The sequence below is a fragment of the Zootoca vivipara genome, chromosome Z (genome assembly GCF_963506605.1).
Source record: "Zootoca vivipara chromosome Z, rZooViv1.1, whole genome shotgun sequence".
Taxonomy (NCBI): Eukaryota; Metazoa; Chordata; class Lepidosauria; order Squamata; family Lacertidae; genus Zootoca; species Zootoca vivipara.
This window is the reverse complement of record NC_083294.1, coordinates 21,493,960-21,625,969: the sequence shown is the minus strand read 5'-3', so window position 1 is coordinate 21,625,969 and position 132,010 is coordinate 21,493,960. Positions and strand designations below refer to the sequence as shown.

General features: G+C 44.2%; 2 protein-coding genes across 5 annotated transcripts; one reads left to right on the top strand and one right to left on the bottom strand.

Annotated features, from left to right (window-relative positions):
- Positions 1 to 41,934: 41,934 nt before the first annotated feature.
- Positions 41,935 to 58,941, bottom strand: LOC118084164 (ras-like protein family member 11A-like). 2 transcript variants are annotated; one of them, XM_035113525.2, is made up of 4 exons: positions 58,797 to 58,941; positions 52,432 to 52,488; positions 48,510 to 48,592; positions 41,935 to 45,721 (listed from the first exon to the last, which is right to left on the bottom strand). In XM_035113525.2, the coding sequence occupies exons 1-4, from the start codon at positions 58,939 to 58,941 to the stop codon at positions 45,254 to 45,256; spliced, it is 753 nt and encodes a 250-aa protein (XP_034969416.1). In that variant the 3' UTR covers positions 41,935 to 45,253. The 2 variants fall into 2 exon arrangements, with proteins under 2 accessions (XP_034969416.1, XP_034969417.1); XM_035113526.2 differs by lacking the exon at positions 52,432 to 52,488.
- Positions 58,942 to 65,443: 6,502 nt separating this feature from the next.
- On the top strand, positions 65,444 to 115,997 carry LOC118084163 (ubiquitin carboxyl-terminal hydrolase 12). 3 transcript variants are annotated; one of them, XM_035113523.2, is made up of 9 exons: positions 65,444 to 65,606; positions 83,385 to 83,465; positions 94,780 to 94,993; positions 96,661 to 96,887; positions 102,106 to 102,182; positions 105,092 to 105,175; positions 106,685 to 106,882; positions 110,363 to 110,441; positions 115,468 to 115,997. In XM_035113523.2, the coding sequence occupies exons 1-9, from the start codon at positions 65,604 to 65,606 to the stop codon at positions 115,576 to 115,578; spliced, it is 1,074 nt and encodes a 357-aa protein (XP_034969414.1). In that variant the 5' UTR covers positions 65,444 to 65,603; the 3' UTR covers positions 115,579 to 115,997. The 3 variants fall into 3 exon arrangements, with proteins under 3 accessions (XP_034969414.1, XP_034969412.1, XP_060126497.1); XM_035113521.2 differs by lacking the exon at positions 110,363 to 110,441; XM_060270514.1 differs by lacking the exon at positions 115,468 to 115,997 and having other exon boundaries at positions 110,363 to 113,546.
- The last annotated feature ends 16,013 nt before the right edge of the window (positions 115,998 to 132,010 follow it).

The following is a 132,010-nucleotide window of genomic DNA, read 5'->3' as shown; positions in this document are numbered from 1 at the left end:
TCAACCTAACCTGCCCGCAGCATAGCTGTCAACCCTCCCTTTTTTGCGGGAAACTCCCTTATTCCAAGCCACAGCTGTCAGCTTTCCCTTTTTTTGCTGGACACTCCCTTATTCCAGCGCTGTTATCCTGGATTGTTAGATATACCGTACCTAGACTGTCCCCGGGACAGGTGAGGCTGCTGCTAATCCCTTATTTTCAAATCCGAAAGTTGACAGCTATGCCTCGCAGAGTTGTTGTGAGGCCACCTTATGCTCCTTGCAGATGAGGAGTGAGAGTTATTTATTTCATATAATTTATGCACCGCTTGATTGTAACACACACACACACACACACACACACTGTTTATGAAAAGATACAAAATTAATTTGGGGGTGGGCAAAATCCTCAGATGGTGACAGCAGTCACGAAATTAAAAGACACCTGCTTCTTGGGAGAAAAGCAATGACAAACCTAGACAACATCTTAAAAAGCAGAGACATCACCTTGCCGACAAAGGTTCATATAGTTAAAGCTATGGTTTTCCCTGTAGTGATGTATGGAAGTGAGCTGGACCATAAAGAAGGCTGATCGCCGAAGAATTGATGCTTTTGAATTATGGTGCTGGATGAGACTCTTGAGAGTCCCATGGACTGCAAGAAGATCAAACCTCTCCATTCTGAAGGAAATCAGCCCCGAGTACTCACTGGAAGGACAGATCCTGAAGCTGAGGCTCCAATACTTTGGCCACCTCATGAGAAGACAAGACTCCCTGGAAAAGACCCTGATGTTGGGAAAGATTGAGGGCACAAGGAGAAGGGGACGACAGAGGACGAGATGGTTGGACAGTGTTCTTGAAGCTACCAACATGAGTTTGACCAAACTGCGGGAGGCAGTGGAAGACAGGAGTGCCTGGTGTGCTATGGTCCATGGGGTGACAAAGAGTTGGGCACGACTAAACGACTAAACAACAAAAAAATCCTCAACGCTACTTTAAAACATACAAAAGTTAAAACACTAAAACCTCCTGATGGGTTCCTGTACTTAACACTTGTAGCCCAATCCTAAACACACATCCTAGGGAGTCAGACCCATTGAACACAATTCACTTTTGTTTTTTCTTGTCTACAGTTTCTCCATCAGTCCTAAAAAGTGGTGGGGTGTTACATAAACTGCCCATTTTATATTTGTTTATTATCATTTATTAAGTTTGCACCCCACATTTATATGCAACTCTAGAAAGTATTGTTGCATGCCACCCCAGTCTCCAAGTGGTGTGAGATTCCATGGGTTCCAAACGCTTCCTTAAGAATGGGGCACAGTGGAGACTGCTACCTTTATGATATATGGTTTATTTACACGTATTCCGGCGTGTAAGATGACGGGGCGTATAAGACGACCCCCAACTTTTCCAGTTAAAATATAGAGTTTGGGATATACTCGCCGTATAAGAAATACGACCCGGCGTACAAGATGACCCCCCGACTTTTGAGAAGATTTTCCTGGGTTAAAAAGTAGCCTTATATGCAGGAATATACAGTATATAGAACTTGAGCCTACTATGGAGGCAGTGACGCATTAAAGCCTATGGAGGCCCCTAGGCAGTCCAAATATCCAGGCCCCTCTTGCAGATTATCTCCTAATACGTTTTTGATTTTACCAACCAATAATTTTAATAAACCCATTTTAATCCATTGACATGAGGCTCCTAAAAGGCCACCTGGCACTGGATGGAGGCATAGGAGTCAACTTCCAGATAGGAAAATAAGGGAAAATAAGGGATCAGCGGTGGCACGGCACCAGAAGTCGCTTCTGCGCATGTCCAGACATGCGTAGAAGCGACTTCCGGTGCCGGTTCTACCCGATTTCCAGTGCCCAGACATAGGCAGAGCGGCACCGGAAATCAGTTCTGAGCATGTCCAAACATGCGCAGAAGCGACTTCTGGTGCCGGGCTGCCCATGTCCGCATGTCTGGGCACCAGAAATCACTTCTGTGCATGCTCGAGCATGCACAGAGGCGATTTCTGAAGCCAAGTGAGCGAGCAGCCAGCCGGGAGCTGGAACATGGCCGCTAGCACCGGCAGGAGCTGCAAATCCGGGGGATTTACGGGATATTTTTCAATCTGGGGGTTTCCCGCGAAAAACGGGAGACTTGAGAGCTATGGATGGAGGGGTTCACAGCATTAACACTCCAAGAGGGCTTTGCTTCCCCCATAGCCACAGCCTTGGATTTAAACATAAATCACACATCTCTCTGACTCTCTGGCTTTCCAACCTGTTGCTTTCTGCTCCTAGCTCCTAGCTGGCTCACATCTCTCAACTCTCTAGTCTTTGTCTTTCTAAGGTAACTACTAGCCAGTTGAGGGAAGTGCCTGCCTTTGGAACGGATTAAAATCGTAAGTCGAGGCACCACTGTATTTGGAATTGGAGCAGAACTGAACTCCACTGCCGAGCCGGTCTGCTTTTATAGAGGCTGGCTCAAACAATGTATCAAACATAATTCAAAGTTCCCTCCTAAAACAACTGATGAGGACCTGACTGAAAACTATATACAGTACACCAATACATAACAAAACTGTACCGGTATAACTTCACAGTTGTGTTTTTTTGTTTTAAAGAATACCTAATGAATATTTCCCTTCTTATCTTGATAAGAGCTAAGAGATTTATTTCCACTATAACTATGTTACTTGTTCTCCTTAAGAATGCATGGATAGTTTTGGAGAGGCTTCAGCTCATCGCACCACATATCAATTCCCTAATTATTCAGCCACAGCAGCAGATAATATGCAGATGCATCATGGGGCATTTTCTTTTGCCTCCATCCTCAAGACATAGCAACACACACCAAGAGCTACAGGAGGAGTCCTAACTGGGTGGAATAGTTTTGAATCCAGGGTATGTCCCCACACCAGAATATATGGGCGTGGGTGGGCTCCATACCCAGCCACATCTGAGCCACTAAGGAGGGGTACTGCAAGAGAAGGACTGCATGGCCCAGCATTGGCATGGGCCAACCAACACTTTTGCATGCTGTTGGATAGTTAACTCCTCCAATAATGCAATTTGCCCAACCTTACTATGCCAGTTATCCATGGTGGCTCCAGTGTCATCCTTCAAGTATCAAGCGATAACCAACTGAGCTGGCACAAATAAGCGTCCAATAAGAGGTTTAAACACCAGTCCCGCATCTGTTCCCTGGAAAAGGCCAAAAGTGTGCCAAATCAGAGGATTTTACAGTTTTTTGCCCTGTTATTTCTTCTATTTGAGGTCCTGTACCGAGGGCCTTCTGGCGGTTCCCTCGTTGCGAGAAGCCAAGTTGCAGGGAACCAGGCAGAGGGCCTTCTCGGTGGTGGCGCCCGCCTGTGGAATGCCTCCCATCAGATGTCAAAGAGAAAAACAGCTACCATATTTTTAGAAGACATCTGAAGGCAGCCCTGTTTAGGGAGGCTTTTAATGTTTAATAGATTATTTTATTTCATTTTTCTGTTTAATAGATATTTTATTTCATTTTTCTGTTGGAAGCCGCCCAGTGTGGCTGGGGAAACCGAGCCAGATGGGCGGGGTGTGTATATATATATATATATATATATATATATATATATATATATATATATATATCAATCATTAAAAATACCTTACAACAGAGCCACCACATATCACAAGCAAACTTCTCTGTATCCTTTCCAACACAGGAGTAGCAGAAGGATTGAAGGATTTGCTGCAAAACAAGAATTTTTTTTAAGCATTGTCTGATGGATACAGGTGTTGACTTAAAAATAAAAGTTCCAAAAATAGAAGACCAATGGGTATTTTCAACATTAATAGACCAATCAGATTCCCACACTTCCTTCAGTTTGTGCCAAAGTCTTTATTGATCAGTTTTTACAAAGACCCGGCATTTGCTTACACTCTCCTTTAAATTATATAATTTAAAGATTTGGACAAATCCCTAGGTAAGGCAAGTGAAATTTGCATGAAATATCTAAATCTGTAAAGACCTGCCTGTTCAAAGTTTTTAATATTAAATTGCCTAGCACGTGAGGCAGAGTCCAGGTAATAGTGTAGCATGATTTAGAAAAATATGTTAGATAAAAGCTTTTATTTTCTGTGTTTCCAATGTTGTAGAGTCCCTGCCAAAGTGAAGTCTGTTTCTTTTCAGAGAAGTGACATAACACCATTTTAACAAAATGAATGCTGTCTGTATAATCCAACCTAAGATTCCCTTTTCCACCTACACCCACTGATTTATTTGCCTTCTTGCCATGAAATAAATTGGATGTTGAATCTGGTTTGACTCATAATAAATCTTATATAGAGGAATGTCCCAGCCTTCTTCAGAGGCAGGTCTGTATCTATGAACCTTAGAGGTTCTTGATCTCTGAGAATCCAACTATACTCTGCCAGGAGCTTAGTATTGAGGACGGAATCACTGTTGTTAAAACTATACACACACACACACACACACACACACACACACACACACACACACAGAGGCAGGACAGCTTAGGAAGAGCACCTTCTTTATAGCTGCCAGATAGCTGGAATTTTTTAAAATTTTGTCTGTTCCATGGGCTTAGGAGGGGCAGCTGACCCCCTCAAAAAAGTTAATTTTTTAAAAAACCTTCAACTGACTGATCAAGTCACAGATAGCTCAGTTCTGCCCCCCAAACAAAAGTCCTCCTCCCCACAAAAATCATGGCTACACCCATGGTCTGTTGCACTGGAAGTATTTTCTGCCATATGACACAATAATTTGCTCTAAAAGATTTATGCAGATGCTTATATACTCAAAAATATTAATTATAGAGTGGAATACCTAACATCTGGAATAAGGAAATTTGAGTACCTGGATATATATTCAAAGACATCATCTGACATCGTATGTCTTTCCAAAATTCACTCAAAAGCCTGCTCTCATTACAAAAATTTCCAACTCAGATATGAGGTATTATTATTTATTATTTATTATTTATACCCCGCCCATCTGGCTGGGTTTTCCCCGCCACTCTGGGCCGCTTCCAACAAATACCAAAATACATTAAAATATCACAGATTAAAAACTTCCCTAAACAGGAAGGGGAGGTAGGGGAACAACTGTCTGGTGGTCTTGTAGGATGAGCAGAATGTCATCAGCATAAAAGTTTAACAGCTGTTCTGTGTCATTAGCATTAATGCCTGTGATACTAAGGTTGGACCAAAGAGTGTTAGCCAAAAATTCAATGACTAATATGAAAAGTTGGGGGACAGTGGGCAGCCCTGTTTGGGACATCTCTCTCCCCCCCCCCATGAATCTAGATTAGCTCATATCTATGCAGTGGTAGGTTGAATAAATAGCATGTGGCAGTAAATTTGAGGCCAAATCTATAACAAGAAAGCGAGCTTAATGAAAAATTACAATTAACAGGGTCAAAACCTTTTGTTACATCCAGGGCCACTAGAATTAGGGGTGTTTTGTGTATTTTATGGAACTTAATGAAACTAAAGACCCTTCAGATCAGCTATATATATTTGAGGGATAAGACCCAACTGGTCATGATTAATGTTCTTTCCAATATGTTAAGTCTGGTAGGAAATAATTTATAATTTACTAGCTGGCCCGGCCACACATTGCTGTGGCTCATCCCTGTGATTGGCCCCACCCTGTCCTGACCCATGACCTATCCCGGCCCCTCGGCCCAACCTGCAAGGGCGAGCCGAGGTGCTATGGAGAGGGAAGCTTTCCTAGCTGCAGTACCAGTGTAGCTGTTGCTAGAGGGTGCTGTTTTGCAACCTCTCCTGTGCTCCCAGCATCCCCGGCTATCTGAGTTTTGTGTTCAGGAACAGTGGGTTTTGTCTGCTTTACCTTGCATAGGTGTGACATTTATCTACGCAACCTGTATATGGTCACTTGCATATTCGCTTAGGACGTTTTGTCCAAATTTGAACGCAAACAGTCAAGCGGTTTCGGAGAAAAGTGGAGACACACCCACATGCCCAGTTTACATTATATATATACAGATATACTTTTTAAGGTGCTGAACATAATATGGATATAGTATGTTTCCTTCTCAGTGCTTTGTTTTTAGAAAGGTAAATATTCATATCTAGGAGGAAAGCTTAATACGTTTCCCCATTGGAAGATAACCCATAATACTGAGGCTTGCATGCCAAGTATAAAGATTAGTAGTATAAGGTTATGATCTGGGCAGCATGAATAGTAATTGCAACTCAGTGGAATACAGCCCCAAATCTTACACTGGATGCTTGGTACCAATCGCTCTGGAATATAGCTTTAATGGAAAAAAATTACAAATAATTTGAGATTTTGACAAGGACTAGAACCACCACACACTTTTTTTGTGATTTGGCATTCCTTTATGCGATATACAGTGGAACCAACATTTTCAAGGCAGCCCTCATTGCAATTTGATGGTTTGATAACTTTGATAGTCTTTACTTGGACTTTGTTTTTTTAACCCATTTGCAACTGTACTCATTCTTCATGCCTGTTTTATAGCTTTGTTTTTCATCTTTTAAATTTTTATTTGTTATAATAATTGTTCTCTCTGTTTTATATACATCATAACATATAATAGAAAACTTTACAAAAAAAGAAAATAGAATAAGATTAATAATGTACCAGGCTTTTTAAAGGTTATTCAGTTTAATAATATTCATGTCCACTTAATCTTTTTAATGAAACCCGATGTTATAATTGCTGTAGTTATGCAGTCATTTTGATCTCATGGCAAGCTTAAATTTGATTCTGGAAATATGGCAATTATTTTAAATTAATATTTATTTTCCTCTCATTTTGTTCCACTATGAAACATTATTCCCTTCTTTAAAATAGGGAGCCACTATGTTATAGTTGCTAAGGAATTGATGGTAGTCTCTCATTTAAATTTCACACTTGCTTTGTTTTGAGAGTAAAGCAACAGAACTTGCAATAAATTACCTAAGCTCAATTGCCATACCGAAAACAAACTCCCCAAACTAAATGAAAACATCTTCTTTTTGATAAGAACTTCATTTTCTTCATCCTTTATATTTGTGCAAGTAACGCTTCATCGTATCTTAAAATATTTCTGTTTTTGCACCTGTTAGTTACTGAAGTGGATAAATGTATGAATCATTGTTGTGAAGTAGATAAGAACCACTGACTCCTATGGAGAAACCTCCACTGATACAGAGTGCAACCAAAGGACAAAGTACTTTTTTCTGTTTGTTTGGCTCTCCCACTTTTGTAGGGAAGGGCATTTGTGCAGCTAGAAATCTGCTTTAAAAAACCCCAACCTGCTATAGAGGTAGAATGGTCAGCTCAACTAGTAAAAAGCAGAACAGAGTAGCATGCCAGGAACAGAGGCATACCTAGGCTCCCTTATGCTCTTGGCAAGGAACAACCCCCCCCCATCCCTTACTCACCCCCCCAATCCCTTACTCACTTGGCAATGAGATGTATTCATGCCTCCTTGTAAAGCAGCAAAGGAGTGGCCTGGGGAGCTTGTGAATGGGCAGGCAGGCAGGCTCCTAGCCACTCCAAGCCAGAGTGGAGTGGTGCAATTTTTGTGCTCCCCTGCCCCAGCACCTGGGGGGGGGCACAGGACAACCTGGAAGAAAAACTTCCAATTGGTAGCCATGATATATGAATTTCTCCCATTTAGTTTGCAGTTCTCGTACCCTTAGTGGGGTATTGCTCTCATAAATGTTAATTAAGCAGTATAGACTCTTGCCTTTCCATCTTGTCACAGAGATTTGGTGAAGAGATTTACAAAAGAATGGATGGAAAGCTAGGCTAGAGGGAGTGGGGGGGGGCAGGGATGAACCTGGACACAATGTTCCTATTTTCTCCTTCCATACATTATACATAGTTTGTGTGAATCTATTCTTGATAGTAGTAGTGTTCTTAAGTCTAGTTTTAAAGAAGTGGTAGACTGTGGTTGGGATATTATCAATTATATATGTTTCTAATTGTACCCATTGCTCAGAGTCATCTTCCAAGATGAACAGAACCACATGTTTGACTTGATGAGCTATATAATATTATTTCAAGTTAGGGACTCCCCAGCCTGATGAAGAAAGGTATAAGAATTTGGAATTTATCCTGGTTTGTTTTTTGGTGTGTGTGTTTTTTACAGGAAAGGATAAATGGTTTCCTTTTCCACTTACAGATGTAACTAAGGAGAATCCCGATGGGAAGAGTTTGGAATAGGCATGTTAGTTTCTCTTTATACTGTATTTGTAACTAGTCAGACACAGGCAACAGACCAAGCAGACCTCCTGACTGGGGGAAGCATCAGGTGAGAAAGAGGGCAAGGGCAGAACAGGCAAGGAAGAGAGGCAGCAGACAAGATACCTGGGTTCGTAGCGGGGGTTTAAGTGGGTGAGGGATCTGGGCTTGCTGTGGTAGTTGGTTTGACAGCGGCAGTGCAGCATCATGGGAAAGCTGTAGAGGTTTGGTGAGTAAAGGGAGGTGATTAAGGGAGGGGGCTTGGGCAAGGAGTAAAGAGGGACAGACTTTGGTGATGAGGGTTGGAGGATTGGTGGGGTTAGGGGATTGGTGAGCAAAGCAACCTGGGGTGTTAGCCCCTAGTAAGTTCATTTGGAGGGGTTGGGTTTGGGGATGGGTTTTTGGAAGATGCCTGTGTGTGAATTTGTTTATTGTGTGTAGATCAGTGCATGCAGTAAGGCTCTATTCTGATAGTATGAGCATCACAACAACTAGTAGATTCTTGTCTGCTGCAGCCTTCATCCACCTTCACAGCCGCCGTTGTAACACACTGCTTGTTATCTTCTGCCTGTCCTGACGTTGAGGACTTCTTGGATCATTCTTTGTCTAGCTCAGAGATTTTCAACCTTTTTGAGTCCATGGCTCCCTTAACCAACTACAATATTTCTGTGGCACCCCTGTGGTGCTTAGAAGCCCAGTTATGACACCCCTTGCCTGCAGAGCTGGCAGCCTCTCATCCTTTTTCAAACACCCTCCCTTGTGGAGTGTTCCCTCAACCTCCTTTCCTCTTCCCTCTCCTCCAGGCAGCTGTTGATGCCTTCCCTGGTCTCTGAGCTGCCTCCCACTCACCTAAGAGATATGCCTCCTAGAGGCACCATTCACCTGCGAAGGTTATATGGCTGCTGCAATAAAGAGGTATGCAAGACTTTGGGAAGCAGAGACGCAAGAGGATGTCTGTGAAGGGAGGGAAGGAAAGAGGGACAGAAGCCAGTGTTGCCTGCCACACTTTGACCATTATTCAAGGCACCTCAGGGTGCCATGACACACTGGTTGAAAACCACTGCTCTAGCTCCTCTCCTTTGACCTTACCGCCTTGGGTGACCCTGCTGGGAGTACGAGACTCCCAACGGCTTTGCTCACAAGGATCACAGGGACGTGCAAGCCCATGCACCACAACAAGGTGATGATCCAGTGAGTGAGCAAGTTGATAAAGGTTTTAAAGGCAGCAAATGCATGTGCTGATCATGTGGGCTGAGATATTATAAATAAGTATTATCTATTTGATGGCTAGATCAGAGTAATATTCTATGAAGAGGTGTTGTTATACATCATGACGGATGTGAAAGCCTCATTTGCCTGTAATTGTTTCCATAAAACCTCATATTTGCTTACTTTGTCACTGGGAACATTAAGTAGGTTGGATGTAAAGACAACAGTAGCATTTTTTGCAATTTCAGCAGGCAACATAAGTGCCTGCCTGCCATATCTGTGGGGAAATTATATGTTAATTGTAATAAATAACAAAGTACCGTAATGGACAGCAGCACAAATTTGAGAAAAGCTTGGATGACGACACAAAAAGGATACAGGGAGATAATGAAGAGGCACTTGGCTGGTTCCACCTACGTTTCTGCCACTGCTTAAGTGAAGGGACATGATGTTTCCAACAAGATTCTGTTCATGTTGCAACATGGGAAGAGTGAAAGGGCAGGGGGATAAATCTAAATGTCTGAATAATTATTATGTGCCGCAACTGAGATTCCCACATAAATGGCTGCATCATATAAAATGAGCAATTAGCTAACAAATTGTTACCAAATTGTTGCCTTGTGGAAATATATATTCAATAAACACGATAATATAAACTTCATTTTGTAATTCATTAAACTTCATTTTGTAATGACGCAGCACCAAAAAAGGGGAAACCAAAAGAGCAGTTGTGCTTTTAGATGATTTTCTAAGCATATTATTACTTGCTTCAGTGTTAGTTATATTTCACCTAAATAGGCTAAACTTGTAAGCTAAAATTCATTTTCTGCTTATCTTTTACCAAACTCCTTCATTTTCAACAGTTCCAACATAGGTGCATATATGAACCAGTGACTTCACAACCTCTCTGGTAAAACAGAGAAAACAAGGTATGACCATGACTGATCTTCACCTGAATCAAGTGCCAATGATATACTAATTTTAAAGTGCCTTGTGTATGACTATGGAAGTAGCAGGCATACCGTATTTTTCTGCCTATAAGACGCCCCCTATTTTGGGGACTCAGATTTAAGAAAATGGGGGAGATGGCCCAGAGTATAAGACGCCCCCTAATTTTTGACATTATTTTTAAGGAAAAAACCCTAGTCTTATACACGGAAAAAATATCGTAATTCATAAATTTAAACCCAATATCTCTTTCCCATACTTCCCATGCTTTGCCTCCACTTTCATACTTGAGGTCCACTAGGAATTTAAATAGTGTAGAATTGAGACCTCATTGCTGTATTGTGCCAAAATTAGAGAGATCCTCAAATAGGGTCAGTGAGCATGATAGAGCCTCAGGTGTATGAATCATGTGCACAAATGAGGGGACTTGAGCTAGGTGCAATCAGTTGTAGACTAGAGATGAGATGTCTCACTTTTGAAGCTTGTATGACTTGCCCTCTGTCAAACAAGTCTCTGTCCCGCAAGTCTGCTTTCTGAAACATAAACAACTTTAATGCCAATACCTCAGTCTTTAAGGAAGAGATTACCTCACACCACACCGTGCAGTGACTTGAGATCTATCTATTGCCCCAAAATGGAAAGACTTACATATAAAAAAATGGAACTGGCTATTGCCAAAAAGGTAACACACAATTTTCATGTTGCTCAAAGCAAAGAGAAACTAGACATTTTCTTTACAATTTTGAGGGTTATTTCATATATTAATGACAATCACAGGACAGACCAATTATCACCCATTCAACAACAGATACTATCATAACATCAACATCTGAACATCAGATGCTAGAGAGGTTAATGGTTGTCTTTTTCATCTCCACTACAATGGGACAAACGAAACTCTAACCAGACTCCTTCCAATCACTCCAAGTTGCACAATGGAGATGTATAGGATAAAATATTTTAGAGGATGCTAGCTAGTGTCCTTACACCAGAGCCTGTCCTTACCCATAAGCATCATAATTCTTAATTAATTTGTAATCCAACTGAATCACATACTGTTTCTCTAGCTGTTGTTGGACTGTAACTCCCATCAGCCCTAGCTAAAAGGATCAGTGGTTAGGGATGGTGTTGTAGTCCAGCAGCAGCTGGAGACACAAGTGTGAGAAACACAGTGAGGGTTAGGGAGATAGTAGGATGGGGAATATGGGATGTTCCTTTTCTGTTATTATGCCTTATTGTTTTCATTTTTAGCTTTATAAAATTGTATCAAATCAAATATAATAAAAATGGGGAAGGGAAAAGTAGGTCTTAAAAATATACATAAAGGGTTACCACCACATCTGTATTTTTCTCCTCCACAAGTTTAGTGTTGTGGGGAAAATGCCCATGTTTGTTGTAAAAAAGCCCTGCTATTTTGCACATTGTTCTCTTAAGCTGAATATTCATTTGGGATCTGTAAGGCCTGAGTCACTACTTTTGGAAATGGAAAAAGATGGAGAGTCACAGTGACAAAGCCAGGTTGTAGCAAGAGTTACATTGATTGGAGTCCCTAAACCACTCTGAATTTGTCTCTAGCCAAGGTGAGCACCTTTGGACAGAGTGAAGACACCCTCTGCAGTATGAGCAAAACCAGAAATTAATGAAGTCATTCTGATGTGAACAGGATGAGAGAAAACTGTAATGCATCAAGGGAAAAAATCCTTTATGATAGTCTAAAGGGGTCAGGTGAACACAACTTAAGTAGGCAGAGAAGGTTAAAACAGGCCTTTTTTCTTTTTTAATGGAACTCAGGAAGTAGTGTCAGCAAGTCAGTGATCAGTTTGCAGTGTTATCGTGGTATATGGCATGCTTAATGCTGAAGATGACAGCAGTTTCCCAAGGCAGAACTTGACCTGACTTTTTCCCCATTTATGGGCAATGGATTTTTTTAAAATATAAATTTGCTTGCTGTTAAATCAAGGTTAATCTGCTCTTTTGAAATAGTTTCTACATTAGATTTTAGCATGCATACAAAAGTTCAGAGACCAATTAATCAAAAAAGGACATTCGGGAAGACTCACACCAGTACAAAGAAGAGAAAACATGCCAGCAGAAGCTTAGGGCACTTCTAGACTGTCATTATTTCAAAATGCAATTCAATCACACAGCAGCAAATTCAGGCTGCACAATGAAAGTTGTCTTCTTTATTAGACTTCTTGGTGATAAGGGAACATGTACGCAGTTGGAGGATGGATGGCGGTTGCAGGATGGATGGTGGCTAACGGATTGAAGTTGAATCCTGGCAAAACAGAAGTACTATTTGTGGAGGACTCCCTGGTCCTGAATGGGGTAACTGTGCCCCTGAAGGACCAGGTGTGCAGCCTAGGAGTCATTTTGGACTCACAGCTGTCCATGGAGGCACAGGTTAATTCTGTGTCCAGGGCAGCTGTCTACCAGCTCCATCTGGTACGCAGGCTGAGACCCTACCTGCCCGCGGACTGTCTTGCCAGAGTGGTGCATGCTCTGGTTATCTCCCGCTTGGATTACTGCAATGCGCTCTACGTGGGGCTACCTTTGAAGGTGACCCGGAAACTGCAATTAATCCAGAATGCGGCAGCTAGACTACTGACTGGGAGTGGCTGTCGGGACCACATAACACAGGTCCTGAGAGATCTACACTGGCTCCCAGTACGTTTCCGAGCACAATCCAAAGTGTTGTTACTGACCTTTAAAGCCCTAAATGGCCTCGGTCCTGTATACCTGAAGGAGCGTCTCCACCCCCACCATTCAGCCCGGACACTGAGATCCAGCACCGAGGGCCTTCTGGCGGTTCCCTCATTGCGAGAAGTGAGGTTACAGGGAACCAGACAGAGGGCCTTCTCGGTGGTGGCACCCGCCCTGTGGAATGCCCTCCCATCAGATGTCAAAGAGAAAAACAGCTACCAGATTTTTAGAAGACAACTGAAGGCGGCCCTGTTTAGGGAAGTTTTTAATGTTTAATGCTGTACTGTTTTAATATTTGGTTGGAAGCTGCCCAGAGTGGCTGGGGAAACCCAGCCAGATGGGCGGGGTATAAATAAATTATTTATTATTATTATTATTATTATTATTATTATTATTATTATTATTACTACACCCACCCTTGTGGATGTCAGGATCTAGAATAAATCTAGATTGATTAATTGAGGATGAGCATGGACAATTCCATATTGAGAAATAATGCATTTTTTGCTACAAACATGTGAGTGTGTAGCTTCAGTGTTGCCCTTGTAGAATTCACTGGGGAGGAGGGATCATTTTCTTCTGCCTGCCATTGTCTCTGCCTCTGTGCTAGCTGGGGCTGGTGGTAACTGGAGTCCAAAACACCAGGCTGGAGGAAAACTGGACTCAAGTGTTTCTCTCTATTTGCAATCACAAAGGTTCCCTGTTTGGTAGCAATGAAAGTTCCAGCCATCACCCCCCTGAACAAGTGTAACCTGGCAACATCAATGAGAAAGGGGTTTGCTATCTATTTATACATTAGGTTTATATACTGTCTTTTCCACACAAAAACTGGAGCTATCAATTTTCCTGGCATGGAAAGTTACTCTATTTATAGTTCCATAAAGGAGCTGCCAGCCAGTCTCAGTCACAGGCTTGTGGCCAGAAATGTGGCTGACAAGGTGAAGGGAGTATTGGGGAATCTTCACAATGAATGTGAAATGAGCTGAATAATGTTTACAGTGTATCTTTAAAGTGATGTAAGACACAGTAATAGAATCAACATTTAAATATAATCAAAAATAAGTTCAAAGTGTTTTTTTTCAACTATCCCTTGATCTTTGCACTCATTTGCTGGAATTCTAGAAATCAGGAACATGCTTACTTCTTACTGAATATTTGGGTATTGTTGCATATTTCCCCTAGAGCAGATGGGCCCTGGGTACAGTCTAAAGCTACATACATGAGGCCACTACTTGGCTGAAACTAAGGAGGTTTCACTCTGATCAGCACCTGAATGGCTGGGTTCGGTGATGGAAGAAAAAGCAGGGTGTGAATGTAATAGCCTAAAATAAACTCAACTATTTGCATGCAGAAGGTCCTAGGTTTTATCTCTCTTACCTCCAGGCAGAACTCAGGGGGAAGTATGTTGAGACCCTGGAGATTTTCTGCCAGAGTAGACAGTATTGATCTAAAAGGGCCATTGGTCTGACTCAGTATGAAGCAACTTCCTGGGTAGAAAAATTAAAGCTGAAAGTTTAAGGAGGGGAGCATGGAATGTTTTGGTGGGTAAATAGTAGTCAAGCTTCATCACAATCATGGATCTCTACTTTTGGTGATGAATCAAAAACTTCTGCTTTTAATTACCTCAAGCCTGCCAGCAGATGTCAGTGTAGATTTACAGAACAGGAAATTCATCTGGCCAGAAGGATAAACATTGCAGTAACTGATTCAGGCCGCAAAGCAAAATCACTTTGATGCAGATTCAAATTGAAACTCTGAGAGTTTCCTTCCCATGTTGCTGGGGTAAAGTGAGAATAGAGGCTAGGCCCCAAAAGGAAATCCATATATGATGTTTGGGTGAGGTATAAAAACCTATTAAAAAGAAAAACACCTTGGTGGCTATCCCCAGTGGAAGCAATATCAGTTAAAAGATTAAATATGAAAGGAAAATGGGCCACCTATAGAGGGATTTTGATGGAAACCGATAATGAGTTAGAAATGAAACCATTTGATGAAGTTGGTGAGTATTAACAGGTTGGTTGCAATATCATCAAGTAAATGATATACAGTGATACCTTGGGTTACAAACACTTCAGGTTATAGACTCCACTAACCCAGAAATAGTACCTTATGTTAAGAACTTTGCTTCAGGATGAGAACAGAAATCAGGCACCGGGAGGCCCCATTAGCTAAAGTGATACTTCAGGTTAAGAACAGTTTCAGGTTAAGAACGGACCTCCAGAAAGAATTAAGTTCTTAACCAGAGGTACCACTGTATATAACAAAGACAAAAAGAAAAATGGCTTTGAAACTACAAGATAAGTGGCGGAGCATCATGCTCCAGCACTGGGGGCAGATAGCAGGCAGGGGCCTGGCTGACATGCACCCCGGGGGCATGGCATGCCACCTGCAGGGGTGTGGCACACGTCCTGGGGGTGTAGCGTGCCGCTTGAGGGGCGTGGCACCCAGTGTGGGGGGCACCCACAGTGGCACCCCATCGGGATCGTGGTGCTGGGGGCAATGCGCTCCCCCCACCCCCCTCTTCCTCTGCCAGTGTACAAGATCTAAGCTAGAAACTGAATTGTTGGAAGGTAAAAGTAAAATTCTGTCAAAAATGTATAATTTATTATTAGAATAGCACACAAAAGATGAAGAGGTAAAAGAGGTAATGATAAAATGGGCGAAAGACTTTGGATATAATATTCAATTTGAATCATGGTCAAAGTTACGGAATGAAGGAATTAAATTTATGGCATGTATGGCGTTGAAAGAAAATATAATGAAAATGATGTATAGATGGTATTTAACTACAACTAAATTAGCTAAAATGTATAGAATGAGAAATAAGAATGGTTGGAAATGTAATGCTAAAGAAGGGAAACAAAATTTAAAAAATCCTTCAGTAGCACCTTAAAGACCAACTAAGTTGGTCTTTAAGGTGCTACTGAAGGAATTTTTTTATTTTGTTTCGACTCAGACCAACACGGCTACCTCCCTATAACTAGAGCTAAAGAAGGGGATATTTAACCATATGTGGTGGACATGCGATAAAGTTAAATTATTTTGGGGAAAGATTTATAATGAGTTAAAAAACATGTTTAGGTATACTTTCCCCAAAAAACATGAAGCATTTCTGTTGGGTATGACAGGAGAGGAAATTGTTTATGTATGCCACTGTGGCAGCTGGAACTTTATTAGCCCAAAAGTAGAAACAACAAGAATTACCAATGGTTGAAGAATGGCAGATGAAGATGATGGACTATGTGGAACTGGCAAAACTGATGGGGAAAATCCAGAATGACCAAGTGTTCCAGAGAGAGTGGGGTAAATTTATTCTCTATATAGACAATCATTGTAAACATATAAAGACATTAGCAGGACTGAGATAAATCTCACAACGTTTAATAGAAAGAAGCTTCTACATGTGGTTAAAGACTAAAATAATATTAAGGAAAAAGGTAGAATTGAGATGGTATTAATGTGTGGAAATATGATGTAGGTATACAAAAACCAGACGACAGGATGGAGGGACGTCGAGTGGCTCAGTGGAGCTAAAAAATTTTTTTAAAGGAAATAAGATGTTATATTCATGTTAAAAATGGAAAACCAATAAAATATTTTTTTTAAGAGAGAATAGAGGCTGGGCCCCAGTGCAACTCCTCCACAAAATTCTTCTAGCCAGTTATTATGTACAGGGCCGGTGCTAGGGCTTTTTGCGCCCTAGGCAAAATCACCTTCTGGCGCCCCCGGCACATGCATCATGACACATGATGGAGGACTCACAGCGTCCCCTCCATAGGCGGGAGGAGCGCGAGCGCGTGCCATGGGAGGGCGGCCGTGGCACGGGGCTTTTGCGGGGCAGGCTGGCCAGCGCCCCCTCCATTTACGCGCCCTAGTTTGCCTAAATGGATGCACTAGCCCTGATTATGTATTAAGAACTGATCTTATGTGATGTCCACAAGCATGGGAAGATGGCAGCAGGCTGGGGAAAGCTTATTTCGCCCCTAGCTACTAACCACTGACAGTGAAAAACTTGTAAGCAGATCATCAAGTGGTTAATCCAGTGATGGGCAACCTTTTGAGCTTGGTGTGTCAAAATTTGCCAAAAAACCGAGAATAACTCGGGTGGTGTGTCACTGCGAGAAAAAAACCATAATTTCGCGATATTTATAGTTTAAATAACAAAAATGTATAATTGTAATTTAATAAACAAAAAACTAATTATTTAACCAAACCAAACCCCAAACCCTTTATTTATCACAAAGTGCCCAGCGTTGTTGAGCTTTTTGTGGGGAGCTGCTGACCAAAGTTTTGGAGGGTGCAAAAGCTGCTTTGCTTTTGGGGGGGGTGCCCCAAAGCTGCTGCACTTTTTGGGGGGAGAAAGAGAACAGAAATGAATGATGAATAATACCTTCACTGGAACTAACACGCAGCTGTCATAGTCTGCCAAAGCGCAAAAAAAAAAACCCAGCACAGAACGGGTTCAAAAATGACCGCTGTTACACCCATCATCTGCCAAAGCGCCAGAAAAAACAGCACAGAAAGGGTTAAAAACCAATCTCTGGCTACCAGCAACAACAACAGCGTGAATGGGCCAATGGGGCAGTGAGGGCTCTGTGTGTCACGTCTGACACGCGTGTCATAGCTTTGCCATCACTGGGTTAATCAGTTAAAGGTAGCTTTAAATACTGCATCCAGTCTCCTGGTAACCAAATGGCCCCATTCAGAGGTCATGAGCATTTCCAGCTGGATGGGTGTCTGTTTTCTTCATAGAGCAAAATGTTAGAGTGGGTGGCATGTGATGTTGTTCAACTAGAGCTCAACCGCAGATCCCTTCTTTTCCATTTGTGCCTGCTGCTGTTAAAAAGATACAGTTGACTTTTCTCACCATTACATTGACCCGTCAACTATGTGACTCGCAATGACATCATCATGTACACCTCTATGGGATGGGGTGAGGTAGAAGTTGTAGCTTCAGGTTTTTGTGAGCTCCTGGACTATCAGCCCTCCCACCAATCTATTCTGTTTTTCTGCCTTAGGCAGAACATCTTTTTGGGGGGAGGAGAGAGGTATATAAAATTGTGTGTGGTGTCGAGAAAATGTAATACAAGAACTCAGGGTCATCCAATGAAGCTGAGCATTAGAGAATTTGGGACAAATCAAAGAACATACTTCTTCATGCAACACATAGTTAAACTGTGAAATTCGCTTCTACAGGAGATAGTGATGGCCGCTAACTTTAAAAGAGGATTTGGCACATGGAGGATAAGGCTACTAGCCACAATGGCTACGTTCTGGATTCAGTGGCAGTATGCCTCTTATTACCAGCTGATGGGAATTCCACACAGGAGGAGAACAATTGTGTTCATGTCCTGCTTATTTATATTATCACTAGTGTATTTCAGCCCGTTCAATAACGGGCGCTAGAACATCCTGGGGTTCGGAGAAGCGCTTGCGCAGCGCTTCTCCGAACCCTGGGACCTGTCCTTGCTGTCGGCGGCAGGGGGACAGGAACGGAGGAGGAGAAAGCGCTGCTTTCTCCTCCTCCGTACCTCTCCCCCTGCCGCCGACAGCAAGGAGACATCCCAGGGTTCGGAGAAGCGCTTGCGCAAGCGCTTCTCCGAACCCTGGGACCTGTCCTTGCTGTTGGCGGCAGGGGGACAGGAACGGAGGAGGAGAAAGCACTGCTTTCTCCTCCTCCGTACCTCTCCCGCAGCCACCGACAGCAAGGAGACATCCCAGGGTTCGGAGAAGCGCTTGCGCAAGCGCTTCTCCGAACCCTGGGACCTGTCCTTGCTGTTGGCGGCAGGGGGACAGGAACCGAGGAGGAGAAAGCGCTGCTTTCTCCTCCTCCATACCTCTCCCGCAGCCACCGACAGCAAGGAGACATCCCAGGGTTTGGAGAAGCGCTTGCGCAAGCGCTTCTCCGAACCCTGGGACCTGTCCTTGCTGTCCTTGCTGTTGGCGGCAGGGGGACAGGAACGGAGGAGGAGAAAGCGCTGCTTTCTCCTCCTCCGTACCTCTCCCGCAGCCACCGACAGCAAGGAGACATCCCAGGGTTCGGAGAAGCGCTTGCGCAAGCGCTTCTCCGAACCCTGGGACCTGTCCTTGCTGTTGGCGGCAGGGGGACAGGAACGGAGGAGGAGAAAGCACTGCTTTCTCCTCCTCCGTACCTCTCCCGCAGCCACCGACAGCAAGGAGACATCCCAGGGTTCGGAGAAGCGCTTGCGCAAGCGCTTCTCCGAACCCTGGGACCTGTCCTTGCTGTTGGCGGCAGGGGGACAGGAACGGAGGAGGAGAAAGCACTGCTTTCTCCTCCTCCGTACCTCTCCCGCAGCCACCGACAGCAAGGAGACATCCCAGGGTTCGGAGAAGCGCTTGCGCAAGCGCTTCTCCGAACCCTGGGACCTGTCCTTGCTGTTGGCGGCAGGGGGACAGGAACCGAGGAGGAGAAAGCGCTGCTTTCTCCTCCTCCGTACCTCTCCCGCAGCCACCGACAACAAGGAGACATCCCAGGGTTTGGAGAAGCGCTTGCGCAAGCGCTTCTCCGAACCCTGGGACCTGTCCTTGCTGTCCTTGCTGTTGGCGGCAGGGGGACAGGAACGGAGGAGGAGAAAGCGCTGCTTTCTCCTCCTCCGTACCTCTCCCGCAGCCGCCGACAGCAAGGAGACAGGGAGGGTTGTCCGCGAGGCGCCGGGCTCCTCAAGGGCGGCCAGGCTTTCCCCGTCGCCTACGGGAAACGTGGTCCCCTTGGTCCGCCGCCGCCGGGAAACGGGAAGTGACAGGAAGGAGACATTGCTGGACACACACGCGCGCGCTCTCTCCCCCCCGCCAACGCTCAGTCCGGCTGGGATCAGCGGTTGGCGGCCGCAGGGAAACGGTAGGTGGGGGGGAGAGCGCGCGCGCGTGTGTGTCCAGTCTCTGCTGTCCAATCCCTGTGTCCCTGGGGGACATGCGCAGTGACCCAGGGACACACGGGACAGCTTGGACGCAGGGACAACTTGGAAATTATTATATAGGATTATTATTTAGAGTTTTATGCCACTTTTAAAAAGGTTCAACGCAGCTCACACGAGAACAAAAATGAAAACCAACATGTTTTTATAAGAATAGTCCAATACAAAACCATTTCAAAACTGAACAGCAATCCAACAAATCAGGCTGGCTGTGAGAATTGGATGTTGGACTCGATGGGCCATTGGTTTGATCCACCAGGACTCTTCTGTTCTATTTTTGATGATTTTATAGGAAAACATTTTTACCCCTCACTCCTTAACCCAGGGCTTCTTACCAGATTAGGAATAAAAAAGTCCCTGCCCTCAGACTAATGTTGTTGGATTCCACCTCCCATTGGCCCTGAGAGCAAGGCCAATAGTTGACATGATGGGAGATGTTGTCCAGCCCCACATGAAAGGCCACAGGTTCCTCATCCCATGACCAAAGTTAGCTAACTTCTGGCCCTTCAGAAGTTACTCACCTACAACTCCACCCCTGATGTTTAGCCATGTTGGCGGAAGATCATGAGAAATAGAGTCCAACAACATCTAGATGGTACATCTCACTGCCTTTTACTATCAACTGAAATGAAACCACAAAGCCAATACAGTGGTACCTCGGGTTACAGACGCTTCAGGTTACAGACTCCGCTAACCCAGAAATAGTACCTCGGGTTAAGAACTTTGCTTCAGGATGAGAACAGAAATTGCACAGCGTTGGCGCGGCGACAGTGGGCGGCCCATTAGCTGAAGTGGAACCCCAGGTCAAGAACGGTTTCAGGTTAAGAACGGACCTCCAGAATGAATTAAGTTCTTAACCTGGGGTGCCACTGTATTTACTTACTTATTTACGTGCTTATTTATTCTTTTACTATTACTTATTATTTACTTAACTGTTTAATAATACTGTAATTGGATGGTAAGTTGTTAGTAAATGAAGGCAAGCACATGAACCTGACCTTTGAAGAGTTTTGTTAAGTAAAATATTTTATGACTTACCAAATGTCTAGCTCTGTGCTAGGGATGTAGGATAGCTTGGGAAGTGCTTTTAAAAAGGGACATTTTTAAGAACACATTGAAACGGCTGTTATTATTTATATGGAGAGTGTGATGTTTTGTTGTTTTGTTTTTCATAAGTGTTATGTTAGACGATATATTAATGTACTAGTGTATTTCAGCCCGTTCAATAACGGGCGCTAGAACATCCTGGGGTTCGGAGAAGCGCTTGCGCAGCGCTTCTCCGAACCCTGGGACCTGTCCTTGCTGTCGGCGGCAGGGGGACAGGAACGGAGGAGGAGAAAGCGCTGCTTTCTCCTCCTCCGTACCTCTCCCCCTGCCACCGACAGCAAGGAGACATCCCAGGGTTCGGAGAAGCGCTTGCGCAAGCGCTTCTCCGAACCCTGGGACCTGTCCTTGCTGTTGGCGGCAGGGGGACAGGAACGGAGGAGGAGAAAGCACTGCTTTCTCCTCCTCCGTACCTCTCCCGCAGCCACCGACAGCAAGGAGACATCCCAGGGTTCGGAGAAGCGCTTGCGCAAGCGCTTCTCCGAACCCTGGGACCTGTCCTTGCTGTTGGCGGCAGGGGGACAGGAACCGAGGAGGAGAAAGCGCTGCTTTCTCCTCCTCCATACCTCTCCCGCAGCCACCGACAGCAAGGAGACATCCCAGGGTTTGGAGAAGCGCTTGCGCAAGCGCTTCTCCGAACCCTGGGACCTGTCCTTGCTGTCCTTGCTGTTGGCGGCAGGGGGACAGGAACGGAGGAGGAGAAAGCGCTGCTTTCTCCTCCTCCGTACCTCTCCCGCAGCCACCGACAGCAAGGAGACATCCCAGGGTTCGGAGAAGCGCTTGCGCAAGCGCTTCTCCGAACCCTGGGACCTGTCCTTGCTGTTGGCGGCAGGGGGACAGGAACGGAGGAGGAGAAAGCACTGCTTTCTCCTCCTCCGTACCTCTCCCGCAGCCACCGACAGCAAGGAGACATCCCAGGGTTCGGAGAAGCGCTTGCGCAAGCGCTTCTCCGAACCCTGGGACCTGTCCTTGCTGTTGGCGGCAGGGGGACAGGAACGGAGGAGGAGAAAGCACTGCTTTCTCCTCCTCCGTACCTCTCCCGCAGCCACCGACAGCAAGGAGACATCCCAGGGTTCGGAGAAGCGCTTGCGCAAGCGCTTCTCCGAACCCTGGGACCTGTCCTTGCTGTTGGCGGCAGGGGGACAGGAACCGAGGAGGAGAAAGCGCTGCTTTCTCCTCCTCCGTACCTCTCCCGCAGCCACCGACAGCAAGGAGACATCCCAGGGTTTGGAGAAGCGCTTGCGCAAGCGCTTCTCCGAACCCTGGGACCTGTCCTTGCTGTCCTTGCTGTTGGCGGCAGGGGGACAGGAACGGAGGAGGAGAAAGCGCTGCTTTCTCCTCCTCTGTACCTCTCCCGCAGCCGCCGACAGCAAGGAGACAGGGAGGGTTGTCCGCGAGGCGCCGGGCTCCTCAAGGGCGGCCAGGCTTTCCCCGTCGCCTACGGGAAACGTGGTCCCCTTGGTCCGCCGCCGCCGGGAAACGGGAAGTGACAGGAAGGAGACATTGCTGGACACACACGCGCGCGCTCTCTCCCCCCCGCCAACGCTCAGTCCGGCTGGGATCAGCGGTTGGCGGCCGCAGGGAAACGGTAGGTGGGGGGGAGAGCGCGCGCGCGTGTGTGTCCAGTCTCTGCTGTCCAATCCCTGTGTCCCTGGGGGACATGCGCAGTGACCCAGGGACACACGGGACAGCTTGGACGCAGGGACAACTTGGAAATTATTATATAGGATTATATGATCCCTTCTTTCCCCCTTCCCTTATGATATTTTGTGTATGTGTATGTGTTGGAGACCTTTGGGTTACAAGTGACTAATAAATTAAATAAATAAAAAATAAATAGTCTCTGATTTAATAAGAATTGGTAGGAATCAGATTTGAGGAAGGGTGATAACCATTTAAGTTCCTCTCTGACCTTATATTTTCATCAACAGGATTACTGAGTCCACCAGCTAAGACTCAAGAAATTCAAGAATGAACCACCAACCATGGAAGTTTTCCTGTGGCCAGAAGAGTGGGCAAAAGTACCACCCCCAACTTCCTCACCGTTTTTGAAGTGAAAGCCTAATTCTGAGAGTTCATGTGGTGCAGTAGTCAGGTCAGGGCTGTGAATGTTCCACTCATGGGCACACATGTGAACAGAGAGGTGCCTCTTCTGGTGCCCATAGGGTTCCCTCCCCACTTTGAAATTTGGCTTGAAACAAGCATCCTATTGGAGCCAACAGTTTGTAGTGGGATGTGGTGCCTACAATAGTTTCCCTTCCCTTGAGTGCTGCTTCTCTTCTTTTCCCTTCCATCCAGAAATTCTTGCTTTCATCACTGAATATCTACAATAGAAAAAAGGAGATCTTCTGGGGTGAGGAAGATTTTGGGTGCAGTGCCCAGGCCATAGTGGGAATGCTAACATTGACACAAAGAGCAGCAGTATATCAACTGGCACTTAAGTTTCCCCCAGCCTTTCTAAGACTTTGAAAATGGGATTTAAAAGGAATTATCATCTTTCATGCAGCTGAACTTTGATGAGAGTGGACAGGAGCACCAGAGGAAGCAATGGTCTCACAAATAGGATTGGGACCAATACTGGCCATGGATGCCTTTTCTGGGGCATGTTTGCATGTAGTATTAAGCACCAACTCCCTCTAGCTTACTGATTCTCTCACATTAGCTCTTTCCAACCCCTTTTGTCACTTTCTACCTTTCTATCACTTTGCTCCCCTCAAAGCATTGCAATTTCCTTGCAATCCCCTGACAAGTCACCCAGCAGCTCAATATATAACAAGTAAGGATATGTCACTGTTACTTTAGCAACCTTGCTCAGCAATGGGCATTGCTCTTCTTAATATTTGTTTTATAGCTTTCAGTGGATTAAGCTATTTTATTTCTTTAAAAATCTGTTTTTTAAAAGAAATTATTTTATTCATACTTCCATGATTTAAAGAAATAAATTGGGCTTTACTTGTATTTTGTTAGTTAGAATGTGAGCCTGATGCATGTATTTTTATAAATAATATTTTAATAAACAGTTGGTTTCTCTATCATCCCATTTATGCTTATTAGTTACTTTTTTTCAATCCATGCAAATTGTATTTTTTGTCCTTTTTTCTGTGAAAAGTGGGTTGTTAAAGGAAAATTTAAAACACACAGGACCCTGAAAGTTGTGAAAGAAAGTGGATTCTTTTGGGGGTGGGGGTTGGGAATCATGAACTGTAATTTAATTAATTTAATTTAATTAAAGTGTGTATCTGAAGAAGTGTGCATGCACACGAAAGCTCATACCTATGACAAACTTAGTTGGTCTCTAAGGTGCTACTGGTAGGATTGTTGTTGTTGTTGTTGTTGTTGTTGTTGTTGTTGTTGTTGTTGTTGTAAATTAATAACACAGTGTTACTTAATAGTTTTATAGAAGTCACTTCCTGCAAGTCACATTACTCGCACTGTACTGTCACAGTATCCCGCTGGGATTTTGCAACCTGCCGCATTCAGCACCCCTCTATTCATTTTACCATCACTACCCATTTCCCACCAGTTCAGGCTCCAAATCAATTTGATTTCCTTTCAGGGATTCTCCTTCACCCACAATCATTTCAATATAAAATTGGCTAATGTTAATATGTCCCACTCATCCCCCATTACATTCCTACTGAGGAACTTAAGGCTGTCCCCATCCCAATTCATTATAATTCTAAAACTTCCACTTTAAAAAAAGAATAATGTTTCCGAGGGGCCCATCCCTAACACTTGACTTGAACAATGAAGCTTCAACCTTTAGCAGCAGCCTCTCCATATTGTAAGAACAGGTGGGTAAATGACTGCAAGGGATGCACAATACATCTACTGCAACTTGCAGGCCATGCCCAAGTTTAGTGTGCGCAACATGTGGAGGGTATTAGCACCACTGGGCTACATTATTATACCATATTTTAATCTGGTTTAACCCAATGCATTCAGCTGTCTTGCAGACAGACACCCAGTGTACCACTTCAGTTTGCTTTCTTTAAGATAGGAAAGACGGACTCACACATCTAACAGTGTCTCCTTTACACCTTGATTTGGGCTGGTGGCCAACTGTGCTTTGCAAACAGAGACAGTCAATGCAGTTTACGCACACGCAGAGACAATGGAATACCACTTTTAACGTAGGCATGTCTCTAGGTCATTCCATTTATCACTTTGTAAAGTGGGTGATTATTACCATTTTCCCTGCCATCCACAGAAGATGGTAATCTTGTGAATAGAAAGTTGCTTTGTAAAGTTGTGCTGTTTGGGGGGGAAAGGGGCATGGAAAGAATGCATTGGCCATCTGAGTGAGTGAGTGAAATAATTAAAAATACATCCCATTCTTTAAGCTTTATCAATCCTTGTTTAACTTCTTACAAAGTGCACTGCTTGAAGCTACATTCTGTTCAGGTTTCAATTTTTCAACATTACATAGCTGTAACAACATCAACAACTGCATCAACTCTGAGGCAAGATGCATACTAGCCTGGGCAATTACTGGTTCATTGTTTTTTGTTTTTGAAATCAACAATGGTTACAATCTTCAGGAAAAGAACGACAAGCTATTTTTCAACAATGGAAAAGATCAGAATGGGAATATTAGTAGAACTGTGACGAAATGGGACAAGCAACAAGTTTGGCTAATCGACAACTGAACCAGTACAAAAATATCCAGATTGCACCCCTATCTTATAGGGTGCTTTTAATAAACTGTCATTGCACTTCTCCCCATGTGTGCTGTATGTTCGGGAGGGCGGGGGTGGTGGTGGTGGCAGCGGCAGTCCTTGTGCATATCTTTGGGGTGCTTGCAGAGTGTGTGATGTGGGGTGTGCTGATGATCTCTATGTGGAACTGGGAACTAGGAACCTACTTCAGCATCATGAAGAATGGGAATGAGGAAAACAAGACATCAAACAACATGCAACCACAAGCATACAGGCAATCACCAACACCAGACAACAGTAACTTCCATGGGAATCCTATGCATATTTAATCAGAAACTACCGTAAGTCTCACCATATTCACTGGAGCTGGGATGGCAGCATTAATGAACTATGTACCAGTATTCTCCAAGCTTGGGTCTCAAGGTGTTGCTGAACCGCAGCACTCTAATTCCCAACCATCTTAGCCCAATGGTCAGGGTTGATGGGTGTTGGAGTTCAACATCTAAGGTTAAGGACCACTGATAAGACAACAAGGCATACCATCCGCGCAATAAAACTATCATCAAGATTTGCTTATAAAACCCTCAAGTCTTTTAAGGCATACCCAGACAAAGCAGAGGGTGAGATCTACAATGAAACCACCCACCATTTTTGAAGGTGTAAGCGCAGCTACTTTGTTTTGAATCTGTAGTTCTTTGCTGGGGAAAGGTTAAATCCCCCCTGGGCTGTTTCCTTGATGCAAATCCCCACCCACACACTTCAAGGGAAAAGTGAGCCAAATGTTCCTGCAAATTTGTTGGCACAACAAGTAGGTTATTTATCAAAATCCATTTCTGTGCAATGTACTGTTTATGCAATAATGGGTTTATGTGGTTGCAGGTTGCCTTCTTGGAAAGTTAACCCTTCAGCTCCTTCTGATTTTGATCTTCTCACCTGACTGCTGCCTATTCCAAAGCTGTAATTATTCACATTGAACCCCAAGGAATGAAACCTGTATTTTATGGATGACAAATGAAGTTTGTTTTCTGCTGCTCTGGAGGTTAGGACCCAAATCAATGGATTCAAATGACAAGAAAGGAGATCCCAACTAAACATTACGAAGAACTTTCTGATGAAAAGAATTGTGGGACAGACTACTTTGGAAAGTGTTGGACTCTCCTTCATTGGAGGTTTTTAAACAGAAGTTGGATGACCAACTTTAGCTTTGGTTCCTGCATTTCAGGGGGTTGGGCTAGATCATCAGAAGCAATCAAGTCAGAGGATGCAGAGTCTCCAGCGAAGGAGCCAGACCAAATGCAGGGGTCTTAGCCTGCTGCTGGGGTTCAGGAGGTTGCTGGGCCTGATTAACATGAGCCCGTAGAAGAAAATGCCAAAGCCCAGCAAAGCCTTCTCCTGAGATATCCAATGCCTCCCATAAGATATTACCGGTCCACCAGTGCATGAGCTTGCCAGGCACAAGACTTTGGAATGGAGGAGGAGTCTTCAGATCAGTGGTTTGGCCCTTTAAGAATCTGCAAGATGTTGAAGCCTGGAGGCAGAGGTTTAGGAAGGCTGAGGTCACTACAGCTCCCAGTTTTCTTTTGGGGAAGCAATGTGCTTTAAAAATGTGGTCCAGATGTGACCTCAGCTTGCTCTCAACCTTGGCTGGAGCAAGTTACTGACTTGGAGCTCTGTGCAGGCCTGCATCGCTTCCTTCTTTGATTACCCCAAATGGCATTTGGCTTGAGCTCTGAAGAGAAGCACAATTTAGATATACTGCAACAGTGTGTTGTAGATCCTTACCTTGTATATACAGGTGAAACTCGGAAAATTAGAATATCGTCAAAAAGTGCATTTATTTCAGTAACGCAATTTAAAAGGTGAAACCAATATATGAGATAGATGCATGACATGCAAAGCAAGATATGTCAAGCCTTGATTTGTTGTAATTGTCATTATTTGTCATTAGGCGGGTTAATTATAAATGGAATGTAATTAATGAAATATAATAGTGATGTTTATTTTTGTTTTTGTATTATTGTAACTATTTGTTTGATTACTGTGGAATTTCCAAAAGAAAGCATTTGTCAGAATTAAAAGGAAAATAAATAATAATAATAATAATAAGTTGCATTACTGAAATCAATGCACTTTTCGAGGATATTCTAATTTTTTGAGTTTCACCTGTATATCAAATGTCGCAGCGTACCTTCCTTATCTCCCAACAGGAGTGTTCATCACTAGGCTTCCATTGCAGCCAGACTCTCCATTAGGATACTACAAAGCAGTGGTTCCCAAAATGGGGTTACTTAGGAGTATGTGCAAGGCGGTAGCAGGGGGCGCCCCTGAATAGTTTTGACTGGATTTTGAATAAATGTGCAATTAATTGTTACTGCTTTGAATTTTATTGTGTCTTCCTTAGTGGGTTATGTGAATGCTTTTTATAGGGTACGGTAGGAAGCACTGGGGATGAGTTTATGGAACCAAGGGGGCGGTGGTCTGCAAAATTTCAGGAGCCACAGGTTAAACAGCGAATCTATCTACACATAAGACCCATGCCACTGCTTTACAGTGTACTAAGCAGACTCTAGTTGACAGTGACAGACGTGTATATAGACTTTCTCCTTTTCATCTCTTTCTTCCCTTTGCCCTGTGCTGCTGTCCACTTCCGTCTGTCGGTGACACAGAGCAAAGGGGAGACAAACCTCCTCTCTTCATTCTGTTCTCCTCTGCAAGTGGCAGCAGGATATTGGGATTAGGGTGAGCTGGGAGGGAGGACCAGTTGTGTGAGCGGGACGGGAATTGGCAGCGGATTCGGAGCAGGCAGAGTTGTGGCAGTTGAGGGAGCTGTGAGGGGTTGGGGTCATTGGGTGAGGTGTAAAAAGTGTGGGGTGTCAGTAAGGGGTGTAGGTGGGCAATGTGAGCAGGGGTGGCAGCTCCATGTCCAATAACAGCTCTCCTCCTCTCCCCTGCCCCCCCCCAAATAACATAGGTGATGGGTTTGGGAAGGAAGGAAGAAGGCATTGCAGAGCAGAGCAGTGCCTCTCTTTTTGTCCTCCAGCTCAGCTTCTGAGTTGGAAAAGAGGGAAGAGGAAGAATTAAGGGAGGGGGGAAGGACAGCGGAGAGGGCTCACCATCCCATCCCCCGCTTTACGTCTGTCAAACTTCAGCAGCAGTTAGCTAATATGGAACAATCATTACTGACCCTAAATGGCATCCCAAATGGCTGGACGTGCTTTACGCGATAGCAAGAGGCCACTTAGTCTTCGGAGAGGAACAGGATCAAGAAGAAAGGAAGCGTTTGCTGGCTGGGTGGGAGGAACCCAGCAAGGAGCATGTTGCAGGCAAGCGTGGGAACCATATTTAGAGCAAAAGCTGCACTCCCATCTTCAGAGCAGGAAATGCTTCAGGGTCAGCCACACTCTCTTCACCCTTCCAGCAGAGCTGGAGTTGTTTTCTGGGAAGCTGGCTTACTAATTTTGTACACAGTTCTCCCCCAACCCCCAGCCTGTCTTATTTATTTTTCTCTTGGCCATTTCCCCAGTTGGCTATCATAATGTGGTGAAGCATGTCCACAATATTAGCAGTGGCTTTCATACCTTGCTTTGTCATTCCTGATTGAACAGGCCAACTGGTAACCTGGAAAATTCAAGACTATACTGGACATTTGTACCACCCTTTCAAGCTTTCATATTCTTCACACATTATCCAATTGCATTATCCATACAGCAACCATGCAAGATAAGTAGGGATCGAAGGGAGATATTGGGGTTGGCTCACATTTTTATGCAAAATTACCTAATTTGCACTTCCTGAGGCAATACTAGAACCAAAAACCAGCTTTTGGGGAGAAATTGCACCTCTCCAAATGTTCCGATACAGTTCTTCAACAAACTAATGTAAACAAATATGCACATAGTAGGGGAAACTGCATAAAAAACACATATATCAGTGAAAATAACATACAAAATTAGGGGAAAGTGCATGCAAAAATGTGTATACTGTATTAGGAGAAATGTATACTAAAATGCTGATGGCTATGAAAGACTGGCTTGCACCTATTGGGTTCATGGAAAAGGCAAGATTTGAAGAAGGAACTTCCTGCTAACTAGCTTGTAAAATAATACTCTAAACCTCTGCAAACTTGTTATCACAGCAGACAAGTGGGGGAAGATTGCTGCATACCTTCCAACTGCCATGATTTCATTGTGGCATTCCCAGAAATACAGATGCCATGATGGCTTCTGATTTAATCCAGAAATGTCCCAAAAATGGAGCAGGACCTGAGCCACCTAGGTAGAGGTGAGGTTCCGGGGGCGACCCTACAGTCCCCCTGCCTTCTTCCCAAAGCCAGCAAGCATTTAAGGGGCTTGGGGAAGGAGGTGGGGAGGCTTTTGGACATCTGTTCCAATGGTCATCTGTTGAATGTTGGAGGGTATGTTGCTGGTGGCTCCCATCTAGAAGACAGCTACATCAGTGTGTCACTCCCTTTCCTATAATCTGATGGAGGTTACATGCTGGTGGTGGGCAGGACCAAATCCAGCAGTGGGTGTGACCAGAGGCCAAAGTACACAAGGCCTTGTTTCTCTTTCTGCCATCTCCTTTCTCATTCCCTTCCTGCTCCCTCCTTTCTCTGGTGCCCCTCCCCACAGTATGAAGAGCACTGGCCCAAGAGAAAGTGACCACCTCACTGAGTTCAATTCTTGCGCCATCTGTGTATGATTTTTGACAGCTGATCAAGATGCGCCTCTTGACTAAGGCAGTTGGATGAATGAGTGTCTTCCTTTCACCTGTGCTACTATTATTGCTGATGTTCTCTTAACTTCTTATTGATTACCGTACTTTGGTTTTTTGTTTAATTGTGATATTTTTGCAACCTGGCCTGATCCACTGATCTGTGGAAAGGATTCTATGAACTGAAAGCACAGGTGCTGTATGTACTTTCGTAACCCAATAAAATCTTTAATAAACCATTAATTATTATTATTTTTTAAAAAACTAGCTTCTGTAGCTGTGTTTTTAACTGCAGGCTAACACTCAAGTATTATCCAGTGCCCCCTACCCCAGCTATGCCTCTGGTTTGCAGCCCTAGTATGATCCTAACAGTGTTGTTGAGTCACAAATTTCCTACAGTACTAGTTTCCTTTGGAAAGCATGCTGTGCCTAGTTCCCAAAGGGCAAAAGTAAAATAAAAAACACACTTATGCTTTCCTGGGGAACGAAGTTGAATACTGGGAATTCTCAAGCAATGTGTAATTCAGTTAATATCCAGTGTCCAGCAGTGAGTGAACAAGGACCAGTATGGATCATGGCCAAGATGTATGCAATTCAGCTGCTTGTCTTTGAGCATTCAATGGCTGCAGAGCTGCCCATTCCACACAGATATGTCACGTTTTCTGGCTAGCGGGGAAAAGCACAGCCTGTCCTCCCACTTCAGTAAGTGAAAGCCTTCTTTGCGACATGACCTGCTCCAGATTGCTAAGATTCTCAGTGGAGTGATGGGGCAGGGGGTGGGGAAACCGCTTGACTTGGAAAAACAGCCTGAGAGCAATCAGTTATAATAACAGCTGAAGACCTGTGTAGTCCTTCATCCATCAAATTTAGAAAAAGGATCTGAGTTCTTTGCTTTTCTGACTGCAGGGGAATCGAGTAAGGTGCCCTGAGATAGTTTCTAGAAATTTAGCCGTAGAGGAATTTGTCTAAAATGGAGAATCCTTTAAAATGTATTCTTTTAAAGGAAGAAGTGGGGAAGGTTTTGCCTGGCAAGTCCTCAGTAAATAAGATTTGGAAACTTTTAAGAAATATGTCAAGCCCTGGCCACAATATGCAGTGACTAAGGGATTTGGAAAAGGGATTAGGACACAAGACAGGCCTATAAAAAGAAATTAGACATGCAACAATCTTGCCTGGGACTAGCCAATGGGCTCAAGTCTGATGTAGTGCCTGGGATAGTGGTTCCCAAAGTGGACAGGAGGTGGGGGGTGGGATTACCTAGGGAGACACTAAGAGGCATGGGGGTGGCAGCAGGCACTGGAAGCATAAATGACTACCGGACTTTGCAAAGCTGGTATCACTGGATTAACTTCTTCAATCTTGTGGAATTAATGAAACTAAATAGTTTTAATAGGATTTTGAATAACTGTCAATTAATTGTTACTGTTTTGCAACTTTCCCTAACCTTCCTTTGGTTCCCCACCTTCACATACGCCACTGAGCCTCTTGGACTTGCCGACTGGAAGGTTGGCTGTTCGAATCTGCATGATGGGGTGAGCCCCCATTGCTCTGTCGCAGCTCCTACCAACTTAGCAGCTCGAAAGCACACCAGTGCAAGTAAACAAATAGGTACCTCTGCGGCAGGAAAGTAAATGGCATTTCTGTGCGCTCTGGCTTCCATCACAGTGTTCCATTGAGCCAGAAGCAGTTTAGTCATGCTGGCCACATGACCTGGAAATCTGTCTGTGGACAAACGCCAGCTCCCTTGGCCTGAAGCAAGATGAGCGCTACACCCCATAGTCACCTTTGACTGGACTTAACCATCCATGGGTCCTTTACCTTTTACATTTACCTTACAAAAGGAGAGTTTGAGAAAAATGGGATTAAATTACCAACTCCTCCCGCCCTGAAGAATTCTGATAACTTCTGAGTTAATCTAAGATAAACTTTGGAGAGCTTGCTCACCTATAACGATTGCTGAAAAGAGCAGTTGTATGGAACCACATTGGTTATCAAGTGGTAACTAGTCCTCCCAAGACCTGCAACCCTAAACCAGCCCTTCCCAACTTGGTTCCTTCCAGTTATTTTGTAGTACAAAGAAAATTGGCCAGTGGCTGCTACATGTACTAAGATTTCAGTGCACCAGTTCCTCTGGAGGCGCTAATTTATTTCTTCCCCCAAACCAGCCTTCTCCAACCTGGTGCTGTCCAGGTGTTTTAGATCAGAACTTGCTAGCAACCCAACCATATGGAATGATGGGAGTCCAATCAGTGCTTTTTCCTTTTCTTAAAAAATGTTTAGGGGGGTACTCTCATTTTCCTACTCATTTTGAAATACTGCCCCTCAATGAGGCCAAGCTTAGATTCACAAAATATTTTGGGGTATACATACCCCTGCATCCCCCCAGAAAAAAAGCACTGAGTCCAACCATATCTGGAGGGCATCAAACTGGGAATTGCTGCCCTTCGCTCTGTCACTTTCTCTGCCAACCTGCCTTATTTAGCTCATTTGAAACAGCAAACCTCACCCCATCGCACCCCATGCTTGAATGCATAGGAACATTGCACTGCTGGCACAAATGTTCTTTCCTATTGTCTTTTGTATACGGTATGTACTGGCCCATCTCCAAAGGACCTAGGAGCTCTTTTCAGGGATTTGTGTCTTTCTCAGTCAACACACAATGGAAATTCTATACTCAATCTAATGTTAACAGTTCAAATGTTATGATCTAAAGGGAAACTTAATTGTCCCCATATTTTCAGCATCTTACCTCCCTCTTTTGTTCTTGCTACATCTAATTACTTTTTTCTCCCTGTAGTCTGAAAACTGTGCCAGCTCAATTATGTATAGATAAATGGATGTGCCCTATTCTGAGTTTCTGGTGTTGGTGTAGAAAAATAATTAACAAATTGTGCCATCCACAAGAGACTAAGAAAGGGATTTCTTAATTGTTTCTCCTATTGGATCAAATAACCAATTGAAAGCAGAAGCTGCCTGCTGTAACTCTGCATGTCTTACTGTGCTGGCCATGCCCCCTTCCAATTGGCCTCTGCTGGCAATGGGTAATTCTACTGCATCTTTGAACTGGGTACAATATTATTAGTCAATCATTCTGAATGCACAGATATGACTGAATAATTTGCTCACAGAGGCAGATGCCTGTTGGGTCTCTGCATGAGTCACTGCTTTCAGCTTCATTCCCTTTTTTAAATCACAACAGCCATGTTGGAACAGTGACTTAAGGGGAAGTAAAGAAAGTAGCCTCCTCTGATGGTAATTCTCATACACTCTAGACCAGGCATCCCCAGACTTCAGCCCTCCAGATGTTTTGGACTACAATTCCCAACTTCCTCAACCACTGGTCCTGTTAGCTAGGGATCGTGGGAGTTGTAGGCCAAAACATCTGGAGGGCCGCAGTTTGAGGATGCCTGCTCTAGAAAATAGATGTCCATTAACATGTTAAAGGATTTAGAGCAGCCTTTCCCAACCTGGTGCCCCATAGGCCTCAGCCAGCAGCATCAATCCATGGCTAGGAATGTTCCCATGCCTCAATAGATAGGTCTGGGAATGTTCCCATGCCTCAGTCCCTGGAGAGCTGCTGCCAGTCATTGTAGACAATACTGAACTAGATGGACCAATTGTCTGACTCAGTATAAGGCAGCTTCTTATGCTCCCATGATTGCAATAGTCCAAAACATCAAGAGGGCACCAGGCTGATGAAGGACAGGTACAAACAACTCTCAGCTAAATGTCAATAGTCTGGGTGACTCTAAGGCATGCTCTAGGGCAGCCATGTGTCTACAAAGGACAACCCTCCTCTGTTTGAAGTGTTGCTACAGGACCAGGGGTGGATCTACTATGAAACTAATGAAGGTCCCCTAATCCCAGATTAGCCCCAGAAGCGACTTTAATCCACATTCCCTAATAGTGTATATATTTTTTATTTAGTAGTTGATTAATTTTTTTGCATATATTTCAACAATCCCAAAGTCAGTAGCATAGATGCTGTAAAGGTTTTAAGCTATTTTAAGCAAAATCTGAGATGTAGTAATTATTAAAAAATAATAATGTGGTGATCTCTCGTGGGAACAACGCCACTGAAGAAGATAACAGTGATTACTCAAACCTCATTGCTGGTTTTTTAAAGGGGCCTCATAACAGTTTAAGCTACAGGGGCCCCAAAATGTAGGTCCACTAATGTAGAGGACAGTCCTGTATTCAAATGTGTCTTCTGTTTAAAAATTATCTGATCCATGCCTAGTTTAAAGCTTGGAGTTGGCCAATGAGCAGTGATTACCTAGGCAGCAGACCGTGCAGCCCTGATCCTGAATGGCCTGATCCTGTTTCAGGGCACCCAGGAAATGGGGGCGGAGGGCATGCGCAATGCTGGGCTCATTGAAGGAGGCATCTGAACTACAAGGCACTATTTGAAGGACAGGGCCTTGTTTGTTTTCTGGGTAGTTTAGTTCTTCTAAGCAGCCCACTCTGTTTTAATGCATTTTGCTTTTTTTTAATTGCCAAGAGAGCACTCATCCTTAAAATAATGTCTAAAAAAAAATACAGCATGTATGTTGGGCACAGCAACCTGCCCTTTTTCCACTCTGTTCACAAAACATGATAATGAGCTTTTATTGTCACCGTGACCTGAAATTTGGTGGACTGTCAGTGGAAAAAGCTTCAGAAATGAGATTGTACATGAAAAACAACAACTGGGAGAGGTATTTTAAATCCATATACTGAGTCATTTGCGACTATCTTAGCAAAGGAGGTTTTATCTAGCCCCCCACTAAAACTAATGACAGCAAATGTAGACTACATGGTGGTTTTGCATAAGCGAAATCATTTCTTATTACAGCGTTGTAAAGGTTGTGGGTCTTTTATGGCTACATTGGGATGGTTTAAAAAAAAAGCAAAGGTAAGCAGCTTTTCCACATAACTGCATTCAAGTGTAAAAGAGCAGGAAGCGGATGGCTGTATAGCTTAATTGCTGATGAGTCACAGGGCTCTTGGATAAACTCGTAATGATTTCCTTCAAATTATTAACTCCTGCTGCTGTCCTGTGCCTGAATAAGCCCCAGGGTTGCATTGCTCCTGGCAAATATAATTCAGTGTATATCCTGCCTCACTACAAAGGCTTGGAATGGATATTGATATGTTCAGTACAAAATTCCCAACTGCGTTGATTTTCTTTAAGTCCCATTTCTCTGAAGATGAAACATTGTTGAATAACAAGGATATGCCTTGCTTCCAGGAGACAATGGATTCTGGTATAATCAAGGAACATCATGCTGGGAGGTAGACTTTTCTATAGAAGTCCTCAAACTTCTACGTAGTCAAAGTTTAGAATATGCATCAACATAGGATGGAACTTGTTGGATGACCAGACTGTATATAAATACTAGGCAGGTGATGATCTACTATGATCTTAAGCTTTAGGGCAGGGATGTTCAACAGGTCTATCGCGATCTACTGGTAGATCCCCAGGAGGTTTTGGTAGATTGCGGTTGATTGCTGGGTCCCTTTTCTTAGCATTGGTAAAAGAGAATCCAGCCCCGCCCCCTCACCCCGCCCTCCATTGTTGCATGACCCTGCAGACCGTAAGACAGAGTTTACTCATTGAGGCTGTTTGTTTTGCCAGTGATCTGTTGATGAGTGGCTGTTCTCCTTTTTCCCTTGAATTTAGGCTTGAATTCTCAAAAATCGGTGCTTTCCTCCTGCCTAAAAAAAGCTCAACAACTCTACCCAAAAAGAGGGTAGATCACTGCCAGTTTTTAATTCTGCGAGTAGATCACAGTCTCTTGGGAGTTGGCCATCCCTGCTTTAGGGCCTCTAATCCCGGAAGAGCTCCAGAAATTATTTAAATCCACATGTGAAAAGTGCATCATGCAAGCATATAACATTTCCCTGTTTTCCCCTAATTTTCACCCCCCTCCCCAATAGAATACTTGGAAGGGACCACAAGGATCATCTAGTCCAAGCTCCATATTTTACCCACGTGGGGTTTGAATCTATGATCCTGAGATTAAGAGCCTCACACTCTACCAAATGAGCTCTAACTTGAAAACTGTAAGGCATAGGAAATTTTTATTCACACACGTGACTTTGACATGTGAAATAATCCAGTACAGCAATTTTAAATCAAAATCTGAGATGTAGTAGTTATTAACAATTTTTTTGTGTGATGACCTGTCATGGAACAAACCCATTGAAGAAGTTAACCGTGGTTACCCAGACCTTGTTGCTGGTTGTGTAGGGGCCCCATAACAGTTTAAGTGTCAGGGCCTCAAAAATGTAGGTCCGCCATTGATAGGAGGAGTTGGGCCTTGTATCCCAGGGCTGGTCCTACCAGTAGGAGAATGAGACAAACTCCTCAAGTGATAGATGCTCTCTCTCTCTCTCTGTCCTTTTTAAAGCCACACACTCAAAGGGAGTGAGTTACTGGTAACTCACATTTTGTAGGTACAACAAAAGACTCTAGTCCAGGCACCCCCAAACTCGGCCCTCCAGATGTTTTGGGATTGCAATTCCCATCATCCCTGACCACTGGTCCTGTTAGCTAGGGATTATGGGAGTTGTAGGCCAAAACATCTGGAGGGCCGCAGTTTGGGGGTGCCTGCTCTAGTCTTATGCTAGCTCTCATGAATAAACCCCACGGAACATGGTGAAGTTTATTTACTTCTGAATAGGTTTGTGTTAGTAACCATCAGTGTTTTGGAAAGTTCATTTAAAAAAAGGAACAAATAGGTCCATTCAAGTTCATCAAATGCACTTTTTAGTTCTTACCATTTCCTGCCATCTCGTACTCAGCTGTTAAATGCACACAAGTGCTACCGCCACCCCTATCATGTAAAGAACTAAAGAGTAAAAGGAGAGAAAACATACATTTGGGCATTTTTTTTTTAAAAAAAAGTATTTAAAATGAGCACCTGTAATTGTAAATGTTATGGTTAGAACATTGGGCAAGGGCCTCGAAGATTAGGTTTCGAATCCCCATTTAGCCCCGAGGCTAGCAGGGTGCCTTGGGTAGCTTTTTGAGAAGGCAATACATAACATATAACACAGTTGTACTTTCTCCTTGATTGTATCATAATAGAAAACACCTTATTATTAAAATCACTCCGTTTTCTAAACTAAAAAACAACAAGTCTTTTTAATAGGAGAGAGGCTATGCTGCAAACAAAGTATCAGCTACAATGACGGTTCTCTCCACACATGCTATTTGATTTCCTACGCATACAAGGAGATGTCCTTGGACCTTGGTCTACCTGATAGCACATGGAATTTAACTTGACTAAGGCTATTGGCAGTGTTCAGATTGTTTTACCACTACTAACTGAAATGGTGTCGGAGCATGGCATTTCTGAGTTCAAAGGATTGTAAGAGGCCTGTTTAGAATGGGTGAACTCTAATAACACCAGAAAATCTTTTTAGCCTTGCCTAACTCCCAGCCCCAACCTCAAAGGCTCATAAGTCATTCTCCCAGACAGCTTGAGAAGTCTGCTAAGTATATGATGGAAATTTAAGTCGTCCTTCTACCTACACAGGGCAATTCCTTCCCTTTCCCCCCAAAGCAATCCTTTTGAGGTCTGGAAGGCCTGCTGATGCCATGGAGTGCAGAACTGAGGAGGGTCAAGATAGTCTCCAACCCACACCCAAATAATTAGGAAAGCCCCCATCAGCACTAACAACATACCTGCCCTCTGTTGCTGCTGCCAACCACAGAACTCATGTTTCCCTCCCCACTCCTGCTAGTAAAGGGGCTTTCGATGAATATAGCACCCACACTGCTGCACAGCTTCCCCCGCCCCAAACAGTAACATATACCCAGTAACTGATTGCAGATTTCGACAATAAACAAAAAGCTAGCCCGAGACATTTTGCTGCCTGAGGCAGACTGGGTCAGTATGATTGTCTCCCTTCCTCTCCATCCCTAATCCATATACAGAGACCCACGGGACTGACAATGTGATTTTGTTTTGACACTGGTGACTAGTTAGCATCCTTGACTGCACCTGAGGGCAGGTGTCTGAGGGCAGGGTGAGCGCCACCTACTCACCCTGCAAGACCTTTCACAATGGGCTGTTGGTGTGCCTGCAGTTCTTCTTTTCTCCCAGCAGGTGATGATGATAAAATTATGATTACCAGCCTGTAAGCCATGGGAGAAATGGCCACCACAAACAAGCCTCTGCCCGCAAAGAGCATCCAATTGAAGGCAGACTTAGGAAATTATTTGAGGGTAGGGGGGAATAGAGGAAAGCGTGCCCTGCAGCAAAGATGAGGGTGGGTGCTGTATGTCTGTCCCTTTGCTGCTTCCCATGAAACTTCTGACCCAGCCATGGAGTCGCCCTAAGACAGCCAACTCACTGTTCCCTCACTCCCATATCCCATCCATAGGCTGGCAGCCACGCTGCCCCCAGTGTCCCTGGGCACCTGGGCCAGGGTGACAGGGAGGCCTCCCCTACAGTACCTCTTTTTCACCTTCCTTCTCCTCACAGTGATCCCCTCTTGCTGTGCCCTGGCTTCCCATCCCCTGTCTCTTCCTGCTTGCTTCCACCAGCACCACGGGCTTCCCTCCTGCTAGAGCAGCCAAAGGGAGGAAGAAGGGACGTCTTGGTGTCCTTTGGGTAGGCCTTGACGTTGCCCATAGCAGCCTCTGCCCATGGGGGGAAGCAAGGCCATGTCAGGATTGGGGTGGGTGGGGTGAGAGGGGAGGAGGAAGATGAGAAGGGTCATTGGTTCGGGAATTGGTTCGTGCTGGGGCTCAGCACCAGGAGTTATTGTTTGGGGGCTCCGGGAAAAGGTGCCAGAACTGTGCTCCAGCATGCTCCAAATGAAAAAGAAACCCCTGAATGTGCTTCATGACCAGCTGGCCCTGCTTTAGCCAGCTGATGCAAACGTGAAGTAACAGCAATGCAAGCTGGGAGAAGAGCCAGCATAGCTTGCAGATTTTGCATGCATCCGATTAGCAGATCGAAGCGCATGCATCTGATTGGGTGGGGAGGCTCCTCATAATCCTGCACTATAAATGCTGTGTCTTTGTATACTGCTTAGAGACTACTGTAGATAAGTGGCAAATAAATGGTTTAAATAAAATGAAATAGTGCCATGGAGTCATCATTTCTGAGGGACTCCTGATTGACTAGAGTTCATTACCAGGGAAATATAGTCAAATTAAAGGTTCAGTGGCATCCCTCTGTCACTCCTATAGGAATTTGTCTCCAAACATATTTTTCACCCCTAGATACAGGGTTGGGACCTACCGATATATAGCACTGGAATTGGCTGTGCTATCCAGAGATGATCGATCAGCACAGGAGATGGACAAAGGTAGGGCCACAGTCATAGAGCATACAGCAGGCATCCTCAAACTGTGGCCCTCCAGATGTTTTGGCCTACAACTCCCATGATCCCTAGCTAACATGACCAGTGGTTGAGGAAGTTGGGAATTGTAGTCCAAAACATCTGGAGGGCTGAAGTCTGGGGATGCCTGGCATACAGAGATGTGGTGGGCAGCCTCCTCTGTGGCCAGATACTTATTTTTGTGGAGGCCTCACAGGAGTCTTTTATCATAGCTGCCAAGTTTTCCCATTTCTCATGAGGAAGCCTATTCAGCATAAGGGAATTTCCCTTAAAAAGGGGGAGAACTTGGCAGCTATGGTCTTTTATATTGTGAAATCATTTTTCATGGCACACTTCTGATGTGTAAGACTCACTGGCATACCCAGCGCGGGGCAGGGGGGGCAGCTGCCCCCCCTAGTAGCAGGGCCGGCACATCCATACAGGGCGCCATCATGGAGGGGCGCTGCTAGCCTGCCACCCGCCGCTTGCACTATAGCCAGGACCCCGGCGGAGCGCGCAGCTGTGGGCAAGAGCAGCGCTGCCGGCGGGGCTGGTGGGCAGAGGCGGAGCACAGCCCAGCGGAGCACGAGTTCAGCGTTCCCGTCTGCCGCACCCTCCCTCCAGCTCCCCGTCGCGCCCTCCAGCAAGGCCAAGCGCGGCAGGGAACCAGAGAGCACGATGGGAAGCTGGAGGGCGCGGCACGGCGGGAACACCGAACTCGCGCTCCGCTGGGCTCTGCCTCCACCTCTGCCCACCAGCCCCGCCAGCAGCAGCGCACCGCTCTCGTCCATGGCTGCACACTCTGCCGGTGTCCCACCCCCACCCCATTCCAGGCTGCCCTTCTCTCGCTACCCTCTCTGTGTACAGCAGCCACTATAGCAACCCGGCAGGAAACCTGGGGAGGGGAGGGGAGGGGTGCGTCACCCAGGAACCGAAAGGGCTGTGGGTGACCGTGAGGTCGCTGCAAAAAGGAGAAGCACCTGCAAGCCGGGACAGGGGTCTGAAGGGGGCAAGAACTGGCCCGGCAGCTCCAAGCCCTGGAAAGATGAGGGGGCTGAGCCTCTGGGAAGCGAACATCCCAGTGTGTTCCGCCTGCTTGTTTTGAGCTACCATTTCCAAGACACCGGAGCAAAACCCAGATTGCCAAAAGACAGATGAGCAACCATGACTTTTCTACCTTTTAACTTATGTGCCTCTTTGTTGCTGTTGTTGTTGCTGAAGAAAAGTGTTGAATGAATAACAAATAATTCAGATATTCCTGCAAAAAAACAAACTGTTCTGTGTGACTGGTGTTGGATCCGAAGCTGGAGCTGGAAAGGTTGAGGGGGGTGGGGTGGGGTGGGTGGGCGCCTGGGTTGCAAATCCATGAAAGAAAAGCTCCTTGCAAGCCATAGCGCTGAGGTCGTCAGAACATAAGACAAGCCAGTCCAGCACCCTGAACTACAGAACTCTGGCCAGAAGGGAAAGTGGGCTGGGCTTTGGTCAGAGCCGTCTGAAAGGATACTCAAAGCAGGGAAAGGATTCATGGAATCATATAATGGTGGATTTGGAAGGGAGCCCCAGGGGTCATCTAGTCCAACCCCCTTCAATGCAGGAATCTCAGCTGAAGCATCCATGACAGATGGCCATCCGACCTCTGCTTAGAAACCCTCAAGGAAGAAGAGTCCACCACCTCCAGAGGGAGACTGGTCCATGGTTGAACGGTTCCTGGGAACCTACTTTAAAGCCTACTTTCTCCTCATTTAACTCAGCGGTTCACAACCCTTTCTGAGCCACCCCCTCTTGCTTCCATAAACCTACCCCCAGTGCCCCCCTACTCTGTAAAAATGCATTATTCAGAAGAATGATTTTCACATCCCACTAAGGAAGACAGCAACACAGTAAAATTCAAAGCATTATCAATCAATTGCACATTTCTTCAAAATCTAATTTAAATGATGCAGTTTAATTAATTCAACAACACAGATGAATTTGATCCAGTGGTAGCAGTTTGCTGGCCATAGTGCACCAGGGGCAGCCCGGCGGGCCAGAGTGAGCGCCCTGGCTGTGTGCTGTCAGTGGAGCCCCAGCGCCTCCGACTGCACTTTCCCCGCCCACGTTCCCACTTTGTGTCCCCTCCCCTCCCGTGCCTTGCCCCCCCCCCCCCCGCCGCTCCTAGTTTTGATCCTGGGTACGCCCCTGGTAAGACTGGGCGATATCTGGTTTTCAACATCACAATATATCACCAGCTAAACATTGCAATATATCACGTGTCTGAAATAAGGATGGAGCTGGTTTCCAATTTTGTGATATATCAGCAGCTAAACATTGCGATATACTGACATATCAAAATGTCTGAAATAAGGATAGAGCTATATAGAATCCTTGGCTGGCTTCATGGTTTCCCCGACATTGTGGGTTTTTTTTGCATAGAACACATACACACAGAGAGACATCACGATTCACAATGTGTTGCCAGGTCAAAAATTATGAAGCCAATGCTGTGATATGGACTTGAAACCACTTTTGGACGATATATTGCTATATCACCCAGCCCTACTGAGGAGATGGGATGATTGAGAGACTTGCAAAGATGAGAGATATAAAACAGGAACTTTATTGGGCATGTGCCAAAATAGCGCCAAGACCATGTGTCCAGTTGAGGGGATGAAGCAACTTTAAACTTTTTTTCTGTCCTTTTCCCAAGAGAATAATCTGTGAGTCTTGTTGACGCAGGCTCCATGCAGTATGTGTGTTTAGGATAAGATTCCCAGTCTCTACAAACTTAACTGAATTAGGGGCCCAAGCACTGAGCGAGGAGCAGTTGGATTTGAGGAAACAGAAGAACAAGATTCAAACACATAATGTCCAGTTTGACCCAGGTATATTGTATCAAACAAATACCTTCCACTGAAAGCAAACTGGCTTCTTCATAAACAACCTAGTGTTAGGAGTAAGCAGTGAGATTGCCAGGTTTGCTGATGATACTGAATAGTTCAGGGTTGTTAAAGCAAAAAGAGATTGCAAAGAGCTTCAAAAGGATATCTCCTTTTGAACTGGTAACTGGGCTGCAAAATGGCAAATGCAATTCAATATAAACAAGTGTAAAGTGATGCATGTTGAGGCAAAAAAAACCCTACAAAAAACCTTCATTTCACATATATACATCCTTGGCATGTTGGTGGTAACAAACCAGGAACGAGCCTTTGGGGTTGTAGTGGGCTGGTGAGATAACTTGAATACTGAGCAAAACTGGCCTCCCAAATTCTTCATCTTGTTTTCAGGTGGCAAAACTAGGGTAAGTGGGATATTTCTCTAAATATTATTAGAAGTGAGGTGGAAAATTCCCCAACAGTTTCAGGGGCACTGGGGGATAAGACCTCATGATTAGCAGTGGCACGATTGAGGACTCTTTCTTTTTTATAAGTGTTTTGGTTTTTGCTGCTGCTAACACAGGCTTCCTCAACTTCGGCCCTCCAGATGTTTTGAGACTACAATTCCCATCATCCCTGACCACTGGTCCTGCTAGCTAGGTATCATGGGAGTTGTAGGCCAAAAACATCTGGAGGGCCGAGGTTGAGGAAGCCTGTGCTAACACAAGTAGCAACAACAGAATTCCTGTGTTGGCAATCTGGGGGCCATTTTTGTATCCTACAAATGGCAGGAATGGCAGAGAATGTTAAGCAAAATGGCCCTCTTTCTCTGGGAGAGGGAGAAAGCTGACCACAGCTCTTCATTTTATTCTAAATTCAGCCCAACTGAAAATTTCAGCCCAGCTCTGCATGGCAAAATAAGAGTGGTGAGTCCAGTACAGATTAGCCTCCCTCAATTTGGTGCCCTTTAGATATATTCATATCAGTCAAGGCCACGGTGCTGGCTGGGAGTGATGGGAGTTGTAACCAAAAACTAGAGGGCACCAGGTTGGTTGGAGAAGGCTGAATTAGGCCAGCAAACTTGGTTGTGTATACTTGCAGCACTGTGAAAATCAAACATATAGTTTCACCCATTTAATAAACCTTTTGTAGCTACTTCATGTAGATGGTGGGGTCCCTACAATTCTATGATGTGGCAATTGCAGTTGGGGCAAGGCAGATGTTCCTTTAAATTGGCATTAGGTAAAGGGACCCCTGACCATTAGGTCCAGTTGTGACCAACTCTGGGGTTGCGGCGCTCATTTGTAGGCCGAGGGAACTGGTGTACAGCTTCCAGGTCATGTGGCCAGCATGACAAAGCTGCTTCTGGCGAACCAGAGCAGCACATGGAAATGCTGTTTACCTTCCCGCTGTAGTGGTACCTATTTATCTACTTGGACTTTGACGTGCTTTCGAACTGCTAGGTTGGCAGGAGCTGGGACCGAGCAATGGGAGCTCACCCCATCACAGGGATTCAAACCGCCAACCTTCTGATCAGCAAGCCCTAGGCTCTGTGGTTTAACCCACAGCACCACCTGCTTACTTGACATTAAGTGTACGCAAAATGCCCAGAATCCAATACAGAGCTAAGCACACATTGTCTTAACTATTTTATAGTGGCATTATGCACTTAAGCACAATTAACTATGAGTTGGAATAGGCCTATTGGGCACTGTCAAATTCTGGTTCATCATATGCATGGGTAGGCAAACTAAGGCCCGGGGGCCGGATCCGGCCCAATTGCCTTCTAAATCCAGCCCGCGGGTGGTCCGGGACTCAGCGTGTTTTTACATGAGTAGAATGTGTCCTTTTATTTAAAATGCATCTCTGGGTTATTTGTGGGGCATAGGAATTCATTCATTCATTTTTTTCAAAATATAGTCCGGTCCCCCACAAGGTCTGACGGACAGTGGACCGGCCCCCTGCTGAAAAGGTTTGCTGACCCCTGATCATATGCTTCCATGTTAGATCACACTGCTAAGCAAGTCATTCAGTCCAATCTTTAGTACCATCCTAGATAAAACGAGAACTATTTTTCTCAAATGTGCCAGTGCAGTAGGGGCGAGATTTGGTACTTTTCTGTTCTAAGGTAAGCTCTTAAAAACCTAGTTGTGCAGGTTTTCAGTATGGTGAAGGGTGTGTGTTGGCTGGTGCTGCTGCAGTCAACAACCTCCCCTCCCACCTCTGCATCAGTTTTGCAACTCTGTTTAATACGTGGGCAGGTGTTGTTTGATTGAAGAAACATGTACGTGGCACTGCAAAATGAGGGAGTACAGATAGACTGCCTTCCTGAAACATGGGGGAGGAGCAAGGCTGATTGACTGGCATGGCTGCATGTCATGCTAGTTGGGAAGCTAAGCTCATGGCATGGATGAAGAACCTGTCTTTAAGATGCCATTGGTCTCGGTGACAATTTCTACACAAAAGGCGCAGCTCTGAAAGCTTGCCATCCAATATCACCTTGTCATGAAGGGATTCTTTCGTACAAAAGATGCTGGCAAACGAATGCCATAAATAGATATAAATATCCCATTGTCTTATCTCTCCTCTTAAGGCCCAGGCCAGGCTTGCTACTCTGAGATACATCAGAGTGTCGTGGCAGCTCTCCCCTTGGAAGACAAGGCCTGCTTTAGCCGCCTTTTCAGATCCTGCATGTTGGGGGACTTGGGCCGAACAAGATGGAGCCCTCTGCGTTTCTCGCCATTGCAGCTCCCCGTCATCCTGCTCATCTCTTGGCAAAGCTGCTTAAAGGCTTCGTGAACCTCCTCAAAGTTCTCCCGCGCAGACAACTCGCAGTTAGTGCAGCCCAGCTCGTTTGCCAGCTGGAGGCCTTCTTTCACAGACACCTGCCTGGCTCGCAGCAGGTCTCCTTTATTGGCCATGAGGAGCAGAGGGATATTGGCATTGGGGTGGATCTTCCGGATATGCTGGTGCAAGGGGCGGATGGTGCGGTAGCTGGCATGGTCCGTGATGGAATAGACAAGCACAAAACCATCTGCCCAGTAGATGGACCGGTTTATTTGTTCCTGGCAGCAGATAGTGTCATTCTCGTCCTGTCAACAACAAAACCAAGAAGAAAAAAGAAGATTCCAGTTGGGAAGGAACAATGATGCCAGGAAGAATCAGAAGCTCAAACTAAACCAGCCTCCCCGATAACCTTCCATCTGCAACAAGAAAAGTAGACAGGCCCCCTCTGCTGATATCAGCATTCAGAAGGGTCTGTAGGAGAAGAGGCAGCCTTTCAGGTATTGGGTGCCCAAGTCATTTAGGGCTTTAAACACTAATCTGAGCACCTTGAATTGGGTCTGCTAATGAACTGGCAACCAGTGCAGCTTCTTTGTCCCAGTAGTAAATTATTCTTAGGGCCCAGTATCATCACCCATAATGATTTGGAGGAGAAGTCTTCCCCTTCGGGGATTTCTAACCTGCTGGACTCAATGGCTTCTATCATATCGTGATTCCCCCCTGTCCCCCAGTACACTGTCCCATGTCCACCCTATAGAGAAGGATGTGAGCTGTGGCAATCTGTTATATTTGACTGGCAAATGATCCTCATTAGGAGATCATTTTAAAAACAAACATATACCTGTGAATAATTTTTACTTTTTAGAAAGATTTGCAGAAAAGAGCAAAATGACATCCACAGGCAACTGGAAATTTCCCTTTTGTTATATCTGATCGCAGCCCAGAATGAAATTGGTGCAATAATCAAAATGGAATGTGGCCTAATGAAAGATAAAGGGCAGCGGGGTTTTTCTATTTTTGCTTTAAAGGAAATGTCTTCTTAATCATTTATTTTAACCAGAGACACAAATAGTTACTGACCATGCACTTTTCAGACAGCATTTCATCAGCCAACAACCTACATTATCTCTTTCCTTTTGGCTTTCTCTTTCAAAGAATAATGAATTAGGCAAAACCAATTCTCTGGAACTTCTCAAAATTATGAAAGCACAACTACTACTGCTTTGCTTATGACACCCCCCATCCATGCCAATAAAAGATCTATTAATCTGGGTACAAAGAAGAACAATATTACAGTACTTACCGTAGCATTTTGGTTGGAGACAAACTCCAACTTTTCCAAATATATATTTTTTAATTGTGTGATGGAACTGTTCTTAAGAATCCCTCTTCCCTGCCATGTCTGCACTAAGAATGGCCCAGTTATGTGGTTGCATGTAATACTACATAACCAACATCGTACTTTAAAAGCTTTGGCCCCTTTAAAAGCTCATTTTTAAGAGAGTTTAAAGTATTATGATCGGGAGCCGCTGTTTCTAGTGCTGATAAAGATAAAAAGTGTTGAGGCTTAAATTTGCCCAGAAGTCCGTAATGCTTGGCTCTCAATTTTCATTACCAAGAAAAATGCACTCTGTGGATCCTCAGAGGCACTTTCCCATCATACTAATCCCAGTGATTTTGTAGTTATTATCCTTGCTACTGAAAACTGGCCTTGAATCTGAGCCATCTGTGATAAACCCTGGATCAAATTAAGTCCTGGATCAAATTAAGACCTTCTAGCCTTACCCAATGTGGCACCCTCCAGATGTTTCTAACTCCAACTCCCATCAGCCCCAACCACCATGGCTGATGACTAAGATGATGGGAGTTTTAGTTCAACCATGTCTGGAGGGTACTAGGCTGGGGAGGTTGGTGCATACACTACCCCCCCCCCCACACAGACACACCTCTGATAAAATAGGTTGCGAAGGCTTTTGAAATGTGAACAAAAATATTTGTGTTTTGAGTGTCTACAAGAGCAGAAGCGATGCTTCTTTCTTTCCACCTTCAGAAGTACTGTGTCCAACCCCAAGTCTGTCTCTTTCTACAGCCAGCTGGTGACAGAAGGTTGTCTCCTGTTCCTCAGTTACCAGCCACAATTCTGTTGTCTCTCTAGATCAGGGATGGGGGACCCTGTGCCTCTCCAGATGTTGTTGGACTACAATTCCCGTCATTCCTGAACATCAGCCATGCTAGGGCTGATGGAAGTTGGAGTCCAACAACATGTGGAGGACAATGGTTTTCCCATCCTTGCTGAAGGCCAGGGGTGCAGAAACATTGGTCCCCCAAATGTTGCTGAACTAGTGAACTACAACTCTCTTCAGCCTCAACAAGCATAGCCAGTGGTTGGGGATTATGGGAGCTGTAATTATGCAACATATGCAGGGCCAACAGTTTCCCACACTTGCTCTAGAGTCTAGGCAAAGTGGATTACTCTAGTTTTTCTAATTACACACTATAACTCCTAGACTTAGTTGGCTTTCTAGGATATTTTGTTTATTTCCTTAAAGCACCATTGTACCTTCCCTCCTTGTCCTTTTGCCCTTCATAACTCCTTAAAATTGCCTGTGGGGGTTATTGAGTGTGTGTGTGTGTGTGTGTCTTAAAGGGATACTTCATCCCCCCATGCCTAGGCCATTTGGCTTCACATTATGTGTGTGTATCAGAGAGATTCAAAAGAGAAAAACATGCTACTTTGGGCTCATTGAGAGATGGAGGAAAGCTGGATGCTCTTTTCACCTTCCCTCTGAGGTATTTGTCTTGTACCCTCCAATGTCACTTCTTCCTGAATGAAACATAAGGAAAGGGTGGTGGCAGTCTACTTGAGCACCCACCCTTGGCATAGCTGCTGTACCCTGACTGTTAGTCATGGAAGAAGAATGGAACTTTAAAATGGGCACCAAGCCAACCAATATTGCTGAACCCCAGCACTCTGGCCATTAGCTGTGAAAGCTGGGGTTGATGGGAGGAGTTCAACAACATCTGGAGAGCATCACATTGGCTACTTCTACATTAAGACTTCGTTTTAAACATCTCAACATTAAAAAGCCATTTTACCTCCAGTGAAACGAAGGGTGTATCCTGAACTTGCAAAGTGAGCTGCTCTCCATCGATGGTGAATTTCCTGGAATACAATGCACCTGGCAAAAAAGAGAGATGACAACCAGATGGATACATGGAATATTTCCCATCAGAGCCTGCACAACCCAACTGGTAACTAAGCAAAAGCCTGGGGCAGCCATGCTATGCAAATGCTTATTGGCAGAGAGAGGCTGGTGCCTGCATTTTTGGACATGGTACACAGGGGGAATTTAGATGTTCATCAGCTGGGCTAAATTCTTCGTGCACTAAAAGATGTGAGAGTGAGCCCCAAGCTGTTCAGAGCACATGCATGGATATAAATAGGGAAGAAGGACTGCAAAGACAGGTCTGGTAAGGGAAGGCGTTGGGACAGTCCCTTTACCTTTACTTTAATACTTTCAGCAACAGCCTGAGCAGGTGTTAACATTTCCTACTATGGAGACAGGCTGCTGTTAAAGGCACAGAAGTACCACAAGTTAAAAACCTGGAACAGTTATGCTTTAGGAAGTATATTTTCGGATTCACTTGAGATGAAAACTTCAGTCACAAAATGTCTCCATCTCCAAGTGTGCTTCCAGTCTGATCTGATATTTTTTCTGCTGCACTTGGTAAAAGGTTGCAGCTCATGTTTCCACCATGTAGTCATTTAGCACTTGCCAAAGCACTGGGGAAGCTTAGCCCAGTGAGAATAACTTCTATGAACCTTTGCCAACCTGGTGCCCTCTAGAGGTTTGGTACGGTTGTGCAGAGAGTTGCAATCCAGAATGTATTTTGGCAGCAGAGGTGTACCTAGTCTCTCTTGTGTCCTTGGCAAGGAGAAGTATCAGCGCCCCTTAAGCCAGGGGAGACAATGGACAAGCAAGTCAAGAAGTTTGCAGAGCAGTGGAGGAGTGGCCTGGGGAGGGCTCCTAGCCACCCTCAGCCAGAGTGGAGAGGTGTGATTTTTGTGCCCCCCTGTGCCTGCACCCTTGGTAGCAGCCAGCCTAGTCAACCTCTAGGTTTGCCCCTGTGTGGGAACATTTTCCATAATTTAACTATGCACTGTGAAATGCAGTACTTCATTTTCTCTGTCCTGACTCTTCCAACATTCAGCTTCAGTGGGTGTTCCTGGGTTGCCAATAGCTGGGATGGAAACAAAGCAAAGCAAAGCTGGAAGTATGAGTGCTCCAGACGAATGAAAGGGAGAGAAGACGAGCCCAAGAGGGACAATGGAAGTTACAGAATCTTAGACCAGACCAGAATCTTTGTCTATCTGTTCTGAATAGCAACAGCCCTCCAAGGTCTCAGAAGTCTTTCCCATCACTGCTTACCTAATCATTTAACTGGAAATGCTGCAAATTGAGCCTGGGACCTTCTACCTGCATAGCATTGTGTTCTACCATCGAGCTCTCCCATATAGCAATTTTCTGAGATGTCAAAGCCAGTTGTGTCCTGACAATGTTCCAAGACTCCTTACACAGGGAAACCCTCAATCTTTCTTACATGCAGGGGGCCTCATCTTTTCAATGGGAGGAAGCATTCAGTCACACAGATTTGTACTTGCAGATTGAAATGGTACACTCCAGGTACTGTTTTACTGCATCACTAAACCAGAGCCTCCATCTGAAATGGTTTTAAGTAAGAAAGCCGGCAGATGGGTTTGGACAAATCAAGCCCTGGAGGTGGTGATGCAGTGTCCTATTTGCTCTAATGTGGCAGCTCCTCTGGGAGCCCTGTGGCTGTGGCACTTGGCCCACCATGCTGAGTGCTGGCACCAGACCTGACTGAAAGAGTGAATACACAGGCAGGAGAAATGTACCTGGCTTGGAGCTGACACCATTTTATAAGTAGCTTATGAAACTAAGTCCAGACAGCACATTATTCCACTTCCATAACACATCAAAAGGAGATGTCTGGGTACTTCCAGACACTAATCATATTTGGCCCTAGCAGTGGGAGAAGTAGTATTTCTCCATGGCCTCAGATATATATGACGACTGTTTCCGATCTATAACATATTTGCTTCTGCTTGAAGGATTGCTGAAGGGATGGTTGTTTAATGGAAAAAGCATGCAGCTCCCAGCAATGCTTCTCTAGCAGCCAAATCTTGGAAACATAGAGATTTGAAGCACAAATCCTGTGCATGGTTACACAGAAACAGAAAAAAAGCACCAACAAATCAAGTACATGAGCAAAAGATCAGCCCGTTGACAGCCTTAAGAGCAAAGGTGAGGAATGAAAAGCCAAGCAGTGCATTTTAATCAGATGAAAGGGACAGAGCTAGAGGGGCGAAGTTTCCAGTTTCTTATTAATCAGTCAGGAGGGAGAATTGACATTTGATCACTCCAAGAGTCTTGTGGGAACTAAACAACAAAAGGCTGCAAACCTACGTAGGTTGATTTAGAACCTACCCACTGCATTTTGGGCATAGCTGCCAAGTTTTCCCTTTTCTCGCAAGGAAGCCTATTCAGCATAAGGGAATTTCCCTTAAAAAAGGGGAGAACTTGGCAGCTATGATTTTGGGTAGGGGGAATATGTGGTGTCCAGGAAAGGTGTCATAGGACCACAGCCAAAGTGTCTTGTGGCAACTTAAAGGTAAGCAGCTTTCATGGACTAGGGACCACCTCATCAGATCCATAAAGAGTTAATCCTCAGTTGGGAGATATGCCTGTCAATCTTTAGGATACCACAAGACTTCTGCTGTGGAATTTGCCATGTCCAGTAAAGTTACTTAAAACTTTTGATTTTGTCATGGGCCCTCCTTCCTTCAGCCTGAAGCAGCCAATTATTTTTACTGGATTCTGTGCAGTTTTTACTGGCTCCTGTTTAGTCTTTGTTTCCTTGCTGGGTCATCACTGGCCTTTGTCCTCTCCTAATAGCCCATCCAAACTGCCTTGGCTCATTGGCACAACTAAACCCAGGGGGTTTCTGTGGTTGGCAAAGTTTTAACCTTGATTAATTCTCACTTTTACTAAATCCTAACACATTTAAGGGGATCTAGTGTTGCCCCCCCATCTCATAACATATCAAATGCTTTTTTAAAAGGCTGGGGGCGGGGGAACAGTTGGCAGAGTCACCTTGTTGTTATTAAATGTACAAGGACAGGCTAAGCTGCCATTTTGCTGGTCAACTGACAAACCCACTTACATCTATTTCAGTCTTGCCCTTTTTGAACAGCGCTAAAGAAAGAAAGTCTATATTTCAGGTTGGTGCTTTTTTAAACACAGTGTTCATTTCCACTGCTTGTTGGAAATGGAGAGCTGGATAATGCTTGGCCCTCTGTCCGTCGATGGAAGCAACGGTCTTTTGATCCTTTTTCTTTATAGGAAGTGTGTCAGCCAGACTCATTCTTCTGATCCTTTTCTATTAAAGTGAATAAAGTATTAGCTTAAAGGGGGGGGCTGTAAATAATTGGGCTTTGATTTATTGTTTTCATAGCCAGGGGCAGCTCACTGAAAATATGCACATTTTAGACAGTGTTTTAGCATTTTCTTTTGCCTGTGATCCACAGAACTAAAAGAAAAGAAGGCTGGCTCTGGAACAGTCTTCCCCAACCTGGTGCAAAAATCCCATTATCATTGACTATTTGCCATGCTGGCTGAGGCTGATGGAAGCTGTAGTTTGCAGGATCTCAAGGGTACCAGGTTGGGGAAGGCTGGTTTAGAAACATAAGAATATGAACCCAGCAATGAGCCTATTCAACCCATCAAGTGAGAGACCGAAGGAGCCAGGTATTCAAACTCGGAGCAGCCCCACATGGCAAATTAAAATCTTTATTTTTCAACCATAAGAGGAACAGCAATCCATTCACCTGACCTGTCCTGTATATTTTGACCACATGACCCTTCATTCTGTCCCCAGGACAGTTAGACACAAATACATTAGTTTTAATGATGTAGCGTTAGAAGGTTAGACGTACCGGTATTGGCTTCATAGTCTCCAATAAATCGCTTGGTGAGGAAGCGTACAATTAGGGCTGCAAAACAAGGGGGAAAATGCCGCTTTTTAGTCAGCGTTAGAAAATGTCAGAAACTGCAGCCACAGGCTGGGAGTGGTAATTAAACACATGCTTTCATTCCATGTACTACACACATTTCATTGGCAATAGTGCAAGATGGGAAGAACATGTTTAGCAACGAAGAACCATTGCACCAGACATGTGCAATGCAATCAAGAACCACTCCTCAGTATGCACCAACGTTTTGTGACCACAACAGGCATCACATTTGTATTTATTTATTAAGATTGCAGCAATGTGTTATACGTAGGTCTGCATCTGACGCTAGTTTGGAAATCTCAGCTAGAGCAAAATTCAGCGGCCAGATTGCTCACCTGGGTTTGAAAATATTACACTGATCCTAATCCAACTGCACCGTCTACCAATTAATTTCTGGGCCCAATTCAAAGTACTGGTTTAGACCTATAAAGCCTTAAATGGCTCAATACCTCAAGGACTGCCTGCAATCATCACCATCATGGCTTTTTTCTGGGGGTACGCAGGGGTACGCATACCCCTAAACATTTTACAGGTAGGTAGCCGTGGTGGTCTGACGCAGCCAGTTTCTGATTCAGTGTATCTGAAGAAGTGTGCATGCACACGAAAGCTCATACCTATGACAAACTTAGTTGGTCTCTAAGGTGCTACTGGAAGGATTTTTTTATTTTGTTTCCCTAAACATTTTGTGAATCTTTATACTTTTGTCCATTTACTGTATTTATTTTTCCCAATTTGAACTATAAAATGGTGGTTTTCTTGAGTCAAATTGAGAGTACCCCTAAACATTTTTAGAAGAAAAAAGCAATAATAATAATAATAATAATAATAATAATAATAATAATAATAGTACCCTGGCCACCTGGCTTCCCCAGCCACTCTGGGCAGCTTACACAGGAATATTAAACAGAACAAAATTTCAAACATTAACAGCTTTCCTAAACAGGGCTGCCTTCAGATGTCTTCTAAAAGTCAGAAAGTTGTTTATTTCCTTGACATCTGATGGGAGGGTGTTCCACAGGGTGGGCGCAACTACCAAGAAGGCCCTCTGAGTCTCTTCTTTGTGTGCCTCCTTCACAAGAGGTTTGGCAAATGGCAGCATGAGAATAGACTTTTCTGCAGTGGCTCCCCATTTGTAGAAGGCTCTCCCCAGGGAGGTTCAGCTGTGGTTTCAATACAGTGATACCTCGGGTTAAGTACTTAATTGGTTCCGGAAGTCCGTACTTCAATTGAAGTGAACTTTCCCATTGAAAGTATTCAAAAGTGGATTAATCTGTTCCAGATGATGAAAAGCACCCCCTAAAACAGCAATTTAGCACGAATTTTACTGTCTAATAAGACCATCAATCCATAAAATGAAGGCAATAATCAATGTACTGTACTATAAAATAAATAAGACAGTATTATAGATGATAAAAAATAAAATTATTACAGTGGTACCTCGGGTTAAGTACTTAATTGGTTCCAGGGTGCCATTCACACCCCGAAAAGTACTTAATCCGAGCGGTGATAGCGCACGTGAAGCGTCGATAGAGTAGTTCTGTGCATGCGCAAAACATGCAGATCGCTTCCGCGCATGCGCCACTGCGGAACCCAGAAGTAAACACTTCTGGTTCCGCGGAGTACTTAAATTGAAAGTACTCAAACCGAAGCGTACTTAAACCGAGGTATGACTGTACACATTTTGAGGTGCTAGGCAAAAAAACATTCCTCCTCATCCAGGCCTCTGGCTCATTGACATCCAATGCCCTTTTAAATGTGCTGTGGTGGGGGGGATTATTGGGTTTTTTTTGTTTTTATTACTTAATATTGTGTTTTTTATATTGTGATTTTATGTTGTGAACTGCTCTGAGATCTACCAGTATAGGGCGGTATACAAATTTAATAAATAATACTAATACTAATAAATGATTTAATATTCTCATTCTCAAAGTGTCTGCCCCCCCCCCAAAAAAAACTGCACTGGGTCTCTCAGGGCCACTTCACACATTACACAGCATCAAACCTTGGTTTGCAATCAAATTGGAATTCTACTCAGACACACCTACAGTATGTGTGTTTTTGAATAACATTTGCATTTGCGAATGTTTTGGTCATGTTCAGGGAAGAGATGTACTGTAGTTCTGCTTTCCATGCGAAAGGTTCAAACTCTAGCATCTCCAGGTAGGAAAGACACCTGCCTGAAACCTTAGAGCCAATTTAGGCAGTACTGAGCTAGATAAGCCAATATTCTGACCTAGTATAAGAAAAGCTTCCTTTGTTGGGAAGGCCATAGTTTAACGGTAGAGCACATGTTTTGCATGCAAAAGGTCCCATAGAGAGCACGCAGGCAGCTCTCTGTTTGTGCAGAGGGTGACTTCCAGGTCATTAAGCACATCAGCGGCTGCATATAAGCCTTCCCTGCCCTGCCCCCGAAGCCCAAAGTGGCCCACATGTTGACAGCCATGCATCAATCGGAGGTGCACAAAATGGTCACTGCCTATATTCAGGAACTGCTGTGAGAGGCCCCAGTGACTTTATGAAACCTTAGAGAATCACTGCCAGCCAGTGTAGGTGATATTGAGCTTGATGGTCTCATCCAGGACAACAGTTATGCTTTTAAGGGTAAGCCCTAAAAATGCTTAATGTGTGAAGTGGCCTTCAAAAATACTGTATTTGACATGACCCTTTAAAAATCACAGTATTTGTCTATGGTTTTCTTATCACTCGCTGCAAACACGTTTTCTAAGATGCTGCTTGCCAATATCACGAGAGCTAGAAACTTGAAAAGTAATACCTCAAACTCCTAAGGGTTCCATATACAGTATTGTCACAGAAAAAACTCTTAGGCCATCATCTCCTGCCCCCATTAGTACAATTTCCATGTAGCATATGTAAGAAATTATTTGTGGTTAATAATTTGGCTTGGCCTGGTGACTGCATTACAGGTATGTAGCAGATTAAGCCATTCAGGACTGAGGGGAATTGTTCATTATGTATTACCTCTTTCTGGACACCCCCCCCCCCCGCGAAGTTCTTCTGGAGAGACAGCCTAAGTCCCTAAGTGTATTTACAGAGTGTAGCATGGAAATGGATATATTAACCCAGATCAAAAGTCACATAATTAATCTACAAAGGAAACAGCAATCACAACGTGAACTTTCAGATTTAAGCTTAACTGTATTCAAAACAGCACATTCTTACAATGCCAACCCATGCAAACCGACTCATAAGTTCAACAGGAGTTACTCTCATAGACATGTAAACAGGCCTGCAGCCAAGGACATCATTCTGCTAGCTGCTCTTAAGGCTATATGTCTGCTATAAAACTCCCGTCTATTTTTTTTCCACATTCACATTTATCTTCTTTTTCATGGCTTTCTCACTTCCCTGCATTTGGGAGTCTGGGACACTAAGTTTTCCACCGCTGTCTCCCTTATATTAAGTGGAATTCCCATAGCGCCTTTCAACCCAACTTATTATTAGGAGGAAATGAATCATGTGATATGCACACACACTTCATATCTATTGCTTACTGCAGGACGGAAAAGCAACAGCATATATCCACCATTTTTATGCAACCTTTTTTGATGCAATGAGCTAGCTAAAGGTGGAACTACTCAATGCTGCCACCCAAACACAGTGCTCCCTAACACTGTCTTTTGTTTTGTACAACAACTCCCATCAGCCAGAAATGGAAATCAAACCTCAAGAAGGAAGCAGGCTGGTGAAGGCGAAATTTTGCAAACAACAGGCATGCTCAGTAGGGTGTATGGGAGTTGCAGCCCAAAACTTCTGAAGGGCACCAAGTTGGCAATGGGAGTCACGGTCAATGTAGGTTTGGGAGCTCACCTTTGCTAGGGTAAAGTGTAATTCCATCTTCAGTGGAGAAGATGAGGCCCAATGGCTTGTGCAGCAACGACCTAGGGTGTCTCCCTGAATTGTCTGCAATGAGCAAGGGTCCTGTGGCAGACCTGCAGAGCATCCCTCCACCGTAAGGGAGAATCCATGGATATGAAAGATTATTGTAATATGACTGCTTATACCATAAGGGCACAAGAAGAGCCCTGCTGGATCAGGCCAAAGATGGCACATTTTGTCCAGGGACTTGTTTCCCACAGTGACCAAATGGATGTTCCAGGAGAAGCCTACAGGTGGTACAAGTGGCATTGAGAGGCATATACTGCCCCTGACAGTGGAGGGAGAACATAGCCATCATGGCTAGCAGCCTTCGAGAGCCTTATCCATGAATTTGTCTAAACCCTAAACCCTTTTCGAAAGCCTTCCATGTTGATGGCCATCGCTACATGTTTTGGAAGAAAATTCCATACTTTTGTTATGGGTTGTGTGAAGAAGTTATTTGGTCACTCCTGAACCTCCTAACATTCAGCTTCACTGGATGACGCAAGGTTCTAGAATTATGAGAGAGGGAGAAAAACTTCTGTCTATCCACTTCCTTCACACCATGGATATCATGCATGTCCTCCAATCACCTTTTTGCTAAACCAGCACCCTCCCCACTGCAAAAAAAAGGTATTTTCTCTTTGTTGCAGAATTGCTCCAGCCGTAGTAATTTTTTATTTTTTATTGCTCTTTTCATGCCTCCCCTACTGTCTTCCCTGGCAACCCGCTCTCTGAAAACTGTTCCATGTATCTCCTGTTGGATTTGAGAGCAGATTCTGTCTTCCACCAACAGAAGGTCACTCCCCAATGCCTGGCTCATGACCCTCTGGAGGGTGTCCATCCTGCACTCTCCTCCCTGTTTTGTGGGGGAGGGACCAAAGCACAGTTTGATAACTGAGGCACTTGGCACCCAGTTCTGCTTTCAGATAGCCAATCAGATAGCATTCCAAATTCCTGGGAGCAGCGGGGTGGAGTGGGGGGCTTTTCCTTCTTTCACTCCTCTGTACAGAAATCCCAGCACATTGCAGAGCATTTCAGGGCCTATTCAAGGGTGGGTGGCTTATTGGTGGTAGGTAGGGATGGTCAGGTAAGTCCATTTCAGATTTTCTCATTTTTCCCATTCTTACAGTTCCACACCATGTTCTGGTTTTAAGTCATGTTTGTTTGTTTGTTGCTTTTTAATGTGAATCTCTCCTAATAGTCACACTTGTATGGAATTTGGCCCTTATACACATTTCCCCAATAAATTTCCCTTAATATATTTTTGTACGATTATTTCTTTTTTACTAATATATGCATTTTTGTACCAACTACTTGGATGGAGAACCGCACTGTAAAATTTAGAGAAGTGCGAATTTTGAAGGGTAGCTGTGTTTAAGGTCTTTTGTTCCAGAAAGTGCAAATTAGGTGGGTTCACCTTTAATGCGAAGTGAATCTAATTTCTGCCCATCCCCAGTGGTGGGTAAGTGCCTTTACTTGTGGAGCAGAAGATTGCTAGTTCTCACTCTGAGCAAGGGGGCCGTATATTCAGCTAGGAATGCAGTGTAACAGTAGAGCACATGCTAGAGGGTCCCAGGTTCAAGTCCTGGCATCTCCTTTTTAAAGCAGGTGATGGAGAAAACTCCACCGGGTGACACCCTGGAGAGCTGCTGCCAGTCAGAGTAGACTATACTGGGCTAGATGGGCAACTAGATGGGCAACTAGATAAGTTTCCTCTCCCTCTTCCATACATTCATTTCATGCAAAGCACTGGAGGAGCCAGACCAGCTGCATCTCACTTGGGACTGGTATCACAAGTCAGCACAGTTGGGCATCTGCGCTCCTCAGGAAGGGGGCCCACTAATAAGAGGCCCCTTGACCTGCTACAGTAAAGGAGTGGTGTCATGAAGGAGAGGGGCGCCTGGAAGATGTCTAGCCCAAGGACCCCCCCCAGTCGATCCTAGGCTCACCATGTGAACTGACAGCGTAACATAGAATACCCCAAACTCCATGCTGCGGGGAAAGCCTGGCAGCAGTAGCCCAGCCCTCTTTCAAGAAAGCTTCTCTACCAAGGTGGATCCTCTCATTGATGAAACCTTGATAAGCTTCCGGTGAAATCCCCGTGCAACATAATACAAAACTTGCTAGTGGAGGTCAATGCCAACGAACCTTGACCTTCCCCCTCGATTCATCTGCTTGAAAATCTCCAGGCATTATATTTCATAGCGGCATGGGGGTGGGGGTGGGAATCTGATCTGGTTAACCTTTACATTCTGCAAGATAAACATGGGCTCGGATCATTATTTCCATCAAATATTAACATAAAATCAGATGGCAGATGTGGAGAGAGGAGGGGGAGGGAGGGCGAGGAGGGGGGGGGGAAGAAAGAAAAGACCAGGCTGCTTCCACAGCAACTCCTGAAGACTTACCCGTTTTACCAACGCCGCTGCCACCCAACACAACGAGCTTGATGACTTTGTTGGCTGCGCAGTCCAGGACAGGATATTCAGGGATGGGAAGTAATAGGAAATTTGTGGAGTAATGTGACATAGTATTCCCAGAGAGGAAGCGCATGCCAGTGGAGGAGACCTGATGAGCTCTGCTGATGGGGTAGGAAGAGAACCGAGCAAAAAGCACAATTCCCCCTTGCCTCTCCCCTCTCTCGTGCCACCCTGACAATGGAATCTCCCGGCAGTTTCATTGAAGCAGCATTTTGGAGGAAGAAAAATAGAGCAGCCGCCAGTCCCCTCTCCCCCCAAAAGATTGTGCTCCGACAGGCAGAGGGGAACGTTTTGATCATCCCCAGTGAAAACTGACTCCTGCATTCCTCAGCCAATCAGAAGTCAAAACATGACATTCCATTACTTGGGACATAAAGTCCGGGCCTCACAGTAAACTGCACTCATTTTCTGCCATTTTTCACTCATTCTGTTTCTTTGCTGACCATTTTACTGGTTGAAACTTGGAATTAATCAGGAGGAGATTATTTCAGGAATAACATTTTTCGTGGGGTGGGGATAGGGAGAAGAAAGTAAAATTCGCTTTGATGTCTTGCCACTGGGTTCTGAGGGGCTACGTTTTGTGCGGCAGAAACTTCTGTTAAATAAGCAAAACCACAAACACTGAGGAAGGGAGCTCTGAAACAATGCTTCCAAGTTGGACTGAAGCTACAAATTGTAATGGGTTCATCAGCACGATTAGTAATCTGAAATAGATACTGGCCATGAGTGGACTCTGAGGTAGGTCTGGTATCCTTAAGGGACTGCAGGTAGCAATGGGATGGGTGAATTTGTCATTTTAAATTTCTTAATTTTCCCAATCTTGAGTTCAGTTTTGCACATTTACACATCATTTTGCAATTTAAAAAATAAATACAAAAATCCCTCATTAAAATTCACCAGCTTTTTAGTACAATTTTCTCGAAAAATATATACATTTTCATATGCAGTTTTGTCGCAGCATGATTCCTGACAGGAGTGAGACCTTGTCAGTATGACTTGCGATGCTTGCCAATCTGCCACCAGGCTAAGTTCAAGGTGTTACTATTAGTATAGAAAAAGCGTAACAACTTGGGACCAGTTTACTATGAGATCGCCTTACCCCGTATGTGCCCACTTGACTGCTTCGATCTGCAGAATTGGCACTACTATAGGTGCCACATAATATTGGCACAGCATTTTAAAAACTCAATTTTGTAGTGTGGCAACAACGGCACTTTGTGACTCCCTGCCTATGGATAGCAGGCAGGCACCGTTATTATATTCTTTTCCATGCCTGCTGAAGACATTCTTATTTAGACAAGCCTGTCCAGATGGTTAGAAGGTTTGTATGAGTTTCAATTTATTTTAGTCTGTTCTATTATGGTATTAGCTTTCTGTATGTTTTAAGTTATGGTTGTAAAAATTTTTTAGCAATGATTTTATTATCTTCTCTGTTTTGTAAACTGGGTTGGCACTGCAAATAAATCAATAAATAATATACACATTTTTGCAAAGCTATTTTGTCTAAAGTGCTACATTTATACATTTCTGACCTAATATATGTGTTGTTCTACAAATTACTGGGCTGGAGCATTGCATTTCAAAATACAGTGTGCATTATTGAAGGACTGCACATGGGTTTGTATTTTGTTTCAGTAAGTGTGAATTAGACAGGTTCGGTTTAAATGTGAACAGAAATTCTCTCCTGTGCTTAGCTGTATTGAGTGTTAGTCATACCCAGAGTCAAGCCACGGAAATTAATGAACACGACTGACTTAATTTTCTTAGCTCTACTCTGAGTTAATACTCAGTTGGCTACAATTTTGCTTCCCCAGTTACCAACCCAGAGGCTACAGCAGGGGTAGGCAACAAGGTGCCCTCTAGATGTTGTTTGATTGCATTTCCCATCATCCCTGATCTTTGGGCATGCTGGCTCGGACTGATAGGAGTTGGGATCCAACAATATTTGGGAGGAATGCACTACATTTGACTATCCCTGGGCAGTAGAAAAGTATAGCGGGAGTTGCACCCGTAACAAAAAGGTCTGCAAGTAGCCTCTTTTGAAAAGAGCTAGTGAGTGCTTGGTTCAAGAACCTTCACACATACACACCCCAAGTGCAGAGTGCAGTTTCAGTAACACAGCTGCTGACCCAGCAGGGATAAAGTATCAGTACTGAACTCATTGCCCTATATAATTTTTGATATCTGTGATATTCGGGGTTTTTGTTTGTTTGTTTATAAACTGGACTTTTATGTATTTTAATTCTCATATCTGTAAACCGCTTTGAGATTACTTTGCTAATGGCAAGTGATACATAAATATTATTAAATTCAAAGTAAATCGAATCAAATCGTCTAAGGCTTCAGCCACAGAGTGAAAACCAAAACAAGAACATTCCCTGATTAATTGGTAGGATTGTAAACAAGTACTGGTAACAAGAATGGAATGTTTGAAAAAACATAGGAAATACCCTGATGGAAGGGAGTGTTTTTTAGTCATTAGTATTAGATTAGATTTCAATTAAATTAAATTATGAATTGCTTCTCATAAAACACCCTAAAGTGATTTTGCAATAAAATCACATATAAAACAATTTCAAGTACCAACACATTGGGATAAAAATATTCCCTTAAAAGTCTTTTTGGAAAATTGAAGGTTCAAAGGTTATTTAACTGAAGGTTATTAAACTTGTGAGACTGGTAGCCTCTGTTTTGAGAAAACTCAAAAACACAATGAAGAGTCTTGTGGCATATTAAGAACTAGCACGTTTTATGATGGCTGTGCTCTCGTGGACTAAAAGTCATGTTGTGCTATGATCTGCAGTTTTCTGATATATTATGCACATGAGTGTAGGGTTAGGGGGGATGGAGTTAAATGGCAATAAAATGAAAGTATCACAGTCTCACAATTCAGTCAGAGCTTAGATGAACTTTCCTCAACCCAATACCCTTCAAATGCTGTTGGATTGCAACTCCTATCACCTCCAATTGTTGCAAGCTGGTTGGGGCTAATGGGAGTTGAAGTCCAACAGCATAAACTAGAGGACATCAGGCTAGAGTAGGCTGGCTTAAATGTATGCTGCCACTTTTATTCAGCAATGCTAAAATGATTGCGATATCATCAATTATTGCCACTGCAGTCATTTTGCGTGCATCTAATCAAATTTCCACAGACGACTACTCCTTCACTGCAGCAGGTCAAGGGACTTACTGTTAGTGGGTCCCAAGGGCGTACCCACCATGCGGCAAGTTAGGGCAGCTGCCCTACTCTAGAAGCAGGGCTGGTGGGCAGAGGCGGAGCACAGCCCGGCGGAGCGCGAGTTCGCCATTCCCGCCGCACCGCGCCGCACCCTCCCTCCAGCTCCCCGACGCGCCCTCAGGCAAGGCCAAGCGCGGCGGGGAACCAGGGAGCGCGGCGCGGTGGGCGGGAACGCCGAACTCGCGCTCCGCTGGGCTGAGCTCCGCCTCCGCCCACCAGCCCTGCTGCTAGGGAGGGGCACAGCCCGGCGGAGCGCGAGTTCGCCGTTCCCGCCCGCCGCGCTGCGCCCTCCCTCCAGCTCCCTGTCGCGCCCTCTGGCAAGGCCAAGCGCGGCGGGGAACCAGAGAGCGCGGCGCGGCGGGCGGGAACGCTGAACTCGCGCTCCGCTGGGCTGGGCTCCGCCTCCGCCCACCAGCCCTGCTTCTAGGGAGGGGCACAGCCCGGCGGAGCGCGAGTTCGCTGTTCCCGCCCACTTTGTGGCCCCTCCCCTTCCGTGCCTTGGCCCCTCCCCTTGCCCCCCCCTAGTTTTGATCCTGGGTACGCCCATGGTGGGTCCCCTCCTGAGGAGCAACCGTCCACAGATGCCCAACTGTGCTCGCTTGTGATACCAACCCCAATTTCCATTTAATTCCAGTCTTATATCCTCCACCTTCAAATGTATTTGCTCAGTGGGCAGGACGCACATGGATGAATGGTGGGGGTGGGGTCTGCCCCCATTTCCCTGACATAGGTACATTGTTTAAGCAGAGTTATAATGTCCAGATAGGGCTACAATATAGAACTGAAGGGTGTTCTAAGTATTAGTTGTTAATGGGTAGAAAAGCAGATTGCCTGTGGCTGGAATATGAAGATGAACCTATCCACATTTACCCTTTGCCCCACTCTTACCATGTTTTAATGCTCTGTGCCCAAATGTGGGTTCTTCCCCAGCTTTTCCTGTGGAAATATACACTTTAAACTGAAGTGAAACCAAACAGCAATTTGGGTTTGTTATTTGCTCCAATTGAGCTTTAAAGAGCAGCTTTTTGTGGGGAAAGCTGTGGGGTAAACAAAACAATACAAAAACAAAAGCACTCAGACATGGAGCTTTTAAATGTGGACCGTGCCTAGAAAGAGCAAAGGAAAGGTAAGTGTGGATAGGCCTGAGTGATTAACATTTCCGCTCTAGTTCTTGCTGACATGATAACAGAAATCCCTTTAGCCTCTCTGTTCTGCTTGTGCCTCTGTGCTCTGTTCTGCAAATACAATAGTCTTGTTTCAGTGCAATTTAATTGCAATTGTTAAAAATACACTGAGAGCCTCAAGTGTAAAGCAGTATAAAATGTTATTTTTGGAGTTCTATTGTTGCTTGAGGCTGCCTGGGTGCCAAGCAAAATATAACTAAAAACACATTTTTAAATCCACAGCCAAAAGCAACACAGACTCTAATGATGATGAAATGCTCTGCAAACACAACTAGAAAAACTTCTCCCACAGCTGCCACCCCCTTCCACCAATGCAGATATAAGAAAGGCTGCAATGCTATCAGGAACCCAGACCCACTGCAATCAATGAGACTCTCTGAAGAACATGAGCAGCCCCCTGTTGGATCATGTCCTTGTCCCATCTAGTCCAGCATCCTGTTCTCACAGTGGCCAACCAAGTGCTCATGGGAAACACACAGGACCAAGTGCTCATGGGAAACACACAAGCAAGACCAAAGCATAACATCACCTGTGATTCCCCAGCAACTGGTAGTCAGAGGTATATTGCCTCCAAAAGTGGAGGTAGACCCATAACCATTGTGGCTAGTAGCCATTGATCATCATATCTACCATGATTTTGTCTAATCCTCTTTTGAAGCCATCTAAGTTGATCTTCCATATCAATGTGGCTTGGATTAGGCGTCAAAGAGAAAGTGGGGCATATCTAGTGCTGTGTCTGTTAAAAACTTAGTAGGGCCTGCCACCCCTGCTCACATTGCTCACCAACCCTGCCACACCCCATAACCTTTGCTAACCCCCTCCCTTTACACCTTGCCCCAAAGCCCTCCCCTTACAGTTTATCCCCCAAACCATCCCCTCCTCTCATATAAGAGCCTTGTGGATCAGGCCAATGGTCCATTTGGTCCAGCATCCTGTTCTCACAGTAGCCAACCAGATACCCTAAGCAGGGCACAAGAGTAGCCTCCCCTCCTGTGGTTTCTTGTAGCTGGTATTCAGAAGCATTACTGCATTCATCTGTGGAGTTCAAACAGCCCGTTCTCCCATCCCCTCGCAGTTGCTACAACCCCACTCCCTGTCCTCTCATAGCTTGCTCCATCTATGCCCATCCCTGTTTATTCCCCACTCCCATCCCTGAGGTTTTCTTCTCTTGGCCGAGGTGGCGGCAGGATGAAGGGGAGAAACACTTTGTTGTCACCACAGGATTTGCAGATACCCTCCCCCCCTCTGCCTTGCTGTTGCATATCCCCGAGATTCTAGTTTAGTGGTTGGAGACTGTTCCCTCTTGCTAATTTTGCAGCTGGCACTGACATGGAGGAAAGGAATAGGAGGCAGAGAGAAGGGGAAGCTGACAGAGAAAGGGGAGAGTCTGGGAGGAGAGACAGAGCTTAATCTCAAACTGGGCTTTTCCCAGTTACTCCTTCTCTCACCACCACCAGTGTTCTTCGTACCCTCTCACTTTGTGTCTCTAGTACTGTATCTCCATGTAGGCTTCCTGAAAAATGGGGTGGTGGCCATGGAGTCTTGGATCCTCTCAACACTACTTAAGTGTATGTAAAAACAGTTTGAATTTGGGCCCTACCCACAGATTCACCTCAACGTTCCTTCAATTATTTTTTTAAATTCTTCTGTCATTCCTCCAAGGGGTTCAAGATAAAAATAATAATAACTATTAATTTATTGTTTATACATCGCCCATCCGGCTGGGTATATAAGTGGGTTTCTTTACCCCCAACAAGAACCAGCCTGTAAAGGGAAGACAAAGAAAGACTGAATGGCCCACGGTCACTCAGTGAGCTTCGTGGCTGCACTGGGACATCGTATTGCTTCCTTTAAAAACCGCGAGGACCTAGCACGGAGGAGGGAACCTGTGGCCCGCCACGTACCGATCCACAGTCAGCAAGGCCATTGGTCGTGGCTGATTTTGAGCGCGAGTCCATAAAAACAAACAAACCCCAGTATAAGACCATGGTTTAGGGCTTAGGCTTAATAGTTAATCAGTCCGGCTGTAAACGGAGGCGCGAGTAGAAATGGAAAGGCTAGGCGGAATACAAGCAGGGAAGTAGGGGCAGGCTGAGCTTCTGTTCTCACGGGGACGGGGCGGGACGGGACGGGACGGGACGCCGGAACTCATATTTCGGGCTTGTGGAAGGGACGCCGGAGCCATTTGGGCGAGGTACGCGTGGCTGCCCGGAGCGCTTCAGCGGGTGCTCTAGTGACGGCCGGGAACCACCATGGCGGCGGCGGGTGGATGGAAATGCCGGTGACGGTCCGAAAACTCGCCTCAGTCTTACCATGGTAAGGGGTGGAGAAGGGGCTCCAATCCCACCTCTTGTCTCACAGGGGATTCTACCCCATAGGAGCTCCCCTTCTCCTCCCCGCCCCTTGTCAGCCCCCTTCTCCCTCCCTCTCCAAGCATGCCTCCCCTTCCAAAATTGGCCGGGATAGAAACTGGAGAGGGCAATAAGTAGGTGGGTAAACGAATAAAATAAATGAAAGTCCTGCCCTGTAGGACTACGGCGACCAACTTTTAAACACGCCCCGTCTTCTGATTTCTGTAATCCCGCGTGTGTTTTGAGCATATGCAGAGTTCTTTTCCACTTCCTCCCCTCTCCCCCCCGCAAGGGAAACAATAGCTTTTTTTGTTTTTGAAAGAAACGACCGTGCATTCAACTAAGCTGGGTGGGTATTAAGTGGACCCATTGAAATCATAGTCATGTCTGAATTTCAGTGGCTCCGTTTTGAGTGGAACTTAGTTGGGTGCAGCCCAAAGTGTGTAACTCTTAGCACATGTGCATAGTTGTTCCTCTGCTTCCTGGCACACCTGTCCCAGACTGCCTCATGAAGGACAGCATCCATTTCAAAAGAATGAGGTTGATTTTAAAAATGTTTAAAGGGCCTCCCTTCACAAGAGTGACATATTTGAAAATAGGAGGGAAGATTATCAAACCTTTTTTTGTGCATGTCTGTTTTCTGGCTTTACATCCTCCCATTTTTACAGCTGAGAATAAAATTCTACCCACTTTTTCCTAGCAATACCACCCATCTGTACCTTTTGTATCAAACAGTATCAAACTGGCTTGCCGAGATTTCACCTCTGAAAGTTTGCTTCAGAAAGATATCTCTCACTTTCCCCCCTTGCTCTTGTAAACCTTCCTTGCCCCCATAGTTAATATCATCCCTTATCCCAAGGCTATTTCATGTACAAAACATTTATGTGTAGGAAATGGCCTGAAACAAGTCTGTGCATTTGTCATCTTTGGGGATCATGCATGTATTCACTGAATTAGCTTTATGTGTGGAGCGCAGCTGCAATGGGAATTTGCAGCCTGAATGTGAAGGTTCAGTGAATTATAAATACAGTAACTGACAAAAGGGTTTCTAACATACTTTTCTCCACATAATTGTTTTCTCGGTGGGACTTGCTGGATATGTGAAGCAGGAAGCTGAATGTAGAGGTCAAATTTCTGGAAACAGTGGAAGAGATTGCATTTTTTCCCTTTTTCCTCATCTTCCTATTTCTTGCTGAAAGGTTTTTTTTTTGCAAATTAGAACTCACTGGTTCCTTCTTTCCCTTTCTATGTGCAATCCATAATGGACATTGTACCTTTAGGTTGCATATCCATTTTCCACCCTCTGTTTTGTAGAGCATCCTCCGTTCTCCTAGATACTTTCCATGGCAAACTTTCTCCAGTAAATATTAGAAGTTCCTACTTGGTGTTTTTGTTCTCTTCTTTTTAGGTACTTGACTTAAATTTTATTTATTACATTTATATCCCAATTTGCTTCCATTGTGGAACTTGAGGCAGTGTTGTGCATTACATTTCCAGGGAATCCAAGCATTGACCAATAAGGCTGCCATATCCTGCATCTTCAGTCCCTGTATCATTATTCAATGTGCACCCATTCTCATGACAAAAGCTCATACCAATGACAAACTTAGTTGGTCTCTAAGGTGCTACTGGAAGGATTTTTTTTTTATTTTCTTTCCACACTGCTTTTGTTCTTGCATGTGTTTCTTGCCTACATTTGCCTCTGGAACCCTGTTGGGGAAAAGGTATGGGAAACGTCAGGGAAAGAGAAGGATTAAAGAACTGCTATTCTCTATTGCAAAGTTTCTCCTGTTTCATCTTTCTTTTTTGCAATGGTGTAGGGGCCCCCATCATCAGAGTAATGCAGCTTAACGTATAATTAGGCCCTCATGATACTTCCCAGAAACTATTGGACCTGCCCTTTGTAGTCATACCCTGCAACAGAGGTAGGAGACCTGTGACCATTCATATGTTGCTGGATTACACCCCCAGTCATCCCTGACCACTGGCCATGCTGGCTGGGGCTGTTGGGAGCTAGAGTCCAGTAAAATCTGGGTTTCTCATCAATGCCCTTGAAAGTTCTCCTTCCAGGTTCTCTTTCAAGCTGGTGCCATCCATCTTCAGTTATTCCAGATCTTTCTCCTCCTGATCTTTCTTCCAGATCTTTCTCCTCTCTTCATCAAGACACTATACTTCTGTTGATGCAGCCTAGAATAGCATTAGCCTTTTTTACTGCTGCATCACACTGTTGGCTCATGTTAAACGTGTGGTCTACTAATACCTCCAGATCCTTTTCACATGTACTTCTGGCAAGCCAGCTGTCCTCCATCTTAGCTTTGTGCAGCTGGTTATTCCTGCCTAAGTGCAGAAGATGACGTATGTCCCTATTGAAATTTATTTTGTTCATTTTAGCCCAGTTCTCCAATCTGTTAAGGTCGTATTGAATCCTGATTCTTTCTTCAGCAGCATTAGCTACCCCCTCCAAGTTTGGTGTCATCTGCAATTTGGATCAGCATCACCTCAGTTCTTTCACCCAACTCATTTAGATAAACACTGAACAAAAATGGACCCAGGACAGAATTCTACAATATGCAACTTGCCCCTGTTTTCCAGGATAACAAGGAATATCTAGTAAGCACTCTTTAGATTCAGACACTCAGCCAGCTACGAATTCACCTAAAAGTTACCTTGTCCAGTCTACATTTTACCAGTTTCTCCACAAGAATATCATGGGGGACTTTGTCAAGAGCCTTACTGAAATCAAGATAAACTACATTCACAGCTTGTAACTCTTATCAAATACTGTAAAATGATATCTTCCAGGCCTGACTTGTTTTTGAGAAACCCATGCTGGATTTTAATAATCACATCCTTTTCTAAGTGCTCACAGACAAATTCTTTAATAAGCTGTTCTAGGACCTTTCCTTATATCAATAAGCTCACTAGTTGGTATTTACCTGGGACTTCTTCCACTCCCTTTTGAAGATGGGGACAACTTTTTGCTCACCTGTCTGCAGGGACCTCACCTTTTCTCCTAGAATTCTCAAAGGTTATAGATAGAGCTTCTGAGATTACACCTGCAAGCTCCTTTAGTACCCTTGGGTGCAGCTCACCAGGTCCTGGAGATTTTAATTCATATATAGTAGCTAGATGTTTCCTTACCACCTTTTTTCCTGTCTTGGGCTGCAGCTCTCTCCTTGCATCATTTATTCTGTTATTACCAGGTTGGGCACTGCCTTCATTTTGGGTGGAGACAGAAGCAAAGTAGGTGTTGAGTTGAGCCTTCTGACACCCAATAGCTTTTCTCCATCTTCAGCATGCAGAGGGAGATTATGAGGGGAGTGATTGTTGCTTGTTAAAAATATGTACATATGTTAAAATGCTTTGGAGTGCCTAATGCTGCTGTGGCATTTGTCTAATGATGTCATGAGATGATGGGTTTATAGTTGGGAACCATGGAGGAAAAAGGGAAATGTGAATTTAAAAAGATACAATAAGCATCCTGTGTGGGAGATCAAGCCCTTGCTTGGCAATGGAAAATTATGAAGGGAGATCCATTCTAACAAAGTGGGATCTGATTGACATCAAGGGAAAAGGTATGGTTGAAAGGACGCTGATCAGGTCTGGGTTTGGTCTGTGCTGGGATGGGATGGGAGAACACCCAGGAATACCATGTAAACCATCTTTATCTCCATTGTGGAATAGAAATGTGATAAACCTAATAATAATAATAATAATAGACATTAAGTTGCCTTAAATATAAATGACCAGAGCACTTGAATGCATTGCCACAATTAAGCGTAGCAGATGGAGGGCTGAGAGAGCAGTAAAGAAGTAGTATTGGTACAGATGAGGCACAGGTGGCATGCTCATATCTCCATACTGTACCCCTCCCCAAGGAGTCATGCTCTACCCATCTTCTCCCATTTCCATCCATGCTTTGAACATTTTCCAGCTCCGGTGTAATTAATTATGTGCTCTTGAAGTCCACTTTGCTTCCAAAGCAAAGTACTTTCTCTGTAGCTCTTAGCTGCAGCCATTCTACAACAGCCTGACAACCTTCCCCAGCCTAGTGCCCTCCAGATGTTTGGGGCTGCAACTCTTGTTGGCTCCAGCCAACTGAGATGGAGAGTTGCAGTCTAAAAGTTTCCACATTTGTGAAAAAGAGCAGTAAAGGGAAATGCCTAGCTCCATGTTGCCCTTGATTAATCGTCAGCTGGGTCACTTGCCAGAAGACTTATCCACCATGCATGAATTCTTGAATGTGGGGTGGAATGTTTAATTTCTTCTTAATTTTGAGGTATAAATATGGATATGCAGTTGTTGGGGTGTCTAATAAGTCACATGGATTCATGGATCAATGCCTTGTCGTGGCGAAGGGGCTTGAATAACTCAGAGAAGCTATGAGCTATGCCATGCAGGGCCACCCAAGATGGACAGGTCATAGTGGAGAGTTTTGACTAAACGTGATCCACCTGGAGAAGGAACTGGCAAGCCACTCCAGTATCCCTGCCAAGAAAACTCCATGGACAAAGACAACAGGCATATAAAAGTTATGACGCTGGAAGATGAGCCCCTCAGGTCGGAAGGCGTCCAACATGCTACTGAGGAAGAGCGGAGGACAAGTACAAGTAGATTCAGAGCTGATGAAGCGGCTGGGCCAAAGCCGAAAGGACGCTCAGTTGCGGATATGCCTGGAAGCGAAAGGAAAGTCCGATGCTGTAAAGAAAAATATTGCATAGGAACCTGGAATGTAAGAACCATGAGTGGAGGTAAGCTGGATGTGGTCAAAAATGAGATGACAAGAATAAATATCGACATCCTGGGCATCAGTGAACTAAAATGGAAGGGAATGGGCGAATTCAGTTCGGGTGACTATCATATCTACTACTGTGGGCAAGAATCCTGTAGCAGAAATGGAGTGGCCCTCATAGTCAACAAAAGAGTGGCAAAAGCTGTAATGGGATGCAATCTCAAAAATGACAGAATGATCTCGATACGAATCCAAGGCAGACCTTTTAACATCACAGTAATCCAAGTTTATGCACCAACTACCGGTGCTGAAGAAAGTGAAATTGACCAATTCTATGAAGACCTACAACAACTTCTAGAAAAGACACCAAAGAAGGATGTTCTTCTCATTACAGGGGATTGGAATGCTAAAGTAGGGAATCAAGAGATAAAAGGAACAACTGGCAAGTTTGGCCTTGGAGTTCAAAATGAAGCAGGGCAAAGGCTAATAGAGTTCTGTCAAGAGAACAAGCTGGTCATCACAAACACTCTCTTCCAACAACACAAGAGACGACTCTACACATGGATATCACCAAATGGGCAGCATCGAAATCAGATTGATTATATTCTCTGCAGCCAAAGATGGAGAAGCTCTATACAGTCAGCAAAAACAAGACCTGGAGCTGACTGTAACTCAGATCATCAGCTTCTTATAGCAAAATTCCAGCTTAAACTGAAGAAAGTAGGAAAAACCACTGGGCCAGTAAGATACAATCTGAATCAAATCCCTTATGAATACACAGTGGAAGTGAGGAACAGGTTTAAGGATTTAGATTTGGTGGACAGAGTGCCTGAAGAACTATGGATGGAGGCTCGTAACATTATACAGGAGGCAGCAACGAAAACCATCCCAAGGAAAAGGAAATGCAAGAAAGCAAAATGGCTATCCAACGAGGCCTTACAAATAGCGGAGGAGAGGAGGCAAGCAAAATGCAAGGGAGATAGGGAAAGATACAGGAAACTGAATGCAGATTTCCAAAAAACAGCAAGGAGAGACAAGAGGGTCTTCTTAAATGAGCAATGCAAAGAAATAGAGGAAAACAATAGAATGGGGAAAACCAGAGATCTGTTCATGAAAATTGGAGATATGAAAGGAACATTTCGTACAAAGATTACCATAATCAAGGACAAAAGTGGTAAGGACCTAACAGAAGCAGAAGACATCAAGAAGAGGTGGCAAGAATACACAGAGGAATTATACCAGAAAGATATGGAGGTCTCATACACCCCAGGTAGTGTGGTTGCTGACCTTGAGCCAGACATCTTGGAGAGTGAAGTCAAATGGGCCTTAGAAAGCATTGCTAATAACAAGGCCAGTGGAAGTGATGATATTCCAGCTGAACTATTTAAAATTTTAAAAGATGATGCTGTTAAGGTGCTACACCCAATATGCCAGCAAGTTTGGAAAACTCAGCAATGGCCAGAGGATTGGAGAAGATCAGTCTACATCCCAATTCCAAAGAAGGGCAGTGCCAAAGAATGCTCCAACTACCGCACAATTGCGCTCATTTCACACGCTAGCAAGGTTATGCTTAAAATTCTACAAGGCAGGCTTAGGCAGTATGTGGACCGAGAACTCCCAGAAGTGCAAGCTGGATTTCGAAAGGGCAGAGGAACCAGAGACCAAATAGCAAACATGCGCTGGATTATGGAGAAAGCTAGAGAGTTCCAGAAAAACGTCTACTTCTGCTTCATTGACTATGCCAAAGCCTTTGACTGTGTCGACCACAGCAAACTATGGCAAGTTCTTAAAGAAATGGGAGTGCCTGATCACCTCATCTGTCTCCTGAGAAATCTCTATGTGGGACAAGAAGCTACAGTTAGAACTGGATATGGAACAACTGATTGGTTCAAAATTGGGAAAGGAGTACGACAAGGTTGTATATTGTCTCCCTGCTTATTTAACTTATATGCAGAATTCATCATGCGAAAGGCTGGACTAGATGAATCCCAAGCCGGAATTAAGATTGCCGGAAGAAATATCAACAACCTCAGATATGCAGATGACACAACCTTGATGGCAGAAAGCGAGGAGGAATTAAAGAACCTTTTAATGAGGGTGAAAGAGGAGAGCGCAAAATATGGTCTGAAGCTCAACATCAAAAAAACCAAGATCATGGCCACTGGTCCCATCACCTCCTGGCAAATAGAAGGGGAAGAAATGGAGGCAGTGAGAGATTTTACTTTCTTGGGCTCCTTGATCACTGCAGATGGTGACAGCAGTCACGAAATTAAAAGACGCCTGCTTCTTGGGAGAAAAGCAATGACAAACCTAGACAGCATCTTAAAAAGCAGAGACATCACTTTGCCGACAAAGGTCCGTATAGTTAAAGCTATGGTTTTCCCAGTAGTGATGTATGGAAGTGAGAGCTGGACCATAAAGAAGGCTGATCGTCGAAGAATTGATGCTTTTGAATTATGGTGCTGGAGGAGACTCTTGAGAGTCCCATGGACTGCTAGAAGATCAAACCTATCCATTCTTAAGGAAATCAGCCCTGAGTGCTCCCTGGAAGGACAGATCGTGAAGCTGAGGCTCCAATACTTTGGCCACCTCATGAGAAGAGAAGAATCCTTGGAAAAGACCCTGATGTTGGGAAAGATTGAGGGCACTAGGAGAAGGGGACGACAGAGGACAAGATGGTTGGACAGTGTTCTCGAAGCTACGAACATGAGTTTGACCAAACTGCGGGAGGCAGTGCAAGACAGGAGTGCCTGGCGTGCTATGGTCCATGGGGTCACGAAGAGTCGGACACGACTAAACGACTAAACAACAACAATAAGTCACAGGAGTGAATTTTGAAGGATATAACTTTTCAGAGATTTTGCCATATTTTTATTTTTATTTTTGGTCCCAGGTGGATATTTTGTTTAAGAGAATGTACTTATCTTTGTTTTATAAATACATAGCCCTCAATCCATATCCTTTTGAATTTTACCAGAAGAGTGAATAGCTGTGCTGGCTATACATTTTATAATGAAAGACATTATTGATGATGATTTTACTTGCTGTATTTATGGACCATCCTTCCACCATAACTGCCCCCAATTTTGTTTTACAAAAAAGAAAAAGAAAGAAAAAGAGATTTCAAAACAGTTCACACAATTACAGTCTTAAAAATAAATCTAGCAATCATTTGGCAAAAATAGCAGCAGTCAAATAGGAATAACAGCAGGAGAGTCAAAACAGAGTGTCAGAACAAGTAACAGTACTAGAATAACTATTAATTTCATTTCTGAAGGCGGAAAAATAGAGAAGAGAATTGTAGTTGCATGTCAGAGAACGTCCAGTTTCTTGCTTAGGTAGGCAGCCTGTGGTTCCTAATTTCAAAAGCCTTCAGCAAGTAGTCAGTTCAGATCTCTTGCAAGAGTGATCTGCCCCATCTCAAATAACTTGCATGGTGTGAAGGCTTAGGTGGGGGAGAGAGATAGTGAAATAGATGTCAAAGAGAAAAGGGATTGGATGGGAGAAAGAAAGAAAGAAAGAAAGAAAGAAAGAAAGAAAGAAAGAAAGAAAGAAAGAAAGAAAGAAAGGCAGACTCACACACTTTGCATGGTGTTCTAGACCACTGCTTGCTTTGGTCCTACCCAGCATGTAGCCCTTGACAGATTACCTCGAGCCCTGGTTTATTGGAAATGAGCAGCATGCTTGTGCACATTGCCTGGTTGCTCTTGCTTCATTTCTCCCTTGGCACAAGCACAAAAAACAAGCATGACAAACAAGCATGACTCCCTACCACATCTGAACCCAGGATTGTGGTGTCTCCATAATAAGTGAGGATTCATAAGCAAACAACAAACCATGTTTAAAGCTGGCTAGTGCTCATAGCTTTTAAGGGGGAAAGAAACAAAAGACCTGTGATTCAGATGTTTTGAGAGTGAAGCTTATTTGCAGTCTCCTAGTCTCTTCTTCCACTGACTATGAGATAGGAATGAAGGAGGAATGATCAGGTAAGGAGCAGGAGTTGATTAAGAACATAAGAACAGCCCTTCAGGATCTGGCCAAGCTGTCATTATAGTCCAGCATCCTGTTCTTACAGTGACCAGCTAGATGCTTGTGGGAAACCAGCAAGCAGGGACTGAGCACAAGAGCACTCTCCCTTCCTGTGGTTCCCAACAACTGCTATTCATTGCTGCCTCCAACAGTAGAGGTAGAACGTAGCCATCATACAGTTCTTGATGCTCAGAAGACTGCTTCACAGGAGAAGGACAAGCATGATCCAGTCTATGCTTTGTGTACAGCAGTGGAATGCCCACAGCTCTTCACATGTGGGAGGTGATGGTTCAGGGCCTAGGCAAATTGGCTCACAGAGCTACATTCCAGGGTTTGACTTTAGTGAAAAACTATTGACCTTTACTGAACAATGATCATAAATTATTTACATTGATTTTGTCACAAAGATTTAAAAAAGATTTTACAAGATGAAGGCTCCAGAAACACGTTATGTATTTTGGAATATCGAAATTGCCACAGTGAGAAGCAAGCTGCTTTGATATTTTGGAATGTGATTTGGGTATTCTTGTTTAGAGTATAGCAAGAAATGAACTTTGGAGATAACTTTATTAAATGGGTAATACCTATTTATACATCACAGAAAGCCCAGATAATTATTAATGGAGAACTAACAAAACCATGTGAAATATAGAAGGGGACAAGGCAAGGGTGTATTGTCCATTGTTCCCACTGCTTTTCATTTTAGTCTTGGTAGTCTTGCTTAGAGACATTACACAATATGAGAGAATGATGAGAGTAAAGATCCAAAAAGAAACTTATAAGTAACAGGCATTTAATGAAAACTTAACGTTGGTTCTGGAAAATCTGCTACAGGGAGTGACGATTCTTGTGGATAAACTAATTTTGATATGTTACCAGGCTTTAAGGTTAATCACCAGAAAATGAAAATGTTAATAAAGAATATGACAACAGAATATCAGAAGGTTTTGTTGGAGAAAGCAGGGCTCCAAATTGGAAAAAAGTAAAATATTTGGATGTAATTACCGTACGTCAAATGAGAATTGTATGTTGTTTCAAAATAAGTCAAGGTGGGAAGCTAAAAATTGGTAGAATCTCAGTGATAAAGATGAATGTTTTGCCTAGAATGATGTTTTTATTTCAAACAAATCCTATTTTGACTAATGATTTCTGTTTAAACAATGACAGAAAGATTAATAAAAGTTTTTATTGCAGGAGAAAAAACCACAAGTTAAAATCAGTATTGCAAGATGCAAAGGATTGGGTTTACCTGATTTGAAGTTGTACTTTGCAGCTTGTTGCTTAGGGTAGAAGAAGGAATGGCTGACATTGAGAAATAAGAGACTTTTGGAACTAGAAGGATGTGAGTTTCAGGTTTGGATGCCATGGATATTTGTGGTACAATAAAGTTAAAAGTTAATGTGGATTTCAAAAATAACTTTATTAGATGTGCCTTATTAAGAATCTGGAATAGATATAAACCTAGGCTATGTACAAAGACACTGTTATGGATTTCACCACAAGAAGCGTTTTACTGTACTGTATAGAAAAGAGGTGACGGGCAAAGAGAAATGGTTAACCTATCAAGACTTCTTAGAGTGGAACCAAGGAGATGGTAAAATTAAAACAAGGGAACAGTTAACACTGCAAGGTGATAGCTTCCAGTGGTTTTCTCATCTACAACTAACGGAGATTCAAGTTAGATAAAAAGACTTTGGTGTAGAACAAAAAAAATTTGAAATACAGTTGTGTACAGATGATGAACATGTTGTTGCGAAAATGTATAAACTTTGGTTGAAATTGAAACTTAATCAAACACTTGATTGAATAGAATTTTTGTTGTAATAGATGGAACATTGGGAACATTTATGGATGAAAGTGCTAAAATTTACATTGCGTTACGATCTTAAAGATTTTTTAAATATAATGATGTATCAATGGTATACAGTCGTACTTTGATTTTTGAACAGGATGCATTCCGGAAATCCGTTCGCCTTCCGAAACGTTTGGAAACCAAGGCACGGCTTCCGATTGGCTGCAGGAATGTCCTGCAGTCAATCGGAAGCCACGGAAGCCGCGCCAGACGTTCAGCTTCCGAGGCAAAGTTTGCAAACCGGAACATCTACTTCCGGGTTTGCGATGTTCGAGTTCCAAGTTGTTTGTGAACTAAGTTGTTTGAAAACCAAGGTACAGTATGACTGTATAACACTGGCATAGTTATTTGGAATGTATAAATATGTTCCAAATGTTTGCTGGAAATATGAAAAAATATGAAAGGACATATTATCATGCTTGGTGTACTTGTAGAAAAGCTAAGAAATATTGGATACAAATTCAGAAGTTTTTAAAGGTTAAAATTCAATTGAAGCCAGATTTTTTCCCTGCTAAGAATAATGGAAATACAATTAGAAAAGGACCATGTAACATTATTTCAATATGATTACAGCAATGAGACTTATATGCACAAAGATTCATCATTACCTACTATGGAGGAATAGCTGTTAAAATTATTAGACTTAGTTCAGATGGTGAAGTTGATGTATTTAATTAGAGAAAAATCATTGTTAAAACTTACTGAAGCTTGTAGTAGATTTTTGGCATGAAAAGAAAATGAGCATGCGATATCTGGGTTTGAGGGTTGAAGAAATTACTGGTTTATAGGAAGTGGAATAATTGGGTGGATCCACTTAGAGTGGATGTTTTGACCAATTCTATATAGCTGACAGACAAAAATTGAAAAATATTATTTTTTCTTCTCTTTTTTCTTTGTGTTTTTATTTAGATCAGTTTGTTTTTTCTTTGATATTCTAAAAGGATATTTGGTATAGGATATTATTTTTTGTATATCTTTTTTCAAACATTAATAAAACCTCTTGGAAAAAAGAACATGTTAGCAGTCTTTATTCTAGATTTACATCTGTGCTGAAAGAGAGGAGAAGCCAGAATATTTAGGATGGTTATCACCTAATTAAACGGAGCAGTGACTTATCCCATGAGTTTTAGTTGAGTAATCTATTAAATTTTTATATGGAAGAAAGCAATAATTTGGAAAGAGAATACGGAAATTGTTCTTGAACAGTAGGCTTCAACCTTTTCAGACCTACGACCCACTTTTAACCCAAGCATGCATTTGAGGACCCATTTATTAATATTTAACCATATATTTGTATGCTGGTAGTGCTCCTGTTGCAACCCTTGGATCAGGCCCACCTTTTGAATATCAGTCTTCTAGATGATGCATGAAACATTGTATCCTGCATGGGAGATAAAGGAGATGTTCTCCTTAAGATGGTATACACCCTCTTCAGTGTTTGTAATTGTACAAGCAATAGAAATTAAAGGTAACATTCTTTAAAAAATAATTCTGGGGCATTTTTTCATCAGTCATAAGTTTTAAATTGCTTTGTCTTAACATACTAAGGCTGCAATCCTATACTCACTTTCCTTACTTCTTCCCAGACATACATATACTTAAGCTGTAAATTTTGCTGCTGTAATTAGCTGCTTTGTTTTAAACTATGTACAGTGGTACCTCTACTTACGAATAACTCTACTTACAAATGTTTCTACTTACAAATGGAGCTCTGTCCGCCATCTTGGATGCGGTTTAGATAGGATTTTTTCTACTTACGAATTTTTAGATAGGGTTGCTTCGACTTACGAATTTTTTCTCCCAATGCATTCCTATGGGATTCGACTTACAATTTTTTTTGACTTACAAATGTGCATTCGGAACGCATTAAATTCGTAAGTAGAGGTACCACTGTATTTCTTTTTGAAGACTTTTGTCTGTAAATATCTTCCGGGAATCTTTAAATCGTCGAAGTGAAAATAGACTGACAAAACCCAACATTTTACTCAGGGTTATGTTCACACACAGAATCATAGCACTAAGCCATAACAGAGGCGTAAGGAACCTCAAGCTTGGGGGATTAAATGTGGCTTCCTCAGGCCACACTCCTTCCCTGGCCATACCCCTCACTGGCCTGCTCCATGCTCTTGAGGGTTTTGCCTGTCTGGAATATGTCCTAGAACTCTGACCATACCTCTTCCTTTCTTGAATAGAAACTAGTCTACTGTACAAAAGTAACATTTACATTTGTTGTTCTGGCCCTCCTCACTAGTGATTGTTGTTGTTGGGGGCAAAGCAAACCATGATCCCAGGTCCTGACATCTATATCATTTGTGGTTCATTGACCCGCTTGTGCAGAGGGGAGTGAAGGGAGTGATTTATTGTTACTTGCAAACATGGCCAAGAAGTGGCAATTTATATATTTTACTCAGAGCAGTGTCTTAAAAAAGAAAGAAAGAAAAAGAGCAAGGCTTCTGCATCCTTGAACGACAAACAGAGGATGTGCCTTCAGAATCTTTACAGTAAGGTTTTATATGTGCCAAGGATAATAAATCAGTTCTAACTTTGCCCATGAATGGATTTCATTGCACTGTAAAATGAACTGTTGTAGCAAAGCAATTACTCTGTGAAAGATGGGAGAGAACAAGAAGTTCTTCAGCAAATAAAGTAGGAAAGGAGGCTTTAAATAACTGGATGAAGTTTTGTTGCATCTCATAGTAGTAAAGTAATAGGCAAGTGTGTGCTTTGTATTAAGAACCTGGGTCTGGTTTAGATCCAGCCTTTTTGAGCCTTGAGTGCAGCTATGAGTCACTTGCTTCTGATAAGACTCCTCCAGGGCCTGTGAAGCTGGTTTCATGTAGACATTCTATAGACACTTTTTACGATCTGTATATAGTGTTATTCTTAAATTGCCCTCTTCGGGAGTACTAACATACTTGTCAAATAAACCGGTATCCTGCATTCTTCCATGTCTGGCTAAAGATGGTTGTTGCTGGTTTTCTTAACAGCTTGCTGGCTTGGGCTAGACTCTGTCACTAAATTGCTTTTTGAAGTAGTTCGTGCTTGTAGAATTCAAATTGGAATTGGAAAATACAGCAGTCTATATATGGACTCTGCATCGTGTGCTATTGTTGTGACTTCTCAGCCCTGCTGGTTTTCTGGTAGTCTTTGGCCTTGGCCTTTTCTCTTTGGGGTCTGTTGGATTTCATTTGAATACCTGATCCTTCTGCCCCAAGGATTTGTATGACGAAAGCTGCGTGGGAAATGCATGTTTGTTCTCCTGAGCAAGAGGCTGTGTTTTGGTTCTGAGGCAGGCTGCCTCCCACAGTGTCATTCTTATCATGGGTGTATAAACGAAGTTGGAAAACACGGCGAAACAATGATAACACCTGTTCAATTTTTAGGGCTCTGGAATATCTCCCCAGGAGCTGCTTCTTAAGCAAAATGTAATATCTATTTAAGTGTGTATCTCAAAAGACGGTGTTTAAATGAAACAAATAAGCACAAAACATTTTGTATTAGAGACTTTCCCTAAATTGGCTGACGCTCCTGGTGTGCATGAAGTTTAGTAGCAAAGGTGGGTTGGTTTCACCTCTATAAGTAGAATGACCCGCGAGGACAGCATTCAAAATCCTCCATGCGCCAGGCACATTTTGCAACTGGAATGTTCTGTCATGGTCATGTGAGCCCTCATCTGTAGCCGCATGTGGTATAAGCAAGACTTAACTTGGTCACCTCATTGCTGACTGTGAGAACTGCGTAGTTGTGGGTTGTTGTCTTCCTTTGTGGTTGGGGTAGAGTTGCACTAGATACCAGCTGGCTCCAAGCCCCCCAACCCCCTGGTCTTAAATAACCATTTTTCTAATCAAAAGACCCTGTAGCACATTATGTTTTGTGGCCAGCCTGTGCAATCCTTCAGATGCTTTCTGAAACATTTAGCTAACCTCTACCCCATCATTTCCCTAGGAAACCATCACGTTGCCCGTAAAGAAGGTCACCTCTGCTTGTTCCTTGCCTCCTGTTGGTTATTAATTTTATTAAATGCATGTTGCCCACAGCTTATTCTTTAAATAAAAAAACTTTTAAAAAGGTGCATTTAAAATAGAAGTGAAAGAAAGTTGCGCTTTTCACTTAGGGTGAACAATTGGCCTTGTGCCCTGTCTTGGATTCTGAAATGACTGGAGTGCATTAATACTAGCTGCTGGAGCAGCAGCAGGCTTCTTCAAATTAGCAAAGCTTTCTGGTTGTGGTGGTTGGTTTTTAATGGAAATAAAACCTATCTATAGACACCTGTTACACTGAAACCAGTGTTCGGCCACTTGTGACCAAGTGAAGATGCCTAGGCTGGATGGCAGCTGACACCTCAGCCATCAGGAGGTGTATGCCTGGGGACCCTTGGATGTTGACTGTTTTCCCACACTAATACCACATCCTGTAGAATTCTATCAGTTATATTTTAGCTGCACAATCAGTATGAATTTCAGGAACCTAAATGCAGCGAACAATGTTATAGTTAATTGTTGTAGCTTGTCATCACTTACCACACCCTACTGCCCAGCTTACAGTTGTGAAGAGGGTACATGGGTAAGAGCACCAGAGATGCTAATATGTGTTAGTTGCCCCACATTTCTTCTTTGAATATATTCCATTTGGACAGGTGTGTAGTACCATCTGTGGATCATTTTCAAAGAGTTATCCCTAAGATGCCAGTTATCCATAAGATGCCAGTCATCTGTATACAATGCTCCGAGGATTGCAGTGAACATCCCTCCTCGGAGCATTGTATACAGATGACTGGCATCTTATGCTTTGGGATAGCGTGTAAGGCTGAAACCCTGTATAGTAAAAAAAACAACCTTTAAAAATTGGGAAATGGTGTATAAAAAGCACAGTATAGCACTAACTGGTGTATGATGACTGTTTTAAGCTCACACTTACTGAAGAAAACCTGGTGCAGAAAGAGCTTTTAAGCTCTCTGCTGTCTGCATTTAATTTGCATGATTGCAACTAGCCAGGCTTCAACTGCATAAAGTTGAAATCACATTGTCTATTTGTGCACAAGTTGCAAGTCACATCTCTATCCTTGATATTTTACTCTTAAGGAAGGCATTTAAATTTAGGCATAGCAAATTTTGTTGACAGTTTTTGATGTATAAGAGGTGATCAGTTGTAATAAAAATCTTTACATGAGACCAGCTTGCATGAATAATCTAGAAAGTGGCCTTTACTGTAGGACTGAACAAAGGATGTTAATGCAAGGTCAGAAGGAGCGATGAAGTGGGGAGAACAAAGATTCTTCTTTTGCTCCCTGTTCTTCAAATTGGAGATATTGAGTAGAAGATCAAAGTTTGCAACCTTGAGTTGTTGGAGTTTATCAGATAGGTGAATTCCAAAGTCAAGGTCCTCTGGCAGTTGTTTTAACTTCTTGCAAAAATGATTTGAAGGCAGTTTGTTTGGTTTCTTAAATGTTTTAAGCATTAAGCCAGCTCTTCTGAGAAGCCCTTAAGTTGCTGGAAATACTGTGCTGCAAATTCCTTTTATTTCAGTGTCACAAGGCTTTCCCCCCCTGGCTTTCTTGGTTTCCCACCTTGGGAGTCATATTGGAGGCCTTGTTTGGTCACAGTAGCAGTCTTCCAAGTGGGACAAGTACCTGAACAATAAGTTGTGAGGAGTTTCTTGCATGTGAGCAATAGCCCGCAAGGTAGTCCCAACAAAGGATGTGAAAAGTTTGGTGACTCCTGTTGTTTTAGCATGGTTATAGGAGTTACATTTGTGGGGAGGGTCAGAGCAGTCAGAGCATGCTTCCATTTAGCTCATGAGACGGATGTCCCTCTTCCCTAGGTTCAATTCCTGACATCTCCAAATAGGAGATTCCTGTCTGAAACATTGAAGAGCTACCCCAATCAGTGTAGAGCAGACTTCCCTAACGTTGTGTCCTTCAGATGTCTTGGACTGCAAGTCCCATCTGCCCTAGTCAGCATGGGCAATAATTAGGGGGGATGGGAATTGTAGGCCCAGACACCTGGAAGTCACCAGATTAGGGAAGCTTGATGTAGACAGTGTTGAGTTAGATGGTCTAACTAGATATTAGGCAGCTTCTTATTTTCCTATATAAGAGTGCATTCCTCCCCCTTTCTCCCATTTGGAAAAAAAATGTGTGTGAAGTGTCTCTCCATGACCTAAATTGCTTTACAGACAATTTCATTAAATTGGCGGGGTTCAGAGGCACTTTGTATAATGACATAGTCTTCCATTAGCCTTTTGGGTTACAGGAAACCCTTTTGTTTCACTACCTCTTGGGGAAAAGTGCCCATGTTGGTGCAAAATTCTTGTTGAGCCAGGACTGGGGAGACCAAGCTAAGATCTCCACTTAACCATGAGAGGGCCTTCTCAATGGTTGCTCTCAGACTTTCGGACTCCCTTTCTAGAGAAGCTAGACTGGCTCCGTCCTTGGTGTCCTTCCTTCTGATTGGCCTTTTGGAGCTGACTGGTTTTTAAGGAAAGGACTCTGTGCTGTGCCTTTTTATTATTTCTATTTTAATAGATCTGTTTTTTATACTGTTTTAACTCTAGTGGAGGTTACTGACTTCTTGATGATTATCTTTTATAGGATTCTATTTTAGCTTTTTGTATTTTATCTGTGTTTTTTAAATTTATGTAAGCTTCCTCCCCAGTCTGCGGAAAAGGTGAGATGATGATGATGATGATGATGATAAATTCTCTGTGGATCATCTTGAGCCAGTCACTATATGTCAACCTTTCTTACCTCACAGGGTTATTGTGTGGGAGAGAAGAGAGAATCATGTACGCTGCCTTGAGATCCTTGTGGAAAGGTTGCAATATACATACATGCATTCATACAGACATATATGTTGCTTTGACTTTGCATCTGTGATGGCATAAACCTGCCCTGTTCAGTAGATCTTAAGAGCATTTTAATCACAGTTCAGCACATGGTCTAAGAACATCTGAGGTCTGCAGCATTTGCAGAACTAGAAAGCTGTAGACGAGATCACCCCATTTGAGAGACTACTGGGAACCCCATATCACAACAGAATATTCTGTATCTCTGTGATGTATTCATAATTTCTCCTTGCTTAGAGATGCAAGTGATGTAAGCCTTTTTTTTCTACTCCTTTGGCTTCTTCCAGGGCGCCAGTGCCTCTGCTTTGGAGAAGGAGATTGGTCTAGGACAGTTTCCTGTGGATGAACATTACTTTGGCTTGGTCAATGTGAGTAGCTTATCTGTGTGTGGGTTTGTATTTAATAATACCTTCTTACTTCCACCTTTTGGATTCTAAAATGAAAAGTATTTGTTCCTGAGCAGCTTCAGTCTGTGGGTGCTGCTACTGATACAAAATTGAAAGAGGCTCAAATTAGCACCCTGTGATGTGCAAGCTCAATCTTTTTATCTATATTTATTTTAAAAAAAGCAAACTAAACAGAGTTGGTTTTTAAATATCTGTTGCTTTCCTTTTGGGGCAAATGCTAAGTATTTACAAAGACATGCTAGAGTAGAGATTACGTTTCAGCAAAACCTTTTACCTCTGATGTAATTATTATTTATTAAATTTAAAGACCACCTTTCACCCAAAGATCACAGGGTGGTTCACCACTTAATAATACAAAATGAGAACACAAAATACACAATAATACAAAAACAAACCAATAATACCCCCCAAAACACACTTAAATGGCTGTAGAATGTTGAATCAGTCAGAGGCCAGATTGAGCAGGATTTAACCACTCACCTGTCAGCTCTTAAGTGGGGATTAAATCCTGCTGGGAAAAGGCAACCAAAACAACGCAGAATTCAGAACCACTCTCCTGCCCATCAGCTGTTGTGATGTTATTTGATTGGCAGGTGGGCATGGTTGAGGAAATTGTCCAAACTGGACCTCTTATTGAGGTAGTCTTGACCTATGGCTGCCTCCCAAGTAGTTTTTTGTATTTAAAAGTCTTTTTTCAACTGCTTGATATTTAATAATCTCTAAGATGTATCCAAATGTATAACATAAAAACAGCAAGACAGTATCAATAAAACAGAAACCATTAAAGCAATATTGCACAGATAAAAATAGAATTTCAATAATAGCAGGATCTAACCTTATGGGTCAGTGGAAACCTGGACAGAAGGCTACATCTTTGCAAGGAGTCAGAAGCAACTGATGGATGTTGTATTGGCATGAGAGAGGAAAGAGGATTCCATACAAGGATAACTTGATTGAGTATTCCCTCAAAGGCGTAGTGTAGACTTCCAAACTTTTGTTCAGTTGTCATCTCAAATTGATGAAACTGGTGGCATGTTTTGTGACAACAATTTCAGTTGTGAAGCAACTTTACAAGCTGACTTGTCCTCCCTCAGGAGTAATCAACAGCCATTCCAGAACCTTGACATTGGGAAAGATGGAAGGCAAGCTTTGGATACAATACAAATAGCAGGATAGCAGGAAGAGGATCCCCAAAAATGCCTCTTACCACCCGCAGTATTCACATGGACAAATGTTTGACATAATATTTCCAGCAGTAGTTTTTTGCTCCTCCTCCTGCCTTTTTTGGTCAGTAGGAGCTGCTTCTTCAGTCCTAATGTTTTATTATCCTTACAGTTCCTCTGTCATGTTTTGTAATGATTTGAAAGGCAGCATTATTTCCTGGAAGGGTGCCAAGTTTTAAAGGCTGCATTTCCACTTGTTATCATCTTAGACGCATATGGGATGGCTGCGAGAGCCCAGCACCGTGACAACTTGCTCCCTTTACAGCCAGGTTTTAAGCTCCGAGGCTAAAGCTTTCTTGCAGGTCTCTCAAGTGCTTTAGAGCAAGCTGAGGTTTTTTCCTGCTTCTTTGTTGCCTGTTTGGCTGCTTCTGAGATGTGACATGGGAGATATCATGAATCTTCAGGATTTAAGCAAATGCTAAACATTCAACTTTGAAGCAGGTGCAGAGCACTCCAGTTTTGATCAGTGCATTAGTGTTAGAGGAAGTATTTAACCCTTTTCTACTTCGATGTTATCCTAATTTAAATTGCCTCTCTGAAGCTATGAGCCTTGTAGCAGAGAAATAAAGAGGTAAGACATATGACAGAATCATAGAACTGTAGGTTTAGAAGCAGTGTTCGAAACTCCCATTGTTCTAGGTGCATTTTGTGACAGGGAATTTCATTAGTGTGAGTAGTTTCTGAGCTCTGGGCGCAATACTGTGTCTAAGATTTCAGATTAAAACTGCAGAGTGGAAGGAAATGAGGGTCTTTTTCTGCCTCCCAACTCCCAGCTACTCTCTGAAGACTAGAGAAGAGACCTCTTAAGAATATTAGGGGGTGGGCAGGCACCCCCAAACTGCGGCCCTCCAGATGTGTTTGGCCTACAACTCCCATGATCCCTAGCTAACAGGACCAGTGGTCGGGGAAGATGGGAATTGTGGTCCAAAACTTCTGGAGGGCCGAAGTTTGGGGATGCCTGGACTAGACCATGTGAAAAATGAACATAATATTTTAGCTGCAGTTCATTCATTTTCAGCTTTGTATTTTCATTATAAATAAGTGTGCCTAGACATTCTGTTGTTGCTCCCATAACCTAGGTTTAAGATGCCATTTAAGTCCTAGCTTTCATATCTCAGTTTCTACGACTGGTTGGAAGGGACCCTGAGGATCATTCAGTCCATGTACCTATGTATTTTCTCCTTTTGGGTAGGAGCTCAATTTTGTGCTGGGCTAGATAGGCTTCTGGTCTGATCTAGCAGGCAGGAGATGATCCACATTGCTCCAGGCAATTTATCTGTGTCTAGGTTTCAGGACTGAAACTCATTCAACAATACATGACTAGGCAATGCTCTGAGCACATTCATTGGCAATTCTGCAAACAAAGTGGCATCCAAGTCACTGTGGATGTGAATGATTCTGTCTTCAAATTGCTTAACAAATAAGTAATAATGGACCTCTATGGAATTTTTAACACCCACTTGAGGGCTGCCTTTTGGAAACATCTGTGGAGAAGGTATGGTCATATGGATCACATCTTGCCAGATCAAAGGAACTGTTCTGGCTGCAGGCCCATTTCTAAATTCATTCTAATGTACTGCTTCTACTCTTGTAAGTCCCTAAATATATTGAAACTAGCGTACATATATCTAGGCAGGTTCTCTTGCTTGAACCTGCCTAGATATATTATGCCTAGAATGAACGAATATATATCTATATATCTAGATACTGTGCTTTTCCATGTATGACAAGTTGTTTTTTTACTCACAATTAATGTTAAAAATGGGAGGTTGTCTTATACATGGATAGTGCAGAGGGGGGACAGGGGATTGGTTGCACCCGCGAGCAGGAGTTTGTCAGCGGCGATTGGGTGGGTGAATAGTGTCTGCTGCAAGGACTGCCTTGGATTTGGATACACAGCTGTTGCTGTGTAAATCAGATGGGTTGTGTTTCTTTGCATGAAGGGCTGTTGTGGATTGGCTGCTGCTGTGACAAGTGGGTGTGCAGTTGCTGGCTTCTGGGGGTGAGCCGGCATATGCTTGGTGTGTTCCGTGGTGCATGCGATTGGTAGTGTTTGTCAGCTGGGTGAGTGATTATCGGCATACCCCCCCCCCCAAAAAGAAAAGCTCAATAACTTTGAGCAATCCTCCCTAAAAGAAGCTCACCAACTCTGAGCCATCTCTCCCCATTTTCTTAAATTGTAGTCCCCCAAAATAGTCTTCTACACGGGGGTATACACACACCTAGGTATTATTGGGACCCAGGTGGCGCTGTGGGTTAAACCACAGAGTCTAGGGCTCGCTGATCAGAAGGTCGGCGGTTCGAATCCCTGCAACGGGGTGAGCTCCCGTTGCTCGGTCCCAGCTCCTGCCCACCTAGCAGTTCAAAAGCACGTCAAAGTGCAAGTAGATAAATAGGTGCCGCTCCGGCGGGAAGGTAAACAGCGTTTCTGTGCGCTGCTCTGGTTCTCCAGAAGCAGCTTTGTCATGCTGGCCACATGACCCAGAAGCTGTCTGCGGACAAACGCTGGCTCCCTCGGCCTATAGAGCGAGATGAGTGCCGCAACCCCAGAGTCGGACACGACTGGACCTGATGGTCAGGGCCCCCTTTACCTTTTAGGTATTATTATCACGCTTGGTGTTGACAGTCAGAGTTGAACTATGACAGGGCCTTATGAGTTGTGATTCCCCAGTCTTGGAATCAGGAAGGCTTGCCTGGCAACAGGACTGATGTCCTTTCTGCCTCAGGTGAAAACCTGTTTATGACCTTTTAGATATTTATGTTCTTTAGTTTGCTTGATGCTATAGAACATTAGGTGCTGTACTTTTATTGTTGTCTCTGTGTGCTTTTGAATTACTGCTAGCTGTTTGGAAAGCCTTCAGACGTGAAAAACAAGAAAATAAAAGTTCAAAATAAGTTAACTAACCCGCAAACACTTTTACTGGCATGGCTTTCTATTTGTATTACACTGACAGTCTGAAAGAATCAGCTCCTTATTTCTGTCAATTTATGAAAACTTCTTCATTGCTAGAAATGACTGGGCAAGTGTAGATTTTTCCCCCTCTCCCCAATTTTGAGGGGCTTAATTGGACCTGTGCAGTCTATGTATGGGCCCTGTACAAATGGCTAGTGTTGGGCAGGGTGGATATGTTGACCTAGCACTGGATAGCATGAATCTTCCATTGGGGTTGCATGCTTTTATATCTCTAGGACCCTTATTGGAGGTTGAAAACTCGGATGACACAACTAGAAAACCATGTACCAGCAAGATCACCCCAGGCAGAATTAATTAATTAATTAATTAAATGAAATACATTTTGCACACATTACTTGTATTTGGCTTTATGATCTAGTAAGTTAGAGTTTTTCATTCAGCAAGTACATAAATGCTGCAGTTTTCACTTTTTTCCAGGGTGCCCTAATTATAAACAGCAGATTGGTAGGGAAGCTGTAGCAGGATTCACAGAGCACCATGGGCGTAGCCAGGATTTTTGTTAGGAAGGGGCAGGACTTTTGTTGGGGGGGGGGAGAAGAACCAATGTGATCAGTCAGTTAGTTAAGTATTTCTATTATTACTTTATTTTGGGGGGGGGGAATCAGCCCCCCCCCTGCTATGTCCATTCAGAGCACTTATTACCAGCAGGGACAATGGAAGGGAGCATCGGTGGTATGTTGATGTTTCTACCTATCACCTTTCTTCCAAGGCAACTAAGGCAGTTCACAATATTAAAACACTAAAACAAATACATGATATACTGTAAAACAAAGTCCCATAGAGGCCTCTCACGCCAACTGGGAGCTGGTGATATGTGTGCTCCCTGGCCTGTGGTCCTTCATTTCTCTTGGAGCATGCAGGTCTTCAGCAGCCATACGGTAGGAACTGCCCCAACAGTTGATTCTCTAAGGCAGTTGATGGTTCTGTGATGAGCTGTTGGTCTTAGACCTTTTCTGTTGCAGGTATGGTGGCAAACATTATTTTCCCGCCACTATTGTGTCCTTGGAGTGTTGTCCAGTGGAGTTTTCCCAGTTGGGCCCTCCTTCAGCTTGGCCCAGCAGATGATGTGAAGGAACCATCATGCTGTGACATGTTTGGCAGTGTCTTTGGGGGAGGGATGAAAGTGCCATATTTCTTACAACTGGCAAGCTGACTTCTGTTGATGTAGAAAGGGATCTAATTCTTCAGTGGTTTGAGGGTAAAGCACTCCAGGATGCATCCTTCCTTGCTAGATTCTGTATCTCATCAGCCCCTATCCTCCTTTTTTCCATGAAATGAGACAGCCTTCAAATGTGACAGATGCAAAACAGCTGCTTCTAGCTATCTCCGGCACATTGCCAATATATCCTTGTAAACAGGAAATGTGAACTGGATGTCTCATTTTGCCCCCAAAGGCATCTTTCCCTGTCAAACACCAGCAAATTTGAATTGTTTCCCACCCACCTATCCCCACTATAAGCTGACCCAGAGGGAAAACCTCAGCTTGCTTGATTATTTGGAGCAATCATATCAGCTTCATATTTTGGGGCGAGAGGTGGGTATTCTCAGCGGCACCACTGTGTGTCAGAAACCACAATCTTTGCCCACCCCACAAGCCAGCTAGCTGCTTACTAGTCTTAACCCACGGCAAGAGCATTGTGACTGCTCCCTCTTGAGTGGCATCTAGCAGGACAATTGTTTTCTTTCTTTCTCTGCCAAACCACATCACAAAGCTTTACAAGAAGGGGGGGGGTTGTCTTCACCCAGGCCCCCGCCAGTTACGCTAGAATTCCTTGTTCCAGATCTTATAAATGCATCAGGATGAGGTTGAGGAAGGCTGACCAAAATGGGAAACACAACTTGTTTAACAGAGCTAGAGCAATTTTAAATGTTGCACCAATGACTTTGTTTCCACAGTATGTGCTATTTATTTCTGAGTTCTCCTCCTTTGAGAGTGTGCATATGAGACTGAATTATAGTCAGGCCATAAGTCCATTTAGCCAGCAGTTGCTTCTACACTGGCTAGCAGGACTCTCCTCTTTTCCTGCCCCTTCAGGGGATTTGACTAGTTGACCTTGGGTTCCCATCCAGTTCTGTGATTCTGTTATTCTACCTCCTTCAACTGGTGAGAGAGAAGAGATTGTGAACTGTGACCTTCACACAAACCAGGTGCTTTGCCACAATCTGTGCAATCAGGTTAGCCTTTCTGATGCTAGTAAGAATGTTTATTCCCCACTTGCTCAACTGTTATGGAACTATTTTCAAGATCACAGGATATCTAATTTTAGACCTGAGCCAAAAGTTCTCTTGAGAATTCTTGGTTTAAAATTGTGGAGGGGGTTGAAGCTACACACACAGCTGAGCCCTCTACCTTTTCTGTTGTTGATGTTTTTATTATGGGATCTACTACCCACAGTTCAACCCAACCGCCCAAAATTCTTGGAACAGTGTTGCACAATCATGTAGCATTGTTCCAAGGGGCATTCAGGGAGGGGAATACTGTAATAGGTAGCAAGAACATTTGTTGCCAACAGTAAAGCTGCCTTTCCCTTCCAATCCCACTCCCATTTTTCGAAATATATTTTTATTGAATTTTAATAATGAACCGGTTTCAGGGGCAGGGGATAAAGAAAAACTGTTTTTTTTAGTGAGTTGTCATAGTTTCCAGGGGAAAAAATATAGGATACAGTTACGTGATTTACTAAGTGAATACCAAGAGGAGGAGGACACGTAGTCTATCATTGCTAAAGGATCCATGGCCTAAATAAAAAAAAAAAACCAATTTTTTATTTCTAAAAAAGAAGATTGAGTGAATGAATAAACATTATTACAGTCACAGACCAGCATAAGAGAAACATGAATAAAATCGCAGTAAGGATTTAAACAGGTACTTGTTAAAGCAAATAAGAACAAAGAAATAAGCATTGGATAAAACGTGTGAATATGAGATTAAACACAGATTCGTGAATAAGAACTGATAATTAAAACAGATATGAATTAAAGACCCACAGTTAAAACAACTATAAGGGGTGGAGCTTAGGGGAATATCAGTCTTGCAATATGGGCCTTCAGTTTAGGACTGGTTTGTAGCACAAACCATCCTTCGGCGAATATCCACCATTGGCAGCACAAAATCTAGCAACTGAGTATGTAACATCTGGGTTTTCATCCTGGAGTAGTAGAGAGATGTTGAGTTGTTCTGTGTGTCCTGGAAAATTTAGCAGGATAGGCAGGATAAACCTGGCTTGTATGTCTACGTAGTACTGACATTGGAAAAGGGCATGTTCCATTGTTTTCTGCTGCCCAGAGCCATATGGCCATTTCCTCTTCTCATATGGTGTCTTCCTATAACGGCCTTCCTGAATGGCTATGGGGAGGGCCTGACAACAGGCCAGAGTGAAAGCCCTTCACTGTTTTGAGATTTCAAGGTTGGCAGTACATGTGAAAAGATCTAGGAGTCTTGGTAGACCACAAACTTGACATGAGTCAACAGTGTGATGCAGCAGCTAAAAAAGCCAATGCAATTCTGGGCTGCATCAATAGGAGTATAGCATCTAGATCAAGGGAAGTATTCCGCTCTGGTCAGACCTCACCTGGAATACTGTGTCCAGTTCTGGGCACCACGGTTCAAAAAGGATACTGACAAGCTGGGACGTGTCCACAGGAGGGCAACCAAAATGGTCAAAGGTCTGGAAACGATGCCTTATGAGGAACGGTTTAGGGAACTGGGTATGTTTAGCCTGGAGAAGAGAAGGTTAAAGGGTGATATGATAGCCATGTTCAAATATATGAAAGGATGTCATATAGAGGAGGGAGAAAGGTTGTTTTCTGCTGCTCCAGAGAAGCGGACACGGAGCAATGGATTCAAACTACAAGAAAGAAGATTCCACCTAAACATTAGGAAGAACTTCCTGACAGTAAGAGCTGTTCGGCAGTGGAATTTGCTACCAAGGAGTGTGGTGGAGTCTCCTTCTTTGGAGGTCTTTAAGCAGAGGCTTGACAGGCATATGCCAAGAATGCTTTGATAGTGTTTCCTGCTTGGCAGGGGGTTGGACTGGATGGCCCTTGTAGTCTCTTCCAACTCTATGATTCTATGATTCTATATATGGCATTTGGGAGGTAAGGTATCTTTTGGTTTCACTGATTAGAATTTTTGGGGACCTGGCTAGGTCTGCTTGGCGTTCTGTGTCTTCCACACGCTATTTAAAGTTTCTTTTAGCTTGTTCATGCCCCATGTCAAGTAAAAACTGTGTTGAAGCCTAGAATAGTTATTATATTTTTCACTGCTCTTTTCCATGTTGATTGGAAATCGTCCTTAATAGTGAGGGGACCAAGGCCGCTCGGGAAGAAAGATAGGTTCAACCAGTAATTAAGAGTGGCGATCCACACTCTGGCCTCAATTCTTATGGATTCAGTTTCAAGACATATAGTAGCATTGGCGAGGTGTTTAGGCACTTGTAGAGCAGATCTTAAGAATTTCTATTGTACCAATTCTAGTGGTGCGCAGTTGGCGGAGGGGCCTAATTGGGCACCATATAACATCTATTTACCCTCAAACAGTTTGAGGGCTGCAGGTATATAGTGTCCACCTTTTGTCCCGAGGTACTTGAGGATAGCATTTGCGCTTCTCTGGGCATTCCCTGCAACGCAGTCACCATGGGCTTTTCTGCTTCCCAGTGAATGTGGGGCTATACCCAGGTATTTGAAGCAGGTGACCTGCTCGATATTGTGACCATTGATGTACCATGAACGTGGTTTGGGCCTCTTGGCAAAAACCATAATTTTGGTTTTCTGGTTATTGAGCTCCAATTGGCCCTCCTTGCAATATGCTGCCAGTGTTTTCACGGCTCTTCAAAGGCCTATTGGTGTTCTCGGGAGGATTGTTACATCATCTGTGTAAAGCAGCACCAGAATATGCTTTCCTGCGAGTTTTGGAGGGTGGAAATTTATATTGTGGAGGTGGGGAATCATGTCATTTATATAAAAATTGAATAAAGATGGGTCCAATATGCATCCTTGCTTCACTCCCTTCTCGGTCTCTATTGCGTTGGATAGATGGCAGTGGGAGTTATAGCACACTTTTAGCAAGGTCCCTTCATGTAGTGTGTGTAGCAAGCGTCTAGTGTGGAGGGCTCCAGTTTTTCCCACAGCTTTGTTCTGGAGATGGAGTCGAAGGCTGCTCTGAAGTCGATGAAGGCCACATAGAGAGAGACAGTATTACTAGATGAGTACCATATATTCCGGCATATTAGATGACTTTTTAAGCCAGGAAAATTGTCTCAAAAGTCGGGGGTCGTCTTATACGCCAGGTACTGAATCTGGAGCCAGGTGCTGAATCTGCTGGGCAAGACCCCTGCGCGCTGCGCTAAACCGGCGCAGGGACTGGCCGAGCGGCGCCAGAAATCGTATGTGTGCAGCTGCAGAAGCGATTTCTGGTGCTGTGGACATTTTGGAAATGGGCAACGCGGCATCAGAAATTGCTTCTGCACATGTCCAGATGCGATTTTTGGCTTCCGGACATGCGCAGAAGTAATTTCTGGCACCGTGCTGCCCATTGCCAAGATGTCTGCGGCATCGGAAATCGATTCTGCGGCTGCGCAGACACGATTTCTGGCACCGCTTGGTGAGTCCCCGCACCGGTTTAGCAGATGTCCAGCCTACGGATGGACGGGGTAGTCTTATATGGCGAGTATATCACAAATTCTATATTTTAACAGGAAAGCTTGGGGGGTTGTCTTGTACGGCCAGGCGTCTAATACACCAGAATATACGGTACTTCTCTATTAGGTGTTGGAGAACTAAGCATTGGTCAATGGTCGAGCATCCTTCTCTGAATCCCGCTTGTTCATTTGCAAGTATATTTTCTTGTTGTAGCCAGTCTTGAAATTTCTGTTGCAGGTGTCTTGCATACACTTTACTTATTATGTTAAGGAGACTGATTGGTCTGTAATTGGCAGGATCATCTTTCTTGCCTTTTTAATATATGATTGAGAGTCCCTAGTCTTTGGGAATATGTCCATAGGTGTTTATGCCGGTGAAAAGTGAGGCTAGGGTAGGAGCCCAAAAGTCCAAGTTATTTTTGATGGCCTCTGCGGGTATTAAGTCTGCACCTGGGGCTTTCCCCTGTTGCAGTTGGGCTACCCGGTTCTCGATATCTGATGTTGTAACAGGGGCCCACTTTGGGAGGTTCGCTATGCTTTCAGGGATTTGGCCTCTAAAAGAAGATTTAAAAACCTATCATTGGACTGCACTGAATCCAGACACTTGCATAGACTCGTGGTTCCTGACAGTCCTGAACTGGTGTGTGTGTGTGTGTGTGTGTGTGTGTGTATACACACACAAAAACAAACAAAAACACAGATAAAATTAAAATTGATCGGCACAGGTGCCACATAATACCTGTTCCACATTTGTAAGAATTTGGTCATTTAGTGTGGTAGCACCTACTCTTTGGACCCTAACCCCCCCTTCCCATTTCACTACCTGAGAATGGGGCAGCCATACAGTTATAATACCGTATTGGTCTGAATACCACACCCACAAATAAGCCGTACCTTTAAAATTCAAGTATTATTTGTAGGTGCGGCCCGCCTCCCGGCATTATCACCCTGAACGGGGGGCAGCCAGCGCTCGGTGCCCTGCTCCCCACGCCGGTGCCAGTGCTCGGTTCTGAGCGCGCTGTGCGCCTGACTTCCAGCACTACCAACTCCTGGCACCACCCCCCACCCCAAGCTGGCATCGGCTGCCCCCCATCCCCCGTTCAGGGTGGTAGTGCCAGGAGCTGGGAGCGCAGCGCTTGGTTCTGAATATAAGCCACACTTTTAACTTTTCACAGTCGGAATTTGGGGTGGGGGTTGGGGAGTGCGCCTTATTTTCAGGCCAATACAGTAAACAGATAATTTAAAGCTAGCCTCCATCCCATTTCATGAAATCACATGCATTGTGTAGTCAGCCTCCGTCATACTCTGATTATTTCCCTCACTCCCTTTCACTGCAGGTAGTTCAGGTACTTTTTGCCTCCCCCCCCCTTTAGTAGACCTTGAATATATATTTGCTCTCTTTCTCCCCCCCCCCCTTTCCCCGGTTTTCTTTCATTCAGTTTGGGAATACCTGCTACTGCAACTCTGTTCTGCAGGCACTTTACTTTTGTCGTCCATTTCGGGAAAAGGTTTTGGCCTACAAGGTCCAGCCGCGCAAAAAGGAAAGCCTTTTGACATGCCTCTCAGACCTTTTCAACAGCATCACCTCACAAAAGAAGAAGGTGGGGGTCATCCCTCCCAAGAAATTTATTTCCCGGCTGCGGAAAGAAAACGGTAACTAGACTTCTTAAATCTCCACTTCAGTGTTATGCATCCTTGGGGGCCCTTCAGGTGTTACTTTAGTGGCTTGGGAGCTGCTTCCTAGAGGAACATGGAGACGTGGGGGTGGGCGGGCGGGCAGAGAGGGAGATGTATTGATTTGAGTGTTGAATTGGAACCTGGGAGACCAGAGTTCAAATCCTTATTTGACCATGAAGCTCACTAGGTGTCCTTGGGCCAGTCACTGCCTCTCAGCCAAACCTACCTCTTAGGGTTGTTGTGGCGATTAAACAAGGAGGAGAGAGCCACGTAAACCACTTTGAGCTCCTTAGAGAAAAAGGTGTTAGATAAATGCAACAAACAAACAAACAAACATACATACATACAAGTTGTTGTTGTTGTTGTTGTTGTTGTTGTTGTTGTTGTTGTTGTTGTTGTTAAGTACCCGCCCTTCATCCTATTGTCCCAGAGCAGCTTACAATATTAAAGCACAATTGTAATAACAGTTTAAAACAATTTACAATAACAAAACTATAAAAAAGCATGGGTCACAGCAGAGTGATGTGAGGTTTGTTGGGTGGGTCCCTGATCTCACTGCAGGAGAGAAGAAGCCACTCACCAATTCACTCCAGTTCGCTTTGTTATTCACCCCTCCCAATGCACACCCACAATAAAACGTAAGTTAGAACTGTTTATAACTATTTATAATTTAGATCCTGCTGAGATCAATGGGACAAGATGGCCATTGAAATAGTCCCAATTGAAATAAATGGGACTTGAGTGCAGCTGCTTTAGCCTGGATCCTGCCCATTACCTGGATAATTGAGATGGGATATTAGTTGCTGATATGGCACTTATTGACAAGTGCTGAAATTTACCATCCTGAAGGGATGGCATGAATGTACATATCTAGTGTTGAAAGAGGGTTAATGGAAGTCTGGAAAATTAAAGTGATGCGAAAATTAACTAAATTGAGAGACAACAGACAACAGATAGCAACTTCTAATTCTTTGTTCCCTTTTACTAATTTTGTGAACAATAGGATACAGCCTGAATATTGAATGCTGAAACAGGGGAGTGTGTTTTCAAGAGGCATTTAAAAGTAACTACTGTTTCCACCACCTTCTGCCCTTGGGAGGGTGTCCAGAAGCTTGGTACCTGTTCTAAGAAAACCCACTCCCTAAATGTCACAGTGCAGTATCCATCCCAGGGGCTTCAGTATAGGCAGCAAGGCTTTGTCCATTGGCCAGGAATGTTTGAGGGGAAATGGTATGCTAGGTATCCTGCTTCTAAGTTCTTTAAGGCATGATATGCCTTAGTACTGGGAATCTCCATAGTGGATCTGCACTTTCTCTGCTAGATCTAATATATGTGTATAAAAATACATACAGCAATCAATCCAGCTTAGTTTAAAAGCGCTCTGTGCCTCACCCAGTCAGCTGTGTCTTACCTAAGCCTTGTGTCCATTGTCGGTCTCTAAATAACTCTCCAGACTTAATGAGGCAGAGTGGACACCAATATCATGTGGCACGATTAAGAGGAACAGTATTACGCAGTGCATTTCACCCCCTTCCTCCCCACCATACTTCATCTTGGAAGTAACTGAAACTGTATGCTGCGAGTGGCCTAACGGCATTTTAATAGCCCTTCCTTTTGTTTGTCTTGCACATCTTCATTGCCAGAACTCTTCGACAACTACATGCAACAAGACGCACACGAGTTCCTGAACTACCTGCTGAACACGATTGCTGACTTGCTACAAGAAGAGAGGAAGCAGGAAAAGCAAAATGGCAAGCTGCAGAACGGAAGCATTGAGAGTCACAAAGGGGAGAAGGTGGACCTCACATGGGTCCATGAAATCTTCCAGGGGACACTAACCAATGAAACCAGATGTCTTAACTGTGAAGCTGTATGTTGTTGTTCTTTAAATCCCCCAAAGCTCTTCCTTATCCAATAATAAGCCATTAGAGTATGTTGGTCCATTGATTTCAGTGGGCCTACTCAGAGTATGACTTATTTTCTTTTATTATTATTATTTGTTCATTTCTGTTCTGCCTTTCCTCCAACAAGCTCAAGGTGGTATCCGTGGTTCCCCTTCCCAGTTTTATCCTCACAACAACCCTGGTAGGTTAGGCTGAGAGACCATAACTGGACTAAAGTCACCCAGTGACCACTCTCCCTTGGTGAGGTGTGATTCAGACTTATGCTACCACCTCCTGTGCATGCCTGTTTTTCACTTCTTGATTCCTCATGATCACAGAGGTGGGGCTTTTATTGTGTGTTGTTTGCAATAATTTACTCTGTTATGGGATGGCAGACAGAAGGGGCACAAGGCCCCATAATGATGTAGGAAAGCAGTTTTGCAAGAAATGTGATGTGTCAGTAAGTATTAGATCAGAGGTGAAGAACCTCACCGGGGGAGGGGGGGCAAATCTGGCCCTCCAGGCTTCTCCATCTGGTCCAGGCATCCCCAAACTGCGGCCCTCCAGATGTTTTGGCCTACAACTCCCATGATCCCTAGCTAACAGGACCAGTGGTTGGGGAAGATGGGAATTGTAGTCCAAAACATCTGGAGGGCCGAAGTTTGGGGATGCCTGATCTGGTCCTTATAACTCTTCCTAGGCCACATCCATTACCAGACTTGCTTCTCATCATCCTTGAGTGTTTTTGCTTTGCTAGAATGTGTCCTAGCACGCTTGCCTGATGAATGCTAGAAATTCACATCTGTTTATTCGCCCGCTTCACCTCTGGCACCACCCACCAAGTGCCATGAGGCCCCCAGAAGGTTGCCCAAATAGAATGTGGCCCCCAGGCTGAAAAACATTCTCCATCCCTGTGGTAGATGCTGGGGAGTCTAGTGTGGTGATAACTTTGGTCTTACCTGTTTTATTACATTTTAAGTGTGCTCTTCATTCATTATTGATCCCATAATGGGATACAAATAATATTTAAACAAAACAATTGCTATATCTAACCAATAAAACACAGTTTAAATAAAATAGGAACACAGCAGCAGCCAAAAAAATTAAAAGAAAAGTGTCAAGCAAACTTTCTTTGCAATGGCCATTAACTACACAGAGACCTTGAACAATCAGATAACTCCAGAAGCTTGGGAGGATGAATGATTTTTTTAAAAAGCAGGTTCCAGAAACCCAGTAACACCAAGACCATCAAGGTAGGTGATTGGTGCCATGTCTTAGGTATTCCAGCAAAGGTCTTGTATATTCAGCTTCATGGCTAGTATGCTAATGAAATGAAAAATGAGTCAAGTAAGAAGGTATGAATATGCTGACTACTTTTGGAGGTGGTGGTGGGGAGAATCATTCTAAGTTTGTTGTTTAGTCGTTTAGTCGTGTCCGACTCTTCGTGACCCCATGGACCATAGCACGCCAGGCACTCCTGTCTTCCACTGCCTCCCGCAGTTTGGTCAAACTCATGTTCGTAGCTTCGAGAACACTGTCCAACCATCTTGTCCTCTGTCGTCCCCTTTTCCTAGTGCCCTCAATCTTTCCCAACATCAGGGTCTTTTCCAAAGATTCTTCTCTTCTCATGAGGTGGCCAAAGTATTGGAGCCTCAGCTTCACGATCTGTCCTTCCAGGGAGCACTCAGGGCTGATTTCCTTAAGAATGGATAGGTTTGATCTTCTAGCAGTCCATGGGACTCTCAAGAGTCTCCTCCAGCACCATAATTCAAAAGCATCAATTTTTCGGCGATCAGCCTTCTTTATGGTCCAGCTCTCACTTCCATACATCACTACTGGGAAAACCATAGCTTTAACTATACGGACCTTTGTCGGCAAGGTGATGTCTCTGCTTTTTAAGATGCTGTCTAGGTTTGTCATTGCTTTTCTCCCAAGAACATTCTAAGTTAATCCACACCATACATTTAAAGCATACATTTAAAGCACATTTCATGTGTAAGGCTCCCCGCAAAGAAGCTTGGAAAATGTCATTTGTTAATGGCGCTTTGTATTTCAGATCTGTTAAGGGTAAACCACAGCTCCCAGGATTCTGGGAACTGAAAGCCATGTGCTTCAATGTGTGGTGTGGATGTCACCTGTCTAAGATAACCAGGGCAGCCTTCTCCACAGCCTGATACGCTGTTGATGTTTTGGACTGCAGCTCCTATCAGCTGCAGCCGATACCCTGATGGGAATTGTAGTTCAAAATATTTGGAGGGCACCAGGCAGGCAAAGGCCGGAGTAGTCAAATGGCTATAAGCCATGGCAACTATATGGAACAGTCAGTGTTACCAGTTTTGCTGGTTTTTGCCATCATACTTTAGACTTTCTTGATACATCTGCCTTATCATTCTTGGAAACAGGTTTGAAGTTAAAATCTACTTCACTTGATCCAGCAGGGCTCTTCTTAAGATGCATTTCAGTCTGAAGAAGATTGAAATAGGAACCAGTTAAGTCAGCCAGCCATTAATTTGCATAGTTTCCTGGAACAAATCCAGTCAATCAGCATGTCCTGCATCCAAGGAACTACATGACTTGCTTTGGATGTGTTTCTCAAAGAGTCCCTTCTGCTATATGGTGAATTACCTTTGAAAACAAGAAATGAGCTTCCAAAGCAGAGAGAGAGTGTGTGTGTGTGTATGTGTGTGTGTGTGTGCGCGCGCACACACACACACACACACACACACACACGCGTTGGGACTCCTAAAATAGCTCTCTAGATCCTGACCTATTTCGGAAAAGTAAAGTCCTAAGCAGAGGGGGGAATCTCGTGTGGGCTTTTAAACTTAATGTGCTTTAAAAATAGCATTGGTTTTGATATCTGCTCCATTCTAAAGGGATCTTCTCAGCCAACATGGCCCAAGTTGTGAAAATTCGGTTCTTCCGCACTTGCCTGTTACCAATGCAAGGCTTTCCAAAGGCCAAACTAAATATAACCCCATTCACACAATTAATAGTTGTGTGAATGGTTTGTTTTTAAATATATAAAAAAGCAATCACAGGTGAGCTGAATTCAAAGCCAGTCAAGGGAGTAGTAGGTAGGACTTTAAACCTGACCATGCCCAGCTGCAGTCGCCATCTGGGTTGGGTGGGGAAAGTTGCACATGCCTTTGCACTGGAAAGAAGGCTTCCATTTGCACCAATGGAATTGCTGATTGGACAAATGGTGTTATGCTTAGTTTGTCATTTTATATGGGGAGGTGTTCTGAATGGATGAAACTACATGTAGCCTGCAACTGCCCCTTATTTTGAGAAGAGGCTGAGCAGCTATCTGGAAGATTCGGGACACATAAAAGGAAGCATTTTTATGCAGTGCATAGTTAAACTATGGGACTCACTCACATAGGAGGCGGTGATTGTCACCAGCTTGGATGGGTTTAAAAGAGGAATAGACAGTTTAATGGAGGAGAGGCCTATTGATGGTTATTAGCCATGATGGCTGTGCTGTGCCTTCACAGTTGGAGGTAGCAATGCTTCTGAATACCAGTTGCTGGAAAACATAGGAGGGGACTGTGCTCTTGTGCTTAGATCCCGCTTGCTGGTTTCTCACAAGAATCTTGTCTGGCCACTCTGAGAATAGGATGCTGGACTAGATGGGTTCCTGGCCTAATCCAGCAAGCTCCTCTTATGCTCTTATCTGCAGCAGTCTTCAACGTTTTCAGACCTGAAACCTTTAACTCTAACCAGCAATGTGAACCTTAGACCGGAACCCTTTTGCAGCTTCCCATTGTGATTCCTCTAGGAAGCCCACACCAGGACATGAGGGCAATAGCCTGCCTCCTGGTTGGTTGGTTTGAGCACCAGATTTAAAATACAATAGCTTCTAAACATGGAAGTTTTATTACAGCAGGGAAGGGGAACTAGTCAGGGCTGAAGGGAGCTGAAGTCCAGCAATTGATCCAACATGTTCCCCAGTATAAGTAGAGAGCCGTTCCAATAAGAGACAGCATGGGGCTCAGTATTCTTGGGGCTCAGATTCTTTAGCATCTTTTAATTATTCCTTGTCTGTATTTCTCACTGCAGACATACCAGTTTGACAGTCATTCCTTCTCTGCAGAAAAACCCTAGGAATTGTAGTGTGGGGACGGAGACGTGTCTTAACAGAATTCTTAGCACATACAGCAAACTACAATCCCTGGGATGTGCAGGGGGCAGGGGGAGTTATGTCACGTAATTTTGTTGTCTGTTTCTTCCTTGCCTTCCTTTCTTCCCTGGCTTTCTGTTTATCTCTTTTAAAAAATAAGGATGAAAAAATTAATAAAAAAACAAATGTTAGTGGAACTGGTATGCCGCTACTGAGGTCAGGTCATGACTAATTTGGGGGTTGCAACCCATTCATAGAAAGCCAGTGATCCATAGCTGCCTTCTTCAGCCTAATGCCCTCCAGATGTTTGAGATTACAACTTCTGTCAGCCCCAGTCAGTATCTGGAGGCTATTGGGTTGGGAAAAGCTGACAGCATATGAATCTGTTATAAGCTGTGGTATTGATTTATGAGTGCGAGAGGATGCCGGGTGTCAAATGATGCTTGACTGCATGAGATCAAAGAGCTGTGTCCATCATTTTGTGCAGTATTGCCAAGGATTCTTGGGCACTCCTGTTTAGTGCTCCCCTTCCTACCACTTTTCATTGCTTCTGTGGCCCCCCCTACTCATACTTCCATTTGAGTACAGGCAATCGTTCTGTGCGGGGGTTCTGCATGTGTTGGCGGAGCTTTCATAAGCCCGCTTGCCCCCACTCTGTCCATTACGTTTTTGTGGTGTTTGGGGGCTACCTCCAGGTTAGGCAGTGTGTGATGGGTTTGGAAGAAGTGTGCACGATTGCACATTATTCCGACATGCCTAAACCAGAAGTTGCCTGTATTAAAGATGTCTTCTTTCTTAAACTTAAAACATGACTACTAACCATGGTGGCCGTGCTGTGCCTCCACAGTCAGAAGCAGTTATGCTTTTGAATAGCAGTTGCTGGAAAATGCAAGAGGCGAGTGTGCTTTTGTGCTCACATCCTGTTTGTAGATTTCCCACAGACACTTGATTTGCCATTTTGAGAACTGGACTAGATGGACCAGTGGCCTGATTCAGTAGACTTTTCTTATGTTGTTAGCATTTCTAAACTTGCTTATTTTTATTCCATTTACCCTGCCTCTTTTTTTCTTTTACTTTTCAAGGTTAGCAGCAAAGATGAGGACTTTCTGGACCTTTCAGTTGATGTGGAACAAAATACATCGATAACACACTGTTTGAGGTAAGTTTTTTTTTAAAAAAACCAAACACCTCAAGAGCTTCCCAGATAAACACTTGTGTAGTCCTGTCAATATATGACACTTTACAGTAGCCTTTTGCTAACCTCCTGATCATAGAATCCTAGTATTGTAGAGTTGGAAGAGACCCCAAGGGTCTAACCCAACCCCTTGCAGTGCAGCATTTACAGCTTAAAAATCCCTGACAGGTGGCAATCCAACCTCTGTTTACAAATGGCCAGTGATGTTTTGGCTATGGTTGTGCTGGCTGGAGTCATAGTCAAAAATGTTTGGAGGTCACCATGAATACTGCTTTACTGAGTGGTGTCATTAAAAAGTTGTATCTTTCCTCAAGGAACTTATCATCTAAATTTTGACAAATGGGTGGGGTGGGGAGAAAAGCCAGAGTCCACATAGCAAGCATGTTAGTGACTAGTGCAAGTCAATTATTATTATTATTATTATTATTATTATTATTATTATTATTTATTATTATTATTATGATTGTTATGGTTATTATTTATTATTATTATCATTATCATTATCATTTTATTTATTTTATTTCTATACTGCCTTATACCTGAAGGTCTCAGGGTGGTTCACATAAAATATCAAATACATAAAATCAAAACAAAACCAACAACTCAATTAAAAAACCTCCCAAAGAGCCAGCATTTTCAAAAAGGGTATAGAATGTAGATCACGTCAGACAAATCCCTGGTTGAAAAGGAACATTTTTGTCTGGCGCCTAAAGGTGTATAGTGAAGGCACCAGGTGAACTTCCCTGGGGAAGAGCATTCCACAGACAGGGAGCCACCCTCCTGACCTCTCGCGGAGGAGGCACATGAAGAAGGGCCTCAGAGGATGATCTCAGGGTCCGAGTAGGTTCATATGGGAAGAGGCAGTCCTGTATCAGCAGAGCATAGGGAGCCCAAGCAGAGTCTTCAGAGATTTCCTGCTCCCAGCTGAACAGCTTCCAGAGTCCCCAGATACAAAGCAAAGTGAAACAGTAAAGGTAAAGGGACCCCTGACCATTAGGTCCAGTCGTGACCGACTCTGGGGTTGCAGCACTCATCTTGCATTATCGGCCGAGGGAGCCAGCGTACAGATTCCGGGTCATGTGGCCACCATGACAAAGCCACATCTGGCGAACCAGAGCAGCACACGGAAACGCCGTTTACCTTCCCGCTTGGAGCGGTACCTATTTATCTACTTGCACTTTGACATGCTTTCGAACTGCTAGGTTGGCAGGAGCTAGGACCAAGCAACGGGAGCTCACCCCCTCACAGGGATTCGAACCACCGACCTTCTGATCGGGAAGCCCTAGGCTCTGTGGTTTCAACCCACAGCGCCACCTGCGTCCCAAGTGAAACAGTACTATCTTCTATATCAAGTTCTTCTGGGCTTTGAAGTAAAGATAACGTGTACAGATAAATCCGCTAGCACTACCACTATGTAAAACACACAGCCTCTTTTCTTGACTCTCACAGATTCAGAGTTGGACCCTGACAGCATCAGGACATCAGGACACACACAAGACATAATGAAAGCTAGAAATTGTTATACCCATCTCTACATGTACCAATGGGAGGGTGAATGACTCAGCACCCTTATCTCAGAGCATCCAGACTTAGGGGATGTGCTTCCTCCAGACATGAGCCCAAGCACTGTCATTTAATCCATTGGTCACATCACACCAATGAAGGGATGAAAACAAGCAAGTTCACTTATGCTAGAAACAGGAAGCCATAGAAACATAGAAAGTCACCTGGGGCTCCTTCGGTAGGAAGGGCAGGATATTGGTTCAATCAATCAGGTCATCACCTGCCTTCTACTGAGTTGAGTAACAGGGCTGGATATGAGTGCGATAGCACTCTGTGGTTTCCAGCAGCTGATATTACTGCCTCTGACTGTGGAGGCAGAGTGTAGCTGTTGTGACTAGTAGCCATTGATAGCATTACCCTCATCCAACTCATGATTGGCTTTCCAGAGGTCTTATTTCTCAGCCCTCCTTGGAGTTGCTGGGGGTTGAGTTACAAGTTCCCTATCCCTGCGCTGCAGAAATGTGAGGAATGAAGCTTTAAGAACATGTGACGGAATAAATCACGTGACAGAAGAAGCCTCAGCCCCATCCTGCCGGCTGTCCAGTTTGTGGGCCGGATGGGATGTGGGTTTTCTCCCGTGAACTTGAGTTTGCTAAAGTGTAAATCAAAAACAGATTTATTTATCTCATAAAATTTATACACTGCTTGATTGTAAAAACAATGTGGTTTGCAAAACAACAAAAAATTATGAAAAGGAATTAACAACAATAATTTAAAACTTTCAAAAAATTAAAATTACCAATAAATTAAAAACAAAACTTGTACCACCTTTCTAAATATCTAGGTAGGCTTGTCTAAATAAAAGTGTTTCTAGCAGGTGCCAAAAAGAGTATGGTGCAGGCGCCTGCCTGATATCAATAGGCAGGGAGTTCCAGAATGGAGGTGCTGCCACACTAAAAGATTTTAATGTATTTTTAATCTTTGTTGGAAACCCAGCCAGATGGTGAAGTCTTGGTTGGTGGTGAAAAACCTGAATGTGCTAACTCAGTGGTTGCCAATAGGTGGTCTATGTAACCCACCTAGGGGGCCAGTGGCATATGCCCATCAGTTGTCCGGGACATCCTGTTTTGGGGGGGCTGTGCTCTTGTGTGGGTCACATGACTTGCACAGGAGCGAGGTGCAGAAGACTCACATCCTGGTTTTGCACTGGGACTCACTGAGTTCCGTTCACATAACAAAACGTATGTCAGAGATACCAACATTTTCAAAAGTAGGGGATGCATGGCTTTGGCTTTTGAAAAATGGGATTCACAGTTCTTGGCTAATTGCCCTAACTGTCCTAACTCTTATTTAACTTCCCATTTTTACAGGGAATTCAGTAATACTGAGACTCTATGCAGTGAATATAAATACTACTGTGAGCAGTGTGGCAGCAAACAGGAAGCGCAAAAGAGGTAAGCCTAAAAGCTATTGGTTATTCTAATTGTATGTCACTTTTCCTTCAATCTGCTCAAGGCAGTAGGCATGGTTCTCCATCTCCTTTTGTCCTTAAAATAGCTTTGTGTGGTAGATTAGGATGAGAAAAAGTGATAGAAAAGCCCAATCGGAATCTGAACCTATGTCTTCCTTTGTCCAGCACTTTAATAATTAAACCACCCTGGTTCTCATTAAAAAATAAGGTATGTGGGTTACAGTTCTCTTTTGTTTGAATTAGGGACAATACATTATATAGAGAGCCAGGTGTGTCTTCTGCAATACTATAAGTACAGGAAAAACCCCAAACATGATTTGCATGTTTACTGCTTTGATGGTGGTGGTGGTAATTCTCAGTGCTACAAAGCAGCATTTATTTCAAACCTATTGTAGTTTGGAACAATTTGTACTCCATAGACTTTCTGACCCTGAAACCCCCCTTTTTTCTTGCTTGTGGGGTGCCCCACTTTTGTGATGGATTTCTTGAAACTATGCCTGCTGAAATCTCAAATGCTGGTAGGATGACTAAATTAAGTTTCCAGTAGTCAGGCACTGGTTGAGGGTGCCCTGAAGAAGCTCTGTGCATGACTTTCAGAATCTGAATCAATTGTTCAAACCTATTTTATAAAAGGTGATGAATGATTAATGCAAAATAAGAGTCTGAACTCAGCAAGTTGCAGAATTCGGGAGGCACAAAACTTCGTATTCTTGATGCAGAGTGTTTGAAGGTTTGCATGTGGAGGCTGCGACCCTGCTAAGCTTCATCCTGTGTGACTTATGTAAAAGAAAGCTGTCATTTCTCAATACAAAGCAGAAACATATTTTGTGGTTTGAAGCAGAGCCAATCAAATATCTTCTGTTCAATATTTTCTCCTTTTGGAAAATGCCGACTGATAACCTGCAAAAACAAATTAAAGCCATCTGACTTGGATGGTTGGGTAAGAATAAGTGTTACCCCTTTTGCCTCCTCCTTTTCTCACAGATACAGGAGAAAATCAATTGTTCTTATTTCTTAGTCAATAGCAGCCAGAGCCAAAAGGCAGAGTTCATTCACTCTTCTGCTTTCCTTGTTGTGATGAGAGACGGATGCTTTTGGGCCATACAAGAAGCTGCTTTGAATCCAGGTGCTCCGTAATGCTCTTTCTCAGCCTTCACCAACCTTGTGGCCTCTACATATTTTGCACTACAACTTCCATCAACCTCAGCCAGCACAAGAGGGCTTGTAGGCTGAGGCTGATGAGAGTTGTAGTTCATAACATCTAAAGGGCAGCAGGTTGGCAAACAGCCGCACTGATTCTTCCCAATGTTGCACAAAAGAGGTTCTGAGTAATGTTTCAGATTTACTGATATTGAAAAAGCTATCCATTTATTTGAATAACTTACCATGTTTACTGTTTTAAACAAGCTTTCTTAGAATTCAGAGTGATTTCGTAACATGGATTCCACCCTCCACCATCTCATTCTCTTTTGGTCTTACTTTGTGGACCTAGGATGCGAGTAAAAAAGTTGCCCATGATTCTTGCTCTGCACTTGAAAAGATTTAAATACATGGACCAGCTGCATCGATATACCAAACTTTCCTACCGCGTAGTCTTTCCTTTGGAGCTTCGACTCTTCAACACTTCAGGAGATGCTACAAACCCAGATAGGATGTATGATCTTGTGGCTGTAGTTGTTCATTGCGGCAGGTAAACTATGAGGGATCACATGCATGCCATGTGATATAGCATTTGCTATGTATTTGGGGAAAATGTTTGTCTGTTCTCTGTCTGTTTGGAGACATTCTGCTTGTGGGCTTCCCATAAGCCATGAGTAGGCAAAGTAAGGGCCAGGGGCCGGATGCAGCCCACGGACGGTCCAGGAATCAACATGTTTTTACATGAGTAGAATGTGTCCTTTTATTTAAAATGCATCTCTGGGTTATTTGTGGGGCATAGGAATTTGTTCACCCCCCCAAAAAAAAAATATAGTCCGGCCCCCCACAAGGTCTGAGGTACAGGGACCGGCCCCCTGCTGGAAATGTTTGCTGACCCCTGCCATAAGCATTTGCTTGGCCACTGTAGGAACAGGTACTGGACTGCATGAGTCTTTGGTCTGTTCAAGCTTTCTATTACTTCAGGGGTGGGGAGAATGTGGCCCTCCAGATGTTGCGGAACTACAGATTACAGATAATTTGCCTATGATAATTGGTTCCCTGATTATGCTGGCTGGGACTTGATGGGAGTTGTGATCCAGCAACATCTGGAGGAACACAGGAGTGCCTTGCATGTCCTCTATTACAAGCCTTCTCTCAAAGTACTTTAAAGGAAATCTTCCTACAGCTTTCACCTCTCTTCCCTTGTGCAAAGTAGTCACCCTCTTGTTCATTCTGCTTCTGCTCTTTGGTACCTGTCTTCACCAGCTGATGGCACTTCCCATAGGATGGTCCACCCTCAGAATTATGGAGTCTGGTGGATTCCTGAATGTTCTGGGGGATTTCCCAGCTGACATGTTGAGACTCTCATCACACTGTGGAATGGTGATATATGTGGAGCCATCAGCATGATCTCTCCTGAGTGTACTCACCATTGTTGTGGAGCACATAGGTTGTCTTTGTACTCTAGTGACCTGCATGTCTGAGGATGCAGACCAGCTGCTTGAAGAAGCGTGGTTATTGACTATCTTGGCCCCTTGACCATCTTGGCTTCTTAAAGTTGGCCATAGTAGATGGACTGGGTGGGTCCAGGGATTGGTCAGTGCTTCATTTGAGGAGGGAGAGGTACCACCCACTCTGAACTTTCTTAGAACCTCCTTAGAACCCCCCTCTGCCTGGAAGTGTTAAGCAACCATTACCCAGTGGGAAATATACCTTTTTGGGACAAGGTGGTTAAGAGGGTGGTGTTGGTCCAGCTTCAGGCATGCTTTGAGGAGACTGAATATCTGGATCCATTTCTGTCTTGCACTGAAACTGCCTCAGTTGCCCAGGTTGGTGACATTGTTGATGGCTTTGCTCGAAAAAGTGAGACTTGAGCACACTGTACTTCAGTAGTTTTGCTCATATCTTCAGGGCCATTTCCACAAAGTAACTACGGGAAGCTACTGTTTGACACTGTGGGAGCTTTCCTGCGATGTCCTGCAGGGTTCTTGCAGGGATATGCGGGTGACAACCATCTCTGTCTCTCCCGTCTGAGTTGGGAGAGGTGGCTGAGGTGCTGTACTGGTGTTTGGGGGTATTGGTGGGCTGGATGTGGACCAAGAAATAGAAACTGTATCCTGAAAAGACAGGGGTGTCATGTGTTCGAAGTTCTCAAGTCAAGGAAGTGGGAAGATGGTTTGCTCTGGAAAGGGTTGCACTCCCGTGGAAGGAGCAGGTTTGTAGCTTGGGTGTACTACTGGATTCAACATTGTCACTTGAGGCTCAGATGGCCTCAATGACTAGGAATGCCTACTTCCAGATGCAGCTGGTTTGCCAACTACAGTCTCTTCTAGACAGCGATGACTTCGCCACTGTACTCCATGCTCTGGTAACTTCCAGATTGGATTATTGCAATATGTCCTTAAAGACAACTCAGAAACTTCATCTGGTTCACAATGCTCCAGCCAGATTACTGGCTGGGGTTCCCTGTAGAACTCATATAGCCCCTGTTCTAACACAGCTGCATTGGCTGCCAGCTTGTTTCTAGGCCTAGTTCAATGGGATCACACTAGTGTTTGAAATACTAAATGACTTAGGCACCAAATGACCCTCTCCTTCCCTACACACTCCCTCCGGGCGTAAAATCAGCAGAATACCTGGTAGTTTGTCTTGGTAGTTCTACTGCCCACAGAAGTTTGGGGTGGTGGTTGTATCCCCGCAGAGGGCATCCCCTCTGGCAACCCCTAAGTTGTGGAATTCCCACAGAGATTTTTCTGGCACCTTCGCTATGCAGCTTTCAGGAACTGTTAAAGAGGCACCTCTTTGCTGTGGCTTGAGATGTATTTTTTCAGGATGCACCCTACTCCTGTGCTTGTAGCTTGTTTTAACTGTTTTTAATACTGATTTTTTAAATTCTTGTCACCCACCCTGGGCCCTGCTAGTGAAGGGCAAGTAATAAATGTAGTTGTGATACTAGTAATAATAATAAGTCTACATCTCAGAGGGTAGCTTACTAGGGAATGGCTGCTCAGGACTGCAGGTGACAGATGACTGATAACTATTTTATATGTTACAGCAGCTGAATGTGTTGTACCATCTCATTTGTACAATCAAGGAAGAGTTCTCAAGTTGTTTTTAAAAAGCAAAAACTATTGTTGGATTTTACCCCCTCCCTGCCCCCCCTACAGTAATTTAAGACATTTGCTTGATGTGCTCACAGATTATACATGAATTAATGTTTTCCACTGATCGTTTAGAAATGCTGAGTTATTTGTAGAAGCCAGGTGTAGGCTGCTCCCATCTTCTCTGGAAAGGAAATTGAAATAAAATCTATTATTGGAACAATGAAATTATTTAAAGCAGTTTGACCAAATGTTTTAAAAGGTTTATATTTTCATGAAGTCAGCGCCACCTGGTGAGAATTCATCAGCACCGAGTTAACAAGGATAGCCAATTAAAAATGGCAAAAGGGAGCATTACCTGCCCATAGGAGGTTACCTTATACATGGTCAGACCATTGGTCAATCTAGCTCAGTAGTGACTGCACTATCTGGCAGTGGTTCAGGAATTCCTGTCCCAGGTTGCTAAGAATTAGGCCTACATTGCTGTGCAGATCCTGTATTCGCACACACTTAAAAAAAAACCTGTAGGTTTCATTGACAACCATTAATGTATGATATTAATATGCCACCTGTTTGACTGGGTTCCCCTAGCCACTCTGGGCGGCTTCCAACAAATTAAAACATCACAGTAAAACATAAAACATTAAAAACTTCCCTATACAGGGCTGCCTTCAGATGTCTTCTAGAAGTTGTATAGTTGTTTATTTCTTTGACATCTGATGGGAGGGCATTCTACAGGGCGGGTGCCACTGGTGAGAAGGCCCTCTGCCTAGTTCCCCCATAACCTCACTTCTCACAGGGAGGGAACCGTCAGAAGGCCCTCAGAGCTGGACCTCAGTGTCCAACAGAGGTGGAAATGTTCCTTCAGGTATACAGGTCTAAAGGTGTTCAGGGCTTTAATGGTCAGCACCAACTTTCTTGTTTTGTTCCAGTGGTCCAAACCGTGGACATTACATCACCATTGTGAAGAGTCATGGTTTTTGGTTGCTGTTTGACGATGATATTGTAGAGGTAGGTCTATATATTATGCCAAATTTTCACACTGGTAGTAACTCTCATGCTGTCTTGGATGTAAGCCATTTTCATGACACATCATTTAGGCGTTTAACTTTGACTGGTGAAAAGTGAACTGCTTTTACCAGTCCCATAGACACTTTTGGTGGGTGGTTATTTTGCTGTTGTTTTCTCATTCTTTGCCGCTGATGGTCACAGAAGAATAAGGGGTTCAAAGAGCAGGGGAAAGAGTCTTAAGAGATCTGCCAGCAGGTACTTTTGCATAGCAACAAGTGCAGAAGTCCTGGATGGGCTTCATAAGTAAGCAAAGAGCAGGGTGTGGAAGGGAAGGAGAAGGGAGGCAAAAATTAATAAAGTTCCATCTTTAAGGTTGGGATTCAGTGCAGGTCCTGGAACAACTGAAAGTCAACTGATACAGGTGGCGATGGTAACCATCTGCCCTGACTTGAAGGTGGTTGATATTGAAAAGTGATTAAATTATTACAGACTCTGTTGGTTGCCTTGTTAAAGGCAACAGCATAATTTCAAATGTCTCTTCTAACTATGGTGTGCAAATCCACTTCAAAGCATGTGTTCAATCTCTCATTTACAAAGGAATTGTTACTTGCATTTAAAATGGTTTACATAGATGCACAGGTAGTGCAAAATCCCAGTTAAATACCCAGAATAAAAGAGGATGATCACCCTGGAATGGGGGAAAGGGAGGGACTGTTTCGTTCTTGTCCAGTTCCTGATTTGCAAACCAGAGTACCCATGTTACATCTGCACTGGACAAAATTGATCCCATTTACTGTCCACTGTCTAGATCACGTTTTCTCTTCCTTGTTTGATTGGAGCAACATCTGTTGACATCTAGGCATAGCAATCAATGGGTCAGAGTGTTGTCACTATTCACTGCTTTCCACTGGAGAGACAAAGGAGGCTGTTTAGAAAAGGCATTCTGAGTCAACACTGAACTTGTATTTCTAAGTTTTAAGGCTATGAAGATGTAACTTTTCCAAAAATACAGTATTGATCCTGCAGTATTCTTGATATTAGGGCAAGGAACATAAGGGTGATGGTTGCCATGAGACTGATGTGTTTTCACTTCCAGAAGCCAATAGTTTCGCCAGCAGCGTCAAAGTGTTTATCAGATTGTGAAAAATAGCTGCGGAAACGGGAAGAAGTTGTTTTCATGCCCTGGCTATTTTTTCTTAAGAACTGTTGTTGAAAGGATTTGCAATGAAAATTGGAACCCATTTCCTTTTCAGTTCTTATTCTGAAAGGTTTTTTCATGTGTGGGAAAAGTTCTGTTTGTTTAAAGGAAAAGATATTGCAACCAAGCTGTGTGGTTAATTGAGTGGCTTATTGTGGGGTTAGGAAGGGAGCCCTCCTCAATTTAGCTACTGGTCATAGTTATGGAACCCTCAGGTTTCCCCTATCATTTCTATTACAGAATTACCAGTAGTAATCAGCTGGTTGGTTGATGGGTTGTGGAAAGGCCTCTGCTCCCAAGGACCACAGTGTATTCTAGATCTGATGCTTATAACCCCATAGAGACAGAGCTTGGCCTCCTTTCTTTTCTCTTATATGGGTCTGGCTCCATATCGTTCCAGGACCACATTCCTTATCAAGCCATAAGTACAATGTGTACTCTTCTCTGTGCCATGGCACCTGCCCACCTGTCTTGGGTTCCCCATTGACATCTGTGGTATGGGTTGCTGCCAGTCTGGTCCCCTGGGGCCAGGTTGGTTTCTGGGTTTCCCACTGGGGTGAGTCATCAGATCACTCTGGAGGACAGCTGTTCTTGCTCCTTTTTCTTTTAGAAACAGAATTCAGTGTCTCCAGGTATTCTTTGCCTGTGTTATAGTTTCTGTTAGGGTATCGTTGGCAAGCCTTGGTGCTCTAGGGTCACCACCTGGATCCTGCTCCACATTGAAAGTGGCAAATGCCTGGATGGGAAGGAAGAATCCTCTCACCACTGCCTGTTTGAGTCCTCAGAATCCCAGTTTTTCTCCCCATATTTATGTGTCACCAAATCAGTAACTGCAACTGCTGTTTTATTAATGACTACATATCAATCTGGGATCTGAGTTGGTCTCTGCTGGATTGCATTGAAATAGCTTGCATCCAGCTCCCCCAGTACTACTACAGCTGAACTTCTGAACCACTTTTCTCAGGAATCCTTATATTGGTATCAAACAGGTAGGGATGCAATGGATCTCTTGAACCATTAGCCTCTGCTAGTGCATTTAAAGTCCCAGCAGACCTACCATGACTTTTCCACAGCCTCACTGCCCATGTGAGCCAGGAGAAGACTGTTCATTTTGTCAGTGGCTCTATTTCCCTGGTTAGGGCCTGGATCTGAGTAGCTGTCATTGGTTTAATTCAAGTAATGACTTCTTGTTGCTGTATTATGAGCCCTGTGTTGGCTCATCTTTTCCTAGCTGCCTTTTCTGTTTTTCTTTGTGATGTTCTCAGAGTGCTTTCAATTTTTATTTAATCATCTTCTCCTTTTTCTCCCTAGTAACTTGCCTCCCAGCACCTGCTAATATCTCCTGACATGACTTGTCTGATTCCTCCTGAATTTGTTGGATGGCTTATATCATATCCTCTGCTACCCAGTTGATTCTGTTAAATCAGACATTGGTATCAGTTGCCTGCCTTCCATCATTACTCAGGACATTGAGAACCTGGTTATTCCTTCTGCTGTTTTTGTCTGGTCTTTGACTTGTTTTTGCTTTGACTCAACAAGAGGTTGGCAAGGATCTGAATACTCACAGGTCTGCTCCTGTGGTGTAGTCATTGCAAGTCCCAAATGCCCATATCCCTTTTCACCTTCATATATCAACATTTCAAAGAATCGTAGAAGTGCCATCTAGTATAACCCCAGCAATGCAGGAACCACAGCTATAGTATCCCTAACAGAATGGCCATCCAACATTTGTTTAAAAACCTCCATGGAACAAGAACCCACCACCTTCTGAGGGAGTCTGTTCAATTGAACAGCTCTTAATGTTAGAAAGTTCTTCATAAGGTTTAGTCAGAATCTCCTTCCATGTTAATTCTAATCTATTGGTTTGGGTCCTACCCTCTGGAGCAGCTCATTCAACCTTCCATATTACAACCCTTCAGATATTTGAAGACTGCTATCATACCCTCTCTCAATCTCCTCTCCTGCTGGCTAAACATACACAACTCCTCAAATGTTCCTCATAAGGCTTGGTTTCCAGACCTTTTGGTATCTTGGTTGCCTCCTCTGCACACCTTCCAACTTGTCAATATCCTTCTTAATCTGTGGTGCCCAGAACTGGATGCTGAGATCCGACTGTGCCTTCGGGGCCTAATACCCTGTTTCTCCGAAAATAAGACGTAGCCATAAAATAAGCCATAGCAGGATTTTTACGCATTCAAGGAATATAAACCATACCCCAAAAATAAGCCATAGTGATAGGCAGTTTAACCTTTTAGGTTTAACTGTACCATACTTAATAAAAAAATAAGACATCCCCTGAAAATAAGCCATAGTGTTTATTTTTGAGGAAAAATAAATAAAAGACTGTGTCTTATTTTTGGAGAAACACGGTATGTCTAATAAAGAATAGTGTTGGCTATGAGAAACAGTGCTCCCAAATTTATTTAACATATCTTTTAAGAATATAAAACCTCAATATTGGTGGTACTTATTAATACAACATAGATTTGGACAGAAATGGAAACCCCAGTTCGGCAGCCATGGGGCTTAATGAAAAGATGGGGCCACCATCACATCCATAGGTCTGCCTCTCGTGCTAGGGCAGAAGGCAGGGCAGGCAGACAAAATGCTGTGAACCTGAAGCTGGCATGATTTTTAGTCCCAGATTAGTCTTGATTGTATCATGTGCCGCTCTGGATCCTGTGGATATCAGGCTAACTCAGGCCCTTCACAGACCTTGTTTCGGGGTTTTCCACCCACCCATTTGCCCAATCCAAACCCCCACCCCAGTGCAAAAGGGGGGGCTGTTGGATTGTATCCATCAAACCCAAAATCTACTTCTGCACTGTAGATCAACACTAACAGTTTTCTTTATATTTTTGGGTTTTTCCCAATAATTGCCAGTTTCTGACGAACTGTGCCAGCTATGATAAATTAAATGCCTGCTTATTTTTTCCTATACATCCAAATGTTACCTTCCATTACCATATGGGCCTTATCAATGAAACAGATTAAGAACTGGTGATAAATCCTCCTGTGGCCAAGTCTCCTCCTCCAAACTCCCCTCTTCTACCACCACTGGCAGCTGCCTCACCAGTTGCACAGAACCCCACAAATCACTGGCCCTCCCCTTAAATTATCCTTCCCACCTGCCTCCTCTGCCCACACCCCCCCCCTCTGGCTTCTGCCCATCGCTGACATGGAGAAGTGAAAGGAATGCATTTCCTTTCTTTTTTCAAATACGTTAAAAATTTTTTTAATAACAAGCAGGTAACAGGAAAAAACAAATGAAAGTAAAATTAGGGTGTTTTTTTTTTTAAAAAAAAGAAAAGATAAGCTGTCACAATGCCAGTAAGAAACTGCAGGATAGAATTAATGTGATTTACTGTTGATAATAGACCATCCTAAGAGGGAAGGGATGCATGGTCTCTAATTACAAAGAGTTCCATAGCCTAAAGCAAAAGTACCTTTTCTAAGATGAGTTTCTAAGTTTCTATAGAAAGTGAAAGTTTTTATATTTTAAAATGAGCCCTTAAAAAAAATAAAGTCCTGCTTGATTAATCAGTGGTACATTTTTAGGCTAGGAAATACTTATTTTTGAACACTTTTTGTCCTTCTGTAGTATACTTAGGGGTAATGTGTGGCTAATGATCCAAATTAAATAGCTGTTTGCATAATCCCAGTAAATTTTCCAAGTCTTTTAATTCTGATGCAGTCTCTCTGTGACCATCACCACCACATCCCAGAAATAATTTGCTGAATTTAAGCCGGGGGGGGGCACTAAGTGAGATTCAACAGGTAGTGGTGTTATTTCCCCCTCCTTAATCTTCTTGTTGTCTTAAATTGCAGAAAATTGATGTTCAAGCAATTGAAGAATTCTATGGATTAACATCGGACAGTTCCAAAAACTCAGAATCTGGATATATCCTCTTCTACCAATCAAGAGACAGTGCACTTTGAAGCATCTTACATGTGTTCAGAAAATGAATCAAGCCCCTGCCCAGATAGGACATTGTTGTGATAGTAAAATCAGTTCCTCATCATTGCCATAGGACCACAGGACGTCACCAGGACATAAACTGGGCTATTTTCTCAAGGATGACAACTGTCATTAGCAAGAAGGCATCTTGCTTTGGATTTCTTTCTGGGCTATTTTATACTTATCTTCCCAAATCTGTGTTACCTCTACTTGAAATATGCCTGCTTGAACATTCAAGAACCAAGGAAATATTTTCTTGTTTTTCAGTAGCATTATACAATTAGTTCATCATTCAGGATTGATGGTCTGAGACTGTCCCTTGGTTTCTATTTCTCCTGTTTTTTTCTGTATTCTAGCAGAATGATTTCAGTCTTCAGTGTCAGCTCAAGACCTGTTTTAGGGTGTGTGAGGGACAGGGGATATCGCGAAGTCCCTCCCCTCCTGAGTTCAAGCCCGTCCCCGAGCAAAGGGGAAAGCAGGGAGAGTTCCGATTCCAGTGGGGAAGCAGGAAGTCGTGTCCGAGGCTCAGGCAAGGTAGAGGAGCCAGGGTCCCAGGTGGGACAGGAAGGGGCAAGCAAGGGGGGAAGACCCATCCCTCCAACTCCAGAATTACGCAGGAAGAGGAGGGGCAAGAGGATGGGTCTGCCAAAGCTTTTGTGTTGGAGAAAGACGCGCCAAAAGCCATTAGGAGGTTCTGAAACCGACTGACAACATCGCTCCGTGTAAATAGCAATGACTTGAGCACTGTAAATACGCAGCACCAATAAAAGAATAAAATGCAGAGCTGCGTAGCGTCGTTACTCTGAAGTAGTCCACTCCGGCCACTGTGACAGCAACCTCCTAATCATTTTTGGGCTACTTCGGAGTTGCCGGGATGAGCGTGTCCGAGGCGGAGAAGTGGCGGCAGATCGCTGAGCAAGCCCAGCTAGAACTGCAACAGCTGTCGCTGCAGGCGCAGGGAGAATTGAAGGCAGCTAAAGAGGAGACTAAGAAGGTCCAGGACGACCGGCTACAACTTGCGGAACAGGTGAGAGAGCTCCAGGAAAAAGAGCAGCATTTAAGGGCGGTGGCGGTAGACCTCCAAAACAAGCTGGATGCAGAGAAAAACAAGGCGGGAGGGGCTCCCCAAGTCCAAGTGCTGCCAGGAAGGAGAGCAGGGACCCTTGTAAGCAAGTTCAATGGAGACCCGAAGGAGTTTCAGGGCTTTGAGACTGAGATCGTGTATGCTCTTGAGCTGCACCACAATGAGTTCCCCGATGATGAGCACAGAGTAGCGTTTATTGTGGAACATCTCACCGGAGCAGCCAGGGAGTGGCTAAGACCATTAATCGCAACCAAGAATCCTTGCATGAAAAATGTCCAACAATTTCTAGAAGGTTTGAGGACGATGTATTCGTCCGATAGTCATTTGGACCAGACTAAGGAGGAACTGCATAATTTACGCCAAGGAAATATGACAGTTCGCGCATATTGGGCGAAATTCACCATGCTGGTGCACAGACTGGGGTGGGTTTTGGATTCGCCTCCCATGCAAGCTGCGTTTTACTTGGGTTTGAGCGAGGAGGTGAAGGATGAACTCTCGAGAAGTCCAAAGCCCAGTACTATGGATCAGCTGAGCAAAGCAGCTCTGGCGGTGGGGGTGAGGCAGGAATCCCGGTGGAACGACAAGCAAGCGACGCGCGCAAAGCGGGCTTGGTTCCCACGGTCGCAGGAGAAGCCACTCCCTCAACAACCCTTTCAGGCCACGCCTGGAGCCAGCCAGGACCAGGAGCCCATGCAGATTGATAGCGCGCGCGCGCGGGCTTTTCAAACCCCAGCGGCGCCAAGACGCAAGGAGGGAAGGGGCGGGAATTGCTTTCTCTGCAACTCACCCCAGCATCTCGTCAGAGACTACCCACATCGCAGGGAGTGGCAAGGAAAGGCGGGAACGGTGGTGCCCTCCCCCACTGACGCAGCACCACAGCAGGGAAACGGGAAAGCCTGGCTGCAGGAGACAAGGGGCAGCAGCCAGGCACAGTCAGCAGACAACAGCCCCAGCCCGCCCACCCGCACAGAGAGGTGCAGAGCCAGCCCACCCCTCCCAGAGCAGGAGTGGTTCTAGAAGTGACGCTAACGCTCCCAAATGGCTATCCCCTGACGGTCCTCGCCTTAATTGACAGTGGGGCGTCCGCCAACTTCTTCTCGAGAAGCTTTGCAGAAGAGCACCAAATCCAGCTTTTGCAGTTGGATTTTCCTCTGCACGTAGCAACCATTGACGGCAGGGAGCTGCTGGGAGGGGCCATCACACATCAAACCCCCCCCATGAGAATGACGGTGGGAAGGCACTCAGAGACACTGGCGTTCAACGTCACCACCATCTCAGACCCCCCCATCGTCTTGGGCATGAGCTGGCTGGCGCGCCACGACCCCTCCATCAGTTGGCACCAGAGGTGCATCACGTTTGGGTCAGACTTTTGTCTGGAACATTGCATGCAGCACCAACCAGGGGAGGGGCCTCCGATAGCCACGGTGGCCACCATGCATATCAAAAGGGGTGAGGCAATACCCAAGCAGTACTGGGACCTGCAGGAGGTCTTCAGCGAGGCGGAGTCCGACCACCTACCCCCGCACAGGCCTTTTGACTGCCAGATCAACCTGGTGCCAGGGGCGACGATACCCCCAGCCAAGCTGTACGCCATGTCAGACCAGGAGCTGGAGGATCTGCGCGCTTTCATCGACAAGAACCTCAAGCGGGGGTTCATAAGGGAAAGCAAGGCAGCAGGGGGCAGCCCGGTCTTCTGGGTGGACAAGAAAGACACGCAACAGCGCCGTCTTGTGGTGGACTTTAGACGGCTGAATTCGGTGACAGAGCCCGTGGCTTTCCCCATGCCCAGAGTGGATGATCTCCTGACAGCGGCACGCAGGGGCAAGATTTTCACCAAGCTGGACCTAAGGGGGGCGTACAACTTGATCAGGATCCGGGAAGGAGATGAATGGAAAACCACGATGTTCACGCCTCTAGGCTCTTTTGAATATCTGGTGATGCCCTTCGGTTTGCAAGGGGGCTCAGCATGCTTCCAGGCCTTCATGCACCACGTCCTGGGGTCCCTCCTCTTCAGGAAATGCTTGGTCTTCCTAGATGACATCCTTATCTACTCGAATGACCCAGTGCAGCATGTGAAAGATGTCAGAGAGGTGTTGCAACGCCTGAAGGAGAACCACCTGTATGTGAAGCTGGAGAAGTGCAAGTTTCACACCAAAGAGGTGGACTTCCTGGGCTACAAGCTGTCAGACAAGGGGCTGGCGATGGACAAGGACAAGGTGCAGGCCATCCTGGACTGGCACAGCCCCAGGACGCGCAAAGATGCCCAACGCCTACTAGGCTTCGCTAACTTCTACAGGAAGTTCATCAAGAACTTCTCTCGCGTTACGGCTCCCATCACGGACTGCCTGAGAGGCAAGCAGAAGTTCAAGTGGACACCAGAGGCGCAAGCAGCGTTCGAAAGCCTCAAGAGAGTGTTCGCCTCAGACCAAAACCTGTTCCATGTGGTGCAGGACGCGCCCCTACGCATTGAGACAGATGCTTCGGAAAAAGCTGTGGGCGCAATTTTGTTGCAACTGGACGCCAACAGGGAGTGGAGACCCTGTGCCTTCTTCTCCAGGAAGCTGACACAGCCTGAACGCAACTACACAGTGTTTGATAGGGAACTTCTTGCGATCTACGCTGCGTTCCAGCACTGGCGACACTTCCTGGTGGGCGCAAAGCACCCCATCCAGGTGTGCACAGACCACAAGAACCTGGAGTTCTGGAGAACTGCCAGGGTGCTCAACCAGCGGCAGATACGGTGGGCAGAGTTCTTCTCGAACTTCAACTTCTCCATCCACTACATCCCGGGGGAGCAGAATGTCAGGGCGGATGCCCTCTCCCGCAAGCCAGAGTACATGGAGGAGGAGGCGCCACCAGCCCCAAGGCACACTTTCCCCCCGTCGGCATGGTCCTGCGGAGCAGCTGTGGTGAGCGAGGCAGAACTCACAGCACTGACGGCAGCGGATGAATTTGCCAACCGCATCTTCAGAGAACTGAGAGGGGGGAGGGAGCAGGCAAAAGACTTTGCAGAACGCAGAGGGCTGCTTTTCTACAAGGGTGCGCTGTACCTACCCACCACCCAGCTTCGACGTACGGTCCTCAAGCAGATGCACGACAACCCTACAGCGGGGCATTTTGGAAGGGACAAAACCGCTCACCTAGTCATGAGACACTTCTGGTGGCCAGGGGTGCGGGAAGATGTTCGAGACTATGTAAGGGGCTGTACCACCTGCCAGCGGGCGAAGGTGGTCAGAGCAGCGCCACCAGGGTTGCTGGAGCCCTTAGCCACACCACACAGGCCGTGGGAAGTGGTGTCCATGGACTTCATCACAGATCTGCCTTCGTCCAGGGGTAAGACTGCAGTGTTGGTGGTGGTGGACCTTATGTCCAAAATGTGTCACTTTATACCGTGTGCCAGGGCAGTCTCGGCAGAAGAGACAGCCAAACTGTTTGTTGATCACATTTTCAGACTGCATGGATTACCTTTAAGGGTTATTTCGGATCGTGGCCGCCAATTTGTTTCCAGGTTCTGGCGGCGGCTCATGAACCTCCTGCAGGTGGAGGTCAGCTTGTCGACGGCTAGACACCCGCAGACCAACGGACAAGCGGAGAGGGTCAACGCCATTCTGCAGCAGTACCTGAGATGCTACGTCAGCCAGCGGCAAACGGACTGGGTGGATCGCTTGCCACTAGCAGAATTTGCCTACAACAATGCAGTGCACGTCTCCACAGGGGTGTCGCCCTTTAAGGCCAATTACGGGCGCGACCTCAGATCTTTCCCAGAGAGGGAGAGGGAGGAGGAGGAGGAGGAGGGCCCACAGGCTGAGGATTGGGCAGAGGAACTGGAGACGGTGCACCAGCAGCTCAGAGAACACTTGGAGAGGGCCAAGGAAGCGTACAAAAAGGGGGCAGATCGCCACAGGCGACAAGGGGAGGTCATCAGGGTGGGGGACAAGGTGTGGTTGTCCTCGGAGGGCCTTCCCACCAGAGGGAGGTGCAAAAAGCTGGCACCCAAAAGGCTGGGCCCCTTCACAGTCACGCAACAGGTAAACCCGGTGGCATACAGGCTGGCACTGCCAGAGGACATGAGGGTGCATCCAGTGTTTCATAGATCGCTGCTGTCGCCGTACAGGGAAAGCAGCAGGCTCCGAGACAGCGAACAAACCCCCGAGGGAGGGGGGGAGAGGGAAGGCAGGGAGCAACTCAATGAGGCCACGGCCATCCTGGATTCAAGGTGGGGGGTGGGGGGACTGGAGTACCTCATGGCATGGGAGGATGCTCCACCGTCCCAGAATGAATGGGTCCCAGCCACTCAGATACAGGAGGAATTCTTGGTGGAAGAATTTCACGCCCTCTTTCCCCACAGACCCAAGCCCTGGCACATGGAAAGGGAGGGGGAGGAGGAGGAGGCACGGGAGAGCAGCTCACCATGGCGCTGGGAAGCGGAGTTTGAGGAACCAGAGGATGAGGTATGGGTGTCACCGAGATCCACCCAGTCAGAGGAAGGAGCAGATTGGCAGAACGTTTTTACCCCCACCAGCTCTGACGCCACGGACTTTTTGGGATTCCCGTCCGCCCAGGCGGAAGGGGGGGGCTCGCAGGACTGGGGGGAGGTATTCACACCAACGGGCTCGGAGAGCACTGAGTTCTTAGGCTTCCAGTCGTCACCGACACATGGGGGGGGCCTGGGGAGGGGTGAAGGAGAGCTTGGGAGGGGGGTGGATGTGAGGGACAGGGGATATCGCGAAGTCCCTCCCCTCCTGAGTTCAAGCCCGTCCCCGAGCAAAGGGGAAAGCAGGGAGAGTTCCGATTCCAGTGGGGAAGCAGGAAGTCGTGTCCGAGGCTCAGGCAAGGTAGAGGAGCCAGGGTCCCAGGTGGGACAGGAAGGGGCAAGCAAGGGGGGAAGACCCATCCCTCCAACTCCAGAATTACGCAGGAAGAGGAGGGGCAAGAGGATGGGTCTGCCAAAGCTTTTGTGTTGGAGAAAGACGCGCCAAAAGCCATTAGGAGGTTCTGAAACCGACTGACAACATCGCTCCGTGTAAATAGCAATGACTTGAGCACTGTAAATACGCAGCACCAATAAAAGAATAAAATGCAGAGCTGCGTAGCGTCGTTACTCTGAAGTAGTCCACTCCGGCCACTGTGACAGGGTGTGAGCTGCAGAAAGTTGCTGACTGCTGTTGGTGGCGCAAAACATCAGGATTGCTTCCAGATTAAGTTGTATTGGAAATATCACGCCTTTAATTCTGTGTGTGGCAAAAGGAGAAAAAAGTTGTTCCTACAGTGTTGTGAATTTCCTCAAAGGGTAGCATCTTGATTTCAAAGAATGCTATTCTGATTCTACATTCATCCCCACTTTGTCTTTCCCTCAAATCTTATGGAAATGTTATTTTTATGTGCTTTATAATGTATTCTCTACTCAAAGCCACAATATTGCAGAATCTAACGGAGCAAAGAAGTAGGGGAAGTCTTTGAGGTCCTGTAAGCTGAATTTATTGTATTTCTTGTAGCTCTTATATAAGCCAAAAGTGCCCTCTACTGAAAATAGATATATTTGGTGTTTGTTTCACGGTATAACAAACTCTACACACACAAACAAAAAGGCAGTTTTTGGAATGAATCTACATTCTATAAATGCCTATTAAGAGGCAACACTAATTCTGAGGGTTAATGAACAAATCATCCTTATTTTGGAAACAGTGGGGGTTTAAGAAGAAACAACTGAGGTCAACATGTACCGATGCCTTGAGAAGCATCCATTTCAAGCTGTGGACCAGTTCTTTATTGGCTGCTGCTTCAAGAGAAAAACAAGACTGTCTCTTGAAGACTGAATTTCACTTAGTGTCTGCTTACCAGATCTGCTGCCCCTGTGGGTCCTGCCACCTGAAGTGGTCACCACCATGCCTCATGGGTGGGCTGGTCCAGGATCCAGTGACCAGTTGTGGCTATGGGGAGTTTTCGTTGTGCCTAAATTGACATTCCCACCTGAAATGGCTTCCCAGGGTGTTCAAGTGGAGGGAGACACTTTGAGCAGGCCTCTAAAAACATCGGGATTGCCTCCACTGTAGCAATGGGAAACGTGTGCAGGAGTTCCTTGTAGGTGTTAGAGCACATATGGAACTCTGTACCGAGACACATGAGTGGAAATGGAGATTCAGCCCTCCATTTCGTTGTAACATTAAAGCCGCCTCTGCTTGTCCCAAAGCAGGCCTCTGTATCATGCACACTGTCAAGGAGGAGGAAATCTACTTAATTGCAGTTCCATAACTTGTGCTCTGGTTCTCCCCCCCCCCAAAACCCCAAAACATTATGTGCAAACATCACATCACATTCTCTTAACGTTTTCTTATGCAATTGTCTCCCCGGCAGAATTCTGCTAGCAACAAATTCCGCAATAAAAACGGACGAACTGTCAGGTTTCAGAATTCACACTTCAACCACTTCAGGGAGAAAATTGATGTTGCCTAATATATTAATGCCAAAATATGCAAAAGTAATCTTTTCTTCAGAGGTTGTCAACGCTAATAAAATAAGTCTTTTGACAACTGGCTCTTGATAATGCATTACATGTGAATGTTCTCTTGGCTAGAAATCCACCCGTAAAGACCCAAATGGGGCCGTTAAGCAAAGCCTTTCATCTTGTAGGTCTTCGGAGGAAGGTCACAGGTGTGAAGGCATGCACTAAACAGCAAATATGGCAGAGTAATGTAGGAGAACATATGGCAGATCATAGGACCACCCCACTTCTATTTTGTATAATTGGTGATAATGCTTTTACAAATAAAATGCCTTGTAAGAATTAGAAAATATTAAGATATAATACACACACACACACACACACACACACACACACACACTATAGATTAAAAGTGCACTTTTGCTACAGTTTTTATTGTGAAGAGAGTGGTTTGGTGCTGCTTCTGTATAATTAAATGACCGCCGAAATGTTTCTGATAAAAGATTGAATATGGTGAAATGCCTCAAATGTATGTGGGTTGTTGCTGTTTTTAAATTGAATTTAAATGCTAGACTGGGGGATATGTTTATTCCATTTCTATCCTCCCATCCTCCGAAAGGTGGCATGTGTGGTCTCCCTACCCCTGTTATACCTTTACAACAAGAACCCTGGGCTGAGATAAAGTGACTCATGCCAGTTATACATACATACATACATACAAACATGTATATATATTTATTTCGTTTACCATATGTTTACGTTTACCATTTATTTCTCCAAAACTTCATGCTGAATGTTGAATAGCCTCGGTGAGCAACTGTCCTTGTGACAACAATCTCATCTCTGTGTGTGTCTGTAATAAGAGTTTTATGTTCACAACCCGTTTCTTTGCACATAACTTCTATTAAGAGCATGGGTTTTGATTAAATTACCGGTAACAATCTCCACACTTTTTTTTCTAGCCTAGAAAGCAGGACTTCACCCACATGTTTGGAAACTAGTGCTTCTCTGGGGAAAAGGCAACTTTTTGGACACTATGCATTTAAAAACCACATTTGGTGGTGGTATTCTACAAATTTTGGGGCAGTGCCGGGGAGTTCCCACTAGTTTTAAATGTATTGTACTCTGGCTTCTTGGGAGTGTTTAAACAGAATTTAGGATTTTTCATCCCTTTTAAACAGACTGGGTGAAATACAGTGTAAGGAGGTCCCAGACTTAGCAGCCTCTACTGCCGTAAGACATGCCATTAAGTTAAAACATGTCAAATAACATGGCAGGTTCATACAGGGTAGGTGGGGCCATGCACAAACTGAGTGGCAAATATGTGCTTATATGAGACTCTCGAATCGGAACAAATATGTACTGCCTAGCATTTACCCTTCAGAGGCAATTTCTTAAGAGGCAGAGAGCTGGGCCTGGATAGCATGGTTGAATATTATTTTTGTCTATGTGTCTCGTATCTCCTGGGATTGTGAGTTAAGAGCAGGCATCCCCAAACTGGCCCTCCAGATGTTTTGGCCTACAACTCCCATGATCCCTAGCTAACAGGACCGGTGGTCGGGGAAGATGGGAATTGTAGTCCAAAACATCTGGAGGGCCGAAGTTTGGGGATGCCTGGTTAAGAGGTTACAGTAGCCAGTGCCAGAAGAATAATTTCTGCCAGTTCTCCTGGTGGCATGCTAGCAGGGGGCAGTGATTAAGCTCCTTAAAGCTGAAGCACAACAAACAAAAATTTGACATTTCTGTGCATTGCTGTTTGTTCTGATTCAGCTTTAAAGAGTGGGTTTTCACAGGGAAAGCTCCAGAGCAACAGTGGGGGGGGGCACTTGGACACAGAGCTTTAAAGTGCAGGCTGTGCCTGAAAAGCGCAGAGGAGAGGTAAGTGTGGATAAGCTCTTAGTCTTGCCTTTGTAGCAAGTGCCAGCTGCTCTGCTGCGTTGATGGTCTGTGGTTCACAAATAAATTCAGCTTTTAAAATTTCCCTGGTTCCAGCTGCTTACTGGTAGCAGTGCAGACCAATTGCAAGGTCTCTTCACATAGTGAGTACCTTTCCTAAATTCATGGGGTACTTCATTCAGCACATAAACTATGGACCTCACTTGCACAGGAGGGAGTGTTGGCCATCAAGTTGGTTGTCTTTAAAAGAGGACAGATTCATGGAGGAGAGGGCTATTGAAGCCATGATGGCTATATCCCACCTTCTGTAAAATGCCCACTTATTTGAGATTTTCTGGCATTTATTTTCCCACCAATCCTCTACCATTATATGTGCAAATATTTCAGGTTGTATGTATTCAAAAACACAGTCGTTCCATTTTTCCATATTCCATTTAGCTTTTTCTTTCCATCCTAGAGCAATAACTGCCATTCCAGCTAAAATCATGATCTTATACAGCTCTTGGTTATTACTTTTTACTTTATTATTTCCCAGTATTCCCCAAAATAGGTAAAGGGACCCCTGACCATTAGGTCCAGTCGTGACCGACTCTGGGGTTGCGCGCTCATCTCGCATTATTGGCCGAGGGAGCCGGCGTATAGCTTCCAGGTCATGTGGCCAGCATGACAAAGCCACTTCTGGCGAACCAGAGCAGCACACGGAAACGCCGTTTTCCTTCCCGCTGTAGCGGTTCCTATTTATCTACTTGCATTTTGACGTGCTTTTGAACTGCTAGGTTGGCAGGAGCTGGGACCAAGCAACGGGAGCTCACCCCGTCACAGGGATTCAAACCGCCGACCTTCTGATCGGCAAGCCCTAGGCTCAGTGCTTTAACCACAGCGCCACCTGGGTCCTTCCCGAAAATAGCAAGTCCCTATTAATTTCTATGTTTATTCGGAATAGTCCAGAAATTACCTTTATGATCTTTTGCCAATATTCCTTAACCAAATTGCATTCCCACCACATGTGTGAGTATAGTCCTTTTTCACGACCGCAATGCCAGCCTTTGGGGCTAAACCCTTTCACTATATACGGCATTTGTGCCGGTGTTCTATACCATTTTAGTAAAAAAAATTCTACTTAATTCCTTATACTTTTCTATTTTAATATTGTTTATATTCTTCATTATTTCTTGTACTGTGTTTGAATGGATCGTACCTTCCTGCTCCCATTTGATCTGGATTATCCTGGTCATTCTGGCTTTGTCTCTTATCAGTTTATCTGATTTAATAGATATTGGCTATAAAGATGGGATTAAATAGATTAGGCTGGAGAATGAAATAAACGAAGGAATAGGAAGAGAAGGGATATTTAATAGAGACATCAACACAGCTTGGAAGAAGACAATAGGCCCAAGGAAAACCGGGTTAGGAATTTGGAAAAAATGGAACATGAAACGGATACCAATATACTCAAGGTGGATGCCGTTAAAATACATGCAGAAGGGGGAAATGATATATATAATGAACTGAAAAAAATGTTGAAAATAACTGGCGCTGCAGGTTAAACCACAGAGCCTAGGGCTTGCCGATCTGAAGGTCGGTGGTTCGAATCCCCGCGACGGGGTGAGCTCCTGTTGCTTGGTCCCAGCTCCTGCCAACCTAGCAGTTTGAAAGCACGTCAAAGTGCAAGTAGATAAATAGGCACCCTTGAGTAGTGCTGTTGCCACCATCCTTTTTTGCTTTGGGGCAACAAGTAAAAAGCTGTTTAATTGTGCAGGTCTTTTAATTGTCTGAGGTGTTAGGTTGATCTAGCGGGATTGTAAACTAGAGGAAGAGAATTTCATACCACGTGAAGGTGGGACTTGGTGCTCCAAAGGAACAGTCCCTCCAGCTGCTAGGTAAGGCTCCCCAATCTGGTTTCTATTGGCTTTTTGTCCAGCACACCACGTCAAACCAATTTCCACCTTTACTGATACAACGTTTGCCTATTTTCTCCTGGTTCCCATGTATTTTGCCAAGAGATGGAGCCAGATCTAGGTCACAAGTAAAGTAAGGTAAAGGGCCCCCTGACCATCAGGTCCAGTCGTGTCCGACTCTGGGGTTGCAGCGCTCATCTCGCTCTATAGGCCAAGGGAGCCGGCGTTGGTCATGTGGCCAGCACAAAGCTGCTTCTGGCGAACCAGAGCAGCGCACGGAAAAGCTGTTTACCTTCCCGCCAGAGCGGTCCCTATTTATCTACTTGCACTTTGATGTGCTTTCAAACTGCTAGGTGGGCAGGAGCTGGGACCGAGCAACGGGAGCTCACCCCATTGCAAGGATTTAAACCGCCGACCTTCTGATCAGCAAGCCCTAGACTCTGTGGTTTAACCCACAGCGCACAAGTAGGTATTGGCAAATCTGTCGATTTTGGTTTCTCTCAGTTTCTACTTCTTCCAAACTTCAGTTCAGTTCTCCAAATTTTCATACCACTTTGGGGCTGTTGTTGTTTAAGTGAGTCCTCGTGAAAATTCATCAACATTTATGCCTGAATTTATTTCAATATACACTTTTTTGTATGCATCTTTGTCTAACAAGCACATTTTTGTATCTTCAGTGATATATGCATTCTTATGAACACTTTACCCTATACATATTTTTGTACATACCGGTATTATTTGGCTGGAGAACCACATTGCAAAATTCAAGAAATGCAAATTTTGAAAGATGGCTGTGTTTTGGTTTGCATAATGCTTCAGAAAGTACAAATCAAGTAACTTTGCCTTCAAATGCAAACTGAACTGTTTTTCCCCCACAGCCCTAGGAACGTCTTTTCAAAGATGGGGAATCAGCCACTATTATGCTTCTTGTTTCCAACAGGCCTTGTTACAACCTAATACCTGCATAGCCTCATTTGAATGTTTACTACCTCGTCTTGAATTCCATCTTAAGATTGTGACCTGATGCAAACTCCATGGCAAACATCCCCAAACTCCGGATGTTTTGGCCTACAACTCCCATCATCCCTAGCTAACAGGTCCAGTGGTCAGGGATGATGGGGATTGTAGTCCAAAACATCTGGAGGGCCGAAGTTTGGGGGTGCCTGCTCCACCGCTTCAACAACAGTACCTCCCTGCTATCACCACCACCACTACCACTATGATAGTTAAGTTTATCACCTACCTAATGAAAAGTTCTGGAGCAGCCAAAGTTTGCACACTATTTTGTGATACCTTGCTTGGCCTAAAATTCAAAATTTTTGTTTTATCAAATGTGATTTTTCTCCTTTCATATGCCATTCTAAGAACATTGCTGATGCATGTCCTATGAATACTCCAACTAAATACAGTATTTGAGTTCAACATCTAAAGTTGACATTTCCTGTTATTCAGCATTTGACAGGATTTGACGTATGATTATGTTGAAAGAGTTCTAATTTGATTCAGGAAAAGCCATCAAGAAATGTCAATGAGTTCAAAGTGCAGATAGAGTAGAAATTTGATTGGTTCACATCTTAATAAGAACCTACCTAATTTGCAGTTACCAGGAGAACTAAAACTCAGATAAACTTTTATAAGTGCTCATCTCTGAATTTGCAATGCAATTTTCCAACCCCCTGAAATTATGTTACAAAATGCATTTTTACAGAAAGTGTGTCTAGAAGGGCACACATTAGTCAACCTAACATACAAAAAAGAAAGAAAGAAGAAAAAACCAGACTGCTTGCAGAAATATGTATATAATGCAAAAGTACAGTTTTTAAAAAAGTTTGAAATGTTTTATATTGCTTTTGCTGTTTGCTTCCTTGGACTCTATTAGGAACAAAAGGATATAAATTAAACAAGCTATAAAACACTAACAAATCTTCATGAGGACTTTTAAAAAATGCATACTGATGCAAAATTGTGGAAAAATGAGAAACCAGAAGAAACCTGAGTTCATCCATCCCTACTCTAAAACACTCACAGATCCATTGCACATTCAGAATTTGAGTAGCAAAGCCAGACATTTCAAAACTTCTGTGTGAATGTTTGTTTCAGCTCCACAAGCAACCAGCACTCTTAAAACATATTCATGTTCGTTTTATTTATTTTCATCAACCTCGGATTTAAATATTTCAAACAATTTAAATTAGCTCATGAACATACCTTGAAATACGAATACAATCACACTAATGAGTCAATAGTAGATGGTGTAACAATGTCTTTCAGCAACATATTCTTACAGTGCTGGAAGTGCTGTTTATTCTGGAGTCAAATGGATAACAGTGCTGGTATTTTAAGAACTGTTCATTATCTGAATTTTTCAGGAGCCAGGAAAAACTGGTTAGCTCCAGTTTAGAAATTGTTATAACATATAGGACAGTGCTATTTGCCAAAGCAGCTAAGAAATCCAGAAGCACCAAATCGCGCCGCACTTTGACACTTTGAGTTGCGGGCATTTCACATTACGGACGGGCCTCCTGAATGGATCCCGTCTGTAAGATGAGGTACCACTGTACTTGTACTAGCTATGATGTCTTTGCTCTGCCTCCACAGTTGGAGGCAGCAATGCTTCTGAATACCAGTTGCTGGAACCCACAGGAGAGGTCAAGCATTCTCAGGTCTAGCATGCAATTTTCCCACAGGTGTATGGTTGGCCACTGTGAGAACAGGATGCTGGACTACATAGGCCATTGACCTTATCCAGCAGGCTCTTCTTCTGTTCTTATGTTTCTATGGCAACACATCTGTACTTGACCAACTCTTTAGATATGTAAATGGATGCCCAGCAGATTTGACCAGCGCTGTTACCTTAACAAAGAGAATGGTTTCACCAGTTCAGCCATATCTTCTACAGCAAATTCCCACCTTAGATATACCTTAGATATCCCCACAGGCTTGGTTGAGACCCAAATGTATCATCCAAGCCAACCCCTCCAGTCTTATAAGCAGTAGTTATAAACTACCCAGTTAAGGTGGTGTGAGTCTTAAAATACTGTAAAACAGTACAAAATAATCCCAGGAATGAATAGATAGATAGATAGATGATAGATGAGGTAGGTAGGTAAATGATTGATAGATGATACAGATAGATAGATAGATAGATAGATAGATAGATAGATAGATAGATAGATAGATAGATAGATAGATAGATGGATGATATAAAAGAATCGACTGAATAAATGTGTTGGCATAAGAAAGTCTTCAATAAATGTCTGAAGGTTGACAGTGAGGATTCGCATGTTAAAGTGTAATTTGTTTAATACTACCTTCACCAATCTAGTGCCCACCAAATGATATGGAGTACAACTCTTATCAACCCCAGCCAGCACACACACACTGATGGGAGTTATAATTATTTTATTATTTAATAAATATTTGGTCATTCCTCACAAAGTAACCCAGTTGTAGTTCAAAACATCTGGAGGGCACCAAGTTGTGGGAGGCTGGTTTAATAAACAAATTATCTAACTAACTTTACTGAAATCTATTGGTTTGGTCTTTATCCAAAAAGTGGGGCAACAGTGTGAACCGGCCTTAGATGTAGACCAGGCACCCCCAAACTTCAGCCCTCCAGATGTTTTGGACTACAATTCCCATCTTCCCGCACCACTGGTCCTGTTAGCTGGGGATCATGGGAGTTGCAGACCAAAACATCTGGAGGGCCGCAGTTTGGGGATGCCTGATGTAGACCTTATGATGCTAAAAATGTCTAGGTTCCCGAATAGCTTTCTCAGTATTTTAGTAACCTTTTCGAGCAAAGCAGTGAGGCTACCTGCCTCCCCTACATTGTGGAGCAAGCCAGAGGAACCCAAAGATCACCTGCCTTTTCAGAGCACCTTGTCACCATCACCCTTGTTCTAACGATGTAATAGTGTGTGATGAGTCACTTGCCAAAGAGAAGCAGATTGCTTGTTGCTATAGTGATTACTCATTGTATTCTCCTTGGAAATACGGAGGGGGGGTTGATATTTCACTGATACATGAATGGTTTCTCATGATAAGTGATAAACTCAGCTGAAGAGAGACTTAATGACTACGGGCAAATAGTATCATTGATTTTTTTGATTTTTTTTAAGTGGATTCATCTGTAGTGGAAGCCCAGGACCTGCCTTGCTTTGCAAATGACTATGGGCCAAATTCTGATTACGCATCAGTCTTACCCTTCACCCATATTTCAGATGTGTGCTGCTTGCTTTTTAATCCCTCCCTTCCTCAAGCATTGCAATTATATATTTAGCCGTTTCTCTATTCAATAATCACTTTATTAATATAAAAAGGAACCTCCTTCCCACTCACTGTGAGCTTGGAGCAGGAGTTCTCATGCTGATATCAAGGGCACCAGCCAATCAGTGCTGGATTCTTTTGCAAACTTGCATAATTGCAAAACTAATTTTTAGGGGGGAACCTTAACAGGGCAACCCTAAAAGAAATGCCCAATGAGACTTAAGCATACTTGGTGTGCATGGAAAAATTGAAAACTCTGGGTGGGGATGAGGAGAACAAATGGAATGGAGTGTCCTGGAAAAGGATGTGGCTTCCTGACTGAATCCTTGAACAGGAGCACTTCATGCTGCAATATTTTGCAGCATGTTCCCACTTGCATCTGATTGCTTGTGATACAAATGCTGCCTTCACTGTACTACTCATTTGATTTGTACCTGGGATATTATGTACCGTAGTTCATTAAGGGATGTGCTGTTAGACTGGGGCATCACCAACTTTTAAAAAGTAGAGCATATGTGTGGGTGGGTGGTCTCTCATCTATGCAATCAGGCTTTCCTAGAATATCAGATCTCATGCCTGGTGGCCAGTGCAATGTGCCCGTGTCGTTGTGCAGAAAATACCTTCCATTGTTTAATTTCTTCTAGCTCGTGACGTTCCCTTCCAAGAGAGAACAATTATGCTGCGCAAGTTGCAAGGTGAAATGCTTTTGTACAAAGAGGGAGAGACCCTGTTAGAGAGGCGCAGAGGTCAACTTTACTGGGAATGAGGCCAGTGGCACAGCTCAGTGGTATGCAAATGTTCTTATCTACTTTCTCATGCTCTGA

What these genes read in the sequence shown, in the direction of transcription:
- LOC118084164 (XM_035113525.2), bottom strand. Translation starts at nt 58,941, where the DNA reads ATGCGCTTCCTCTCTGGGAATACTATGTCACATTACTCCACAAATTTC. An exon ending in CAGCGGCGTTGGTAAAACGG is followed by an intron (nt 52,489 to 58,796) that starts GTAAGTCTTCAG and finishes CTTGTTTTGCAG; the next exon opens with CCCTAATTGTACGCTTCCTC. An exon ending in AGACTATGAAGCCAATACCG is followed by an intron (nt 48,593 to 52,431) that starts GTACGTCTAACC and finishes CTTTTTTGCCAG; the next exon opens with GTGCATTGTATTCCAGGAAA.
- LOC118084163 (XM_060270514.1), top strand. An exon ending in CCGGCTGCGGAAAGAAAACG is followed by an intron (nt 94,994 to 96,660) that starts GTAACTAGACTT and finishes CTTCATTGCCAG; the next exon opens with AACTCTTCGACAACTACATG. An exon ending in AAACAGGAAGCGCAAAAGAG is followed by an intron (nt 105,176 to 106,684) that starts GTAAGCCTAAAA and finishes TTGTGGACCTAG; the next exon opens with GATGCGAGTAAAAAAGTTGC.